The following is a 144,179-nucleotide window of genomic DNA, read 5'->3' as shown; positions in this document are numbered from 1 at the left end:
CATTGAGAAAAAGATAAATGGAGCTTGAAGTCCATAGCATTAAAGCTATCTGTAGACAATCTAACTGTGCCTGTTCCTGTGCTTAGATGATGTCAACAGCATACTATTTACTTAACCTATAAATGTCACTGATATGATCTGTGCTGCTGAAGAAGATTTGGGGAGAAATTCTAATATGCAGCAGAAGAAAGAAACCTTTAAGGAACAGATGGACAGGCAGGATTTTCACACTCACTGTTCAGATGTAAAGGCATGGAGAGCCCATATTTAAGGCAGCAGATTTTTGCTGGGGGTGAGCACATCTTGCACATCACTTGGCATGCGCGCAGGAAGACGCCTTCTCTCCGCACTTCGCACCTGCCAGCGAAGCCCTGCGGGAGCCCGGTGGGCGTGAAGAGGTGCCAGGTGGGTGCCAGCTCTGTGCCTGTCAAAATAGTTATCCTACCAGTGCAGGTTAGGATGAGTGCAGCTGGGCCAGGAGAAGAGTAAACGCCCAGATACACCAAGCTGCTCCTTTGAACAGAGCTTGCCTCCTGGCAAGCACACGCTGCAGGCAGCAAGGCTCTGCTGCGGAGCTGCTGACTCACGCCGTGCTCCGTCAGGGATGTAGGGTGCTGGCGAAGGAGAGGGTGAGGCTGCCTCTACCAGCCTTTGGATCCCAAGTAGAAATTTTGCTACTTGGGTGGAAGAAAAAAGTCTCATAAACTCTTCTCCACCTGTCTGCTCTCAGCCTTAAAGTTGCCAACAGCCCGCGGTTAGCTGGATGGACTCACAGACCCTCTGCATGCATTTATACATGTGCTGCAGTATCAGAGCCGAAGGGGTTTCGTCTGTGGAGCAGAAGCCCCAGGCGAGGCTTTCCAAATGCCAGCTCGACCTCTGGGGCTGGATCTGCAACCCTGCCTGCCAACTTCTCCTCTGAGCTCCCTGGTGGGTTGCTCCCGGGTCCTCCTTCCAGCTTTCTCCTCCGGAGACGCCATTGTTCAGAGCAAGGGGAGGACAGAGGAAAAGGTGTTGGTGGTGGGTTTTTTTGTTTCTGTGGGGTTTTTTTTTCTTTTTTTTTTTTTTTTTTTAATCTCACAGGAGGTCATGAGCTAATGTAGGTCAGTGATGGAGCAAGGCTGGGGCCGTTTTAGGTATAGCTGTTGTTTGTGCATCGGGGTCTAACACAGCAGGCTCCACAGCCGATTTTATTTTTGGAGGGGTGGCATGGGGGGAAAGTTACACCCTCTGAATATAATTCCTGATGTGTGTCAAGTTGGGTGTATACTTTTTTCCTCTCTATTTTTTTTCCCTTTTTTTTTTTTTTTTTTTTTGGATAAATTTATACCTCTTTCTGGTCTCCACCCTTTTTGATGAATTCATGGTGCCATCTACTGATTAGAGATGGAATTAGCACTGAGTTCTAGTCGGGGATAGCATTCTGCACTATCTATTTCAAAATAAAATTTAATTAAGTGATTAAACAACAGCTTTAAACACGGAAAGCATCGAATACTTGGGAATTTTTTTTTTTTTTTTCCACCAGAAGAGCTCGGCACCTCTAAATCACCCTGAGTACTTTGGGATATGTGCCTGTCTCTGCTGGAGGCTGAATAAGAGCAATGCTTTTGAAATCTTGCCCCAAATGTACAGTGGAGCCCCAAGGATTTCTTCTTCCTCCTGTGCTCAGAGCATTTGTACGCCTCTGCTGCTGCTCTACTCCTCAAAATAAGAAATGGTTTTCAAAAACATTTTGAGCTTTTTGGAAACATGGAAGATTATGGGTTTTTTTCCTTTTTTAAAAAAATAGCAGTAACCAAAACCAACAGATCAAAATGTTATGTTTTGAGTTTGTTTGTGAAGCAGACAAATTCTTTCCTCGTTTATCTGGAATCAGCAATATTATACAATCTGATCACATGGCCAAATCCGCAGTTTAGAAAACCAAACAAACCACCAGTGAGAGGGGAAAAATTGATCTCAGCTGTCTTTACAGATGATATTTCTGAATTTCAGATTTCAAAAAGCCCCAAACATTTTGATTAGAAAATAAATAAATATTTTCCTGGTTCTACTGAGGGTACGTGAACGGGGATGAGCTTTGCTCCTGCTGATCCCTCCTCCGGCTTTAACTACTGTCTCATGCTATTATTGTCTCTTTCGTGCTGACTGCTCCTTCTCTCCCGAACTATCTGTTTCTCCTGAAGCATCCTGCCCTTCAGGAGTCTGTTTGCCATCCCTAGGCAGATGCACAGCATCACCAACCTAAGAACCTGGCAGTCGACCTGGAAAACAGGGTATGGGGCTAGAGTTAGAGATCCAGGACATCTTCATCCCCAGGTGGCTCTTGCCTTTTGAAGGACTCTCTATGAGGAGTGAGCAACAGAAAACGTGTCGCAAAAGTACAAGCAAGTAGAAACATCTTTAAAAAAAAAAAACTGAGTACTTCATGGAATGCAAAACAGCTGGGAGGCTTAATTGAGATACATTGGCTTTGCTTCTGAAATATCTATTTTTTTCCTTTAGAAGAAAATGCTAAATGTATCCTAAATGGCAAACAATTTCCACATACACCTTTAAAGCACAGCCCCTTTTCTGTCCTTTTTCTGTAAGCACAGTGATTGCCCATAATAGCTTGTCGATGTTCCTAAGGTTAATAGATAAAATAGATAAGAGATAATAGTGTTCCATGTAGTGGTGCTTTAGGGAATACTGCGAATATTCAGGTAATTGGGAAGCCTGTAAGCGGGGGGGGTCACCAAAGAGGAGTCGAGGTAAGATTAGAAAAGCTGAGCTGCAGATCTCGGGAATACTTGATAAAGGTCAGAACTAGAGGCCACTGGATCACTTTCTCTTGAAACACTGAGTCAAATAAAGAAGAGGGCAGAACTAGAGCAGTACCCATTATTTCCGACATCTAATTCTTGTATAGATATTGTTATTTTAATAAGATTAGCCAGTGGTAATGGCAAAGCAGTAGACCCTTCCCTTCTTTGTATATCTGATAGATTAGTCTGCCCGCCAGCAGAGCAGTGGCACGCTTAGAGAGGGGCATGCTATAGTTAGGCATGATAGATCATAGGTTGGTTAGAAATAACTTTGATGGTTTCCTCCTCTCCTTGTACAATCAGGTTCAGCTTTGCACAAGCTGTTAATGGCAGGTGGTGGGGAGCCAGCTACAAGTTAAGAACTGGCTCAGATGATTTTGTAAATGGACAGCCAGTATTTATATGAAGAAGGTTTGGAATTTGGAGGGTCATTATTTTTAATCCAGGTCAGACCTGTTAAATTGAAGTCTTTCAGTAAAAAAAAATGCAAATGGGATTTTTTGTGGTTTATAACATGCCTTTTTAATCCCACCCCAGGGATAAACACAAGGAATAGTCTTGCTTTCTACCAAATGTAAGAGGGACAGGTCAGAATTACCCACTGCTTCTCATTTAAAAAGGCCAATAGCCTAGTTCAGCCTGCCCCCCTTTTCAGTCTAAGCTGAATTTAGGAAACATTTTGTTCAACTTGTAAGTGATTTGGTATAGCTGTGTTGATGTAAGCAGGCTGTAAACAATTGTTGCATGATACTTCAGGAAAGTCAGATTCACATGGGCAATAGTGGGCAATGCTCTGAATGTATTCATCGGAGCCCAAACATGTGCAGCAGACTTGCAAACCAGCTCCAGGCAGGGACTGCTGTTCTTCAGTTTGTGTAGGGCTCAGCACAACAGAACTACAAACTCTGTTGTTTACTAGTAATAATTTGTGTTTGGTAACTCCTTGGCACAACAGTCATGGACCAGGACTGTGCTGAGGTTGGAGGGGAGGATGGTTCCTGTCTCCAGGAGTTTGTAGCACAATATGACAGCAGTTGAATAGGGATATGAGAAAACAAATTATTGAGACATTATTGGGTAATACGGTAGTCGGTAGTCTTGTAACACAACTCGTTTTATGGTTGTCATGCTCTTTTAGTAGGATTTGTGGCAAAATTAATCTTCATATGCGGAGTCTGGAGGAGGAAAATGAAGCAATGCAGTGTGTGTCTATGAGGAATTCCTGTTAGAGAAGGAGAAAGCATGAAGATGCTGATTTGAAAAAGTAATTAGAGGATAATGGAAGCTGGATCCATAAAGTAAGTAGAAATTAAGGAGGTTATGGTGGGAATAAATTAGGATACACATTAGAAGTAAAGAAAAGGAGGTTACATTTGGTGTGAGAGAAAATGTTGGCCTGATGAAAGTAAGAGGCCAGGAAAGTTTTGGGGTGGTTATTTTTTTTTTTTTTTTTTTTTTTTTTTTCACTCTGCACAATGACGGTAGTGGCTATGAGAAGGAGACTAACCAACAAACCAATTACTCTAGTATCTACACTCCCTTGGTGTGGTAGATACGTTTAATTTGAGCAAGGATCCTGTGAAAGGGACACGAATTCAGTATCTAGAATTATGGAGAGATGACTTCAGGTCTTTCGGTCACAGCAGCACCTCCGTGTGATCTTTGGAAAATAGACTTTCTCTGCCTCATGGATGTACTAGAACAAACTCACAAAAAATATAGGACACCCCAATGGTGGGTGAAAGCCACTGCTGTGCAGAGGAGCTGGATACTGCACCTCTAGCAATTTCCTTAGGGCATTAGCCTGAGGTTTTGGGTCAAGAACTGGACCTCTTACAAACCCGTGTTGTTGGAGTGTGCTTCCTTTCGTTTATAGGTCTCTGTTAAGACTGCTCTTTCAATTCCCATCTCTTTCATAGGCATGCTGAAGTCTGAACTCCAGTAGTAGCCTATAAGGTCAGCAAATGCTTGTGCATGTACCACTAATCTTTTTCCTATGCAAACATTTGTAACTGCTGCAGTGCCAATTTATTGGTTGACTTCTGAACTTGGTTGCTGTTAGTACTCTGCAAGACTCCAGCCTCACAAGAGCAGCTGAGCGGAAGCACGGCAGTGAAACACAAACTCAGACACGCTCGTTATGTTATATGCACCTTCAAACTGATCTTCACCTCTCATGGACCTGAAGTTTACAAGGCAAAAGAATAGTTAAAAGAGTTGGAATAAGTCGCAGGGGGGTGAGAAAACAAAGAGGCTCATTAAACTTTATGCCTGCATCTCACCTATAAACAGCATAGTGCAGTTTTTGTTAATGCTTTGAATTTTAATTACATGCTGCCTTAACTAGTACACATCTAATCTTATCTTTTTCCACCTGGTATTAGAGAATGAATCTCAAGTTTAATTTAGGATACAAGTTTGCTCACCATTTCAAAGAGAGGAAAGATATTTTCATTCTGAAGCACATCAGGGACTTGATTTTACTATCCACAAAGCAATTAATAACGTCTTAGTATATATGACTGCATTCAGTGTTTGCTGACAAGTCCACATGCTTCTGTGTAGAACATATTTTCTTCTGAATGTGACATCTTTCTTAACTGCCGAAGAGTATAAATATTGGTCTTAGTGCTTGAACAAGTCACATCTCAAACAAGTGAATCACATTTTTAAAGCGCCATGCTCCATTGTGGAATTACTGAACTTCTGTACAGGTCAGAGCTGTGACAAATTTTCCTGTTGAACATGGCCGTATCCATTTTTTCTGTCCAAGCAGGCAGTATGCCAGAGGGTATCGCAATGTGTTTCAGAATAAGTTCTCTTTTTAAAGTTATTCTCATTGAAAATCACAATTTAAAACTTGAGCCGATTGAAAATCTTTTAATGGAAAGTTTTCTCGGAAAACGCCAATTATACTGAGACACACTCCTGCTTTGAAATTCTCTTTAATTCTCTGGTGTACTCTGCAGTCTGTTTTATTGACAGCAGGCTGTTTTGGGAGGCCAAGTGACTGCGCACAGGCCTAGCACAAACAGTGACCATGCACATCGGCCTTATTCTTGTGCCTTGTTAGTCTAGCAACTCTCTCCATCACAAAGTGTTCTTACTGAATCTGGTTTCAGATAAGAGCAGTAGTATCAGCACAGCAGCAGAAGTGCTGGGACATTACGGAACAATGCAGGGACATTATGGAACAACACAGTGTAGTAAGTACCAGAGATACATGCCAATGCAGAGCTCAGAAATTTTCACAAAACTGAGTTGATTGCTGCTCCGTTGGTATCATCCGTATCATCCGACTTACAGTGATTCCCAGCAGATGACAATCAGGTCTAAGCTGTTTTTCTCACAACAGTTCTACATAACCAAAAGTTTGGAAGGAATATTTCCAGGAAACCTCTGATTGCTTTGGAGAGCATTCTCCTAGGTCAGGTCTAAAAACCTTTATGTTGAATATTGGCTATTTTTAGCAGTGATTAAATGGAAACTGATGAATGATTCAGGCTTGAATTTGACGCAAATAGGAAAGTAGATTTTGTTTATTTTTTCCAGGGTAGGTGAATAATTATGGTCAAAACCAGAAACTAAATGAATAATGAAATTACTTTAGCTTTTTTAATACAAAGGATACAGATGGGACATTTGTGCTCATATACATACGTATCTGTAAGTAAAAATTGTTTATGTTGGTAGGAATTGGAGTACTTATGGAAATGTGTGAAGATTCTGCAGATGCTTTATCTTGGAGTAAGTTATGTCTCAGTGTCGCTTTTGTGGGTGACTCCAAAGGATACTTAAGAAATGATATGGAAGAAAAATGGTTTAAAAAAAGAGGAAAGTGCTGAATGTTAATTTACTTACTCCAGAGCTGAATGGAAAAGCCATTAGGGAAAATACGCTGAACAGGTTTGGCAGCCTGTGCCATGAGAAACATTTCCCAAAGCACATGCAGACAGAGCAGTTAAGTGTTAATAGGAAACAATGCTGTTTTTTTTCCTCGAAACTAATATTAGTAGATATGTTGTTAAGAAGTGTTAATCTGATATAAGACACAATTATTTAATTTATTAAACATTCTTCACTACTGCTAACAGCTGGGAAACCACAAGTAAGAGGCAAAATACACCCTCCTGATGCATGGGGAGCCAGGGTTATAAAGTAGGTTATAAAGTAGCTCCTGAGGTTATTAAAGAGTCACAGTGTTATGTTCCTGGGATGGTAGAATAGTGATGCTGGTGCAAGCCAGAGGGCAGCCACTGGGTGCAGAGAAGAGATGTGGGTCAGAATTCACGGCAGGAGCAATTTCCAGTGCCCTGCAATGCCCTGGCAGCCTGTCCTTGCTGGTAGGCCTCAATTCTGCTCTCCGAGCTGCCACCATGCTTCACCTTTGCTGAATTTTAAGCACGTGTATGAATTATGCCACTGCCAGCAATGGCATTGCTCATGTATTTGCACTATTTCCCACAAGTAAGTCTGAATGGAAAGAGAACTGCCACAAAATGCTAGATTTATTTTCCAAAGTGACACATGCATGGTTAAATCACATTTATGTTATATATCTGTTTTTATCTATCTGTCTAATTTCTGCAATAAATCAGTGCCACAGGATTGTAAAGTAAATATTTATATGAAATATATAGAAGAGGTTATACAAATTGGGTTATATTAACATTGCTGCTCTGTTTTATATTGGTATTGATGCTGTTTGGTTTGTTACAAGTGAATTGAATTATAAATACTGTGTTTCTTAAAGCAAAGTCTATTTAATAGCAAGTATTGAAGTCATTTTGCTGGCATGATATTTCATGGAAAGCTTGTTTTTAACCAAACTAGCAGTTTTTGGAACACAGCTCTACTCAAAATTTCTGTATTTCAAAAAGTGATATGGAAATTTGGTAGCATATTGGAGTCTGATGTACCTGTAAATAAATCAGATATCTGGGGCAAGAAGGACTTTCAGGAATCACCCTGGGTCAGGTAATTCAGTTGCGGCGTATCTTTCATAAAAGCAACGAGGAAGCTCAGTGAGTTAATAAGCTTGCAAGTCATCAGATTTTCCGCATGCAGTCATGTCCTGTAAGTGCAATAGAGTGTATTAATAGTACTCCGATGTAACATTTTCCAAGTGTTTTGTAGTAATACTGGTTGGGCCATGTACTTCTAACAAGCGTTAACATTCCTTGGGGAAGACTCAGGGTTTGAAGTGCCTTATGCTACCATAAAATGCGGAATAATCAAATCTGTGAAGGACAGGCCACTGTGAACCTGGCAGGAATATGACACTTGTGTACTGTGTAACAGGCATTTCCTCTATTTCTGTGACAAACTGGAGAAAATTATTTTGAAGTATATGCATTGTATACATGAAGCAGAACATAACTTTACATAACATTCAAGTTTCCTACTTAATCAACACAACTGCAGTGGGTTCCTGGAATGGAAAACAACTGGAATTGCTGCTGTCACCCCAAAATCTTTGCCTGGTATCCTTTCCTCCCCTTATGTTTATTTTCAGTAGCACCTGGCTCCCCATTCGGTTGTTGGACAGTCAGGGAATGTTCTTTGCCCCAGGAGAAGGTGACGATGAGATGCCACACAGGTATGATTCTCACAGGTTACTTTTTTGGTGAGGACATCCTAGAGTAGGAACTGACAAGTGGCTGGGCCAAAAGAAGAATTGTGCCTAGATAACATTTGATTAATCTGCACGCTATTATTTGAGAGAAAACAAATCCATAGTCGAAAGATGCAGCACACTTTCATACAATTTGAGTTAAGAGAAATTCCCGTTGAAGGTAATGTCTTCCCATTAAGTGGACCGTAGGGACAAGGGTCATTCTTTCTTTTCTAAGAACTGTTACTATCTCACAATAGCTATATCTTTCATTGATGACAGTACAACCTGCCTGTCAATATAGCTAATAGCCAATGCCACTGCAAATGTTGGAAGGTATTAGTAGCCTAAAAACATGTTTATATTTCACCCCCAGACTCAATCTGGGGGTGAAATATAAATAAGTGTCACCCTGCCTAGATATGTACCCGAAGTTCGACACAGCCGCTTGCTGCAGGGATGCTCAATAAATCCTTACACGTAGACGTCTTTCCTGCTTTGTCTGAAGTTGAGGATGCTTCTGGGCAAGGCTGCTTGTGAAAGTATGTATCTGCGGGTTCACATCTCCAGTGATCATACGTCATGGCAGCCTGTTGTCACCTGTCCTCCTGTGGTTGCTGAGCTCTGGAACAGCAGGTCATCTCGTCCCATCTTGCAGGGAGACATTGCTCACAGTCGTTGAACTATTTCAGTCCCTTTTAAGTCAGGGACTGAAATACTTTATTCTGTAAAGAGCTTCACACATACATTTACATCCTACATATGATCATTTACAAGAATGACTTACGTTTTACAGATTATATGAACTTCCAAGTATATTTTAATATGGAAAAATAATTCATGCAACTATATACAAGGAATGAAATCTGATTTCAGTTAATATCATAATCCGTGTAATAGATTAACATCTCATTCTGACTTTCCCAATCTCTGCTTTCAAACTCTTCAGAAATTAATGGGAAAGTCAGTAGAAAGCCTCTACATAGAGCACAGTATTAATTCTTCATGTCTGTTTCATTTTACTTTATTTAGACTTGAAAGATATTCTATCTTACCTGCATGAGTTCAGATATCTTCCCTCATCACCCATGAATGGGAATCACATCACTATGTCCTCACATATTATAATTCAAAGGAGAACACTGAGGGAAAACAGCCAGAGAAATTCAGCCCAAACCATGTCATGAGTTGTATAATAAAACAGTTCTTGTACTTTCCACTGGTCTGACCTTTTCCACTACTTGTTGTTTGAGACACTTTAATCAGTGAATTTAGAATTTATTGTATAATACATCTCTTCTTTTTCAGACAGCAAAAGCCTTGTTAACCCTCTCTTGTAAGTCAGTGTAGAGTTTGGCCAATCTGGGAAACTCCCCGAGTTTGTTTTTTCAGTCCTAATATTTCACACTGTGGGTGTTTTGTAGTTGATTTTGATGGGATCGGACATAGACCTTGAATCAGCTCCATTCATTTAATTGATTACTGATTTATTGATAATTAGAAGATACTAATTGAAATACTGAAAGTGCGAATCACTGTTGTTATGTACACTTATCACTGGGCAGGGAGGATAATAGCTGCTCCTTACAGAGTTTGGCTTCCAATGATGTGAAGAAAATCCTTCTGTCTGAAGTGGTGTCATGGTCAGGTAACCACTGTTTCCAAGGGAAGAGCATGGCTGGAGAGATGTAAACCTTCAAAGGAGCTCTTCAGGTGTTTGCTAAGACCCTGATTTCAGAGGTATTTATGAAAAAAAGATTTACAAAGGCATGCATGCTATCTATATGTGACTTTCTATTTCTTAGATTTGTGTGTGTTGTGATATGTGAAATATTGCCGTTTTATTTGGCAATTGCCTTGGTGCCTATTAGCGTGTCAGGGCACTGTGAGAGCCGGGGGCTCCCTGGGGTCCGGGGCTGCTCCCCAGGGAATGGCAGGGCAGGACCTGGCAGCCAGGGCCCATCCCACCCCAGCCAGGGAGTGGGGCAGGCGGTGGGGCAGCACTGGGCACCTCCCCGGGGACTGGGACGGGCTGAGGACAAGCTGGGAATGTGAGTCATGGTGAGAAGCACATCATGGGGGGAAAGGGAGCATGTGGTCAGGGCCCTTACAGACATCTGTACAGACTGATAGATTAAACCTCGAGGGCTTGTTTTGCTCAAGGGTGATCTAACCAGTCGTTTGTAATCATCCGTGGTAGGTAACCGCTAATAGAGAGTAAGCATTTTTACTTTTGTTTTATGCGTTTGAGAGCATTTTGAAATTAAACCTCATTGCTTCTATTATTTATTTTTCTTTTGTGTGGAGTGATTATCTGCTGTTATCCTGAATATGCAAATGTCACACACAAGATATTTTGTGCACTTGTAAATTCAGCAGGCATTTTCTTGGCACCTCAATATTCTATTGATGCAGCTGGTACTTTACACTCTTAATTTAAAAAAAAAAAACAATATCTTGCCAAATTACATGAAGTCTAATTTGGCCTTTACCTCTGTACAGCTAAAAGTAATGGCATACCACCCTTTCCCTGTCCAGAAGTAGGAATGAATGTAGAAGAGAGCAAATGCACAGAGTGCTCAAAGCTCTCAGATTTATATCTCTCAGGATCAGAGACAATTGTAATGAATTAATTCCTTTTTCATGAGCGGTAGCTCTTCGTTCTGGCCACTGTTCGAGAAAATAATCACGTTCAGAAAACTCGAGTGCTTAAGACCTTAAGTGCTTATATCCCAGGTATGCAGGTGATAGCAAGGGTACAGGCAGGTCATTGCCATGATTGCAGTGCAGTGTCATGGCATGAGAGATGGCACAGCCGTGCTGTCCTCTACAGACAGTGCTCATCCATGCTGCCGTGATTTCTGCTGTCCCCCACCATCCTCAGGTTTTTGTCAAAGAGGGTGTATTCTGTTAATGGGATAAAGTATTTTAAGGAAGATTTAATTAGGAGATGTGTTTGTGGCTGTTAGGACCAGAAGGGTAGAGAGTAGCCTTGAAAGGAGGGCAGAAGCTTTGCAAGAGAAGCAGTTGGTGACAGAAGACAGATTTTGGCAAGAATGAGGGAAAGGGGTAATGTCATAAAAAGAAGCAGGGCAATGTAGGAAGCCAAAGCTTTATTTCATGTAACCTGTGTGGCTGGCCTCCTGAAAAGCTGCTTCTCTAGTTTGCTGCCCACCACGCTGTGGCAATTCTGCTCTCACCATACAGGAGTGTGTATTGTTATCCTATACAGCTGGCAAAGGAAACCCCATTGCTTTAGTTCTGCAGCTGAACCTGCAACGTTTCTCTATGTTTAGAAGTGGTAACCAGTGGAAAGGGTGCTGAGGTAGCCCAGAAGGGAAAGCAGAGCCGTCCTGAACGCTGCAGTGCGTTCTCGTGAGAGATTAGTGTCCACCTTGGTGACTGTTTAAGTTCACAGAAAATATATGCTTCACAGTTGAGCACTACGCTGGGACTGCAGCCGTGACCCAAACTGGAGGCATGTGCGCCTAGGCAATGAGGCAATCCTGACTGCCCTGTGCCGTGCAGGAGAGTGCCTGTGTTGGCTCGTGCGCATAGGCTGGGACTGAGGTTCCTTCATCCCCTCAGTAAATCAAAGCCTATCACAACTTGAGTCAAAGCACTCCTAAATAAATGAGCCTTTTAGCTGATGTCAATAGGATTTCTAGTCTTTTTCCCATTCCTAGGCATCCTTGCGTCCCCAGAGAATATAACCAAGCACAGGAGACTGTAGCAATCAGGGCTTGGGGATTTTGTAGCATCCAGGCACAGCCTTGAGGAGTCATGTTTGCTGACATTAAGAAGTTGACTACAGCTTTACGGTCATTTTACACATGACAGCCTGTCAGCTGCGTAAACCTGGCTGGAACAGGAGATTGCCTATGACTAGCTGCTGTGAAATTGAAATGATTTGTCTGTGTCTACGTGGACTGAAAATCACAGTCTATTGTTTGCGAGTCATTGCAATTTCTCAAGCTTCTTTTCTAATTCAGTGTAATTTTGTAGTGGAGACAAGGCATTAAGGGGGTTCATGATACAGGTGTGTGCCAGACCCCCGCTTCATCAGTGCCTCCCATCGGCCTCCCATCAGATTTAATAGACTTCACCTTGAAAGCACCAGATCATATTGTATTTTCCTAACTTCAGTAGAATTTATTCCAAAGGAAAGCTGTGCCATTGCAGAAGGGAGGTATTACTCAAGGTCGCTTAGGGTGACAGAAGCGAGCTTTAACTGACGTGATTTCTGTGAACACCCCATGGACTAAGGTATCGTTTAGTGTAACTGGTGTAGAGTTTGAGCTCATGGATTCCTGTGCTTTCGGTCTAACTGTATAGATAATGATGGATGTGCTAGTCTGCACCTTGAACCAAAGCAATTTCGTAAGTAATGATTACTCCTCTTCTCATTTTTCAGACTTAACAAAGCTATATAAAGTTTGTGGTGTAGTTAAACAACGGGACAATACTCTGAGTATGGCTTTTGAACATAATTCTGTACAAGTCAGCTGTATTTTTCTTTAAATTAGCATATAAAAATTGAAAATATTTTGACCTATTCTTTTTGACCAAAAGCTACAGAATTTCTATATGTTCCATAACCCGACCACTCCCTGTGTCACAAGGAAAACAGAAATGCTTTATTTTAAGTTTTTGTGATATTCTATTTCATGTGACTTGAAGTACAATAAAGATTGGGATAAACAGACTTTATGCAACACCACGTCTTAGTACAGAACATTTTATAAGAGAAAGGGAATAAAGACTCCCACTGAAAAGCTGCTGGTGTCAAATAAGCATTTATTCTGCTGTTGTTGACTTGCCCCTGTCTAAATGACAGGGGCTTAGCTACCAACAGGAAACAATATTCCAACAAATGCTTGTGAAACCCTGTATAATTCTTGTCACATCAAAAGCCTATGTAGAACTGTGTGCTTTTGGCTTTAGTGTTCTTTTTTTCTCACACATAGAGAAACTATAAATGAGGAAATATTTATGCTTATCAAGAAAGACGGCTACTTTTTACAAACATCCTTCCCCAGCACATCAACGGATCTTAAACTGCGTGTCTGAAGTTTGGGTGAACTTCAGGGTTGATGTCACATATCGTGCTCAAAAGCTTTTTCATCATGCTCTCCATGTTCTTGTGGTAGCTGCTAGTGAGGTTTCGGATGGTTTCTGTTGTTTGTTCTTCTATTTTAGCAGAGAGGTTACCTTGGGAGCCCATTACCTGAAAAGCAGAAGTCCTCTGAGCAAAATAAAGGGTTACATATGATTATGTTTATTGTACTTTTCTTCTTCATCTAGCATAAACATAACACAGACACGTCACAGTGCTTCCTAACAGTAAGGGTATCATCTAGGTTGAACTGTATACATAAAAACAGGATTAAAGGGAACTCTTTCATATGCTCATTAGCAATGGGAATCTCCCCATGTAATGAAAGTTTCCCAGCTCACTGTGGGAACAACATTGTACATGTTTTGTCTTTTATATCGCTCATTTTAATTTGTTTTCTATTTTAATGACTAGTCAACTAAGTTCTATCACCAGTATGCTTTGTTTGGCCTCACTGAGAATGAATGTGAGTGCCGCTAAGGAGCAAAACATGGGAAAGCCTTCCTGACAATGCATAATTACAGTTTCAGAGTACTTGAAATGTCTTCAGCAGTTAGTGATGTATAACCCTCAACAGGCCTCAGACAAGGTCTTTTAATGTTACATTTTCTTATCTGGCGAAATACCAGACAGCTTCTGGCACAGTTAATATCAGGACATTCGCGTAGAATTTAATTGACTCTAGACTCGCTGAACATTTTAGCAAGGTTATGTTATAAACAGATGCACACGTTCCAAATCCGTGACTTTGTTCCCTCCTCCCCCACTGCCCCAACATCCCTTGAATTCTTCCCTTATGGAGAAGTCCTTCAGATACTGGCAGAGAAATTGCTTTCCAGCTAAAGAATTCCACAGGGGAGAGCAGAAGACATTTCTGCATGCTGACAGAGTAAGAAAGGAATAAGTAACATATTCCTCTTGTTCCTGCCATGGTTCTCTGGGGTGGACTAGCAGCTGAAGCTAACCTGTGATGTCAGTGGGATACCTAGAGGATGACCAGAAACAAAGGCGGAATCATTAGCTTTATTTTCCATGTGATTTCAGCCCAACTTAGTCCTTAAAAGAAGGAAAAGCAGCTGAGTTAAGATCATTTGCACAATTCACCGTTGCAATTCTATTTATCAGTACCTGGCAACGTGGTAAGAAGTTTGTCTGTAATCGAGATGTAAAACACTTTCTGATTTGGAAGCAATACAGGATGTAAACTTAATTGTAAATATCGGGAAAAGATTATAGTTTTCTATAGTAACTATTTTTAGCTGGCATTTTATTTTAGCTTTTAGACAAGTTGTAAGGGTCTCATGTGGGAAAGATTGTACAGCTTAGACCAGATTCATGAAGCATATTTTTTCCCCAGTGGAAAATAACTTTCTAGAGATCCCAGATGGTTGCATGTTATCCAGCTACTAAATACTTTTGAAAAACCTCAAGAAAAGTATTATAATTTTAAGAAGAGCCTCTGTAGACTGGGAACCTGCTCTCTTCAGTTCATGCTAATACTGTAACTTGAGGTAGATGATTCTTACTCTTCTACCTATTTTTTTCCCCCTATTTCTGCTTCTGAATTTGAAGACCTTTTTCTTGTCAGAATGCAGACAATGCTCTGCTTAGTCTATGATTTCTGCTGACCTTGAAGGTCTGCCCCTTATTTTGCCCACACCGGTTTTATGCTAGTGTCATTCCTAAGTCGCTAAAACGTTACATTGACTTGGAAGCCACAAAATTCAGAACTAGGCTGCAGATCTCCAGGGTTCAGTGATCTCAGACCCTGAGTACAAACACCATGAGCACTAGCAAAATTGGTTTGAGATCCGGGCTTAAATTTTGTATATTTTGAAAAACGATCTCGCATATTGTCACTCTACCCTCAAATTAATTGTTATTTTCTGTTGCTGCTGCTGTTCATTCTGGAGTGACGTGGAACATCTCAGTATGAGAAAATTTACCCCAGTTTGGACACAACAACACCAAGTAAGAGAAAGAATAGCATTAACTGAGGCTGTGACAAAGAACTAAAAATACTTGTGTCCGAATACCTGAGCTAATAAACTGAACTGGGCGTCAGACTTCCCTCTGCACTGGCTTAGCTGGAACTCCTGACTGCCTTCCAGGCACAGGTTAATAATGATGACATTTGTCTGGGTAGATAAATGTTCGACATAATGGGGTCAGGAAACGTGAAGGAGGACTGCAATGATCTTGTACAACACGCTGTCATTTGAGGAGCAATATGTGCTCTGTCCTGCTTGTGTGAACTGTTCAGTCGACAAACAGTGGCCTTTCCCTGCAGCTTTAATTTTGTTTGTGATGAAAAAATTGAGTTCACACCAAAGCAACATCTTTTCTCTTCTGCTATTTCAGACCTAAAACAAGAAGTCTGGCTTGACTGAAAAGGTGAACAAATTTTAGAGGTGTTTTTACTTTATTTTAGCATCAGTAAACATCTGAAATTGTACATCTGAGACAATTCCACCTGGCCTGGCTGTGTGACAGTGCGTCTGGGGGCTGGCTGTGTATGTTAGAGACTTTGTGTGTATATCTGTTCCTAAGGCTTGTGATCTCTGCTGGAAAATGTTTTATGTGAAGTGTGACTAAAATGACAGGTTTGTAAAGCAGTTTTTATTTGACCTCTTTGGCTTTTTTTTGTGGCTGCTTTTGCACATGCAGTTTCCTTGCCTTTGCACAAAACAAGCAGGGGAAAAAACAAGAACAAAAACGTAAGAGGAAGGTCACCAAGTAAAAAGAGAATGGTTTGTGAACTTTCATGAAAATACTAGAGAAAACTGTAAGATGGCATAAATTTATAAAATGTACTATAATTCAGATATGAAAATATCAGCCAGCCCACTTTTACTATGAAAACGTAGTGAAAAACTCCAAAGTTTTGGTGATTTCAGTTCATCAAAGAGGCAGTCTTGTATGCAGTCAAAAAAGTCAGCTAAAGTGGAACAGAAATAGAAAGAAAGACTTTAAATCTTTGCTTTTACTGAAACATCCACCTTACTGAAACCTCCAGTTTCAAGACAGGAATGAGGTCTGTCTGGAGTTAAAGAAAGAGGACCCAAAGATATTTTTCCTTAAAGGAGATACATCTTCAAAGGACAAGCATGAACCAAATACAGAATCTGGACAATTTTAGTGGTGAAAGTCCACAATACCTTCTACAAATGCATTCAAAGCCTGTGAAGAAGTCAAGATGAAGCATATACACATCATAGGTGATATCTCTGCGTTTAATCCGTACGATCACGTTGGTTTAGAGAAATCTCCATGTAACACTGTTTGAAGCAATTTGGTTTACCATTGAGCAGATTGACACTACAAAAGAACATATACAGGTTTCTTACTTACATTTGTTTGCTTGTTCCTAAATTCCTTCTCCCTCTGTAACCGGTAGTGGTCTATCTCAGCTATGGCTTCTTCTTTGGCCTGCTTCAGCCTCTTTCCCTTTCCTAATGGGGGAAGAAACAGGGATTTGCTTCACACTTGTCAGTGTATTCCAGAAGATGAATCTCTAAATCAGAGGTATTTTACATGGCATAGTAAAACAGACAAAGCTTTGATCAAAGTCAACAGCAGCTTTATTTGCACAAGAATGGTCAGAAGAGCCAAAGTGATTTAGCTAGGGTACTTTTTGATTGAACGCGAGTCACGCAAGTACCCATCTTCTGAGACCAACTCCCTGTGCGAAAGCACACATCAAATGAAAAGCTTGTTGCTTTGCTAACAACAGAAGTCTTTTTGCAACTACACATTTTCTCATAACACAAATGCTTTTTTTTTTTTTTTAATCACAGCTTGGCGTTTAAATAAATATCTATCTTTCCTTCATCAGCAATAGTAGCAGCCAGATAACAGATTTTAGTTGTCACTGATGGGAAAAGACGTTATTCTGTAAGATTTGCTGTATTGATTGGTTGCCAGCATCCCTTCATCCCACACCAACTGGATTCTGCTTAGAGCTGGCAGATTTCCAAAGTACTGCAAGATACATCTTAACCACTACCAAACTGAGTCGCAACCTTCAGGCTTTGTCCTCTTCTCTCCCACCTTTTTCCCTAACATTTTGTTAAATGCAGAGATGAGTGATTAAGAGAAAAAGGAGGTCAATGGTATTGTCTACCAATGCATAGAAAATATGGAAGTGATTAAAAAGTCTTTTTTTCCCTTTTTAAACAGGAGGATCATCTGCAAGGTGGAATTTTAGGCTGTAGTGGAAACTAGAGCCTTCATCCCGAACAGGCTTGTTTGCATACTTAATTTTGTTCACTGTGAATAGTTACTTTGCCTCAGATAAAATGGTAAGGGTTTGTCAAATCAAGCCTGCGTAAATCATTGCAGGACTTGGGCATAAGGTAGTTCCTGGGTCTAGCAGGGATGTTATGTAAAGGACAGGAGTAAAAGGTTTGATGGGCATGTGATGCTTAAGCTTTTCCATGAAGCAAGTGTTGAACATGTCGTAACTACCCCACGGTGATGCATTTCTGTCTGTCTGTTTTGTATGAAGTTGGTAAAGTCGCATGGATCTCCACAGGACTCTTCTACACTACTTTGTGAGGAAAGTCACTTTGTAACTGATGGGGCTGTAAACCTCTTGCATTAAAAGTTGATATGTTATACTTCAGACACCGGGGCTGATGCTGATCTTTGGGGTGTCTTTCTGCTGTACAGTTAGAATTTTAGGAATGGGAGGGGATAAACTTGCTCCCTTTTCTTAACGGGAGAAATATCTTCGATGGCTGAAAAAGCCATTGCTTAGTTGCTTAAATTAGGCTATCACAAGAATGGAGGCTAAGCAACTGAAAAAGACATCTTGATCTGATGCGTGAAACATCCATTTATTTATTTACTTATTGTAACCGCCTATTTAACATCACTGAGCAATATGAATACTTTTGTAAGTTGTTTTTTGGTTTTTTTGTAAATCTTTCAGTTCAAACATGAAAGTTGAAAACAGTACCTTTTCTGAAATCCTAAGGAACATTCTCCAATGAGGCTAGAAAGATGAGCATTAGTACTTCTGATTTTTCTCCAGGCTGCTACACTGGATTGGTTACACCTGTGCTGATCTTCTGAAGCCTTATCAGGTGGGCATATAGCAATCTGTTTCCACTGAGCATGGCACGGTGAGGAAGCTGAATCTTGGGTGGAAGACTGTTATTTTTGATACATCTGAGATTCAACAGAAGCCTGGGCAAAATGCCTCATCCAGCAGTAAATTATCTGCCCAGTTGACAGCTCCTTCTGAAGTCGTTACCTGCAGATTGGTGAGTAGGAGCAGAGAGATGCCTGAAATGTGAATTTCCTTTTAAAGTCTTGATTCCTGGACTCTCTGATTTTGTGTGTGTGCTTATTGTGGGACCTGGAGTGCCTGACTTTTTACAGGAAGGAGCAACCTGGTGAGGAACTTGATAGCTTTACTGACTCTCAGTTCATCAGTGCGGTGCTGTCTTGTTTAGTTAATTATATTTCTCGGAGTTCTTCTGCCACCGAGGCACTGTGCTGATGTATAAAGGGGCAGAGAGGCAGTTTAAAACATAGCATGCAATTTTCCAGAGTTTGTAGTTGTCTGATAAGGGCTGATTCCCTCAGCTTCTGCCACTCACTGTATGAAGTCTTGGGACCAGTATGTGCAAACTGACAGATTTGTGTAAGAGCCTGACACCAGTCTGGACAACAAAATTTGGAACGAGGTTTAGGTCTGTATTTTGAAGTTTCCCTTGTTCTCCTCTCCAAATTTGGAGCTGATCAGCCTTTTATAGAGTTTTCCTCTAGGACCTGAGCCGGGGCGTGATTCTCTAGAGCTGGAAGTCGGGGGGAGTGACTACGATGAAGCTCTGCCAATTTCACCAGCTGAGGAACTGGATCTCTATAGCAAATTAAATTATTTCAAAATCACTGGGATTTTAATTTCAAATTCCATCTGGGGGGCCATCTGTAGTAAATATGTTGCATATTTGGCCACCAGATAGATAAATAAATCCATTTAAAATGCACAAAATGGAAAGAGATTAACTGTAAAACAACAGTTCATTTGCCTCTGACAATGTAGCTAGTGAACCAAAAAGTACATATGTACATACATGTCAGCTCTTGACAGTGCACTGGAGTAAGCACAATACATAGGGTGTCACTGGAGGGTGGCAGCCATTTCATTTTTCCATGATGCCTTTAGGATTGGCACAGCAGGAACCTGCTGCTTCCTATTTAATTAAGTGGAAAAGCTGTGAGTAAATTACTGCTAGTTCAACAACGTTGTGGACAGAATCGGCAACTGCCAATGTATGCGATAGTGCATATGCCATACCTGATTAAGTTAAGCAGAAACTAGAGCTTAACCTGCTGTTTCACTAGAGACAAACCAAAATTAATTAATCAGTCTGTTATTAACCACTTGTCTGCTACCTTAGTTGTGCAATATGGGATTGCCTTTTCAAAGTCTTACTGATCTTCTGGACGGGATTCTCTGCAGAGCACGGCTGAGCTGAAATCAAACCTTACACACTGAAGGGTGGCAAAGCATTGAAATTCAGTCAAGATCATGCAAAAAGAGGGCGAGAAATACAGGAGGATGGGCAAACCAACCTGTCCCTATGACATTTCCTCTAGGGTCATAAAGGTGAGGTACAGAAAGCTCCAAGTTTGAAGAGACTTTTGCCCCAAAGAGCATGCTGTGGGGGCCAGGTTTGCTGCTGCCCCGTTGTCCCTCCCTCCCATCCTTGAAGATGGGGAGCAGCAAAGCAGCTGTGCTATGCCTGATTTCCTTGTCCGCTGTTGTCCATGATTATGGTAGCTGACAGCCTATAAATTTCGAGGCATTACGTTAAATTGGCCAAACTTAACCAACTTTCTGTAACAAGTCAGCCCTGTATTAGATTTTCTTACCTAACCTGGGAAGGCATTATTAGCATAGAGAAAGGTTGTATGCTTCTTTCTAGGTATTTCTGTGATGTTAATGAAATACCTGGATCTGGTTAGATCCAAAAGAACTGGCGAGGTTTTTTAGGTTGCTGGGGATTTTTACATTTTGCAAGAAGAAGACAGTACAAAGCAAAAATGTTGCATTCTACTTTGCTCAAACACTAAGTTATCTTCCTTTCCAAAAACTGCCATGCTAAAATTGGCTTTCTGTTTTCAAACATATCATCTAGGCTTCTAGCTGAATTTCTGCGTAGAAATCATGTCATATTAAGAAGTTGCCAAAAATTAATCCTATTTTCTTTAAATAGGACCATTTCAGTTGTCTTCAAGAGTGTTAAATTGTCTGCAAAATGGGATTTAGGGATGCTCATTTTGAGAAGACTGTTTTGCACTTGTAATAAAATACAATAGAAGCAGATGATCGGTATGTATAGCTTTTTCAGCAGATAAAATATGTCCTGGATATTATCCAAGCGAGCGTCATGGATATAATTCTGTTTACAATAACTTATTTTGATTAACATTTGTTTTTAATCTGATTTCCTGAAATCTTTCATCCGAGTTTTCATTTTATTAGGCACTAGAAATTCAAGCCAAGATATAAAAATCTATAGGAAAACAAGTTTTGCTAAACCCAGTGTTTGTGACACATTTGTTTCCCTTGTTTTACCCAGAAGGATTTTCAGGAATTGATGTCTTGGCTCTGACAATGCTCAGTTATTTCTGGGATCCAAATTATGCTTAAAGCAAAAATGATAGATAACGCAGTGCTGTGTATAAAAGGCCAAAGGATCGCAGACTGTTTTGGTTTGCGTTTAATGAATTTAATAGTTTCAGCCTTGCATGTGTGCATTTACCAACAAACTGTTAATAATTTGTCAGGTATAAACGACATCAGCCAATGATACAGTAAAGATATTGCAAGCCAGAATAAAGAGTATTGAGCAAGAAGTATGAAAAAGCATGTACAGAGGAGCTTTAGCACTATATTTTTGCTTTGTTTCATGTCTATAAATGTAATTTTATTTACTTTCTAATTTTTCAGTTATCCAAAGTGGCTTTTGCTTTACAAACAGCTGCACCTATGTCAGCAAAAACTAGGCCCAATATCTGTTTATATACAATATTATGTGTGTTCATGCTACATTTTGATCTGGTTATGTGAGTATCAACTGTAAACACTGAAGGGTTTGCATAAGGGTAGTTTTGCTAATCACATTTCCTTGAAAATGGCTTTTCCTCGTTGTGTCCCATGAATGATCTGCCTTTCATCCTTCTCGCGTTACAGTGTAAATAGAATAGTCGAACTCATTCGTATAGAGGTGTTGTGCAATGGCTGTTTGCGGTGACAAGGGAGGGTCATATGTACAGGTTAGCAGGGACGGGACTGCATTAGCACTCGCTGGACGGGTTCATTGCTTTCACTTGCAGCCCAGATCCGCAGAGTGCCAGGCCCCGAGCAGAAGCTGCTGATCTGAACTGGTACCAGGTGGATCTGGGCTGGTGTTTCCTGGAGTGAACCAGCACGTCCTCACCTTGTTTCTCTAAATTGTGTGTGCACAGGTTAACTGATTGCACTGGATATATTGGTTGTTTCGTGTATTTCCTTTTATCTTAGTTTTTAAGCTCAGAGGCAAGCTATGCAATCCTTTATGCTGATCTAACTGCAGAATCACTCTGGGGAAGAGACTGTTTGAGTTATTCTGACTTGGCATAACTGGATTTGGCACGAAAAGATTACTTTTTGTCCTTGTCCCACAGTATTTAAGTTATGCCGGTATAGTTAGGTATCTACAGTGGTGTAGTGACATTGCTATGAAAAATATTGAAACTAAGGACAACATGGAAACTTTTAAATTTTTATTTTGTAGCTTCACCGCAAACCTATTGTAATGTTAAATAGAATAATGATTTTCTAGGTATAATTATTCTGCTAGATTAGCTATAATGCTTGAGTTAGCACAAAATCCAGGGTGGAGCAGTCCTTAGAAAAACCCGAATCAGAAACATTGAGGCCTGACCTTGCTTGTGTGATCCATGAGATCTAAAATTCACAAGAGCTTTGCTGTTTGCACCCTAGTAGAAACTGTTGGCAGTATTTAACATGAACAAAAAGATCCACCAAAGTCTTTAGGCAGTAGGTGAATATGCCACGTTGGCAGTTATTTGAATTTTTTGCCCTTGATCTGCTATACCTAGGAATAAAATCTCTTAGAAATGCTTGATTTTTTTTCATGGCATTGCACAGAGCTGCTGAGGCTGGAAGTGGCCTCTGGGGTCCGCTCCAACCCCCTGCTCAGGGCAGGCTCAGCAAGGGCAGCTTGATCGGGGCCATATCCAGTGGGTTTTGAATGTCTCGGGACAGACTCCACAGCCTCTCTGGGCAGCCTGTTCCTGGGTTTGACCTCCCTCACAGTTATAGAGTTGTTTTCTTATGTTTAAATTTATGCTATTGTCTCTTGCCCTTTCAATGGATGCCACTGGAAAGAATCTGGCTCTGTCTTCTTTACCCACCTCCCATCCCTTCTTTTCCCTTCAGATTTTTATGTATGAGAAATTTTAATTTTCTTTCATAGTTTTTATAAAGGCAAAAAAATGTTTGGTTTTAAAAGTAATAGAGAAGTCATACTGATGAAATATTTTTACTCTAAATATTTTTACCGATAGCAAAATGCTTAATAGCTGTTTTCCTGTAGCTGCTGAATAACTCCTACCTCAACACTAATACACTGGTAGGTGTAGGCAGTGGTTTAAGTTGAGTTTCTGACTCAGAGTTGTCTGGAAGATACTTTATCTGTAAGAAGCCCTGTGCTTATCACGAGCACTCTGTGCAGGGCTGAGGTGATGACAGGGCAGTGTGGTTTTTTCAGAGTAGAGTAAATGCACCTGTAACCATGTCTGGATTCTGCAAGACACTCATCTTCAGTCATTACTTTCATGTTATAATGATGCTTTTTGTTTTTTGAGTTTCTTAATTTATGAAACCTCTTTTTAACTGGCTGTTTTAGAAAAAGCCAGTCTGACCTTTCTGGTTTTAAAAACAACAGCAAACCAAACAAACTCAAGAGCAAACCAAATGAAAACAAAAAAATTAAAACCAAAAGTAAAGGATAATCAACATCAAGCTATCATAGCTAAAGGCCTGATTCTGCAGCCCATGTTCAGACCAAACCCCAGCTCCCTCCTCTGGGCGCTGTGCCTTTCCAGGTGACACACTTTCTTGCTTCTGGCTTTGGGGAACAGCATGTTTCCTCTGCCCTATGTGAGAACGGAAAAACCATCCCACTGAGAGCAACTTGTTTGGCTACATAAGAGTTGAATTACTTAATTATCCCTTGCTTTCAGGCTGGGAGCAGCAACGCCAAACACCTTTTTGTGAGCCTTCTCTTATATGAAGATGGGAGATTCTCCCCCCCCCCCCCCCCCCCCTTGCTTCTGCAAGGCACAGGCAGTGGGTGGGTGCTCAGGGAAGGGGTATTGCCTTCCTACTTATTTTCTTTGTGCTGTTGTACAAATTAACACGTCACACTAATAATTAATGAACACGCAGCAATGCTGATTTCTGTGTAGAAGGGATATAGCAACTACAGAAATTATTTTTGTTCAGCTTCTATTTCTCCACAGAAAACAAAATATATTCCTTCATCACACTCTTGCAGCACATGACATCTTCATGCATTTTAGTTGAGTCCTGCAGGACAACATTGTTTCCTGCTGCTGGTTTCTAAATCAAGATAACTCCATGAAACAGTATTAACGTTTCACTGCTAATGCAGGTCAGTGACTCATGCGGTTGGTACCTACGTTCAGGAGAATAAGGTCACCATATTTTGCATTAAATCACTGGGAGATGAATGCAGAAAATGAAGGAAATAGATAATGGAAAGACTGCCAGGAGAATTATTTCTTTGGTTGAAATTATTCTAGCGGATACCTTCATTTTTACTTTTTTTTTTTTTTTTTTTACTTTTTACATTACTTTTTTGCTTATATTTGACTAGAATAAAAATATATGAATTTATTATTATTGGGTATCTACACATGCTTTTCCCTGGGCATTTAGACATTCAGCGAACAAGATATTAATTTTAAATTGAACATTTAATCACTGCTGATTGCTTGTACTATGTAATAAGACTTATAGGAATGACTTATCACAGTACTGACAGTTCTTGTGATTGTACCGTGACTTTCATTACTAACATTGTGCTGAAGTACCCCTTTGTTTTCATACAATTTTTTTGAAGCCCAGCTGAGATTAGAAGACAAGTTACTAGATTTTGTAAGTAAAGAGGAACACTGAAAAATTTATACAAGACCTATAAAGAGAAATAGAGAGATTGGAGTCTGGTCCTCCAGAGCTGGCAGCCAGAGGCGTGTAGGCTTCCAGTTTAAATACCTAAGGAAGGATGTAATGATGTTATTGGCATTGAGATAAAGCAAGAATAAATCTAGCTACAGGATGAATATAACAAAGAAAACCTTGTTTAATGTAATAAGGCACTTGTGCATGCACGCACACAAGCACACATGGGCACAGAATTTTAAGCAAACTCTGAATGTTCAGGTTTGGTTAAATGCCTGGCTGCAGTCAAGGCACAGCACTAACGCGACTGAGAAGAAAGAATAGGAGCAGCACAGCTGTGATGTATACAGATGAAATAATGTTGTTTTTCTGCGAGCCACTGTAATTCTGAAGAGCTTACAGTAGAAAACTACAGTAAAACCAGGCCAGCTACTCACTTTTTTTGGCTTCCTCCAATTTGTCCTTGGCACGTTTTTCTGCCTGCAGAAGCTGCTGGATTCCCTGAGACTGACTGGTCATGCTGATTGCTGAGGCTGGTGCACTTCTGCGGGGACTGGAGCTTGGAGGGAGTTTTATACAGCTGCCAGGCTCTTCCTGGTGCTTTTTGTTCTGTCTGTTGTTATAACAGCCTTCCAGATTGCACCAAACCAGCCGGCTCTGCCTGGATTGCTGCTGGGCAAAAAGGCCTGCTAGCGTAATCAGAAAAACACAGCAGCGAGGTTGAAAGGAATGTTCTCCTCTCCTTAGGGTCACCGAAAAGCTGAAGTGTCCGATTAACACATTGGGAAAAGAAGAGAAGAGCACTCCAAGTGACTTGTAGTTTAATTTTTTTCTTTTTAATCTTCTATTGCTGAAGCAGAATATAGTTAATCTTGTCAGAGGAGCTGAGAAAAAAAATTGTTTCTTGGAATTTCCTTTTCATAAAACTTCCTATGAATGTGAAGAATCAGACTCAGTCAACAAGTAGTTTTGGTTGAAGACAGTGAACTGGTTGTAGGCTTCTGTTTGGTGTTACTTCTTAACATTATTTGTTAGAGTTTTTTCACTTTAAAAAAATATTCATTGGAAATGAATTCATCAGGGACTAAAGTTTACAAAAGCATGTGGTGGTTGAGGTGTGCTCTGTGTTTTAATCTGCCGTGAGGGAGATGTGTGCTGTGGTGGGAAGCTGTGGGATTAGCTCTAAAATAGAGACTCTGGGAAGGTATGACTGGTGGTCTAGGTCTTACTTTCAAGTCCTGCTAACACACACAACAGTCAAACAAATGTGTGAGTGTGGCTGTAGGTGCACATCCCATTCCCTACGGTAAGAAAGAGTGTCTTGTGAGCTACTGCACGGATGAGCAGCACATTCATGTTTTGAATCCTTATAAAAAAACCCACAACAAATCCCACTGTCAAAGGTACTTTGGCCATTGCACAGGAGGGGGATATGTCAAGATGCATAATTAAAATAGATTTTTTAAAGATACTATATAGCATGAGTAAAGCACATTCATTGCCAGTTCTTCTGACACAGTTGTGTCAGGACCAGAGATCACCTTCTGATGTAAATGGGCTTTTCTGGCTGCAAGTTTTTATATATATACATGTATTTGTGTGTATATATATATATATGATTTCTGCATATATATTATAAAATAAAATACGTCTATATAAAAATTATTGGTGCTCTATGCTAATGGCCCTTGCTGTAGGGCCCTTTCTTTTCTGGGGCTTCCTAGGGCAGCTGTGCCATGCTATTTGCTTGCTGCAAGGCTGTTTCCTGGTCCTTATGGGGAAACGTGTACTGTTATGAAGTTCCCCGCACCCCCCCAATAGCTGCAGGCTTGAGGGAAAATGGAGGGAGAAGCCTCTTGCCCTATTGCTGTCTTCATCTGTGCTCTGAATGACAGTAGCACCGAGACTTTGAAAATGAAGTTGTTTTGTTTTCTGATTTGTGATATCGGGGAGTCAAATTCCACCCAGGCTCCTTCTTGAGAAAATGCCTACTTCTTACAGCGTATCAGTCACGGAGTTTCTTCCTTCATCCAGAAACGGTGTGAGATGCCTCCTCATCTCCAGCACTGAAATCGGAGATCTGCTCTAGCTGCAAGAGAGCAGACGTGGCACTATTTTTAGAAGATTTTAATGCATAGCCTTGAAGTTTATTTTATTCAAACATATAAGAGGAAGTGATGATCAGTTGTACAGAAACTGAGGAAACTGTAGGATTAGGAAGCCTGTTGTGCCACTGGGCCTCAGCTCCAAATGATCTGACTGGCAAAGAAAAGCAGAAGTGGAAAATGAAAGTAAAAAATGAAGAGATTTGGTTTACTTGGGGCAGGAAACTTGGGCTCAGAACTTTAAAGCAGTAGTTACTTAAATAGGAAGTAGAAATGTTAGGCTTGTCTTGAACATCAAAAGTAGATTCCAAGCAAAGGGTCTTGTCAAGCAAATCTCATTGCTACAAGAAATGTTACAAAACTGCTAGCAAACTAAACTGTTTCAGAGTTTCTGGACTTGGCTGAAAGCATCAGGGGTTGGACCCTTTGATTTTTCAGAGCAGTTCTCAGTGCTGTAATTATGTTATGTGGCCTTCAGCAATGATCTGAATTTTGATATTTACAATCTGTTAATTAATATTTCACAGAAAATAGTTCTGTATGATGAATTTTTATGGAGAGAAAAAAAAGCCACCCTTGAACACATTACAAAGCTCTTCCATTGTTAAAAAAAATTTATTTATGTCTTAAGCAGATCATTTGAGCTGCAGATGTCACAGTTCACATATTTCAATGTTTTCCTGAATCAAAAAAAAATCTCAGTTTATAATTTTCCTTGTAGTTAGTTCATATACAGTGTGGTGGCATGCCATGCTGGCACTCCTCACGGCATCGGGCAGGTACTCGTACGCCTCTGCAGGGGAGAAGGTGACCATTTATTTTGGCTGGTGCTTATACACATTTTGTTAGACTCCACACAAAGTACTGCTGCTTAGAACTGATTTCAAAGCTTGTCTGATGATGATGGTGATGACCTCAGACTATGTTGACATGGCACCTCTGTGTATCCCACTTTATGGATAATTCATTAAAATAAAGTAGGTTAAGTCACCAACTGACCGAACAGGCTCCTATTTCATCACACAAGCTAATAAGAAACTTCTCTGTGTCGTAGTCACTGGCTTTCTTTCCAAGTCAGCTCCAGACCCATTTAATTAGAGAAGAGAAGCCAATGTGGTGACTGGTGGGGGGAGAAGGAGAGGTGTTACCAGAGGGAGAGAGGGCAGAGAGAAGTTTGTTGTTGTTTTCTTGGTGTGGTGGGTTTTTTTTGTTTTGGTTTGGTTTTTTTTGACTCCTCCCTTTTCTTCTCAGCATTTCATTTAGCTATCTCAGTCCCCAGATTTTCCTGAGCTTTTTCTGGTTATCCCCACTGACAGAAAGGGAAAAACGGGTTCAGTTCTGGCATTCTTGCTCCCCCAAAGCAAAGCTGTGGAGCAAGGAAATGAAGAGTCTTACAAGGGGTGAGAGACCCTGTTGAGCTCCCCCTGCTCATCCACAGCTTAACCAGCAGAAACACTCTAAATCAGGCATTTCTATTTTAGACAGAGGCTGTGCAGCTGCTGTCTTCTCTCTGCAACGGGAAGGTCAGGGCCAGTGGGTAAGTTCACCCCAGGTAGTTCAGATTGTTTTATTTGGAAAAAAATCTGCTTGCTGTTACTCAGATTGAGCCTTACCTAGCATGAATATAACAACTTCTCAGTCTATCTACCACTGAGCAGTAAAGGCAGTGCTGTGGCATCCTTTTATTGTGGTTTAAGTGTGCACAGGTTCTTCTGTATGTAGGAGGGCAGCAGGCAGAGTTTCCGCTGAAATGCGTTTAAGTTGAAGGTCTCCCATGCATTGTCTCTGTGGCTGTATTTCCCAAAGCACACACATTTTTAATCACTTTTTTTATTATAAAAAATATTCTTCCAAATAAGCTGCTATGACTACTAAGTAGTACGCTTCGTTCAGGCTACAGCTTCAAAGCAGTGACATTGATTCAATGATAAAGCGTTAAAATCAGCAGCACATCAGGCAGGGCAGCTGGCACAGATGCTTTTGTGTGTCAGTGTGTGCCTTTTGTTTTGTTGCTCTAGAAAGGCCTAAGTAAGGAAAAGCAGGGTGCACACCTGCGTAGCTTCCTACATCACGATGGGGACTGCTTTTCTGATGAAAATGGAGCACCCTCAAATGGAGTAAGATCTACCATGTGGGGAAACAGTAGCAGGCTCCTGTCAGCATTAATGTTAAAAGGTCTTTGTGCATAAATAAAAATGTATGCAGTGAAAATCATCACACGTTTCTCAAAATCATGGCCTTTTCTCTCTGAATTCAACAACTATGTTTGCTTACATTAAATGAAAAATAGTTATGAACTTTGTGCTGAAGTTGTAATTATGTCTGCAAGCTAGGATTCTTGCTACAGCGTTTTCTGACAGTGATGTTCTCTCTCTGTTGACATCAGTGCAGTTGACCTCAGCAGCCTGAATTTCACCCAGAGGCCTGAAAAATATGGGAACAAATAGCTAGGCAAAGATGAATAAATATTAAAGTATTGCTAGAGGCGGGTTGCTGCCATACCATCTGGGTGAGCTTATTGACTGCTGGCCAAGTCTGTCGACACAGCCCCAGCTTCAGCTGGCATAGCAGTCTGCCTACTCTATATTGAACACCTACCTGTAAACCAACTCATATTTTTTCCTAAATCTGGCCTGTGTCTAGATATGAGTGATTATGTTTGCAACTATAGTTGGTTTAGCATTCAGAGAAAGCCAGCATGAGCTATGTATTTAATTATTTTTTCTAAAAATCTCTTCAACTCCCAGGAGAAAAATTAAGAAAAAAATATGTATCTTTTTGTTTGTTTGTTTGTTTTGTTTTCTCACTACCCCTGTTATCACATTACAATTCAGGTAAAGTAAATAATAAAAAAAGTGGAAAAAAAGGAAAAAAAAAAAAAGCCATAGTCTCTAAAACTTCCAGGTTAATTTATAACTTGATCATCAGTATTGTTGTGATGATTTGCTCTTCTCAGCGTATGGTGTGTTCACCCCAGCCAGCAAGTAAGCCCCCACCCAGCAGATTGCTCACTCCCCCACAGTGGCATGGGGGAGAGAATCAAAAGTGAGAATACTTGTGGGTCAAGATAAAAACACGCAAAGGCAGTCACTCGCTACCTCCCACAAGCAGACCAATGCCCAGCCAGCCTCCAAATAGTGGCTGCTTTGGAAAGACCAAACCCCCAGTTTTATTGCTGAGCCTGGCATTACGTGGCATGCAATATCCCTTTGGTCAGTCCTGGCTGTGTCCCCTCCCAGCCTCTTCCCCACCCCAGCCCGCTCCTTCAGGGGGGCAGCGTGAGGAACAGAGAAAGCCTTGACACCCTGCAAGCACTGTTCAGCAACACCTAAACAATTGGGGTGTGTATCAACACAGATTTAGTCACAAACCCACAACGTGTGGGCTGCGATGAAGCAGTTAACTCCATCCCAGCCAGACCCAGCATGCAATGTTTCATTTCAAATAATGTTTCCTCTTTTTCCTTTTCCCAGTGCAGCTATTTGCTATCTTCTTTCCCACCCTTCTGCACGAAGAGCATGCCTCTTCCCTTATTATAGCCTCTCTATGATTTTTAGCATTGCTGCCTTCTCCAAAAGAAGTTTGCAGCCTCATCAGCATATGTGTGCAGGCAGGCAGGGACGGGAAGGGAAGTGGGCAGTCATGTAAGTATATTTTGAACTATGTAGGCTGACCAACAACTCGCACCCATGTCACAGCTCAACATTCACTTGAAGAAAACCAAGTGTAATATATCAGAAAATTTCGGTGCTGTCTCAAATTGGATTTGCAAAGACACCACAAAGAAAATAGTTCAACTTTGCAGCCTAGAGGAGCTGAACCTGTAGTCCTCTGTACTGTACTTACGTGTTGCTGCTTTCTATATAGCTCAAGGTTGTTTAACCAATTTGCTGACCTTTGACAAAATCTTGATTTTTCTACTCCATCATTTCATTGTATTTCATTCCAGCTCTGAGCAACACCAGCTTAAACTGAAAGTGATTAAAAGGAATACGAAGAATTTCCTTTCTTCTAGTGAAAATATTAATACTAGAATAGGAAGAAGGAAAGCTTTTTTTTTCAGTCCTCATAAAACAAGTGATTATTTGGAAAGGTAACACACAAAACCTGGGGTGGAAAAATGACGAATACTTGCAATCTGTCTTTAAGACCAGAGTAGACATTGCCTTAGCTAAGCTAGTCCCTGTAAAATTTCCTGACATTATTCCTGATACAATTATGAAGGTAAAAGTGGTGTTTTTCTCCTTATTTTTGACCTGCTTTTGAATTAGTGTTCCTAAAACAAGAAATGTGTACATGCATTTATGCTAGTACATGTGTATGTAGACAAGCATGTGTGTGTGCATTGAGATTTAAAATCTCTATTTCTTCACTTTCCAGTGCCTCCTAGGATTTTTGGTTTAATTAAAAAAAAAAAAAAAAAATAGAACTTACCCTCCCTTCATAAAAGAAATTGGAACATTAACTGATTTTAGCCTGTTCACCACTTTACATCATCTCTCTGGTATTTCTGTTCTCTGTTTCTCTCACTCCTCATGTGCCTGTGAGAGCAGCAAGTCTTGCATGTCAGGCAGTTCCTCATCTTAGAGGGGGAAGGACTTTTCTTGTCAAGCCTTCATGCAGCAAGCACACTTTTCCCCCCTCCCCCCCCCCCCCTTTCTTTTTAGCCAGTCTGTTGGTAACTCATAGGGGTTTGAGTTTTGCTTTGCAGAAAGTAATTCTGCTGATAAGGATCTCTGTATGTTTGATGTAAGGCATTTGTCCCTCTTACCAGCTTGGAAAAAAGGTTGAAATTCACCATTAGTTTTGCTTTTCTTTCAAACACTTCACTTGCAAGTAATTTCAGAGCTTAGCTAAACTAAGCACAGTTACAGCACCTTAAATGTCTCTCCTGCCTTCTAGTGTCAGACTTCTTTAAAAACTGGTTGATTTATGCTGCTGCGTGCAGAGCGTAAAAGATGCCAGCACGTCTGTGCGCAGCATACTTCACGTTTTCCTACTGTGAGAAATTTTGTTGCTTTATCCAGCAAGGAGATGTATCTAAGGCCTTTCTGACAGATTTTCCTTATATTTTCAGGGCTGCCACTGCAAAAATCGCATCAGATTATTTTGTCTAAACCAGCTCTGGTGAATATTTTGGGCAATGGCATGATGCGTTGTCAACCGGTTAGTGTTTCTAATCCAGTACTATCATTTTTAAAGCATTACTTTATGCATATAGTATTCTTTAAGATGAAAATACTATAGCAGATCCTGTGAAGGAAAACATGGGAACCGCGATCAGAGAGTTAGAGCTAGCTAATGCTTACAGCTGACAGAAAAGCAGCACTGTGCATGGGTGTGAGGCCTTGTACACTGACGGAAGCCATTGCCACTGGATCCAAAGGCCACCACACAGATTATCTGCTCTCGGTTAAACGTGGGAGACGACCAGTCTCACAGTAAAGCTTGGGGCCCAGCAGAGAACCCCCCTTCTCCTTGCACTACTTGTGCCTCCTGCAGGCCTGTTGCTAGGCTGCCTGCTAGTCGGGCATCGAGCCGCCGGGCTAACCCGATGGGGAGGAAGGTGTGAGGTGAGGGGGCACGACATGGGGTCTGGTTTGAGGTAGCGGGATTGGGATAGGAAGATGAAGCTGGTGGAGCCAGCTGCAGAGAAGTTAAGGCCCCCATAACACCTTTTCAGAGGAAGGGTGAGACTCAGCTCTAAACTTTGCTTTTGGCCCAGTGTTGTTTGAGATTGTCCTTTGTGTGGGATGGAAAATAACAGGAGTGGTGATCCGGAGATAGGTCAAAGGTGATGTGTATTATTGTTCTGGAAGTGCAATAGGCTGAAAAGCTGCATTTCTGACAGGAATTCTGCTCTTAATGGTGGATCTTGGAGCAGGGGCCACCATGGAAGAGCTACTCGTAGGCCTCCCTCACAGCTCCTGTATGGAGATGTTGGCTCTGTATTTCTGTGGTTATTGCACAGAAGTTTTAGGGGTCAAACCTTGCCTGGGAGGCGCAAAGAACAAAGAGGAACAAAGTATGTACAGCAGGAACATTTTGGAAGTTCCTTGTCTACCCGCAGGCAGTATTTTCTGGCCCTGCAGAGAGCCACGAGATTTCTGGTATTGTGCAGCATTTTAAAGGGGAATGTCTGACCACCGATCTCTGCTGTTCTGAAGTCATCACAAGAATGAGGCAGATGACTTTTTTTTTTAGCTATTTATATTTTTAATATAAAATGGAACTTCATTAACATGCAGTTAATGTTAATATGAAAAGTTTTCTCTAGTAAATATATGGTTAGACAGGAGCTGCTGGAAACAACAGTATAGACAAACAATTATCAATTTGGTTATTCTGAGCAGCTGCCTAATTTATCTTCGAAATAAATGCCTAGAAAGATTTCTTTTTCTAGAGAATGAATTGGAATCAGACTACTATGAAAACACAAAAGTATTCTCTGTATTTCTGTCTGAGGATATTGTGAATATTTGCATTGCTCTTTTTTGACACTATGGGTAACAGCAGAAGCAGCATGGATTAAACCCTCTCTCACAGAGCATGGCACAGGCTATAATAGAAGTCTCTCAATACAAAAAATCACTGCTTTGAAAAACCTCAAAAGATACATTAAAAAAAGAAGCTTCATACTTATGGTAAGGTAACCCTTGATAAAAGGCTACACAATATTGGCTCTCAAAACCCTCTTGAAATTAAATTAAATCCATTGAAATTCTTTAGTGAAGGCCTAACAAGTAATAGCTTTTATTCTGTCAGTGTGCCCTACTGGTTGTTTTCCTTCCAAGCCACCTGAGATCCTCCTCTTAATAGTGGAGGTGATTGTAGATATGTGTCCTAGAATTCAGAGTATTACAGTAGTTCAGCTGTCCATTTCACTTCTCCCCCTTTTCTAGATAGGAGTGAACACCTTATGTCAAATTATGGAGAATCTCAGAAATTATTGCTTTTCTGCCTCTTTCTGGCCACTTGACTCCTCCTTGCCTTCAGAATAAAAACAACTCTCGTTTTATGAAATGACCTATAATGGTATGGAAAGCAGCGCCTGCATTTTGTAGGTGCCAGCAGCTGTCTCTTAGCGCTGGCTGTCCAGAGCCTCATGTTCAGTACAACCTTCAGGCAGGCTTCTGCACCCACCTGCACGCATAGCAGGAGCCCTTTCGCTTGCTCCTGCAGCTGTGTTTTTATGAATCCCACCTGGGAAGGAGAGGGATAGAAATGGTGATGAAAAGTCAAGGCTTTCTCCTTGTGAGCTGCAGTGGGGTGGGAAGCACTCACCTGTGTACATCAAATAACTGTGTTGTGTTCAGTGTCAAACTTTTTGGATGTTGTGCAAACCGACTAATAGCAACACGTGGATACATTTTTCATAATGTGCATACTATGTCCTGTATACTCCAGAAAAAAACAGGAAAATGTGTTATTACACAAACAGTCCCTGCTTTGAAGCATTACAGGTAGAGCACTATCATTTCCCTGTAATTTCCCAGTATAAATTATCTCCTCTCATTGTAATATCTTTGGTATCAGTGTTTTCTTCTGATCCTCTCACATTTCTGTTTTTGCAGTTCTGCAGTATGTGAAATGCTTGTTATTACACCAATGATGATACTGAAGAAACAACAAGGCTCTACCGCATAGAAAGTTGTGTCAATAGGTATGTGAATAGGGTGGGAGGGGAGCTGGTGGTAAGAAGTTCAGAAACGTGACGCTTTACAGTAACTTTGACTTCCTCTATACAAATTTTTGCTGTTTTGAAGTTTGCAGATTAAAAATATAAAGGGACGATTTGGTTATGGGAACCTTCCCCCTCCCCAGACAGTATGTGATAGACTTGTTAGCAACAAACCAAAGGTTTGTGTGAAAATATACTTATGCCTGTGGCTACATGTATGTTGTGGTGTTATTGGGCACACAAATCTTAACAGAATCCCTTGTCAAAGAATCTGTGTTTATTTTAGAAAACTGACCTGAAAAACAATTTTGCAAGGGGAACCTTCAGAGTTCTCTGCAGGAACGTGATTTGAGCATGTTGAATCCTACGAGCATTTGAAGATGAAGATGCTTTAGTTCCTTATCTACCAGCAGTTTGCTTGAGCTCTGAAGAAGCAGATTAGTGGTGCAGCAAAGAGACATCCTCAGTCCCCAGAGGCAAGAACTATGGGTGCCGGTATAACAGGACCTCTACCACACAGTCTACGGACAGCCCATCTGTGTCCTAGTCTAGAGAGGATGCAGAGATGACCCAGTCCTTTCCTGTACTGCATGATGTCTTTCAAGTTGTCTAACAGCTGCAGGCAGCAGTGGGGAACAAGTAGTGCATCCACATTACTTTAATGAGTGAAGTTTCATTTCTAGCGTTCGTTCAAGGGACGTAAAGTGGGAAAACTGCTGTACACATCTAGTCTCTAAATACTTCTTAGAGCTAGCATTCTCTAGCTTGCCCTAATATCGATGTGGGAAAATGGAGAGGCCTGAGAGGCTGTATTTCTTCCTATGAAATCACCAAGAGCTCAGTTAAATGTTTTCAGGCCTATGGTTTTCAGTAATGTTACTAAATCACAGCCTCTGCACAGAAACCTTAAAGTGGCGGACTTCAAAATTTGAGCAAAGGGAAGTCTAAATATTCGGAAATGGCTGGAAGATCTCATTGCATTTACTGCAGTGATTACAGAGACTCTTAATGCTCAGAGTTTTAGTAGAAGGTGAGTGGCAGTAGGCTCTGCGTTTGGAGGAAACCCTCACATTAAAAAGAAGAGTGGCATAACTGAAAACCTTTGCTTCAGTTTTGAAATCATGAAGTAAAAAATTTCTTCTTCATAGACTGTTCATTCCAGAGGTGGAGTTTTTTGTTCCTGTTTGTTTCCCAGTGAAGTGCTATAAAAATAGAAAGAATATCTAGCAATTTCAGTATGGAGCGTGCCTAGGTCTCTATCAGTGATTGGTACTGACTTTAAAGATCATTGTACCTATCTTTCCCTCCACCTACAATTTGATTATTGCATTGGGCTGTTATCTTAAATCATATGCCAGGATTAAGAGATTAGTTTTGAAAGCCTTTTTTTTTTTTTTTTTTCCTACTGCATAGTTTGTGGTATCTTGAAGTTCCTCTGCTGTCTGTATATTATCATCCATGGTATCATTATTGATAAAATAATGGTATCAGAAATATATACTTACATTTTTGAAAACAAAAAATACAGGAAATATTTTTATCTCCAAAACACTATCTCAAATAGGCAGGAAATATCTATATTTATCTATCCAAAAATCAAAAGAGCAAATTGAAGTTTAAGGCAAAAAATGAAAAGCATAGTATTAATTATGTGGGGACTGCCTTTTCAGAAAAAATAAATAAATAAATTTAAGGTGCCCCAAACAAACTTCATGCACAATTCTGCAAACTGCTTTTAGTTGTAGCTCTGTGTGCAAATCTATAAACTCTAGATATTAAAAGAAAGCTGGATTCAGTTACTGATTCATAACCATCCTCAGAATTCACCACCAAGTGTCCACACGAAGTAATGTCACTTCAGAGTCCTAACATTTCAGAGCTAACTTGTTAATTATGCAGAGAATAATTAGGAGATACGTATGTCTGTAATCTTCTTAGTCAGCTATGTAGATATTTGCAGCTACAGAACCCTGATTATTTTTTCATAGCATTTGTATGCTGGGCATGATGTATAGAAAAATGGATTCTTATATTGTTGCTCTTCAAATACCCAACAGGATTTTAAGCAGTATGAAGCATTCAGCTAGTATAATTGATTTAGTCAGAACTCATTGATGGTCAGTAATATTTTAAAATTATTATTTAAGATAACTTTAAAAATGAATCAAATTCTTAATTAATTAAAAATTCCTAGTTACTAAAGGAGGTGAATGGGAATGAATGCAGATATTGGGTAGCCTTAACTTACTTTTTAGGTGTTCTTGCCACATTGGAAAGCATTGTCAGATTAAAATATATTATTGTGTGTAGGCTGAACGATACTACTGTGTTTACGGTAGTGGGAAGAGATGCCCTTGATGAAATCTAGAGAGCTGCTGTACAAAAATAGCAGACACTTATTCTACTGTGTTTTGCAGTGTGGAATTTTTTTTCAGTCCTTACTGGCAGTTACGGATCAGGGAAGAATCCTCAGTGGAAGTGTGTACATGTGCGCATGTGTGCATGTGCACACACGTGTTGATGAAAAGCTCTACCAGTCCTACTCTGTGCTGCAAAAATAATTTTAAAGTCTCTCCCCCTCTCCCTGAAGCATCTTAGGGCTAATTCCAGACATAAGGAGAAACATAAAGGTGGGATGCAGAAGCCAGAAGTATTTATGCATAAACCAGAAGGGGAAAAAAATGTTTTTAAAAGAAAAAACAAAAATAAATGCAATGATCACTTTGAATTGCCTAACTAGACGCTACTGATTATCTGTATCTTTTATCTTTTCTATCCTTCTCTTCCTGAAATATAGTTTTAATATGTTGATTTGAAGCATGCAGCAATCGGAGACTATAGAGAAACTATTACCTAATTATACCAAAGACTATCTCAGGAAACTATTCGCTAATGATACCAAAGAGTATGTAAGTTTCAATGTGTTATGACTAAAAATAAGAAGGGGTAGGCTTTTTAATCTGGATAGCTCTATGTGGAGTGAAGTCTGTGTGTGTATACATGTGTATATATGTGTCTGTATAGACACATACAAATAATTATATAAATGTCAGCAAAAGCTGCTCAAATACACTGAAATAGGTCTCTAGGGTTTATTGGGTGCATTTTAAATGCAGTCTTTCTTTCCATATGGGCTGTATTTTCAAGCTTCTTTTCTTTCTGCTCTTCACCTCATTGGAGTATTCATTTTCTTTGTACAGAAGACCAGCAGGAGGTCTGTAAAATGACTTTTTTTTAGTAAGGACTACAGGATTTGGCCTATAGTTTTAGCGTAGATGAAAGAAATAATGGATTTCTTTGAAAAAACAAGGAAAATCAGCACCATTTTGTTCAATACTACACCACTGTTTCCAGTAATTGCCTTGTACAGTTTGCAAGTCTTTCCACTTTATGCAAATACATTAACTTCTGAAAATCCCTTCTAGCTGTGAGGTGGGGCCTTTTGAAGGAGGTGTTCTTTTGAAGGTTCATGGGTCTCTTAAACACACATTTTTTTCTTCAAAGTAAATCTTGTAGACTCCCTGTCACAAATCCTTCTTGTTAGGAATTCTGCTTGAAGAGCTGTTTGAATTTCAATATCAGGTATTTCAAACAAATACATCTAATGCCTCAATACATTTTTCTTATGGTCAGTCAGTGGCCCTAAATAAGAAAGGGAACCTCTGATAATTTGAAATATATTCCTAGCAACCCTTTGAAGAAAAAAATAAAATAAAATCTGAGGTTTTTATAGTTACTCCTGGAAACTAAGAAAGGGAAAGTAACTGTAAAGTAAACTTCCAATTTTTGAAGCTGTTGAAAACAAAAAAAAACCAATCCCACAGAACTCCCCCAGAATTTCAGAAACCAACTCCCCTCCCCCTTCCCCAAGCAATTGGTGAAACTCTTACAGAGTTACAGAACAACCTAGGCTAGCAAAGCTCTCAGAACATCATCTACCTGTATCCCTTGCTTACAGCAGGGCTTACTTCAATGTTATTTGCTCACAGCCTTTTCTAATCGAGTTTTGACTCTGAGGATGGATGCTCCTCAGCTGCTCTGGGCAGCTCATTCCACTGGATGACTGTCCTTATGAAATTTTGGGTTTTGATATAGAGTCATAATTTTGCTTGATGCAATTGGTGCCTGTTGTTCCTCATCCTTTTGTTTTGCACCTCTGAGAAGTATTTGACTCTGTCTTCTCTATAACCACCCACCAGGTAGTTGAAGACAGCAATAACATCCCATTTTTAGCTTTTTTTTTTTTTTTTTTGGTCTAGACTGACAAACTTAGTTTTCGCGTTCTCTGCTGCTTCATCATGTGCTCCAATTCCTTATACTTCTATAAATAAGATAAATAAGAGGTGCAGAACTCTGTAACAGAAAACAATGAAATAGCATACGGGTATGTTTTTGTTTTGAATCCTAAACAGAGGAAATAATTCATTGTAAGCATGTCTGTCATTATCAGTTTAAGCTGTCAAGTGAATAACAGTTGTATTTAAGTTTTCTATAGTGAAATCCTATTCTAGCAGATTTTCTTGATTGCAGGACAAGGGGTCTGTTTTACACATTAGGCAGGAGTGAGGCCATAAGCTTTTAAAGCATTTACCTCTGAATTTCTTTCTGTAGCTAAGAACAGCTATTTTGTTTGATACAATTCTGATATGCTGTAGTGCAAAGGTTTTGTAGGATACAAATCTGGAAAGAGAAAAGGTACTTTTATAGTTTGGATATGGAGAAAAAGAATATAATCTCAAGAAAGCTTCATAATAAAAGCTAGAATTTTTGCTCAGTGTCTCTATGCAGTCATGGACATAAGGAAGTACATACCTCATCTTGGATTTAAAGCCTTTAGCTATAAGACAATTAAGGGAGCACATAGATTACTTGAAAGCTTGACTGGCTTATGTTGGATTGTTACAAGATTCCTATAGCTCAAGGACACCATCTTGTTGTTAAGAAAAAACAGAAGTGAACTTGCTTCTTGAAGTCCAGCTTCATTTTTACAGTCAGGGTCTCCAGGAAGGAGAATCATAAATCTGGAATGTTATAAAATCTTTTCCAATAATTCAAGGTCAAGCTATAAATCTAAGTTACCAGTTATCTTGCTAGATATGTATTTTCTCTGGTTCTTAGAGCTTAAAGCTTCCAAGAAGTGACCCTTTAAATGCTATCAACATTAATTTTAGGAGCAAATGTGAACATTAACCTTGCTGAGCTGGGCAGTATGAGTTGCGTAAAACAGGTATATGATCAAAGGTTTTCACGTAACGTGGAACACAAAACATGTTCCATGTTATACAAACATGGAACATGTAAAGGATCCTCTTAGCCTGATAACCCTTCCATCTAAAAATGACAACGGTTTTGCACCTTTGTACATGTGTACATACACATGTACATGTTCCTATATACACCTACACACACACTGAGGATCCTGTGTATCATTGCCCCTTTGGACACTCCTTGGGACTTCCCAAATGGCTGTAGAGCCGAATGCAGAGCACAGCAACCTGACACCTATATGGAGCTGGATATAGCGAAGCACATTGTACCAACGTTCATGCTTTCTCTGCTGAGATTATCACCAGCATCTTGCTTTCATCTGCAGTGCTCTGAGTGATCACCACTTCTTACTTCATGATCTACATTTCTCTGCTGCTCTCCTCCCACTTCCCCCTCCCCCCCCCCCATTTGCATTGTTCGTCCAGAACACGTGTGCTGCACAGAGCTGGATTAATCAAAGCATGCATTTCCCTCAACAGTAGTATGGTTAGGGGACATCCGGTGAAAAAAGGAAGATGCTGTCAGTGCTTGTCCCCAGTTTAGGAGAAGGACAACATAGATCTCTGCACTAATAATATAGTATGTCTTCCAAAGATGAAAATGTTCAAATTATTCCAAAGAATGCTGCAGAAATGGCCATAAAACAACAGCTATGGCTTTCTAAACATAGAAAACCCAAGCTCACACCTCATTAGCTGGTAAGGGAAGGAGGAGATACTAGCAACTGTGTATATAAGTAGATTGAAATGTATGGTTAAACTACAAGCCAAAACACACTGACACATAACACACATCCCATCAAATGTACTGCTGAAAAGTGGTATTAGGGAGGACTATCTAATGGACCATTCTGTTCCGTACGACATGTTCAAGTCCTATCTTGTCAACTGGAAGCCATTAACAAGCTGAAAGAGCAGCCAGGGGCCAGGCAGAGGGAGAGATGTGCTCTCAGCACTTGGACTGGACAGAACTTCAAATTTCTGCACACTTCTGCAGCGCCTCCACTGCCCCAGAGCAGAGTTCGTTGGTCCTGCAGGACCTAAGAGTCAGTGTCATATATGCTTTAGTTCAGTGCAAACTTCAAATCATCCAATGTATCATGACAAGAGCTAAGAAACCAGCTTATCAATTTAGAAGAACCTGAGGCAACTGACTGAAAAAGTTTTGCTGAATATTTAAAGTAGTCCTTAGATGAGAATTTGGGTAGTAGTTATCTGTCACTGTACTTTTCTACTTTCAGTAAGAAAGTGCTGGCTCCTGTGGCACTTCAGATACAAAGCCAGACTGGTGACAAGGAGCTCGATACCTCTGATGTACAAAATGAAATCCAAGATATTAATTAGATTGTCCCCAAAGGACCAGCCTTTTCATCTAAACAATCCAAAGGTAAGAAGGCATGCACTGACATAAAAGGTTTCAATATGTTAAATTGAGGTTGGGGAGTGGAGGGCTGGATATCAGCACTGCTGTTTTCAGCTCCCAGAGTATTTAACTTCAGGGACCTGCAGTGGGCTGCATCAAAAAGCCTTAGCTGATCTCCAGAAAATCTGTCTTCAAAGAGATCTACCAGAGACAACATGAGCGAAACTGTGGCTTCACTGATGTAGCTTGGACGTCACTTAGCCAGAAAAGAAGCGTATATTCAGGCCCTTGGTTATGAATTTTGCAACCATTGCTGGGCCTTGGTAGTTACCATACAGGAACCAGAAAGTGAAACCAGCTTGGAAAGCTGAGAGCAGCATTGCTTTGCAGGTCAAGCTGAGGCAAAAACAGAAAGCAGCAGTCAGGAGTTTTTATTGTTTTTCAGTTATATCAACTTCAGTTATAGTTTTTTTGGGGGCCTAACAGTCTTAATCTGACAGTCTCGAAAACCTTGCTGCTGATCTTTCATGCCATAATTGACAGTGAAGGCATTAAATGTATCTAATGTTGCAGTTAAACAAAACTTGCTTCCAATACATAAACTATTGATAAACAAGCATAAAAAGTAGTATCAGCAGTAAAGTAGTTTAAGTGGGTATTTGCTTGGATCCGAGACAGATAATCTGTTTGACAGGACTTTTAGGTTTTGAGCTTTTACTTGATCAATAAGCAATTTTAAGAGGTTTTTGAAGATTGGTGTAGATAATTTATAAAACCGGTTTTACACAATTTAACTATTGTAGACCATGCAATGCAAACTGTTTTTTCCCTTAATTAATTTGAATGTTAATGAAAGCATACAACTCTTTAAAATAGGTAAATAAGTAAAGATGTATGATCTTCAGAGAGTTCATGTTGTTGGATGGTTGTACAAAGAATATGTACATTTTCACCCTGCTCAACTTTCCAAAACTGAGCTAGGACGTATATCAAACCCAGACTTTCTCAAAAACACTTTTTCTACTTCCCATTACCCCTTGGAGCAGAGCAGAGGCCACTGTGGAAACAGCAGAGAAAAGCTCTTCCCACCTCGTTTTGGAACTTCTCTTTTCTCACCCTGCTTGTGTTCCTCATGCAAACAAAAGGGAATGAAGACTGAATTCCCCAAACTCAGGGGTTTGACTGGAGCTCGGTTTCCTCAGGACTGGTATTTGGCGCTCTCACTGTCTGAATATTGTAGTAGTATGCGAAAGACACTATTTCCAGCTAGAAGGAAGTGTAAGTCTGACCTTAAACGTTTATGATTTAAGAAGGTGAGTTATCTGTGAACAGTAGTGAGAAAGTTTAGACGCTGGTAGGTATTTTTTCAGGCTAATGTGGGAAACTTGGAGAAAGGAAGGTTCCAAGGGCAAGGAATAGCACAAAGGATCTTCTGGGTCAGAGACAGTGGAGGGCAGGCTGGTCTTATTTTGTTCACTAGCATCATCTGTCTTTTAATTGTGTTGCTGTTTATAGTAGAAGGAGGAAAGCAAAATGAACAGATTAATTGCTTTTCTGAGAAAAACTTCTTTCTGAATCTGTATTTTTCCATAGTGATTGGTCTCTTCCACAGTGTGCTGGACAAGGGGGTAAAATCTGTCAGAAAATTCACCCACCCAGAATGCATCTCCATTGATCAGTGTGGGGCAACTTGCTGAACATCAGCAAACTGAAAATAAAGCTGGGGTGTCAAACTGAAATGAGGTTGATATCTTTCTCAGCATACCTTTGTCTGAAGGAAAAACCTTAATTTTTTTTCTACCGGTTTACAGGCTTGATAGACTGACTTTGCTCTAGGAACTGGCAATGTTTAACTAACAAGTTTTTCTTGTTTTGCATAAAAAACACTTTTAATAATGCCTCTGTATTTTAACACAGAATTTCATAAATTCTAAAGCAGATCTTCTTATGAGAAGAAGATGACAGACAGAGCCTCTTGCCAAATAATTGTTGCATGGAGTTTCATCTTCTGTGATATTTCCTAACTTACTAAGTACAGGAAATAACACTTGCTCTAAGGTAGAAAGAGGATGTGCAAATATTTTATGCTGATCTTGGGAGGCAGAGAGTACATTACCTCAGTTAGTATGTCAAACTGAGCTTGATATGGGAAAAATGAGCTATTCTTGCTATGCCAGAACTTATATTGTTAACACTTTATCACTTTTTAAAACAAACTTAAGAAACAATAGCAATACTAGGCCTTTTTTTTTTTTTTTTTTTTTTGACAGAGACTAGATTTTTGGCAGTATACACATGAGCACAAATTATAAAATTAGATGTTGTGAAATTGTGATACTTCTTTGTGAGACGTGAAAAGGTTTTTTTCTTGCACTAAAGGGATCTGATACTCTTTCACTCCTGTTGTGATTGAAGTGTTTACATACTCTGAGAATTCCAGGTGTTTCGGGAATTTCACAGAATGGACTGTTTCAGCATGATAGATTACAAGCTTTCCCTCCTCCTTCACCATCCTCTTTTGGCTATTTTTGGCTATTCCATTGCGTTGCATGCAGTAAACATACTGTATGTGTTTATAAGGCCCCAGCAATATGTTTCTTGAGCTTTTCTGACACAGTTAAAATAGCCAATTTGTGCTAAATGTCTTTGAGTGTTTATTACAACATATCCTACAGTGAAATAGAAATAAACTGTAAAACAAAAATAATGAAACAAATCTTTTTATTTCAGAGTGTTTAATTTCGCAGTGCTGTCTTTTCTCTTACCTGTCTTTAAATCACTCAAGTATTTACTTGGCTCTCTGCCACAATTTGTGTCTCACACAAGAGCCTACTGTTTACCTGGCTGTTACTTTAAAAGTATATATTTCCAATATTTCTGCACCTCTGTTAGCTGACTTTAATTATGCCCATTAACAAGAAGTGATAGAGAAGCATTTGAAATTGCATAAATTACTTTTATATAATACTTATTTTAATTCTTTTAATGAAATTGAGATGCTTAATAGAGTCTTTCTTTCACTTTTGCTCAGATTTACCTTCTGCAGTTCTCATTCAGACTAGACACCAGTCTACCCCAGTAGGATGATTTTCACTGAACTTTCTGAATACTGTAGAAGTTTGGAGAAGGCCAAATGAATATGTGATCTGAAAAGATCAGCCAGACCATCTTAAATTTGGTGGGTCCTAACTGCAGACCTAATTTTTCCTGAATAATCTAGTATTGTCTTCAGGCTTTCTCTTCCATTGTAATTTTTGATCTGCAGTAAGTGTTTTCTACGTCCCAGAACAAATAACATTCTTGATTAAAAGAAAGGATAAAATCAGTATGGAGGTAGCAGAGAAAATGAGAAGGCTGATAGTTTGGTAAATTTGGATTTAATGTAACTATTATTGCAGACAACTAATCAATTTGAAATATTTTGACCAAGAAGTACATATAACATGCAGCAAGTAACCTTCTATCCATGCTGCTGCAATGCATCTCCCGTATTTTTTACTTCTGACCCCCATCCTTCCCCCATTTCTTACCTGTATTCTGAAAATTATTATTTTTTTTTAACACTGACTCATTTTATGTCAGTCAGGCAAGATGGGTGGTAATATCAGACTTTTTAGCACTTCTACTAAAGGAGCAAATAAGCAAGGTACATAGACTTTCACAAGACTGAATAGAAAGTGTTTCTGGGACAATACTTTAAAAATATGTTTCAAAAGTATATGTCCCAGGATGTAGCTTCATGTGATTTTCAGTGTTACAGAAGTCTTTTTATGCTACAGAAACTTCTCAGAAAAGTTTCTCTCCACTTATAGTGAATTATTTGTCAATGTTTCCTTCCAGTTTTGATAACTCCTTTTCTTTAAAGAAGCTTTGAATTTAGTGCCTGTGCTAATTTCTTTATTGTTTTTATAGTGTGAGAATAAGCAAAGATGTCCAGTGTATCTTTATACAGACTTTTTCTGAGTATCAGCATTGTGAACGTGTGTGTGCACGCGCGCATATGTGTGTGATAGATGGGTAAGTCTATGCGTTCAGTCTGGCTTCCCAAGTCTTTCAAATTCAAAGGTGGATATTATGAGTTAAGATTATAGAAATCTTCTGGACTCTTTTAGCTTTATAGCAGTGGTTTCTTGACAAGCCACTGAGGAAGAAGTAATGCCTGCCACGTGCTTATCTTTGGAGACATCTATCTAACCCATTTGGACAGCCCCAGAGAGAAAAATCATGTCAAAATGTGGAGAAGGGTATGAGATGGGCTATCAGAAGATGACCAACAGCGTCACTGTAAGCAGACCAGCCTTCTAGGTAAATATTTGTGGTTTATGCTTGTATATACCTTGCTCAGAGGCATTTTTGTGCTTCTGTACCATAATAACTGCAATCAGCTGTGGGAATACCTTTCCATCCAAAAAATAATCATAGTTTGGATGTTAGGAAAACATTTAGTATAAAGTTATCCTATATCTTATTGGAAAAATGAACACAAATACTCTTGGATATAAGCACTGTCATCTGACACATAGCAAAACACTGGGAGGACTTGCAGACCATAGCAAATACTGTATGACAATGAATCTGGCATCCTAGGTGAGGAGCAGTCCAGGTGGAAGCAGAACACAGTGCTAGAAGCAAACAATACATAACTTAACGTCACAGAAGATACCTACTTGAGAAAAACTGAAAAATGGACAGAGAACTCCCAGAAAGCAAGGTGGTCTATTAATTTATGACACAGACTAACCAGCAGTTAGCTCAGAAGTATCATAATGTAGAAAGCCCGAAACACAGGTTCAGTAGCCTACCCTGACATTGGTCCTGACTTGCTTCAGCTGAAGTTGTGCTTTTAAAAAAAAAAAAAAAACAACACTAAAAATCCCCTCCCATTTGGTTCTTTCACACATTGGCTTCAGAATAAACAGACATATCTTTAAGTATGCTACAGAGCACACAGGAAACAATGTCCCAGAGATAAGGGAATGTCCAGTGAACTGTGATGAAGTACGTGAGTGCTATTTTGAAACCAGAATGGAAATACTTTGGGAAAGATTTTTTCTGTTGGCATTTTGTTCTTTTTCTGTGTGGGCTCTTTTGTGTTGGCTGGTGTTACTATTGCTTTGACTCATGTTCTCTCAGGCCTTCTGCAAATACGGTGCAACTATGACTTTCTGTATGGTGCAGGTAAGACAGCATTTACTGGAGAGTGTCAGATAGTTGTGTGTAATTTTGCATATAATTTAGGAAAATTAACTAGCAGACATGGATTAGCTAATAGGAAGCAATCAGCAAGAAAGTAATCAGTTTTGCTAAATGCAGGGTGGATTTGGTGAAGGTAACAGGGGGGATCCTGCACAGAGGGAGCTTATTTATCACCTCGATACTCCTTCTGAGTTTCAGTGTGATTGTGCAGAGCACAGCTCCCTGCCTGGCATTCAGCTCACTGCTTTTTAAAGCTGTGGTTGTTCATTTGCTGAGATAAAGTCATATGAGTGTCTATAAGAATCTAGAGGTTAGCATTAGGAGAAATGAAACTGGAAAAAAAAAAAGGAGAATCGGACTAGGAGAACGAAAAATCTGCCATTGTTGAAGGGCTCTTCTGAATGACGGTTCAACAAGGAGTGGTCCATGGGTAGCAAATATTAAAATAAATGTTGTCCCTCCTTTTCATTTTCCCTTTCAAACTGGATGATGGAAGGACACAAAGAAAAGACACTGTGGGTAAAAATGTTTATTTGATGTTCATAATGTGAAATGAACTCATTCGTTCTACAATGTTTGAACGCTGTATACAAAGGTAAATCCTGAGCTGTTCTCAGCATCCAGCCCTCATTCAAAGCCAGGAGGAGGAGCAGATGTTCAGCACAACTCTGACTCAGTGCTTATGGGTATGCTGCCACTTAGTAAATTCTAAGGGGGCATGTTAAACAGAGCTATTCAAGAACACCCATTTCACAATAACTGTGCCTAGTGTTATCCTGGAATGATTTTATGTGTAAGCAAGAAGTAAGTGCCTGGCACTTCTGAGAGCTTATCATAGACTTATTGCTCATTTTGGGCCAGATTGTGAATAGTGCCTTAGGGATACCAAAATACGATCTCTGTCCTGAGCAGGTACAGCATAGATCATGCAGGCAACATATGAAGTGAAGATGTCAAATCGTCATTGCCTGAGGGTTGATCGCAGCATAGCAGTATGCCTGCCCAAAGAGCTGTATTGTTTACTCTTGACCTTAAAATAATTTGATCCAATATGACATATTAAGTAAAAATGTTTTCTTTCTTCAAGAAATACTTCTTGGCAATTGCAAACAAGCCTGAAAAAGTATGTGCAAAATAAATTCCTTAGCAAACATTCAACCTAAATTTAAGAGCATTATAACATATATTCTTTAGCACGAGCAATGTTTTCACAGTAAGGCTGTCAAATTAATTTTACAGGATGAAATGCATTATGGAGGTACCTCCCTTGATATAAACAGAGTTGTCCTTGGGATGAATTTATCCTGTGACCATTAGTGTTTGCTAAGGTGTGTGCCTTCAGATTCTGTGGAACTGTTTAATTCTGATGCGCAGCCATGGTGAGCATCAGTGTAACTGAGCTGAGCTGTAAAAGCTGACTTCCATGCAAGGAATTTATGCAAAATGAAGAAAGTGTGCATAACTTTAAATCCAAGTGATGTATGGAGTATGTAGAGAATTTAATTCTTATTGAATTACATGCTCTGTACTTTATTCTTTCAAGGTCTCTGGTCAAAAAGAAAACAAAGGTGACTTCCCAAGAATACATTTCTTCAGAAAACAAATTTATACAACATTTCATAAACATGTTAACAGGAAACAGCATCAGGTTTAGGTACCAGTGGAGAACACCATTTCCTGAATTAAAAACAAACAAACAAACAAACAAACCCAACCAAAAAAAAAAATAATGCAACCCACTTAAAATTCTTTGCGATTAATGCCAAGGTGAGACCATATTGAATTTGAGAATCTGCATTTGGAAGTTGTGTTGGGTGAGGAAGACGAATGCCCCAATGTTATTTGGCTAAACTTTTAGGGAAATGAACACAGGGTGAAAGCAATCAGCATGAAAACATCTGACGAGAGAACAAAAAGAGTGCGGTTTCATTGGCATCTTTCAGTCACAGTTCCTATGGCACTGAACGCAGCAAGCACCATGAATGATAGCTTTTGGGTGGCACAGGCCCTGTAGGGGTTAGTGTGCAGGGTAGGCATGGCTATTATACCTGATGGCAGATACAGGGTGGCCCAATCTTTTGGGGGCAACCTGCGACAATCCAACCTGACACGTATTTATTTGGCTTGTGGCTGGATGAAAATGCTGCTCATAGCCTGGTTACTACTACTCCTGCCTTCTCTCCATCTTTCCGGTCTGTTTCCTCCTAGCCCTGTGGTACTAGGCAGAGATATGGAACAGTTTTGGGAACACTCTGTGGGGTGGAAAAGGGGAGTCTCAAAGTCACTTACATGGATGAAGAGTTCATGCCTGCCTCTAGGGTAGATCGTGGTGGTTTTTATGGCTGTTCTCTACTTTCCTCTACCCTTCACTGGAATAGGAACCAGCTCCTTGGCTTCTCTCCAAAGAATAGTAAGGGATTTTTTAGCTGCATTAGCATATGATGGAGTTGTTCAAGGGCAGAGGTGTCCTGCATTCTCTTCCTCCCCACCTCTCTCTCCCTCGCCCCTCCTCTCTCCCTCCCCGTGCCTTCTCCCTCCCTCTCTCTCCCTCTCTCTCTCATCCCCCCCCTCTGTTTCTTGGAGGGAGGAAATAAGGCAGGAGTCTGTACTGAAAAGAGCAAGATGCGACACACCCTGAACTGCCTCCAAGAAAAGCTGTTGTAAAGCAGGGAGCTATGGAGAAGTGCTTATGTTTATCTAGCCTACAGGGGTACCTTTTACTCTCCAGTCATTGCTCATCCTTCCCCTTTCCTAGATGTATTTGAAAATGCTGTGGCCCCTTTTTGCAGGTTTTCTACTTGAGTACAATTGCCTTCATGGGTGACTTCATTCCCTGTGAGCTCCTGCAGAAGCAGGTACAGCCCAGGCTGTCCATTTGGTTTTGTTTGAAAGTCTGTGAAATACTCTGAGAAAGGAAATCTGCTTAACCACAGAATCAAGCACGTTCAGATGCATTTTCTCTTCCTCTGCGTTGCTTTTGCCTACTGAGGGAGCTGGCAGAGGCGCTTGCCAAGCCACTCTCTATCATTTATCAGCCGTCCTGGTCAACCGGGGAGGTCCCAGATGACTGGAAGTTAGCAAATGTGACGCCCCTCTACAAGAAGGGTTAGAAGGAGGATCCGGGGAGCTACAGGCCTGTCAGCCTGACCTCGGTGCCAGGAAAGGTCATGGAACAGATCATCTTGAGTGCCACGTACGGGACAACCAGGGGATCAGGCTCAGCCAGCATGGGTTTATGAAAGGGAGGTCCTGCTTCACTAACTTGCTCTCCTTCTATGACAAGGTGACCTGCTTAGTGGATGAGGGGAAGGCTGGGGATGTTGTCTACTTGGACTTTAGTAAGGCCTTTGACACTGTCTCCCACAGCATTCTCCTGGAGAGGCTGGCTGCTCACGGCTTGGATAAGTGCACTCTGTGCTGGGTTAAAAATTGGCTGGACGGCCGAGCCCGGAGAGTGGTGGTTAACGGAGTAAAACCCAGTTGGCAGCCAGTCACGAGTGGTGTTCCCCAGGGCTCAGTACTGGGGCCAGTCCTGTTCAATATCTTCATTGATGATCTGGACGAGGGGATTGAGTGCACCCTCAGTAAGTTTGCAGATGACACCAAGTTGGGTGGGAGTGTCGATCTTCTGGAGGGTAGGAAGGCCCTACAGAGGGACCTGGACAGGCTGGATGGTTGGGCCAGGGCCAACTGTATGAGATTCAACAAGGCTCAGTGCCAGGTCCTGCACTTGGGTCACAACAACCCCATGCAACGCTACAGGCTTGGGGAGGAGTGGCTGGGGAGCTGCCTGGTGGCGGAAAAGGACCTGGGGGTGTTGGTTGACAGCTGCCTGAACATGAGCCAGCAGTGTGCTCAGGTGGCCAAGAGGGCCAATGGCATCCTGGCTTGTATCAGGAGTAGTGTGGCCAGCAGGACCAGGGAGGTGATAGTGCCCCTGTACTCGGCACTGGTGAGGCCACACCTTGAGTACTGTGTTCAGTTTTGGGCCCCTCGACTACAAGAAGGACATCGAGGTGCTGGAGGGTGTCCAGAGAAGGGCAATGAAGTTGGTGAAGGGTCTAGAGCACAAGTCTTATGAGGAGCATCTGAGGGAGCTGGGATTGTTTAGCCTGGAGAAGAGGAGGCTGAGGGGAGACCTTATTGCTCTCTCCAACTACCTGAAAGGAGGTTGTAGCGAGGTGGGGGTTGGTCTCTTCTCCCTAGTAACAAGTGATAGGATGAGAGGAAACGGCCTCAAGTTGTACCAGGGGAGGTTTAGGTTGGATATTAGGAAAAACTTCTTCATTGAAAGGGTAGTCAGGCATTGGAACAGGCTGCCCAGGGAAGTGGTTGAGTCTTCATCCCTGGAGGTATTTGAAAGACGGGTAGACATGGTGCTCAAGGAGATAGTTTAGTGGTGGACTTGGCAGTGCTACGTTAACGGTTGGATTCGATGATCTTAAGGGTCTTTTCCAACCTTAATGATTCTATGATTCTATGATTCTAAGACCTGGCCAAGCAGGACCACTGCTAAGTAATGATGCTTTCAGAAACAAAAAATGTGAAATGCTTTGCGTAGTAGTGTTTGACGATCACACCGTTCCCAGTGCATTCTGTAATCTGAGGCCTTTGTGCAGCACAACTTACAGAACTACAGAAACGCCTCCTGATAGAAAGGAAGTCGGCAGCGACTGTGGAGGCTATTAGAGATCTTGGACCCTTTCAGCAAGCTCCAAGATTGTTTGGGATCTGGGCAGAGCTTTTGCACCTTTAGGATCAGTCACTAAGTAACTACAGCATTTTTGCCTGATATGTCATGAGAGATTGTGCAGGAGGATGGGCACACGTAGTGCTTTGAGGATCACAACTCCTTGCTCCGATGCTGCGGTCTCATTAGCAGTAAGAGAACCAGACCTCCCTCCTGGCTTAACCAGGGGGACAATTGACTAGGCCTAGGGCTAAGACTCAGCTCTGGGAGCAGGAACAGTTGCCCTCCTCTTTCCCCCATTTAGGGAAACAGTTTAGGGCTGGCACTGAAAGGTCCATCTGTGCTGAGATTCCTCTTTCCAGCTAACTCAGGTCACTTTGCCAAGAACAGTGGATGTGTGGTAAAGAAGGGAATACTTCCCTGCCAGAGGGGGACTCTTGGTTCAAGGGCTAGCATCAAACGCTGTGAGCATTTATTAGACCTAACCAAGGACTACAGAGGTAGGGGAGAAAGAGGATTGGGAATGAGGGTTGATGATATCTTTATCATCATCTCCTTATTCAACAATTATTATTCTCATGTGGGACATCTGGGTCATGTGTAAATCAATGCAAATCAAAACTAGTGGGAATTTTCATTGGATCTTTCCATAGAATAATTTGATTTTTCTCCCTCCTAACATCATCTGTTTCAGAAATCTATTACAAGGATAGAGTATCTGAACATACAGGATCTAACAGCATGTTTCTTTGAGACTTAATTTCACTCTCACAGTAGAGCCAAATGTTTTTTTGGTGATTGTCAATCAAACTCAGTTGTGGTGTATTTTAGGTGTTGAAGCTGAACATAACGTGCATGTATTCCAGTAAAATATTAGGTAGTTCTGAAATGCAACTCGTTTTATGTTTCTGTTATTTCTTGTGAGTTTGTTTCATTTGTTGTTTGCCTTTCCAATTAAAAAAAAAAAAAAAGTTTAGACTAGATCTGGGATGGTTAATTTATCTGCAAATATATGGTAGTTTCAGCATAGAAATACTTTCAAATGGCATAATTAGTGTCATATAACAAACATTTATGTCATAAAATGCTTTAGTTCATACAGAATTAATCTGATTATTTTATGATTATGATTTTGAAGTATTTTCATGTAAAATTATGTGAATTGCTTCATAACAACCTTTGCAACTCATCTGGAGCAAGGACGTATTGCTTTAGTTCTTTCTACTTTGAATTCCCTTTCTTTTCTCTATATTTCAAGGGCTTTATTCTTTAAACTTTTGGTATGAAGGAGAAGGCATGTATTTGTGATCTTTTCCAAAGGCTTCAGATGTAAATTGAGAGGAAAACTGATTGGTTTTAGCCCTTCATATTTTTAGAATTTTATTGCAGTTGTGATATAATTGCCCTTTGAGCTGGTGTATAACTGCACAGAATACAGAGACATTTATGGTAATTTAACTTAATTTAATTTAAGTGATCTGGATAATGGGATCAAGTGTAGCCTCATGAAGTTTGCAGATGACACCGAATTGAGTGGGGAAGTAGACACTCTGGAAGGGAGAGCCACCCTGCAGGAAGATCTGGATAGGCTGGAAGAGTGGGCTAACAAGAACCTTACAAAGTTTAACAAAGACAAGTGTAAGGTCTTGCACCTGGGAAAACATAATCCAGGAGTGCAGCACAGACTGGGATCCACCTGGCTGGAGAGCAGCTCCGTGGAAAGGTACCTGGGGGTCCTGGTGGACAGGAAGCTCAATATGAGCGAACAGTGTGCTGCTGCGGCCAAGGAGGCAAGTAGGATGCTGGGTTGTGTCAAAAAGGGCATCACCAGCAGAGATAAAGAAGTCATTATCCCTCTCTACTCGGCGCTTGTCAGGCCACACCTGGAATACTGCGTACAGTTCTGGTCCCCGTTATACAAAAAAGATGTGGACAGGCTGGAGGGGGTCCAGAGAAGGGCCACCAAGATGATCAAGGGTCTGGGAAGCCTGCCGTGTGAGGACAGGCTGAGAGAGATGGGTTTGTTCAGCCTTGAGAAAAGGAAGCTTAGAGGTGATCTCATCACCATGTACCAGTACTTAAAGGGGAGCTACAAAGAAGATGGAGACTCCCTTTTTACCAGGAGTCACACGGTGAGGACAAGGGGTAACGGGTACCAGTTACTCCCAGGGAGATTCCGATTGGACACGAGAGGTAAATCTTTCACAATGAGAACAGTCAATCATTGGAATAATCTCCCCAGGGAAGTGGTTGACTCTGCTACGCTGAACGCGTTTAAGACTCAGCTGGACACGGTGCTGGGCCATCTCGTCTAGATTGTGCTAGAAAGGTTGGACCAGATGATCCTCGAGGTCCCTTCCAACCTGGTATTCTATGATCTATGATTTAACAAATCCACTGTATTGCAAGAGGGGTGAATCAGACAAGGAAAAAATTGCTTCTTACAGGGTTTTTCTGTTTGTTTTTTTCTTTGTTTTGGGTATTTTGGCTCTTTTCATGATTTACAAAAGAGAGAGACTTCCAAAGAGATGGGTAACTAGCATCTACATATCATTTAATGTTATTTTAGAAATCCTTAATAGTACAGATTGATGGTTCTGGCTTTGATTCTTTCCAGTGCAGACGAAGTATACCACTATAGTTACATACTAACGTAATCATTTGGCTGATTAAAAATTAAGGCTGTGTCCTGAGGAAGGATTTACTTTAACAGCCCATTTCTTAATCTGCAGGTAGAGTAAATTAATCCACTCCCACTCCCACAAAACTGGGGGTTTGGGTTTATCCTTGGGAAGAAGACTGCGGTTTATGTTTGGGAAAAGACTTCATGTGTTCTAATAGCCTTAAACACATTTGTGATTAATTCTGGCTGAGCCATGAATAGGAGATAATATATGGGGTGTAAATACACCAGTGTAGCCATAATATATTAATTTATAGAAAGCTGCAGACTGAACCTATGTGATATGGAGCTCAATATAAGATGATGAGTGTAAAATCCCACTATGGCATCTTTATAGTATCGCTTTCAGCACAGGTCTGAACCACACTAGAACTGAAATTTCCATACTTTGTAGACTGTTCTTTGGCTTGCTCACAATGCAGTGATCTTAGCTAGCAAAACCAAGCAATCTCTCCTTGACAGAAGAGTGAAACAGAAGAGCTTATATCCTGGCCATCAGCCAGCCCTACACTGTAGGAATTTCCCCTTCAAACCATCATCTTCTCTTTATTTTTCTGGTGCAACTGCTTTTATGGACCATGTTTTCCACTCAACAAGTCTACGACAACCGTTGCCTGACCTTCCCTGTGGCTGGGAGGAACTGAACTGCCCTCCTTTGTTAATCAGTAGAGCTGAGATTGCTCTGTCAGTTCTGATGTCCTCCAATACACACAGCTTTATATCCCCAACATTTAGGTTTTTCTGAGTAATGAAAATGCTAGCAGAGTATACTGATTCCCTTTGGCTGATTCTATATTTTTTTGCTTAAATCTGAACTTTCTTTTGTGTAGCATCTAGCTTTGTGTACGTAGTTGATAATTACCTGCTTTCAAAGGCTTCTTATGAAGGGAGAAATCTTGAGAGAGTTTGCTTCTTGCCTCATGCTTCCTTCCTCCTTCTTAGGCCAGGTCTGCAGCTGTTTTGAGGACTTAGTGACTAAAATGCACATGGCATCTCTCAGTAAAAATACTGGCTTCTTAATTAGAGTCTTTGAAAAGTCAGTGGTTTAGTACCATGATATCCTTTATTTCTTCCTCAGTTGTCCATATTGACAAATGTCAAATAGACAGACTACTGAGATTTGTATTTCAAATGCACTGCAAGCAGATGGAATATTAAAACATCTGAGACTAATCTGAAATCAAAGACACTATGTAATTTCTGTGAAGGTGTTTGTTCTCTCTAAGTTACAGGGCAATGGTTCATTGCCAGAAAATGGGCTCTGAAATAATTTGCTGATTGAAGGATCTGCTCTTGGAAAGAGAGATTTTTCTTCTTAGCACTTCACTGAGACTTATGATATATGGTTTGAGTCTCTGAATCCTCCATGAGTTTCATTTGTAACTTTGGTCAGTAATTTTAACAGTTGATGGCTTATGGTTTCTCAACTGTTAAATGACTGTAATAATATTATACCTGAATGGTATGATGGCTAAAGTGTGTGACGTTATCGCTAAATAATATATATGATATGTTGCAATATTTAAGTGCTATGGGGGCTATGTAAATATCACACAGGCAGAAAAGGTCCACTGTGCAGGAATTTGTCTTGCCGACACAGCTTGAAAAATTGAGTGGAAGTTGTATAAAACTGCTGGGAAGGCCAGGTAGAAGTGGAGCCTGGTTCTTGTTGAGAGCCTTTATGCGAAATTCTCCACAGGATATCATGCATGCTCTTCATCAGATGGCACACTTCAGCCCTTCTGTTATCCTGGTTTTGTCTAGGATAACAGGGACTAAGACATCAGTGCTGCAGACAATGTATGGCTGTAGTCCAAATTCAATTTGCGACAACTCCAGGATGATGAAGTTATTGTATATCAAAGCTGGAGTCTCCGGAGTGTCCGAGTGATATCACTACGTCAGTATTGTTCTGAACATATTTACAATATAATTGTTATTACAGCCAGTTTGTATAGAGACATACTGCTTAATGGAAGCTAAGATTTTGGCCTGTGTTATGAGACTTGACTCCAAGTTGGATGTGTAGAAGCTGGGTTTGATCTTACGAGGAGTTTGATTCACTCATGTCATCTGTGAATTATTATGTGAGTTTGTGCAACTTTTTCCTGTGTGATGCTTAGGAAGTCTCTGAAAGACTTATGAAGAATAAGCACAAATATATTCTCTTCCCTTCTTTATGGGTTTTGTGACAGGATTTTGCTGGTTCTTTTAAAACCTTTGACACCTCCAATAAGAGAAGCAATCCCAACATTTATTCCCTTTGTAATCTACTGTATAATGGACATTTGTTATCAGGTTGTTGAGTGCTATCTCAGTGCATGCAGTGAGGGAAAATGTCTTTGGTGTACCTTGCATCAACTCCAGGAAAGGGGCTACAATCCTCTGGCACTATCATGGTAAAAAATTGCATTGAGCTATCTAATTAGGCACTGAACATTACAGAAAACAGAATTAGACTGCCTCTATCCATTTTTTGTGTATTAATTACTGTCATACCTAGAATTGCATCCTTGCAGAAAGATTCAGAAATATATCCCATGTTTAAAGGGTTTTCATTCACTCAGCAGCCTCTTCACTTGAGGATGCGTCTTTTTATGAAGGCCTTGTTGCCAGTATAAGGGTTTTGTTGATTGATGGTTTGGGTTTCTCTTTCTCTCAACAGAAATCTCCAGAAGCATCCATAACATAGAAGGGACTCAGTGAATGTATGCAATAGAAGAGTAAATATGAAGAGAAAGAATGAGTGTTCAAGTCCTTTGAAAAGTTAAGTCTTGTTTAGCTCCTCAGTAAAAAGAAATGGCTGAAAATAATCTATTTCATTTGAATTAAGGAAGCTGAGCATTACTGCAGCAACTTAAGAAAAACCCTCTTGACTTCCTGGAAACTGAAAGAATTTTTTTTGAAGAAGTAATTGTCTCTGACATCACTAAACTGCATAGCGAGTTTGCGAGTGGTTAGTTTGGGGTAACAGAGGAAGCAACTCCTTCACAGATAAGCAGGCAGTGCAATGTATGTGCCTAGTTATTCTCCTTTTTGGTTCAACTTTTGCTGAGAAATTCTTTTGCAGACAGATAACACTTATTTTGCTTTTTAGAGAGAGACACATGCTGTTTCATAAGGATACGCCTGATTTCCAGAAATAACCATGTTTATGTGGCTTCAACTCTTAGCATTTGGCGTTGCATTTCTGGGACAGGATGCTTTTATCAAAGGTAGGTAGAAATTGATATTTCTTTCTCTCATTTTGATCCCTTAATGTCCTCTGTAGAAGTAAAACAAATGAAAAGTTTTGCAAAGTGGAGAAATAGCATCTTTGTTCAGAAAACAGAATAGGAAGATTGACGCATAATGTACACGGCTAAAATGTCTTCTGCATGGTCATATGTGAGAGTTATACGAACCATCTAAAAAAAAAAAGATTTGTAGTTGTATTTGAAAAAGAATACATTTAGATCTCTTACGTGAACCTGTTCAATACAGTCTTTATGTTTGGTTTCATCTCACAATGCAGTATGTTGTTTTCTGTGTTTAAATCCTTCAAGAAAAAATCTCCCCATCCATTTTAGCCACTCCCTGCTCTCATAGTCTGCTTACAGTTCCTCAAATTTTGATTTTTACTGCAGTGGGGTTATTAAAAAAATCTAAGCATTGTAAGTTAAACTCTACAGTTGGGAAATTACTTATTTTATATAAATTTTATAAAATAAAAAATATTTATTTATTTCATAAAAACTGCTTCTTAAAGAGACTTCAAAATTTTTAATTGTCTGTCTGACTACCCCACTGCAGGTGAATTTGTTGCTTGACTTTTTTTTTTAATTTTATAAGAGAAAGATACAGCCCAAGAGGCTGATCTTGCAAAACATGCTAGATGTGACAGATAATGTAAGTAGCAAGAAAAGCAATTAATTTTGAGGTAATACTTTATATAAAGACAAAAATGGATCTATGTTTAAGAAAATATTCTCTTGAAAAGAACATGCAGCTTTCTATGTATATGTACTTTTCATCAGTTTAGTGAGTTAATGTAATTTGGGATAGTTGATGGCAGACACAAAAGCTTTTCTCTAAAACAATGTTCACCGTAAAAAGTGGCTTGAAACATATATTCTGAAATGGCAGCAAATGATATGCAGGGCTGAAACCTCTTTTCATAGACGTTGAATTTATGCATGCTTCTATCGTCATATCACTATAGTAACACCAGGTTTATTCTGATGTAAGCAAGAAAATGATCTGCGTTTAGCTAAGAAGAGCATTTGAAGTCTGAGCATTAGTTCTCTTGTCCTTCAAAGTCTCTGAAGAGAGGCAGCCCTGAATAAATCTGGTTGGTAGCTGTTGGATATTATAAGAAAACAAGTGAATGCTGTACTGTAGAGGAAAAGAGCAAAATCTCTCGCTTTTCCTGTCTTTTTTTTTTTTTTTAATCTGCTGTCCTACTTTCCATTTTATAAGTCTTTCTGAGACTTCCCACTGCTCCCTTTTCTCCAGAAAGGGCAGGTTAGTGTCTGCTCTCTCAGCCACCTCCACAGTCAGTCGATGTGTTAGCTAACAGAGAGGGCTGGATGACAGAAGGAAGGGTAGCAGTATTTTATTTCAAGTAATAGTTATTTTCTCTGTCCACACACAGTAGTCTAGCTCGAGCCAGTTCCTCTCTACATACTTCTACTAAACAGAAGAGCCTCAATGAAATTATAAGCTTTAACTCCTCTCTAGTACACTTAAAGCAATTAACAGTCTCACTCTGTAGTATCAAGTACGCAACCTCACAGACCTTGTTTTCACCAAGTAGTTTGGCACAGAGACTGATTCTCCTGTCAGGGTGATGGAACCATTATGCTTCATCTTTGCTGTGTAGATTACTCTGCCTCGTAGCTATGGGCGACTGGGCAGTCTTCTAGGGAGGAGTTTGTTAACAGAGGAGTAACGTTCAGAAAATGTGTTGTAGGCTTTGGTTTTACAGCAAGAACAATTTTCAGGCACTTGTTACTAAGTGTTGAGTAGTCTTTGGGACTTGTTTTGTTATTACTATTATTATTACTGTTATTCTCTAAGAGCCTATTGTACCTAGTGATTTTGAAGACCTTATCAGGAAAAATTTAAGGTTGTCTGACTTCCACCACAAGCACAGACATCCTATAATACTTCTCTAATTTCCTGTAATCACCAAGCCACTTGTAAGAGCACCAAACTACATTAAAACAAACAAACAAAAAGTTAGGAATATCTAGAGCCTGCACAAAGGCCTTTTCACTATGTAAATCCCCCAAATAAAAGGCATGTATCCAGCTGGTTATCCTGGTAAGAAATAGATGAGTAATGGTATTTGTGGATGTACCCATACATACCAATATATGGTACCAATAAACACCAAACTTGGAGTTTGATCTGTCTTTGTAAACAGTTGCACTGCTGAAACATCCCATTAAATTCATAGGTGTTTTGCGTGCTATTTGTTAGTCACTCATCTCTACATGGAATAGCCAGCTTTACTAAAAACTTTAGTTGCCAGATGTGTGCTTCTTAAAATCTTTAATGTAAGATTGATAACATGACAACTTCTAATATCTGGGCTGACTTCCCAATCAAAAAAGTTAAGCTAACATACCTGATACAATGCATCAATGCCTGTTCATGAAAAAAAAACAAACACCACCAAACAAAATGCCAAAACACCCCCTAAAACAACCCAATAAAAAAAACCCTAAAAACAAAAACCCAAAAAACCCCCAACACTTGTCTGCCCCACCCCAAGCCTAACAGACAAACCCCTTTGCTTCCATTTAGAAAAAAGAAAAAGAAATGCTTGCAGGACAAGCACTTTTTTTTTTTCCATTAGATCATTAATTCAAGTTCCTCCCCCACCCTCCACAAAAGTATTAGCAATTTGACAACTTTCAAAAGCCTTCACCCACTTCTGAGCCACTTCCTTTATTTCAGGAAACTACATAAGTGCTTGATAGTTTTGGGTGTGACATTTTTATTTTCCAAGTTAAAAGTACCAAGCTTTTGCAGGCACCCAAAATCTGGGGCTGTGCAGTCTTCATGCCCAAGAGCTGTGGAGGTTTCCACCTGGAAGTGTTTATGTTTTCTTCGCACAGATATCAGCGTCAGTGTAGCTCATCCTATGGCTTTGACTTTCTGTGAAAAGCTTTTTCACAGATTGGTCTATCCCTTTGGAAAGAGTCTGGCAGACCTAATTTTTAAGTAGCAGAACCTAGTAACGTTGGCTCATTTTATGTGTAGGATAAAGGATAAGGGGAATTGCTCTGGCAGGAGTGTAGGTATTAAGATAGAAGAAAATGAAGTGAGGCTTCAGAGCACCACCTCTGTTTTTCTCTTACGGATGCCCCACTACAGTTTCTGTTTAGGACTGTATCATATTCTTCTTTTTTTTTTTTTTGTTTTGTTTTGTTTTGTTTAGCGGTGCACTTAAGGCTTTCTGAAATACATACGCCAGAGTCCTGCACTCAGGGACCTCTTAATCATTTGAAACAAATTGCCTGCTTTTCACATGTTGCACAGTTCCAATACTTTATTCAAAATCAACTGAGACAGAGCATTTGTGTATGCACAGGGGTGCAGGCAGTCCTGCTCACTTCCTGGGCTGGCCAGACAAGCCAGTTCTAAACTGGAAGCCATTCAGTTTCATTATGGTGTTGTACCTAAGCCACCAGCAGGACACATGTTAATTGGGGCACGGCAGCACACTAACATAGCTACATGGTTTCTCGACTAGAATTAGCTACTTGATTTGGACCAAACATGTAATTTTCTTTACCCATGCACCTAGACCTGCACAAATATAACGAGCAGATGGCTGGGTTGTTGATGTGGTATATTGATTGTAACTGCAGATAGGGCAAGAGACATTGGTTTTGGACTAATGGATCTTTCTTACATAGTATGGAAAAGAGATTTGCTAGTCATTCTGTATTCACTCACATCAGTATATTGACATACTGAGAATGTTTTACCAGTGTAGACCTAAAGCCACAAAACTGCCATGCAGAGACCAGTTCTAAAGAAAATCCAGCTCTCGGTGGCATGGTATGTTGGAACCACTTCCTTTAGTTTTAGTTTTAATTTTGTGAACTTAACGTTTATATATTTAGGTTCTGAAGAGCAAATCAACAGTGAGTGGGTTAGAAACATTGCATATATAATGAGATAAGGCAGAAGAAGTGAGGGGAGGGAACAGGACGAAGTGACTTTTCAAAATGTTCCTAGTATCAGGAATCAAGCTCTGCTTTTCTGACTCCTGTGACCTGCCTGCAGAACTGCCTGCCTCCCTGGGAAAATGTGTATGCATTAAACAAGTAGGCAGTCTCCATACTGAAATTGTGAATGCATTGTATATAGTGCATGAAAATTATCCTGTTTTCTTTTCCTGTGCAGCTGCATTGTGGTATACACTGTACCATGCTGGGAGCAAGGAAAGGAGAACAGCAGGCCATGAAAATGTTCTGTCCTCTGTTTACATTCTTGATCTAGTTTTAGGAGTTAATATTCATAAGCATGTATCTGGCCCACCAGGAAGGCAGAGCAAATTAACCCAGAATGAACTCTTTGCTGTCATGGCTTGACTTCTCCTCGTACTCATTCAACTACCTCGTTTAGAGTTACCTCGAGTGTCTCTGCATTACCCCATGTTTTGCACCACAGACTTGCCCTGAGTCTTGCCACTGTTATTCCCCTTCGTTTGGGTGGCTGTTCCTCCTGTGCTGCCAGCCCCAGGGGTGAGGACCACAGGGGAGCGCAGCGTGGGGATGGCTGCAGAGATGACACCCGAGACAGCAGAGGAACGAGAGGCACTGCAGGAAAGTGTCATGTGCTGGGCAAGGCTTGCTAGCATGAGTTCAGCTCTTTGTGGCTGTGAGTGAACTCTTTTCAAACCCTAGCAAGAACATGTGTGTTACAGGAATGTAACAGCGTAGACAGGGCTGGACTGGATGCCTATGCCGTGCTCGGGGCAGGCACGCCCTTTGAGCTGGCTGCTGGGGCTGTGACTGTCAGCCCTGCCTCGCAGACAGCGATTGTCCCTGAGCTCTGCTGCTTTCTGCATAGTGTGGAGATGTCCGTTGTTCACATTTATTCATTTTTAATCATATATAACTAGAAATCAAGCAGTTATTTCTTTCAGGCAAATTTATGAAATACAGAACATCCAAAACAGTTTTGGGGGAATAGTTTACTCTCTTCAGTGCTCAGTTTAGGCCCTGAAGCACTTCTGTGCAAAAAATGGTAAAAAGTTTTAAAGTGGCAAAACTATGACTTCCTCCTGTAAATATCAAGATTAAAATAACAGATACAGTTGCGAAAGCTGTTTTTTTCCCCTGCAACTTTACTGTCTCTCAGACTGTTTTACTGTGTGTCCTGATGTATTTCCAGGCTATCCATACACTTGCAAACAGATCTTGTTCACTGGTGTTTCAGTAACTGTTACAGCATTTTATCTATTTCCAGGCTTCTTTCCCTTTCAAGTAAAGCAGTTTGGGGCCTTCAGTGCCAGGATTTTAGAAACTAGCTGTGAGCACTTCAGTGCCAGCTTATGTTATCCATAGTGTTGTATAGCTAACAGGATCCACTTCTTTTCTTTTATACCACTACTTTGCAGTACTGTTCTTCCAGTTATTCCCTCTGTGTCAGTGCGTCCTCAGCTAGCCTGCTTGCTTAGGTTTCTATTCTTTGGTTTCAAAGACTTCTCTTAAATCTGTCTGTTCTTCATTCATAATCCCACCGCCCTGCACAGAGCTCTGGAGGTATCTTTTGTTGTGCATGAATGACTTTTTTTGTTGTTGCATAAATGTGGACTCCATGGAGCAATGTTTTTAATTGCCTTTTGAAATACATTATTTTCCTAGCAAAAAGAGAAATAATCGAACTAGCTGTCTAACAGAAAAATGAAGCCATACAATGAAGCTTTCTGTACAACATATAAGGAAATAGCAATTTGTTAAATGAAGAATATACATCCTACATGAGCTGAAACATTTTACACTTGGGGAAATGTAGTAGAATACAGAGCCTCAGCTGAGATGGTGCAAAAATATATGGCTAGTAAAGCCTTTCCAGGTAATCATATACATTGCAGAAGCTGTGAATGGAATATTTAAGATAGTAGTAGTCCCTGAACTGTTTCTGGATACTTGTGAGTTAAGACATATATAGGTGGAAAAAAGGGTAAGATAAATGGCAGAGCATAGTCAAGCTTCTAGAATAAGATCTAAGAGACAGAAGTCAGCTGCAGTCTAGGCTGTCTCAGAAACTCATGGTGTGAAGTGTTAAGTCATTTTCATTTCTCCAGATCTCAGTTTCATCATCTGTTAAGTTGAAGGTAGTAACGCTTACCTTGTTGCAAAATGTGGAGTCATGCAACCTGTAAACTACCACAAATTAATCTGAAGAAACTGGTTGTGCATTAGAGTATTGTTGAATAGTGTATCTGAGCAAAGAAAATGGAAAGTATGAAACAAATGACTTGTGCATAAATTTCTACCTTGTTCTCAGTCTTAAAGCACAGGTTTTGTCAATGGGGAGCTGATACTTTTGTGCTGAGTAAGAACAACTCATACTGTGCTTAACTTCAGCAAATCTGAAATTCGCTAAAACATGATCACATCAACTGTTGCCTCCATTTTAACCAATGTTGGGTGAAATAACTGAAGTTTGTCAGTGAGTCCTTGTGAGACACAAGAACAGGACTGCCAGCTTTTTGCTTCCCATGTCTGTGGATGAGACGAGAAGGTGTGCTAAATGGACCATAGGTGCAAAAGGCTTCATGTTTCAAAGCATCCTCCACACTTAGAGGTAAATACAACAGTGAGCCTGTCTTAGGGGTCAATACAAGAGTGAGTAAATTAGGTGTTTTAGGAGTCTCAGTGGTAGCATTTGTAAATGTAAACCAACCGTTCTAGAGAAATGCAGGCCAAGCTGACTGTCAGCATGTGATTTAAAATCATATGCTTGCATAATCAAAGGAAAGATGACCAAAGTTGCTGCTGCAGCAGTTTAGTTAATCTTCTTGAGATAGACCTCAGATGTCTAAAATGAATGCAGAATCACATGCATATACACCTTAGAGAAATCTTTTGGTTTTAATGAGTTTTGGATAGAGTATCTGAAGGATTTCTTTATTCATATCACTCTTCTTGGAAGAATTTAAATGATAATGGAACATATATTTTTAAAATTATATGCATTTTTTTTACTTGGTCCCTGATGGCAGTGAGAGATTGTTGTCCTCGGTGTCTTGTAAGCTATATACAAGCTCCCTCATCCCCAAATAATGTGTGTGAATGTGCATGCCTGTGCCACGTATCATGTGTGTGAGTGGAAGTACAACATTTATGATACTAGAGACTGCCCAGTAAGTACATGACAAAACTTGGCCTCGTTTGCAGTTTCATTAATGCTTCTGTGCTCAACTGTGTGGCCTCAACAGAACTGAAAGACTTTTCTACATCCTCCACACACCTGCAGTCTAGTGTGTTAGTCTGAAGTATGAAATGTGGTTGAGGTTTGAGGGAAAGATGTGAAACAGCAGTAAGAAATATGCGTTAGTACAACTTGGTAGCATTTCTGATTTTGCTGTCCTAGTCTGCTAATGAAATGACTTAGAAATAAACGTTTCTGAGAGCCGCCCAATACACTCACTCTCACTCTTAGAAAATGTTAGGAATAATAGCAGCTTAACCCAGGGTCAACTTACATACTTGCAGCTCAGAAGGTTTACAGTGGAATGGTGCTGAATAAGAGGGAGGCAGTTCAAGAAAATGAGCGTGAGATCTATAGTTATTTATCCTTTATATTAATGGATCAAGGTTTTGTAATACTTAGAGGTTTTGTAATACTTGGAGGTGAAACTTTCATAAAATCCAGTAGTGTTTGGCCTCCTGAATTTAGCACTTTATACTTTTCTGAAGATTAGCCAGTATGGCCATGAGGATTTAGAAGCGATTAAAATAGGTAAGTTTTAATATGTAGTAAGATAGTATTTATAGAGGGATACCATCTATGGAAATCTTGCCTACAGATGCCTTTTGAATCAACACAGGATATATTAAGTTCATTAGAAACCACAGAAGAGCTCAAGAGAAAAGGTCCCACAAAAATTCCAAGATTTGAGGATCAGATTATTCCAAAAGCTAATAAAAAAGCAATAGCCGCATTTGTCTTCCTGCTGTGATTAATGCTAGGCTTAAGGGCCTACTAAGATGCAATTTTGCACCACACTGAATAAACAGAAAAGTGTTTGGTGCAGTAGCTGGTTTAAGTTTTTGTGTTAATGTAGGGAAGAGAGGCATTTACAACGTGGAAGTGATTCTTCTCCAGACATGTCAACAAGTGTGTCGTCATTGCAGGACTGTGTCTTAAATGGCAAGGGAAGGATTGCTTGCAAACCACAGCTTCCAAAAAAACCTCTTCACTGAGCAATGAAGACATTTTTAATAACACTGAGCATGTCACATACGCCATTTTCGGCTGCTCTCTCTGCAGTTGATGCTCTCTGTTTCTCTTTGCAATAGAATTGTTGCTCACTTAAGTCTCACCTCAGTGGTGACGTCAGTGGAAAGACTGAAAAGGCTTTCAAGTGTCTTACAGGATTTATTTTATCTTTGTGGTTTTTTACTGTATTTTGTTGAATTTGCTTTGGCTTTATATTGGAACAGGAAAATAAAGTCCACTTTTTTTTTTTAACCTACTGGGGCTCTTCAAACTCAAAGTTCTGCTTTCCTGTTAGCTGCCCTGAGAAAGCTGTTTGGAGGAGACACCCCCAGTTTTGACTGTAAGCTCCAAAACACTTGAGAACTGTTTTTTCATAGAAGAAAATTATAAGATTTTCAGAAGACCTCCATGTGTTGGTCACCGAGACGATCTGAAAAATTGGAGTGTGCAGCTGCAAGTTAATCTTTTCTGAAACTTTTTCTAAAGTTGTGAACGCTGAACACTTGGAAGGTCAGGAAGGAGCTGCTCCTGTGTGTGCGTGACTGTCTGAGCTGTGTGTGCAGTAGGGCTAACGGCCACAGTCACGATCAAGCATTCTTGTTGGCCAGGTGCTGCAAAAATGTAGGATGAAATGTGATCTTGTCCTCAAAGGGTTTATGATCTGATTCTGGACAGCACGGATACTTCTTAAAAAAGAATGGTATAGAGGCAAGAGGAAAGACAGCTAAGGGAAAAAGTAGTAGTGGTGTATGTGCCCAGCCAAGGAATTTGCATAATCCCCTGTGCTGTTTATTTCCTTTTCTGAGAAAGGGACATACAGCATCTTACTCAAAGCAGCATACAACTGAATAAATGATTTCCTGGATCCAAAATAAACTCTTCTACATAGGTCCATGTGTTTCAGGTCTCACATTGTGCTGTTATAGCTTCTTTACGTGACAACAACTGATGCACATATTCCTGGAAGATAACTCTTAATGATAAAACTGCTGCAGGTAAAAACTTACAGTGCTCCAAAGCTCCTCTCTTGCTATATAGAAACAACAAAAAATCAGGTCACATACAAAGGCACTATATTTATTTGCAATGATTATTTTCTCCAGCTGTTTAATCCTTTCATTAACATATTGCATTCTCTCACCAGTGAGTGAAATATGGTAAACAAACAACAGAATGTGTAGATGATGTGTTACAAACACACACAGATTCACTCTCTTTCTTGTATGGGAGAGCATACAGTCTCACTACTCTCATTCTAAATTCTTGTAGCAGATACTCTATCTGCAGGAGATGAGCTAACGTGAACAACATCTGTATAAGAAAGAGAGGGACCACATTCTGTTCACTTCAGTTCAGAAAATTTTTATGTTGCATTCAGCATTCTCATATCTAAGTACTCATAAATAGTAATAACAATAATAAATTAATTTTGACCTGTAATTGACCTAACAGATTTATTTAGACTGAAAAAAAAGATCACACTATAACTCTTTTGTCTTGAAAAAAGCAAGGAGAAAGAAATACAGAACTTATCTTCAGAGTTGCAGAGGATGACATCATGTTTCCTGAATATCAGATGGTGAACTCTGTAGACACAAGCTCTGGGAATTGCGTGCAATTAATTCAAGTGTGACCTGGATCCATATTACAGTATAGAATATTTTTTGAAATATGTATTGAACTCTACAGAGGGGTTTTTTTGTGGAATTGGTTGTGATTCATTTGCTGAATTGGAGTTCAGGGTCATAAGGACTTTTGGGCTCTAGATGGCTGCAAGGTTGAGTGTAAAGATTTTGTTGTGAAATGCTAAGGGTTTAGAATGTCTGTGTTTGCTATTACAGTAGTTGATCATAAGATACAGCTGTGAGTCGACTCTTGAATGAAGCTGATGTATTGTGTAATAACTGTTTAATAATATTGTCTTTCTGTAAAATCTGAGCTCTATCAAGCTTATGTCAGCTTGTCCTTGTGGCAATGAGCAACCATAGGTAGCAAGAAACAGGTATGTAACCCTACATCCTTTTTAAAAAAATCACTTAAAATCTTTATGGTAATCTTTGAAAAGCACTGCAATGATTGATAGAGTGATAAATCTAATTTATGGCTGATGTCAGATCTTTACAGTGTTAGTGGATGCAACTGGTGTCTTTTTAGTGAAATTTTCTGTAGTTATAAGAATTAACATTCAGAAAGAAGTTCTGATCAAATATGAAGCCAAATGAGGGGAGATCAATGTTGTGGGACAGGGAGTCAGGATATGATGGTACAGCTATTGCTACCCCAAAGCGTTAAAGGAAGGATGATGAAACTGGTTTAAGAGCAGAGATTGGATGCTGGGACTGAGATGGCAGTGGGGAACAGAACAGCTGAAAGGAGGGGAAGAGAGAAACACATGAAAAACTGATAGAAAGCCTCTACGTCATACTGCAAGGCCTGAGATAGCAGCCCAAGTCCCTGAGTTTCATCACTCCTGTGCTGTCAGCACATATCTGCAAAACTCATTGATGAAAGTCTTCTAGCACTGTCCCACACAAAAGATTAAAATATCCTAATGCTATCAGTACTCCCTTAACCCCAAGAGGCGGATCTGAGCAAGGAGATATACACATCCCAGTCCTGCTGATAAAGCCTGAGGAGAGCAGCATTGTGCCTTTTCATAGTGTTTCTGATTTTTTTGAGGATGGAGAATGTTTCTAAAACTAAGAAATCACATGTACAGAGTGACAGAAGGATACAAAGCTAAGCATGCCGTTTTCAGGAAGTTGCCTTGTCTCTGTACCTTATGGCAGTTTTTACTGTCACATACCATTTTTCCGCTACAGGATTCTCTCCTCTGTGTAGACAATAAAAATATATTCAGTGTATTATTATATCTGTGTTGCTCAAGGTATAGATCAGGCCATATTTGCAGAATTACTATTCAAAACTTTCTGCAGCTAGAAATACTAGTTTCTTCTTAAGATTTTTGATGATGGTGCTCATTTTCTGTAGCTAAGTGCTGCACATATGGATTTTCATATTTGTGATGACAAAATGATCCAAAGAGAAAATCAATCTATTGATTCAGAAAGCTTAATCTGAGACAAACACCATACTCTTTAAAGCAACCCTTACTTCAGTTAATTTGTAGTTTGGAAGGTTACCACTTCTGCGAATCAGATGGGTACAATTAAGAACTTGTTAAGTGCAGACCAATTATTAATGACTGCTGTATGGAAAATTAGTATAAGTAGATTTTGTAGCATGATACTAGAATTCTGTGACAAGAGCTGGAATATAATCCTGTTACCTAAACCAGAATTTTACTACTTAGCTGTGAGATCCCTTTTCTTTTTTGTGGTCCCCTGCCTCACTACCTCCATGGCTCATGTACAGAATTAGCTCTGCAGGCAAAAGGTGTCTTTGCCGCATGCTCTGGAGCGTTTCTGTGCAGGACCAAAAGATAATGAAAGATCTCGGTGACTGTTCATAAGTGTTAGGAAAGGAAAAGAACTAGGGCTTTGCACTGGCAATACAAATGGACATTTGCCAACTCTTGAATAATTACCTTTGCTCCCCAGACAATGTCTTTTGGAACAGCTTATGTGTGTACGATTTTATTATAAAATAGCCATTGTACATTGTGAAAGTCACACATATCTGCAACTTTTCAGGGTGTAATTCTGTGCTGAAGTTCTTCTGGCAACATTGTAAACAAAGCAAATCAAGCTTTTTCATAGCTATTCTTCCAATATTTGGAACAGAATTGAAGAACTAATACTGAAATTCTGGTTTGTTGTATCTTGATGGGGGGGTGTTTTTGGTGGGGTTTTTTGTTTGTTTGTTTGTTTGTTTTTGTTAAAACACCTGGTGAGGTCTAGTTAAACATTCAGTTCTTTGTGGTGCCAAACCTGCCACATTCCTACACCTCTTGACCAAGGGCAGCCCGTTGGTAGCTGTCTTTCCTACTTATTTCATGTTACTGTTATCATTATTTTTGAATTGTTTTCAATTATTAGTGTCAAAATGGAATTGCATTTGTTGATGTTATTTATTTGACAAAGGGCTTTAAATGTTGTTTTATGAGTCATTCCTGCTTCTTGCAAAAAGGAATGAAACATTTTAAAGTATATGCCACATTTAATGTACATCACATGGATATTGATAAAATTTATAACAATTTCCACTAGATCTGTGTGATGCCAGGAAATGCAGAATTACAATTTTCAGAATGTGTTAAGTTTCAGTTTGGATGAAGGACAGTATAATTCCTATTTAATGGAGCATAGAATTGAGATGGAAGTAGGAGGAAGATCCTACTGAAAAACCATCACTTTGTGTCTGTTTTGAGCTGTAGCCTTTATTTTTGTATCCTTAATCAGCACCAACACTTGCGAAGTGGATGTTGGTAGGAAATGTAAGTGCAAAATATTGTATAGAAATTTTTGATATCTTTGCTCAGGTGTAAGACATGTTTGAGGAGAAAAAAGAAAACTGATTTGTTGACTATTTCAAGTCTTTCTAAGTGAAGATGTAGAGCAAATTTTGTGTTACTGCTGTAATGCCAAGATAAGAATTAAGTAATAAAAGGAAATATTTTGGTCTCTTTGGGTCATGTTAGGATTCCTGCAGCACAAACTGATTTTAGTCTTTCTGATAGCCACCAGAACTAGAGCAGAGCTTAGGTCTGCTGACCAGTTGGCCGCTACCGACTGATTTGCTGCTTCGTCCCTTTTCTCCTGTCACCAACTCCAAAGCCAGGGAAGAGCTGGATTGGGGGCCCACAGTGGAAGAAGCTGTGGAATCTGATACAATTGTAATTCTGAGCACACATAGTCATGGAAATGATGTCCTTCGCTTTCTTAGTGATTATATCTGATTCATTTTGAGGGAGAAGCACTAACACTCTTGAACTGATTCATCAAGATAGGTAGCATCTTTGTCTCTAGATGAGTATGGAAAATTACCTGACCTTTGATGGATATTTTGATAAAAGCAGAGACACAGGCCTAGGCTGAGTTTCCAGGAAGTGTAGGCAGAATACTATCATTCTTCCACTTAAAACAAAGATTAAAGGCAATTTTTAAAGGGGAGGGGGAGGAATTCTTGCTCAGAGAAGTCTCTGAGAATGTCTCTCTTCTCTAGAGAGTAAGCATATTGTGTAGAACAAATGCAGAGGGGAAGAAACAATGTCTAATTAAGAAAAATACATTATTTTTCCAGTTAGGAACGCATCTCATTCATGTCTTAATAATGGTTAGAGCTGCAGTACTGAAATGATTATAGTGTCCCTTCAGAAAATTCTTACTTGGAGAAGCTTTCAAACTATGTTTGTGAGAGTTTTGCCTGAGAAAAAAATAGCTTGTCTTTAAAATAAATGTAACTAAGATTTTACTAATTTTACTTATTTAAATCTGTGCCTTCGAGAAAGCAAAGAGTTATTCACTAGTTTAAATTTGAGCCAACTTCAGTGGGATTCTTTATAATGGAAGTAAAATACATCACTGTCAGTCTAGACACACAAGGCTTGATCCCTTAGCCTCCATATAGCCACCATTCAGGATTCCCAAACCATTAATGAGATGACAGGTCTTTACAGTGTGTGGTTTTATGTATGTAAGTAGAAATACAATAACTCTTCCTAAATGCTGAATGGTTTAGAATAGATTTCTGCATTCAGGAATGAACCTAACCTTGATTATTTCATACATGTGTAAGTGGTTTTGAGTGAAACATAATGTCAGTGACTGTCATTTTTATCTTCTAGGTGACACAAAGAAATGTAATTTCCTTAAAAAAAACACGGAATATTTTTTCATTACAATATTACCTTGCAAAATATTTGTGTCATTAGAGGGAAAAGTACGTATTTGCAGAAATCAGACCAGGCATTCGTTTTAGTAAAATCTGCTAAACATTAGTTAGTAAATAAAATGCAAAAGAAAAGAGCCTTGGGACACCTGTTCATCACAGCAAATTGTCACCTTGTAGAGCTGATATAAAATATTTCTGCTTCGTAAATGGACTTCAATGCACCTTCATAAATATCTTGTTATTACACAGAGCTCAAAACACTTTAGCAAAGAAAAGTCGTTATTCCCAGGTTAAACAGAAACAGATCCAGAGAGTTAACTTCTAAAAGGTCACCTGAAAAGTTGTTGGACAAAAAGAAATATGCTGGAACTTTTGCTAGTAAGAAGCAAAAAAAGGAGGGGAAATGAAGACACCAGAAGGAGCATTTCTGAATTAAAACTTTTAAGTTGTTTGTTTGTGACAGTTATTTCATAAAGGAAGTCACGTATTTTGTAGCAAAATCAAGCAAAAATCATATTGAACAATGCAAAACAGGAGGAGAGTGTAACATTTATTATTGTGCGAAATAAACCATTCATTTAATGAATCCTGTTAGTCAATCAGCAAAGTGGTAGGAGGCTTGTATATCACCTCAGCCAGTTGCAGAAATCCTGGGTTAACCTTCTGCATAAAGTACTTGTCACCCTACCAAAGGGTGGACACAAGAACTTAATCTGATATTCAGCAAAGACTAGTGGAGGAAGACATGAGGGTATTAATCCTTCTTCATGGGAGAAGATTGCTGTCAGCTTCAAAAGAAAATTTCTGCCTACTTCCAGGCAGGGGTATCAAATTGAAGCACAAATAAAAGGGTTGCTTGGACAGTTGGGTAAGATCAAAGGGTGGCACCTTTCAGATGTTCTGGAGTATAAGCAAGAGTAAATCAAGAGCAGGGAAATAAAAATAATGCGCTAGTAATTTTGCAGCAGGGATCAGTATATTTAGTAGCTGCATTTAATTTTATGGTCTGGAATTATTGTGGTACTGCAGGAGGCAAATGCAAATGAGATTTAACATGATCCGGACTATGACGATTGGTTTTAGTGAGGCAGATTTCTCTAAGAGTTACCCTCTACTCTCCTTGTAAAAGAAATCCAAACCCCAAACCAAAACAGTTCAGCTGTGCTGGTGATGCAGACTCCTGATCTATGTCTTAAGTGGGAGTGGCACATTTCTTTGAATCCTGTTTCAATCTGTGCACATATAATAGCGTTTTCACTGAAGGTGGAAGGTGTTGTAGAGTGCGTGTGGTTGCAGTGTTGGTGCAGTCAGAGAGGCAGATGAGAAGCCTCACTACAGGAAATGTGATCATTAGGGCAATGATCTGTCACGAAATTCATTGTAATGCCACATTTCAGAACAAAAAGTACTTCAAAGCTTTTAGCCCAAAACCAAACTCAAAACCAAATCCCTATGACTTCTTCTCATACTGAGACAGGAGATTTCACTCATAATGAAGAATGCTGGGAATGACTGACAGTGTGTGATGCTGAGTATTTGAAGTGGTGGATGTTGGTTTCTTGTTCGCAGATTCCATCTAGAAGCTTCACAATGCAGTTGCTGGAGAAGAAACCAGTTCGATTACAAATAGATCCTAGCTTGGTCTCTCTGCTCATTATCTTTATGGTACACTCGCTTTTCATATGCCTGCTGTTGTTATAATATCCAAAATGCTTTCTGAATTTCAGTTCTTTGATGATTCTTTGCTAAAAATAATTAGATTTAATATTATTTAAGTGTCCAGTGTTTACGATCTTAGTGGTGCATGTTTTTAATATTGCTTTTGATGCATTTATTAATGTAATGATCAAATTGGCGAGCGCCAGCCCAGCTCATGCCTTCTTCATAGGTGAAGCCTTGTTATGAGGAAAATAGAGGAATCACAAAGATTCCTTAGAGTTTCTCACTTGGACAGGAGTTGCCTGCGTGCTGTGAAAAAATAATAAGGTTTAAACGTCATATAGTACAGATTCTCCAGATCTGGGGGGATTAAAAGGATTCTCTGGAGATGCAAGTGTTGTTCATCTTCTACAAAACCCAGTTCCTGCCACTTTCTTGGCTTACAAGGCCAGAGGCATTTCAAGGACACATCCAGGTCCGTTGCACTAGCTTTGTACTGTCAGCAGACTAATAATTAATTAGAATGAACTTTCTGTATTTCTTTATATAAATATACCTTTAATCCAGGGTAGGAACCCTTATTTTCAATGGCACTTGTGATCTGTCTATCAGGGCAACTTTATTGAAATCAACCGATTTTTTGCCCTTCTCTAATTTTTGTAATTCTGTTAAGCAGACAGAAAGAATTATTTGTTGGGTTTTTTTAATATACATTAAAGAAACTGTTTGTATTGATAGGAATCTTTTTCAAAAGCTTAACAATGCAAGCTATGAAATAAGCAAATCCTTAAAAAATTATATGGTAGGTAAGAAATACGATGTGAAATGCCCAGGTGTAAACATCTTTGACTGGATCGATTCTGCAGGTAGTAATATGCTCTAAGCTGCCCCTTGCAGCCTTGGCCCTCTGACTGTCCAGGGGGACATCCTGGCACACGTTGCTGCTCCCTTCCCTCCTGCAGACACATGCTGATAGAGTCTCACTGCAAATACCACTAAGTTAGACTGGAAAATGGGCATACAAAGAAAAAAGTTAATTCACTCAGTTGTATCACGCTCCCAGTATACCTAACCAAAAGACTCCTTGCACAGTTTAAGGCCTTGGTAGCGATTTACCACGAAGAGCTCCTGTCCTATAACTAGGTATTTGGAGTTAGTCTTATAAAAATCTATGCGCGCTTGGTATTAGAAAGTGAGAGGTGTGAGGATGTTACATAAATGTAATGTCCTGCAAATAAATACGCTATCTTCTAGGTATAATTTAAACAGAGTAAAAGTTACATTTCCTCTGAAATCCCCAGTGCTATTTCTGCAGAATATGAGCACTAGTGTTCTCTGGGACAAGTGTTGTTTGGAAGTTAGCTCTAGGACAAAGCATTTTAGAATGAACTGAAAGAAAATATTAAAAAAAATTAAACTGAAATCCTAGAATCTGTAAGGAAATTATGTTAACACACTGTGCAAGTGTGTGCCTGAGCCTAAATGGAGAGGAAGCAGTAAAGCCAGAGAAAAAATAGAAGCTGGCTTATGAGTGTTTGTTTAGGTACTAGAGGTGTTCTTCTAAAGCTGGAAATCCATCTGAAGTGATGCTAACTAAAGATAATACCAACTGCCATAGGTAAAATTCAAAGTAATTATTACCAAAATGAAGAAGAGAATAATTCAGGAAATAACATAAACCACAATAAATTAGTAAATTATTCCAATGTATGAGAAAAGCTGTGAATAACTCAGTGGGTCTGCTAGATTGTTAAAAAGGTAATAGGAGCAATCAAACAGAAGACTAAAGCTGCCTTTTTACAAAGTTTTCATGCAGTTGTCCCCAGAGAGATTCCTGTTCACTGCTTGAAAGTATGAGGCAATGTTAGAAACCAGGATTAGTTACAATCTGTTAGTGGTGTGGGAAAGGGGGCACAGCAGTGTAACAGCACACGGGGTTTGCTTCTGTGAGCAGTGGGGAAGAGAAGAAATGGGACCTGTTACCTTATTTATTTTATTTTTTTTTTTAATGCTAGCTTTTCTTTTAGGAAAGAACTCTGCATAAAGCTTGTGAATGTTGTTTTAACGAAGAGCTGGATGATGTGGGATTCACTCAAAATTTCTGGAAGGACTTATGAATGTGAACTTACAATAAAAATAAAAAACAACTCCCTAAGCATCAGTTGCTGTGGTGGAGGTAGTCCGTGTACTCCAGTAATCATCTTTTTAAAGATGTCTCTTTGGGCTTTAGATCAATGAACCTTCAGTAATTAAAGAATACTTGAAATAGCAATAGCAGAACTATAAAAGGAAAAAGTACTTTGGATGTTTGTACTGGGCAACTCAGATCATTCTAATCCAGGACAGTCACTGGATTTTCTGTGTACAGTGTAATGATTATGGAAGGTAAGCTACAAACAGTCTTATTTCTTAGATAATAACACTCTCATACTGTGATGTACTATGAGGCTTGTGTCATTGTAGAGGCTGCTTGTGCGGTACTTTGTAGGTAAAGAAGCATGCTAAAAATGAAAGATGAGTCATTAGGGGAACTACAATTTCTGATAGTTTAGTTTTGCAAAATTCTATGTTTTCAAACTATGTAAGCTGAAGTGTTAATATTTTTGTACATTGCTACTATTCAGCTTACCTCAGTGAGGAAGTTTTACTCATTTGTGGGTTGACAGGCAGCCTTGCCATGGAAACGGGAAGGCGCTTGCTTACAATGCAAGCTGAGAGAGCTGGTTTGCTAAGTACAGACCAGTGCTTTGCAAAATGGAGATAAATTAAGGCACCCACATCCTGTGACACCATATAGTATTTGCAGGCTGCCATTTACCAGGAAATTGAAAGAAGTCCATTAGTTCCAAACACTGTTAAAACACGAAGATGCTTGAAAAGTTATGCTTGATTTCCCTTATACTCTGTACAGTTGAAAGCGTGCCTTGTGATCTAGATCTTCTGCTGATGCAACTCAGCCTCTTCCTGGTGGTGTCAGAGGAGGAGCAAAAAACAGCTCTGGCTACTCGTCTGCCATAGTAGTTTTGCAGGTGAACACATTCCCAAAATTCATAGCTAATGTAGCTCTTCTTGTACATCTTATAATCATTATTTGCTGTTAGTACCTGTGTCTGTTCTTACCCTTGTTCAAAAAATGTTAAATATGCAGCCTTAAATTATTAAAAAAGTTCAACTCTGTTCTATTTCTGGAAAACATATACATTTCAGATGAAGTTATAGACTAAGTGGAAATGGACATTTTCTTTTTATTCTTGTGTTTGGCAGGAATAATGGTAGGTATTTAAATTTTTATTTATCTCCAGCAATAAACTATTAAACAGGGCTGACTGGGTATATTTTGGAAATTACTCTGAAATGAGTAGGTTATAATCTGAAAAGAAACATAAATTTTCATTTAGCTTGCTCATTTACCTGAAGTCAAACAGTATTCCACCAGTGAAACCTGGTCAAGACTAGGAAGATAAACATAGTGCCATGGTCATATGTCACAGGCTTGCTGGGCAAGCAGATCTAAATTACTGCCTCTGTAGAAGGCTGAACCAATCTCTTTGATCTTGTCACCTCTGAATCTCAGAATTTCTGATCAAGTTAGCAGAGAGAGAGCAAACGGTCAAGGAATCCCAAAATAGGCAACCTAGATGGCTGTTCTGAAGCAACCGCAAGTTCATAGTGAAACTCTGGTGTAAGAACGGGTCAGTGTTTAGGCTATGGAGACTGGACGCATCTTTTAGATGGGGATATTTGTGCTGTGGAGGCATCATCAGAGTCATGGACCAGTTTCCTGGAGCGTGACATAAGCAGATGCGTGATGATAAGAAGATGAACAGAGCCAGGCAGGAAGGGATCAGCTCCTTGAACACAGGACCATTGCAGTTTAGAGGCAGGCTGCTGAAACTGCTTCAGAAGAAGAGAATCAGGAACTTCTAACCATCGCAGGGGTAGGGGGGGAGGAAAAAAAAAAAAAAAAAGGCAAGAAGTAGGCAATCACATATGGCTTTTGCAATTTTAGGCTTACCAGCAGAGAGTGGCATTGTCTGGTGCATGTGCAGAAGGCAGTGAAGCCCTGCAGGAGCTGCAGCTAGCTCCAAACCCCTCTCTTAGCCCATTAATGGATCAGCACTGCATTATAAGCTGTTGTGTCAGCATTAAGGCAGAGCCTGGGAAGGAACACAAGAAGATATTTTATTGGACAAAGTTACTACTTAGAGACCAAACACATTTAACAACAGTTTTGTTACTTTTAAGTGTTCAAATAATTCTTCTGCCCCTTCCTAGTGAGGTGGTGGATTGCAGTGGGTTTTATTTACTTTATGTGATATCTCTATACCTCTGCCAAACCAGCATATGAAGAGTAAGTGAAACTTCAGGATGACTAATGGGTAAACACCAACACTGACCTCTCAGTTTTGTCCCCTAAGGTCCAAAGGCAGAAACTTAACAAGACAATGGGAACCCTCCCATGGTTAAGCCACTCAAATCTAAACTGAAGTTGATTTATACTGAAATGGAAGTTTGACCATGTGGCTGATTAACTGTAATGACTCATAGCCAAAAAGGACGTGACTACAGGGTACAGCAAAGCAAGACAGAGAGGTCCCTGAACAAGCAGTAACACAACTAGCTGCAGAAGCAGGATTTTTACAACCACATTTTGTAGCATAGTGCCAAAGCTCATTAACATTGATGAGGTAAAAGATGACTTTCATTAGCAACCGCCAATAACTTAAAACTGAAAGACAAAACATGCTTGGTGATTAAGCCATTTTAGCATTGTGTACCTTTGCACAAGTAAAAGCACCTGCACTCCTGGCTGGACAGCAGATGCTCTGGCAAGAGGCCCACATTCCTCATGTAATATAGACCCTTGTTCACAGGGAGAAAGCCATGGTCAAATAGATTGTAATTGGTCTAATTTGAGAAGTTCCCCACGATACCAAGTGCAGTGGGATCCCACTCGGCCATCAGTCACTCGCGTCTGCAGAGCCAGCTCCTCCGCTACAGCCAGTTTCCCAGTCACCCATGATGGGGGGTTGAGCAGGGGGGATGTCAGCTCATGTAGGAGATGTTAGGGACCTCAGTGCCATTTCTTGCATTCTTTGGAGAACGCTTTTGTAAAAGTTCCATTTCCATTCATCAGAGAACCATATTCCTTTGGGGCAGCTATCTGCCCCAGACATCTCCCAAAATGAATTGACAGCCTTTAATTCAATTGTCTTTTATACCACCTGCTGTGGTCCTAGAGGATTGAGCTACTCATCCCCTAACAGAAGCACATTATGTCCTGGGTAGGGAGTTCCATTCTCTGGTAGCTGTGTTCCTCATTTTCTTGGGAGTTTACTAGTCTTTGTAAAGGTTTTCTTTGGCCCTGTCAACCTAAAGAAGGCTGGTGGTTTCCTGCTGTATCTGTCACTACACTATTTCAGATTGCTTTACACAGTCATCGCTGCAGATGCTGTTGGTCTGTCCTTAATTTCTTTGGGTCTTGGTTATGTAAATGCACATAAAGAACATAATTTATTTCCAAAAGGAAAGAAAGACATACCATTGTGTTAACAATGCACAATCGATTGATTTTGCAGCCGATCTTATGATGGGCAGAGCATCATGCATTCTTGACCACGGAATTTCTTACAAAAACAATCTTGTGCACCCAAGTGGGAATCCAGAAGCTTGCATTTTACTTTTTTATAGATTTTTTTAAACTTTCTGGATGTGAGGGTAATCTTGACAATTCTAACTGAAATGCTGCAGCCTGTTTGAGTCTTCAGATATAGTGGGCTCGATTGCCTTGCTAATGTTGGGCACCATTATGAATTGTCTGTCATAATTTTAATATGAATGAAACTGCCTTGAAATTTCCAGTTTTCAGTATGAAGTGTTATAAAAACAGGCGAATTGACACAGAGTTTGGCTGTAGGTGCTGTAGATTGTGCAGGGTTTTGATCATAGTTCAGTTTATCCAAGTACTCCTAACAGCATACACATCGGTGCAGAGCAGCCCATGGAAAGCCAGGTGATTCCACACTGGAGCTGGTCTACATACACCAAGTGGCAGGCAGAGAAAAGGCTCACGCTGCCTTCCTGAGCCAGCAGAGCTGAATGCTGAATTAAACGCTGTCAGTCCCCACTTCCTATTTGTATTTGTTGCTGGGGTGATATTAGGGATCTGTTACCTGCTTACACGCTGGACTCTGTAGCAGTCCTGATTCAGAACATCATCTTAATTCAAACTATAGGATTAATTCCTACTGAAGTCAATGATGAATTTGTGTGCAGAAGTGCTTTCTTGAGCAACTACCAGAAGTTTTTGTCTTTTTTCGTTTGTTCATAATATCAAATTTGTGCGGCATATGCTCTATAGGTGCTAAATAATATCTCCAAGTGTCTTAATCTACACAACTAAAAAATTTCTGATATATTCCCTTAGTTAAAAATGAAAGAGCAGTTAATTTTATCAGGTCACATGCTCATAAATTAATCAGCATTTCAACCTAATGCTGTTAAAGTATAGAACTTGGAAGAATAAAATCTTACCCACATTTGCACATACTCTGTTTTTCTGCTTCAGGTTTTCTGCCTGTCCTTACAGAAGACATTATACATGCTACTTCCAAACTGCTCTACCTATGTGCATGTGTGTATAAAAACCGATACTTGTTTTACAGATCAAATCAGATTTCTGACCTCCCACTTCCAAGTGGGAATTGTTCTTGCTATTGTCATAAGATGTGTAATGCCACTATATACATCTTTCTTATTATTAGACATCAGAAATGTTTACAGGTCTGCTGAATTTCCTGGCTTGTGCATTGCTGTGCCTATATAGTGTAAAATTATTTGGAGCATGAAATTGGATGTTCTCTTAGCTTTAGCCTGAGGGCTTTCCCTGGGTCCCTATACTTTGAAAGGTCCATAAAATTGTTTTCCTAAAGAGACTCTTGTCTAGCATCTTTATCTAGTATCTTTGATTTTACTTTTCTTTCCCAGACTGCTCACTTAAAATTTTTAAAATAAAAAATTATAATAAAAAATGGAAAAAAAGGAAAATATTTATGAAATGCTAATGAAAATTGCTTGCCACATACAGAAGATGGAAGTATAGACTGTTTATGTTCATTTTGCCTTGAATTATTTAAAGCGATACTGAAATTAGTCTTGTTCAAATCCTGAGGAACATGAGGTGTAGATTTCTCAGGTTCTTTGCTGGAATATGGCACACCACAATCCCTGTGAGCCAAGTGAAGTTCTTCCATTCTGAGCCTTCATTGTCATCTCCTGGAACGTTCGGCCTACAGTGTCTTTCAGAAAAGAATGGTCAGCCCAGGATTTAAAGCAAAATCAGATGAACTGTTTTCCCCTCTTTTTGCTTATGATTATCAGATAGATTGTTAGTTAAAGTTGGGGCTTACATCTCACGTTTGTTATAATGAAAGTTGCAAATAGAGAAAGAGAAAAAAAGGACACATTTAAAATGTAGGTAACTGCCCAGAGTTGGGCACCAAAATTGATAATCTGATTTTCAAAAGAAGAATAAAGAAAGAAAGGGGATTGAGAAACCACTTTCACTCAAAGTTTTTACTGAATTCTGGAGGAGTCGTTCGTGCTCAGCTCTCTTCTGAAATCTGTTCATTGTTGCTTCTGGTGTGACATGAAGTACAGGTACCTTCTTGATAGCGCTGCCTCAGCTTCTCTGAAGGGGCAGAGCCCAGGTTTTCCAATCCAGATTTTGAGACAGTGAGAGGCTTTTGTATGTGTGTGCATGGCATTCTGGGGAGCTTGAGTTCTAGGAGTTTCTCTCTTTGCAGCCCTACGACTGTTGCTGTTTACGCAATCAGATGGATGTGAGCGTATTTTTTTTTTATAACACTTTCAGATCCCTTGTCTGCAAACTTCATAATTTTTAATGAATTTCTAATTGCAATATGCCAGTTTAGTAGAATAGTGCCATCATCTCCACTTTGCAGGGGATGTTACAGAGGCACAGAGATGGAGGGTACGTCCAACCACTCACACAGTAGTAAAATGTGGAATCCCTGGGTAGGACTTGGTCACAGTCCCAACTTTCCTTATGCCGGCTGAGTACAAGATGGATTTCAGGAAATTTTGATTAATGTAAATACTGGTAATTTTTGCTTGCCAATAAAAAAAAAATGATGATTCCATATTAGTTTATATAGGAAATATATATAAATAGTTTTTAACGGGCAGTTTTTCTAAAAGATATTGATATGCTTCACTGAATGATTTACTTTTCAAATGATTTTTGCATGAGTAATGGTGGTAGAATCTGACCCTTACATGATGCTTCCTATCAACACCTTGTGTGTATATTTTACTGTGTTTTAAATTGTACCCTAACAAGTATACAGTTGATTTAGCTGTTGATCAGTGAATACTGTGTGTCACAATATTTTATGAACAACAAAAATGTTATTCGGTAGCACATTTGATGAATGATAATCAATTCTGATCTTTTCTGGCCTGAATGTACGGAGGAAAAAAAAAAAGTCAGGATAGTCAACAAGTAAAATCACTCTCCCTTGAATCAAAAAGAGTTTGCTGGCTGCAGCTGGCAGCCTCGGGAGGGCGAGGAAGCTGCCCAGGAGGCAGAGTTGGTATGGGAACGGTTCTCCACTGAGCTAGCTGATTTTTTTCCCCTCTGTAGCCTCTATCCTTTTAAGAAACAGAAGCTAGATGTCTGTCAGCCAGTGCTGGTTAGGATCTCTGCTAAATGCTGGAAGAAATCTGGGTCATGGGAGATGACTGAGGCTAGCAGGATAGTTCAGAGCATTGCTGCTTGGAGATGTAAGGCTGGGACAGATGTGAGGCTCTTGGAGCACAGGGACTGCTGAGGGTCCTGTTAAGCTTGGAGCAAGAAGCTGTAGAAATACAAATGACAGATCACTGGAAAATGAAATTTTTGTGGAGGGTTTGCTATAACCACATCTTTATTCTGATTTGTGCCCTTCTGCTGTAGTTAAGGATCTTTCAAAGGCTGGGGCTGTGCAGGCAGAGTAACTGAGCATAGTAAAACCCAGCACTGTCTACTGGAGGTACAGAGCAATGGCATGTGCATTACTCTGCTGTGGCATAAGGCAGCTAGTTTTCTTTAATGCTGAACTGCACAATCATCAGAGAATCAATTAAACAGTCACGTCAATCTTGTGAGCAGATAAAGTCACATCCTCACTTTGACTCCAAGGTGCTCATCTGAACCACGGGACCTGTTCTCATCAAAGACAGCAGCTGACTCCCCCCAGCCCCAGCCTTTGGATCTGTAACAGGGATGCTTCAGTAGCAGCAAGCATCACTGCAGTCCTCAGATCACCACTCCTGTGGGCCACGTGGCACCTCCTGCAAGTGTGAGAAATTTTGTATTCAGGGCACTATCTGAAATGTGTGATTTTTGCAGCAATACTGAATTACTGGGAGCTTCGCCTTGGTGAGGGGAAGAACTGTCCTGTGGGAACAGTGCAGCTACTGCCTGTGCATTTACCTGTGTGACTAAACCAGAGGTATTCTGTGACTGCAGCTTTGGAAAGACTTGTGGGGCTCTGGGCTGTTTCTGTCCCCAGCCCCTACTGCCGAGGGTCTCGACAGCCAGGTGCTGTCAGAGTGTCGGAGCAGCCCCCAGGAACACCCCGCTACACCTTTGCAGAAGTATTGAGTGTTGCTCTCTCGTGGATTGTTGCTCTGTGGTTCATCACACTCTGGTCTGGCTGGCGTGGGGCTGGTTGCCACCACTCAGCCCTGCTTGCCCTGCCCTCAGCCCTTGGCCAAGGTGAAGCCATGGCACTCCTGTGGCACCTTTATATATCCTTTTTTAAAAAAAAAAACTGCAGTGCATAAAAAAATGAAGAAGTGGTTTGTTAGGGACTAGCCATTTGTGATAGTAAAAGGATGGATTTGTGAATTTACACAGCACTAGATTGTTGTTTGGGGATCCTGTTTGTAGCATAGACTTTTTCTAAGAATTTGTGAATGCATGTATCAAGTTTTTGTTGCTTTGTTTGTTTTTTAATCTTAATATACCCTTTGTAACACTAGAAATGTTCCTTTCCTTTTCTCCATCTGGTCTGACTGAAACCTTTCGAGACATAAGTTGTCTTATACAGCATCTATAGAACATAGCACCAAGTAGTTATGGTTGGGATTGAGGAATACTGATATTTCTGCATTATAAATAAAATTAAATTAAGAGGAAGCAACCTCACCTTGAAAGTCAGATTTCCATCTAAAACTCTTTACTGGCTCAGAATACAACACACATCTAAGGTTACAAAAAAAAAAAAAAAATTAAAGGAAATGTTATGGTCTCTTTTCAGAGCTTATGTGTTTTCTTTCCATTTTTGATTGTGCTTTGATCCTATTTTGTAGAAAAGCTAAGATTTGCATACCCAGGTGATGTCAGTTGGAGACATAGATGTTCAGAGCACCTGAGTATCAACTATTTATCTCTGTCATCTGCACTCCTCCCTCAGCTGCCCCAGGCCAGTTAGCTATTTTTGTTTGGATCTTTAACATAGCAAGGGATCAGAGAAAAATATTATTACAAAAAGGAAAAGCTCATAGACAGATGTCATTTCTTGAAAGAAATGTTCATTTCTTTTTAAAAATCACTGATAACATCTTTTTGAAAATCACTGATTACAGTCCCCACTGACATAATGCTCCCAGTAGATACAGAGCTGTTGATCCAAGGACTTCATGCTAATAGATCTCTACCAAACAGAAGATATTTCTGATTTCAACAGGCTTTATATTACCAGTGGCTGAAATGCTGCTATTCATATAGTACTAAACTGTTTATGGTTTGACATTAGAGCTGATTAAAGATAGTCTAAAGAAATGTTCCCAAGTTGTTTCTGTTTTGCAGAGCAAAGGACCCATTTTCTATTGCTGGCAAAATTATGTAAAAAGTAACATGCAGCCAGGAAGAGATCGATAATACCAGATAGTGCTTTTATCTTGAAGGAACTCAGAGGTAGATAGAGAAGCAAGTCAGATATTTAAATAAACCATGGTCCAATGAGATAGTCTGAGATGAAGTAGTTTGCCCCTACCTCACACACTCACCAATAGTCAGTCAGTTCTCAGCCGCAGCCTCCTTTTCTGGTCAAAACTCTTGAGAACTGAGCTGCCTTCAGCTGTGCTCAATAGCTCCCCAGGACTAATAGAGGAGGCAATTGCAAAAACATGGGAGTAGGAACTGAGAGGACAATGTAATAGTTGCAGGTTCTTTCCTCCTTCTGCTTGCCGTAAACGATATTCATTCAGCAAATCCAGAACTGGCCTGTCTGTATCATTAAGCAGAGCAATATGGAGCAAGTGTTTCCTTCTGCTCATGGTGGATGTGGGAAAGGAAGATCAAGGAAGGTACAGCAGGTCTAGAAAAGTCATAACTAAAATTAGGGACTGGCCCTTGACAACAGACAAGTTTAGCACAGTATCAACGTGAGTCTGGCTCTTGACTTTATACATGCACAAATACTGAAAATATACAAAAGGCAAAGCAAACATTAACACAGTTTTTCTTTTGCATGTAGCACAAAATTGCCAAGCAAATATCACAGCCAATCTTCCATTCCTCATGTATAGGTGTTTCTTAATGACTGTGGATAGTAGCCAGTGTTTCACAGTTGAAATAACTGTTACATCAGGGTTTGATATTCTTCCCTCTTCCAGACAATTCACATAGTGACAAGTACTCCCTGCAAAGCAGCAAATCCCAAAGATTGCCACCCCCCACTGTATCATATTAATGAACCTGTACAACTAAAAATAATTACAAATGCAAATTTGGTGAAAAGGAGTTTAATAGGGAAATTTCATGACTGCACTAGAGAAGTTGTGGTTTAGCACTAAGATAGGTCTGATTGCTTGAGCATGCCGGTGCTATGGTAACTCAGTTTCACCATTTGGAAGCACTTAAGCTCTAAACCACAGTATGCTGCACCCTCTTCCTTTTGAGTAGGGTTCTGTAGAAGAAAAACAGAAGTAAACAGCATGAGAGAAACCACAGAGCAGCAAAGGCGTTGTTAGCTGTAGTCGTACAAGTGGGTTACTGTAGTTAAAGTCCTCCTATGAAGACTGAGGATGTCATTTAAAGTGCAGTGCAATTGATAGAAATGCCTTACTTCTGCCTGCTAAATACACAATATTCCTGGATGTTTATTTTAAGTTTGCAAGAGCTGTGTACATGGCAAAAAGTATTTCAATTTTTGCTTTTAGTTTTTGTTCTACTTCAGGTTTATGGTTTTCAGAAATTCTAGAAACCATCGGTAACAACTGCTGTTTCCATGAAATTAATATTTCTTGAGGGAAATCTGTGTTTTTATTTTTCTCTGGAAAAATTAAACTCTTAAATTTATTTTGCATAATCAAAATCAGGAAATTCCTTTTTTTAAATGGTCAGAAATATTTCATTTGATGTCAGGTTAGTTGAGAAAAAAAATTATTTCAGTATTTTTCTTGTGCTTTTCTTTTTATCTCTTCCTTAAGAGAGGCTCTGTATGTTAGCAGAAGTTATGCTTGGTATTAATTTGCTTTAGCTGATGAATGCTGACAAACTTTGAAGTTTGCACTTCCTTCTCTTTCCTGAGCTTGCAACATTGTGTTCCTCCTTGTATCCTCCAGCTATAAATTCTTCTTAATTCCATCTCTTTCTTCTGGCTGCTGCCCTTGTACTTGATTGCTGGTTAATTTGAATTTTTTGCCTTCTCCAATGCTGTAAATGCTGCTTAACGCTTATAGTTGACTCTGAAATTGAGAGGAAGAGAGACAACTCCTGTCCTGGAAGCTGGACAGCAAGGAAAGGGTCATAGATGTTGAGAACGAAGAACAAGCATTAACTTCAAAGGCCAATTTTCATTTAAAAAATAATACCACATCCTATCATATTTAGCTGTAGTGTAGGCCTGCACTTATTCCTGAGATGTGGTTTGCAGGAAGACTATGCTTTCCACAACGCAATTCAGGTCTGAGCACTGCTAGGTGTCTTGGGAACTAAAAAGCCCTTGGCTCCCCAGATACATACTTTAACCAAAGATTAGAGGTGGTAGGAAAGGATGACAAGATCAGGCTCTTAGACAATGACTGCAGTATGTTAAGGAGCCACTATGGGGGGCAAGTATTAATGAACGTGTATAAAAGGAAATATTTTGAGACATTAAAATGGAAATTATTTCAATTATCATTTTGGAGAGTCAGAATGAATGTTACATCCTGATGCCAAAAGGAAACATTTGGCATTTCTCAATCAAAACATTTTAGAATTTCTGTTAAATTAAAATTTACAGTTTCAACTTTTTATCCCTAATTTCTGGTGAAAATAAATATTGTAAATATTGCCTGTGGGAATAGAAATTCTAGTATTTATTTAGTTTTAATTCTCAGCTACAGTAAATGTATAGCATTCCTATGACTGCTGTAGGGCTATGAAGATTTTTAGCAGTTAGTTTATGGGTTACTTTTAGTGATTTTGTGGCTGCATCTTCAATGACCAAAAATGTAGGCATTTTTTTTAGGACCCTCTGAAATGTCCCAGTTACCTGAGGAGTTTCTACATGTTAAACTCATTTCAGTAGTTTGTTTCTTTGACTCAGAGCATGCAAAATTTCACATATTTTTAATGTGAACTTTATACGGCATTCTTTTAATCAATTTTCAAAAAGCAGCATTTTGTCCAGAAACTGGGAACATTTTTTTTTCTTCCCCAGAGTTAGCGATAAAGAATAAGGTGTAATTCTGCAGTCTGTGATTATGAAGGCACTTCAGCACACATAATCCTACCTATAAAATTTGAGAGGTCCTCTGTGGTATAGAATTACTCAGATGTTTAAGTGTTTGCTAGCCTATTCATAGGTCTGCCCAGATTTATTTATAAAGTAGCAATGGATCCCTTTATTTTGTGTTTGCAGCAAAAAGAAGCAGTAACATCTCTAGCCCTGATGCTCATTTACTTTAAGATCCCTTTAGCTGGTTCTGGCAGCACAAGGGAGCCTTCAAGTAGGTGTGAATTACATCCTATCCCACTTGAAGTTTAAAAATAAATCAAAGAAGGGTGGCTGGCAGCATTTTGTAAGTCTCCTTGCCTTACTCACCCTTCACCTCCCACCAGGAACTGTTCTTTTTTTGCAATTTAGTATTGGCTTGCAGTGGAGCTGACTAATGTCTGTGCTGTTTGCTAGAAGACCCCCTCAAAGAGCTTTACTCCATCTGAACAAGTAGACCACATCCTGTTGCTTTCTGTGCAGATGTGAAGAGCCCTGACCCTGCTGAAGCAGTGCCGTTCAGCTGTAAAAAGTGGGAAGACAGAATCTGGACCTACACTAGCTGCTTTGTGTGAACTGCTGCTTGGTGGGGGTTGCTGGGGGTTGTCCAATATGCCAAAGGGTGGAGAGATCCTGGGAAAAGGGCAGCAGCTCTGCAGAATCACTAAGCATTTTTCCTGGCAGAAAAACCCAGCTGCCAATGGTTTTGCAGACACAAGGCTGAGACGAAGGGTTACTTCCTCTGCCCCCTGCCCAGGTCTGGCAAAGACACACAGAGTGCAGCTGGATGTGAAGAGCCAGCTGGTATGGTACCATGCTAGATGGAACACCAAATGCACTATTAGCGAAAGGGATCCTCCTTTCCACATTTCTCTATGCTGTGTGCATCGAGGAATGCAATACTGCAGCACTCCTGTGCTCAGAGGGGACAGCCTGAGCTACTGGCATGCAAACGCAGTCCCCTGCCCAGCCCAGCAGGAAATACCATACAGGGTCCATTTTACCCACTCTGCCAATTAAGCAGCAGAATGGAATTAAAAGGCATGGTCCCTGTCATCAGCTAATGTATTTTTGCCCATATAAATATGATAATGTTTTTCGGCTCTTAATGCAGATCCAACAGTATCTCTGTCTTATCAGCTGGAGTTTCCTTTAATAACACACGCACACAGGAAATGTGTGCTGGCCCTTTCTTCTGCTTAAGAAGATCAGACCCTGGACTTACTTGGAACACAGTATCTTTTAACGTATCCTAGGTCTGAGTTGTCTTCTGTTGAGTCGCTTGGTCCTGCCAAGTGGAGAGCATTTTCACTTTATTCTCTTTCCTGGGATGACAGCAGCAAGCAGTAAGTTAGTCTATGGGTGCGACCACAGTTCACTGCAGCGGCGATATAGCAGCTCCTGTACCGCCAAATGTGACCTGTATAGCCAGCTGTCCCTGGGGTTTGAAGTGTTTGCCTTTTTTTTGTGGCCTGGTTTCTTTCACAGTTTTCCCATTTACTTTTCTTGTTGAACTTTGAAAGATTTCTCCAAAATATGGTAGTTCCATGTTTCACTCCCAGGGCCTGTATGACTTTGAGCTTTCAGGAGAAAGGGTGGTCAGCTCATCCATTTTAGGTGCATTTCTTTGACAGCCTGTCATCTCATCTAAAACCTTTCTTTCAAGCAGCAGCTGCACTCTGTCTGCCAACTGGTAGTGAGAGGAAGGGGAACGAAAGCGATTAGCCAAGCTCCCATCTCCCTGTGAGATGTGCTGGTTGTATTTTTTTGCAGGGCACCCAACTAAGGCCAGATCTGCTCCAACATTACTGATGTGTCGCAAATCTTTCGGGTAGGTCAGCAGGAACCAACTGGTGGCCAAATCAAGAGAAGGGAAAGGGAAGCTTAGAAAAGTCCTTCAGTAGTATGACTTTTTGTACACTTTAATTCTTCCACTTGGGTTGTCTGAGCCTATACTACACATATTATCTTAAAAATGTCTTATGGCTGGATGCAGTTTAAGATTTGTGAAAAGGTTTGGGATAGTTCCTATTTAAACCCAGACCAACTTGCTTAGTTTGATAATCATCAGGCTTTCATACTACACAGAATGTTTTTTGGGGGTTGGACATCCTTATTAAATTTTAAAGATATTCTTAGATTTCAGCCTTCAAGATTCCAGAGATATGTTTTAGAATATAAACATGAGCAGACAGTTTTGACTTTGAGGTTAACTTTGTTAACCTGACGTTAGCTCAGACGTATTTGTTAGCTGTGGGTCATTTGGGGAAAAATAAAGTGTAGCGATATGCCTATTGAATATTGGAGTAACACAGTCTGGTGTGTTGGGATCCTTCTTTATTTTCCTTCAGTTTATCTAGCATCTCTCAATAAGGTTATACGGGGAAATGTAGCTGCTTTGCCGTTTGAGAGGAGTTTTTTAGTGTTCTGGTGCCACCTATTGAATTCTTTTCAACTGCATCCTATTCTGTTGCTATAATAAATCATACAATGGAATAGAATCATAGAAGAGCAGGAGACTTTTAAAATGCCTAGAAGGACATAAAACTGCTGTGAAGTTCTGCCAAAATGCCAGTGCTTATTTGGAGGGAAAAAAGGGCAATCTAGGACTATTATTTTCCAAACTGTTTTAAGAAGTGATGTGCTCTAGTTGACACTGGCCTGAGCAGGGCAGTTGGACTAGACGATCTCTTGAGGTCACTTCCAACCTCGAGTTCTATGATTGTGTGTAATATTTAGCATCTGCCACTGTGAGTGAGCAATAAATCTCACGTTATATTTAAGCTACTAGCATTATTCCTAACTTTACCAGGGAGAGGATGGGGAAAATTACTTTCACGGGAATCTTAAAGAGTGAATGAGGCAACCAGAAATACAACACTGTGACAACCTTATGAGCCCTCTTTTGCTCATATTATCTTCACTTGGAAGAAGGAATCTTGAAGTATATAGTTTTATCTCCATCATGTTTGCATTAGAGATCAGTAAATAGCTTGAAAAGTATTTCTAAATGTTTCACTAATCTCTGAGCAGAGTTTCATTTAGGACTTTTTCTGCAACTCCTTTTATTCTTTTCTTGGAAACAGTTATTTAAGTGAAAGTTGATCTGCGTAGATGCTCATAGAAAGTTAGTTTCAGGCTTGAGGTATATTTAATATGCTGAACGAAAGTACAATCTGGAAAGGAGGGGGAATAATTAATTCTTCAGCTGATAAGCCAGTTGAAGAAAGAAAAATCGTATTATGGAATTTAGAGTGACCAACTGCCTGCTTTCAAACACTGAATTTAAAAAACATGAAGATACATTGAAAATGAATTGCTCATGGCAAATATGAATGAATATACATTTTAGCTTTTAGAAGGTTCCTTGGCAGTTTAATGTATACAGTTAGATTGCACAATTGCCATTAATAAATGTTCCAGTCCTTACTGGAGATTTGAGATGCTGAAGATATATTGATAGGTTGAAGATATATTGATAGGTCAAAAGATCATCTATATTTTTGTTTCTTGTCTGTAACATCTCTCAGGTTAGGAAGCTTCATCCACTAATATTTTGTAGCTCTGAGCAGTATACATGGTCCTGTGTTTCAGTGGAGATATATATAGATAAATGGGTTAACATACTAGAGCTGTTAATATAGTGGCTTCTAAACCCATGTTATTCAGTCTGTTGTCAGTCTAGTACATTTTTTACAGATTATATTATTACAATTAAGAGCAATTGTATTTTGACAGTTTCATATGATTTCAGACAAACTATAGGCAGGCCTATATCCTCATCTCATGGACCAGATTTTAGGCAACACACTTCCCCACTTCTGTAAATGATGAATGAAGTAGCTAGCTGTGCATTACTGTTTTTAGCTGAGCTTCATTTGACTTCTGTTGATACTTTTTCTTTAAAATATCAGACTACTGTCTTTTTCCAAATTTTAATTTGTAGGAAGAGATCTTGAATAATGTACAGTCCACAACAAATTCAACTGCTCACTAGGAAAGTACTTACAAGATTTTAGCTTTTGTTTACATTCATTTTTATATCATGGTTTATGCACATTTCGTGACAGTTCTGAGCATAAATTGCTCACTCTCCACAGGTGACTTGTCGTCACTGGTCGTGTTTTTTTAATGGCTATTGTTGGTCTTCTGAACTGTCCATACGGGGTGCAGAATCCATGGTGGCTATTGAGCAGCCAACACGTGTGCTGCTGCTTGTTGGATTGATAAGGAGAACGTCTTTGGAGTCCTGGGACATCTGCCTATGTTGAGCTTCTGTGTCAGAGATGAGAGACATGGTTTTGACCCTGGCACATGAACAGAGGAACAGAACATGTATCCTTCATAAGTATTGCAGTTTTTCACATAAACCTGGGTTTTTGTTTTAAAAGTTGAAGGATTTTATTTTTAAAAGAGCAGAGCTACAACAGTTGTGAAGTACCATGTAGGGAAGATAAAGTAACAGAGAAATTATAAAAACTGAAGTACTATTTGAAAAATACACGTGCCTCCCCTGCCCCCCCCCCCCCCCCCAAAAAAAAATATCCAGGAAAGAAACATAGTGGGAAAGAACTAGTAGAAAAAGGGAGAGAAAGGAAGAGCCAAACAGGTGAATGAAAGATGGTGGACAGTCACAGCAAGGAATGTGTGAACAAGTGGAAGTTTGTTCCTTGCTGAAAGCATAGCAGGCTGAGTTAGAGAGAGATGTCTTGAGGGAACAGGCATGCTTTTGGGATGGCTTTCAGGATTCTTATGTCAAAGTAGAAGCTTCTAATCCTCCAAATGAGTAAAAGATATAGTGATGAGAACAAACTCATGGTTCCAGCCATTGCCATTTATTTTTTTCTCTCTTTCTCGCAACAGAAATTTTACATTACACAAATACAAAAATTTTTGGGTCAGGATTTCAAAGCAGAGTGTAAAAATGAGGCTTGTTTTCATAGGTGTGAAAAGATCATATCTCCCAGCTCAAGTCAGGAAGTAATTTATAATCTGGAGTTAAGAGTTATTTGGAGAGATTCTTAAATACCAGCCGGATGGTCCAGGAAGGGCACTGCCATTTAGAAATTAATATTAGGGAAAGCAAACAGCTTTCAGCAATGCTGAGGCTGGGCTTTCCAGCTCTTGTATAGTGAGGATTATAGACAGGTAGGATTTTTCTTGACAACAGAATTAGTGTTGGTATCTCTTCTCAGCAATAAAGTCATTCTTCATTCAGTGAAAAGTCACCCTCTATTTGTTGATACTGTGTGGACTTTTATACACTGCTGTGTGATGATGAGAAAGATTTTGGGGGTTTTAGCTTTTGATAATGCAAAATACATCGTTAAACATGAGAACATTTAAGTATTCCCCAGTCAAATCTGTCCTGAGAAACATGGTTCAGAGAAAGTTGTGCAAACCATTGGCCTTTTTCTACTATAGATGAACTTCTCACCTTCATGCATTTCTCACCTGGTGATATCTTTTCCCCACTGTGCAGCAGGAGATGAAAATGTGGCAAATGCCAGCTCTCCCTCCCCTGTGTCACCTCCACCTGCACGCTCCACATCACTCTCACCTGCAGGCACTGCTGAAGGTAATGGTGAATTCAGGACTGCAACATTGCTACTCTTCTGTTTCAAGCTGAACTGGCATCTACTTCTATCATATGTTGGTTGACTCCATCACTGTTAAAGCAATCTGGCGATTTATGTTGTCTGAGGTCACTTATACTACAGCAAAAGTTGTTAATCTGATGAGGACATATTTAGTATTTTTATTTTAATTAAATCAAAGGTGAGGATTTGAAATACGCTTTTCAAAGTAAGTGATTAGAATTCAAGCTATACCATGCTGTTGTTATGAGTTCATGTTTTCCTTATGGACATCCCTTCCCTTAAGCTCTCAGATGAGAGTTTCATGCTGAGCTGTCACAGTGGCACTTCCCTACTATTCATGCAGACCCCTTTGGGCACCACAGCAGTATCTGATGATTGTGGGAAGAGGGTCCTTCCTGGGTCAACAACACAAAACAAAAACACCTGAATTGGTCTGGGCTTTTTGCAACCTGCACATTAATTCACCCCCTTCAGCTGGTGTTTGCAAACACCTGAAATCAGTGCAGCCCCCACACCTTGCTAAAGGATGATCAAGTCTCTTCGCCACAAAGGAATCCCAAATAGGTGGGAATTTGGAATTAGTGGTCTTGCAGACCTAATCGCAAGCCATGCTCTTGCAGTAAATCCAAGCAGATGTGTTGCACAGCCTGTGCATGAACTGGAGAGCAATGTAAATGTGTTCTTTTTGCCAGTGTTGGAGGGAGAAATATAATTCAGAGAGCAGCTGGCAGCCTTTCTGCTTGCAATGAGCTTCTCACTTTCATGCATTGCTCACCTGATGATATTTTTCCCCACTGTGCAGCAGGAGATGAAAATCTGGTGAATGCCAGCTCTCCCTCCCCCGTGTCACCTCCACCTGCACGCTCCACATCACTCTCACCTGCAGGCACTGCTGAAGGTAATGGTGAATTCAGGACTGCGACATTGCTGCTCTTCTGTTTCAAGCTGAACTGGCATCCACCGCAGCCTTCCTGATGCTATCTCCACCCTTCAGGCTGCACAGCACAGACTCCTGGCTCAAGGAAAAGTGATTTTTAATGTGGACAATATCAGTCCCCATATCATATGCTTGATATTTTGGGGATCTGGTTGTTGCTACATGCCACTAAATATTACTTAAGAATGTGTAATTCCTTGGAGAAAGTTCAGCTGATAGATGGGAGGAAGGAAAGTTTATTTTTATATTTTTGGCATATGATTGTGTTTAATTCCTTGAAAGTTTAATTTACACTTTCTCTCTCTCTTTCTGTTTTTAAGGAGTTGAGTCAACAGCAACTACATCTGGTAAGAAACTTTTAATTTACATGACAGAACTGCACTGATGCTTTTTCCTGGTCATTTCTCCTCTCCTTTTCCTGAACACAGTTATCTTGCAGAGTGTGTAATGCCTTTTCATTCAGCCCAATATTGTGAAATACACTGTCTTAAAAGGCAAGAATATCAGACAAGTCTGGGTTTGAGTCATGAATTTGAGTATACTTTAAAACAACATTTAGCATGAAAGAGGTGCAGTCAGTGCCAAAAAGGATTATACTTACTGGATGTTCAGCTGACACCTATTGGACTCCCTAACACCTTGAGCGTTCAGTGTGCCTTTGCTTACTAACAAATTCACAGTGCCTCAGTACGAGAGAACTCCAGCACCGCAGTCCTGTGTTGTGTGCAGCTTTGTGTCCTTCCTTGACTGGGCAGCCTCCGCAGCATTAATGAAACTGCTGTACCTCTCACCACAGGTGTCTCTCCTGCAGACAGCACATACCTCTCCACGCACACAGGCTCCGTCCCTGCCACGGGACTCAGCAACCTACCACGCAGCAGCACTGCTGCCCTCACCACACGCACTCCCGTTGCCTTCAAGAATGCTTCATCAGGTTTGCTGTCTTCCTTTGGATGCCACTTACTGCTCTGTGAACTGTAGGGGAAAACTAAATAATTACTGTACTGGAAAACTAAGTAATTCAGCCTCAGGGTAGCCTTTTCCAGCTTATGGTTCATCAAAAAGAAAAGGTATCTGCAATTTGGCATAGTGGCAATACCAGAATTATTTCCAGGATCTGGTATCTGATGGCCAAGGCTTGTAGTCATCACAGTAGTATCAAAATGCCAGCTGCTGTCAACGAGGCTGTTGCCAAAGCCAGAACAATGGGTATGGACCTAAAAGAGAATGTAGACACCTGTCAGTGTTTTATAAGCAGGGAGATAAATACTGAGATATAGTAAGTAATATAGTGAGCAAGGTATGTGATCTGGCAAACGAACACTACTGGAGTGCTTGTTTCTGAAAGAGCACAGGCACTATTCATCATTGTGTTTTACTGTAAGAACATAGCAAAATGTTTTAGTTTTTCCTGGTTCACAATTATTAATGCCATTTTTGTGTTGACTCCATCCTGGATTATGCCCAAATAATGACAAAAAAATGTCCTTTTACATTGCAAAATTAATTAGTAAGTGGTATATTTCTAAAAGGTTGCTTTCTATTTAAATACTAATTTTCTGTTTTATTGGATATATTAACATAATTTTTCTTTCAGCACTCTTCTCTAAATAATGAAAATCCAAGAAGAAAAAAAAAAGTGGAGAAGGGCTGTAGTGTAAGACGTTTCTGATGACATAGCCATATGAAATAATTAATTTTACTTCTTAATGCTGATATGTTGTTTATTTCCTTACAGATGATTACAATTCAACATCCTTGCACGGCACCATCTCACCAGTCAGCATGCCAGCAAACACTGGGATCATCCCCACTCACATGATAGGTGACAAACTTGCACACAGTTATTGCAATTATGATACTGCAAGCACGGAAAATGTGTTAGAATGAGGGAATTTGTTTTGAATTTCTTTTATTGAACTTAAGAATACAAATTAGACATACAACTGCATTAAACTTAAGGGTGTTTTTAGGAATCTTATTAATACTTTATGAGTAATATTAAAGATACCAGATCTGCTACTTGTCTACAAGTGAGAAATAGAAATTATTTCCACACAGTGGCATAGTCGGAGGGTAAATCTGTCGGTTACTGTGTCAGTACTCCTCTTGATATTCATATAAATTTGCCCAAGCAGCAAAAAAGTATGAATACATCCACAGATCTGTGTGCTTCTCTGTTTTCCAGTGGCTTCCCTTTTGTTTCACGCAGCATTAACATTTTCTTGGGATCTAATATTGCAAACACTTACACACATTATTATTGCAATTGGGCTGTAAGGAATTACTCAGCTCGGTAAAATATATGTGTGTGCTTGAGCAAAGTACATCCAGGAGTTGGACTCTTACCATCTTTGCCCTTCAAGGAGCTGTAGGTTGCTCTCAGCTCTTTGACAGACTGAGCTTAGCCTTTACTTGTGGGTCTTCTGCCCCTAACCATCCTGGTAACTCTCCACTGGACCGTCTCATTTTACCCTCTTCTTAAGGGCACTACTCATCCAGATGACTCCCAGCCTGGAGGGATATTTTTAAGTAATTGTTTTCAGGATGAAGTTCTTTGCTCAAGCTTCTGTACAGGTTTTCTAAATACCAGCTCATAATTTCTTATTATTAATTTCGTATTTCAGTGTAAAATAGTTGTAAAACAATCTGTACCATTGCATAAATCTCTTTCCAAAGGTAAGAGTAGCTGTGAAAAAAGTAGGTAAATTTTGTCTCTTTAGTGACATTGGATACTGTTCAGTTAGCCGTTCCACAGTATATGTATCCTGGGAAACTGCTATAGCTTACCATACCGCTATGAGAATGTGTGATTTTGGAATATTCTTGTGTAACTTTGTATGCAGAAATGTTATGAATAACCAGTTTGATTTGCAGTCAGTGATGTCATCGGAAAATGATGAAAGACTCATGATCCCTAAAATAACTAGTTAAAAAATGGGGTTATATGTAGCTGATGTTTTCTTCCCTTTTTCAAATGTGAGTGGAGTGCTAAGTACAATTACTTGTATTGAATATATTGAATGAAGAGTTTTGGGCAGTACCAGTCACCCTCCTCCAATGCTCTGTGAAAAAAAAAAATAAACAAACCTGCTGAGCTGCACCTTCATTTTGTTTTCTCTTCTTATAGCAGCTTCCATAGGGACAACTGAAGAACCTTGTGGTAAGAACCAAACCCCTTATTTTTCTCAGTCCTGAAATTTGGCTAAATCAGTAAACTTAAATATAGAAAAAATACAGTAAAACTGATCAGTTAGTATCTCAGGTTATTTTATAAACTGTCTTCCAATTCTGGAAGAGTAAGATTAAAGTTGTTAACATTTCTGGTCTTCTCATTTCCATTTACAGTTCTGTTAAATTGCCCTGCACTAGGCTTTTGATATCAGGGCTGCAGAAAAGATCTACCTTCATTCCACTAGATCCTCTCTAATTTTTCCCCATCATGCTGATAATCACATGCTGAAAACTGCAATTCATAACTAAAGAAAAACTAAAGTTTGGACATTGGTTTATCTCTCTTCAGAATTAGACACCTCTCCTTTCTAATTTTCAGGAATACACTATAGCCATTATTTACTAGATGGTTATGAAATGCTTTGAATAAGAAAATTTGAAATTTCTGTTCAAACAAATGATTCAATGTGTCAAAGCAAAGTATTTCACTTTGAACTGACATTTTAAATTAAAGCAAATCTGGTTCTGGAATGTTCATCTTTTTAATTCTTTAGTTTTCCTAACTTGAGAATTATTTAAAAGAATATTTTCCTAAGGAAATTTTCTGTTTTGACTAAACAATTTTTTAAAGTAAAAGATAAATAAAAATAAAGAATCAGAAGCAGCTAATTTTACTGTATTTTTTGATTCTTAAAAGACATGATGCTGGGGGTGCCATAAAACATTTAATGGTTCTTAAAAATTGTCATAAAATCATTGTTTACTATTTTTATCTTGTTCTTTTAGAGGATCATATTAAGCACAATATAACAAGTGGAGCAGATGAGAATAACACGGCTCTAGTTACACTTACAAATCTCAGAAAAAACAGATACTATTTTATTTTGGAGACTAACGAGACCTTCGGTGGGAATTCCAGCACCTATACAACGAGACTTCGGAGATGCATGAGATACACAGTTAGAGTTGATAATTGCACAGAGACTCTTATTATTCGGCCTGGTAGGTATAGAAGGGTTTTAGTAATTTTTTTTTTTTTTTTTTAATTTTTTGTCATGTAGTAATTCAGCTTTCCTGGATTTCTTAGTCTATTCTTGTCTCTTTTCAGAGAGTCAGACAGAAGGTTTTCATACTCTGTGCTTTGTTTGCAAGATATTTTGCATTTTGAAGTTGCACCTTAAAACCTCTCAGTATTTTCTTAAAGTAGGATGTAAAAAAATGTAATTTTCTCATTGTAAAGGAAAAAAGGGAACTTTACATTGTCCTCATGCAGCATGGTTAGCAATAGCAAACTAGACAGCACTTGAAAGCTATTATTTATGCTGGATGTTTTGTTCACTGAAGAGATTGTTGGATTAAACGTTGCATTTATTATTTGAATAACAACATTGTCTTTATCTCACGTAGGCTTTTTCAATTTTTACTTTCCATTTCTTGTTAAATTCTTTGTATATTATTTTGTGCCAATTGTATATTCATATTACAGAACAAGTCAACAAATATAAAAGAACAAATTGCGATTTAAAGAATCAATATAATCAATGTCATAGTGACACATAGTATTAATCCTTTTCAGACAGAAGCAAGAATCCTTTCGAAGTCAAGAATGCAAATGTGACATCTGCAAAGCTATGTTGGGAAAATTCATTTTCCTGTGCTAATGTGACTGTTAAATGCAAAGGTAAGACACTTCTAAGATACTTTAAAAGTTGATTATTTATTTTTTTATTTATTTTTAAAAGCAATGTTGATGTTATCTTTTGATGAGAGACTGGCAGATTTAAATTAATTGTGCCAGCCTGAGGGAAGGGCTGTTCAGAATTCGGGGATTGCCAGGTTGGGGACTACCATCCCATGCACTGCAGATCTGGGGAAAGTTCAAACCCAGAGAGCTCATTTCCTGAGTTTACTACCTTCACAAATTGCAGACTTGTGAAGATTTTGAGGTCCTGCTTGATGGTCTGAAGGCGAACTGAGAGTTTGGAAATCCTGCAATCTGCGGATCTGCTGTGAGCTGATCCCTTGCAGACTATCCAGGCAGCTGGCTCTGCAGGCTCCTGGATAGTGAGAGTCCGGGTTCTCTGCTCTTGGAGCTGGCCAGCCTGAGGAGATGCTGTCTCAAAGGCAGCTAGTGTGGTAGGGAAGATATGGCTGTCCTCATGTGAAAAATGCACGATGAACGTCCAGGGCTGGAGATTTCACGTTTCAGGGAGCTGAAGGGCTAAGAAGCCACGCCAGGGTTCTGCCAGAATCCCATGAAATGTTTGGATTTCTGTGGGAAAGCTGTTTTCTTAGAAAGTCAAATTATATGAGCTTTACTGATGAAAAGTAAAGACCTATGCTAACTAAGTTAGTATAAAAGAACCTAAAACCTTGTCATTGGATTAGGTTGTACACTCTTCTGCTTGGAATATTATGATAGTTCATTACAAATTATATTGAATAAATATGCTAGAGAAAATCCCAGGTAAAATGGTACCATGTACTTTTGGAGTTGTGAAAAATATTGCTAAAACTCTTTTAATGTCTACAGATTCACTAGGCTTTACAGTATCAAATCAAACTTGTGAAGAGCTGAACGATTTATCACCCAACCATAACTACAGCTGCACTGGTACCATACATGTTTTTGAAGAGCATGTTGTCAACCAAACCTTCACCATAGGAACAGATTATGGGGGTAAGAATAATGCTTATTTTTGTTTTATGTTCCACATATTTCTGGAAAACCCTACCATGAGTCCCACTATCTGGGTTTCCTGGGGTTGAAGATAGATATATTTTGAGCAGCATGCTCAGCCACTCTCAGGTTCTCCTCCAGCTCCTCCCGCCTGGTCTCCTGCCCTTGTGGTTGTTCTTTGAATGCAGTCGGCGTCTTCCTTTCCCTCTCCAGCCTCACTCTCAGTCTTCCAGTCTGATGCCTTCCTCTCCTTCTCTCAGAGATTGTGATTTTTTTTCTTTTTTTTGAGGGTGAGAACATGGCCAAATGTAAGGAAGTTTGAATGGAGACAAATTAAAAAAAAAGTGCAGGCCTAGTCAAAAACAAGCATTAAATTCTTGGTTTGAAGAAAGATGTGATACAATAATTGCAAAGAATGCCTCCAGATAAAATGATATGTTTTTCCAAAACATTGTCCTTGGAAATAGCTTAGCTTTTTTTTCTGAATTAAAAAGGAAATCAACCTAAATCAAGTAACCTGCAAATAAAATTCAGGCAAAACATTTAAAGTTTGTTAAAATTATAAGGAAATCAAAGCAATGTATCATATTTCGAAATGTTGGACAATTTTAGTAATATGTGATATTGTTGTATTCACCTCATCCTGAATTAATTAAATTTATGAAATTGCTCTAATATGACGCTTTTACATATATTCAGTTTATACTTATGTATAATTTCTTTGAATGAAATAGACTACGAAAAATATTACATGTTGTTGGTATCTTGCTTTAGTATCCAGTGAAATTTAATTGAATCAAAGTAGGTAAAAAGAGGAATATTCTACATTTTCATTCAAACATTTCCTTCCCTCCATGTTATTTTTCTTTTACAACAGCTCCAGAAGCACCAGAAAACCTTAATGTAGCCTGTCATGCCAGAAGTGTATCAGTTAGTTGGAATGAACCTAGCGATATTTCAAAGGGTCCTATACATGGCTATTACGTGATATGCAATGGCACAGGTAAGTATATGTCCCTTCAGTATTGAATAATTCATTGCATGTTTTAATATTTACAGGGCACCAAGCATGATGCACTGTCAAACCATCTTGGAATCTCTTCAAACTGTGCAGAATTTTTTTTTTTTTTTTTTTTTTGTACAAATGTTTAAGTTTCTTTCCTTTGAGATTGTTCCAGTTGAACCATACGGTTATTCAGTTTACTGTTTCAGGACGCAACTCTGTCACCCTTCAGTTCTCATGCTTGTATTAAGAATAAGTTATGACAAAATCACCAGTTGCCTGATCAGTTTGTAGCATGGTGCTCTGTCTCAGAAAATGCTGCTGTAGCTGGTAATATATTCTCTGAGAAGACAGGGACCTGCCTTCTGAGTAACAGCAATATATGTAAAAGTCAGGGGTCCTAAGTAAGGCAGTTAGCATATACATGTTTAGAAAGGTAAAGCCAGGTGGTTGTCTTCTATTAAATGGTCGTTCTTTTCAGATATGCTGTTTCAGGCCACCTTACATTTAGGTGGATAAGTCTGTATCTGTTATACTGGGACCATGTTTTCCAGGTGTGAGCTTTTCTTCAAAACAAGGACTGGAAAATGATGTTTTGAAAATGAAGAGCCTGATACATGATTCCAGGAAATATATGTCAGGTTCAAGCTAGTCCTGGGTTAATTAATTCTTTCTGTTCACATACTTCATGTTTTGTAAACCTGGACTGCCACAGGAACCAAAGGCTGTCATGCTCATGCGCTCCCTAGATATAAACAGTCTCTCCCATTCTCCATGCCCTGAATTTGACCACTACCCAAAAGTGTGGCAGCCAGTTTCTGTGGTTCGTCTGGCTCGGCCAGTGTAGAAGACTGAGGTATTATGCTGGGGTGTGGGGAGCTCTCATCTAAAGCAGCCAGAAGAAAACATGGAAAGGCCATTGCTCCCCAGTTCCCCAAGCCACCCAAGCCCCAGCTGCACTGTGGGTAATAGCTTTGCTCATGTTGCTTCTTATACAATTTCTTTCTGTCCTGCTTGCCACTACCAAAAGCACATGACATCTCTTGCATCATACCAGAACAGACTTGCCCAGTGTGCATGAGTGACTTAGGACATCTGTCTATTAACCCCTTCCCAAGCTGAACACAGAAGAAAGTATGAGCCTCTCTCTCTCAATGCGCTTTATGTTAGTTTTTAATTACACCCATTTAAATGACATACTGAGAAAGTAAAAAACAAAACAGAGCAAAACGTCGACTTTCTACCCTTTTGACTGGGGAATATGTTTGTTCCTCTTCCTGAGTCTTCACTTAGCATTAGTAAGCAAGACAAACCAACCACGTACAAGGTAATTAAAATAGAAGTACACATGACAGTGGTTTCAGGTAGCTCTGATGAAGCGTAAGAGTTCCTGTGCTCCTAACATAAATTTCATTAATTGCATTAGTTAATTTCATTTTTCATTCTTTCTTAAAGGGGGAGAATTTGTCAACGTGACTAACTTTACTTGCCTTCGATTAGAACCTTATGCCAAAGGTTTTGTATCTGTGACTCCATATACGATCAGCAGATATACACGTGTAAAATTTATGGGAAATAATCAAACACTTGACTTTACAACAGAACCAGGAGGTAAGTCTCTTGTTTGCTAACTGTTATGAACAAGGCTGATACTAACACAGGCAATATGTACTTTCCCATTGTAATTCATTATATTTTATATATGTTATTACTATTAGCGAAGAAAGTGATTAACATTAAAAGAATTTTATTGACATTCATATAATTAGTGTTTCTTTTTTAATTACTTAATCTATTTTAAATTATGCATTTAGTATTAGTATTCTTCTTATAGATACTAGATTTAAAAAAAAAAAAATCTGCATTCCTTTGAAATTCTTGATAGGATTTGAGAAAGCATTATGTCCCAATCGAAAGAAAAGATTCAAATTAAACAAAAAGAGAATGAAAAACATTCTTTTTTTTCTTTGTGGCATGAAAGCTCCAAGGATGTACAGAACGTACCTTCTGTTCTGTAGTTGCCTGTTTGCTGAAAGCAGACCTGCATTACCCAGGCTACACCAATACCCATGTCTGTACCGGGTTTCAGTTAGTTTGGATGTACACGTACACAGTCGGCTTCTAAGACTCCACATTAGGTTAAAGCCTAATGTGTGGCAACCCTTGTGCTGTCAGAAAAGTCTGTGCACCTTTTTGGGTATGCTTTCAAAAGCTTACCCCCATCATCCTGATTCTTTGTTTTGCCATACATGTTCAATTGATAGAACTACAAGAAAAGCTAAAAAACCCAAAAAAACAACAGACTGCAGAGATTTTCAAGGAGTAATAGAGACACGGTCCTTTCTATTTTGTTGGGGCTTTTTCCCCCCCACCCTTTTAATCTTCAGATGTGGAGCCTCATACTGTTTCAATTCTTTCTTTGAGGAAAAAAAAAAAATGAAAAAAACCAAACAAAAAACCCCAAAACAAAACCACCCCAAACCCCATGTTTATCTAACTTCTTCCAGTACTTTTTTCGCTCTAGTTTCACCACTTCCAGATTCAGCTAATGTAGAGATACAGCTATAGGGAAACTATGATGGTTTATACCTGGTAAGATACTAACTTAGTATTTCCTCAGCTTTCACTGAATAAGCAAAAGATTTTTTTTTTTTTTTAGTGAAAAATAGAATATTATTTTTGTGCTAGTAATGATAGTTTAAAGTGGTGATTCCCGCCCCCCCCCCCCCCCCCCCCCGGAATAATGAAATCTTTGTTGCTTTTAGCACTCCTGAAAAGTGTGTAGAAATGGATATATAAGAACATTAAATCTGACTGCTGTTTTTATTAAATGAGTTTCTGTAGATATCTGGGAAATACAGGGGCTTCTGGCAGGCTATTGTCTTGAATTTGTGGAATATACAGAGCTTTTGTATCCAGTTTTATAGACAATCCATGAAAACATTGGAATCTCCCTGTTACTCTGGGTCATTGAGCTAACAAATTTTAGTTTATAACTGGAAGAATACAGGGATCAAAATTATCACCTGAAGCCCTATGGAAAACAAAAATGTGGTAAATGAATTGATTGATAATGTAAACCATTTGATCTGAGACTTAACTGTAACAGAGATTGAAAAAATGTCTTTAATTTTTAGACATCCCTAATTTGAGCATGATCATGATTTTTCTCTCTGTGATGATCTAGTTTGAGCATAGTATATTTTGGAGCCCCCACTTTCTGGGGCTCCACTCATTTTAATAACTCGGGTGACAATTACAGTCCACAATATAAGTTTATGGGTCTGGAAAACAACCTCAGTTGCCTTATTTTTTGAGAAAATAACACGTTGCTTGCCTTCATGAATTAATGGTATTTATTAAACCTTCTTCAACTGTTACAACAGTTGATAACATGATCAAGCAGATAGTGGAAGAGTGTTAGGGCTTCTTGAACAAGAGAATATATCAGTAGAGCAAAACTCCTTGGAAGCAGAAAAAACCCTACATTTTATAAAATATTTTTTTCATCTACAACAAACTCATTGCCTCCAGAAACGTTCATTTTCTCCTTGTCACAGCTCTCTCAGTAGTATGCTGAATAAGAATCTAACAAATCTGCGCTGTGGATAAAAATGAGCAGATACGTTGTAACTGCACACTCAGCCAAGTAAAATATCCTGCCACTCCCCACGTGGGATATTTGATCTGCTCGTAAAGCCTCACACATCTTAGCTCATCACACACAAAAAAAAAGCAGCTGCCTTTTACTTTGTTTTATTTTTATTTTTATTTTTTTTTTAATATGCTAGCTTGCAAATTGAAGTGATTTTGAAGAAAATTTCCATGGTAGTGTTCTACTGAAACGTGGCTAATGGAGCTGCCTTACGCAGAAGGTTATTTACTTTCTGAAAGGTTTTATAAGCTCTCAGTGAAAGGTCCCTTGGGCTGTGCCCCCAGTCTGAAACCCATTTGTTACAACATGCAAAATTAGAGTTAGAAAACACAGATTAGACTTAATACATTCCTTGTCATTAAAAAGTAAAAAGTTTTTGTGGTTTTAGGCCAGTTTTAAGACAATGTGACACTTCAAGCAAAAGGATACTATTCCAAATATTAAAATATACTAGTAACTCCTGGTAGGAAATTTCATTTACAGAAGTTTTGAAACATACACTTACACAGAAAACTGTTTGTTCCCCTGTCTTCTCTGTTGTCCCATATTCCTCAAATAAGAAAGTGATGTCAGACGCAAGAAAGACAGTTGCCGTCATATTATCTTTGCAGCCTGACTGTCAGTAGAGCTCTGATGTTCCCAGATTAGTTCCACTTTACACCTTTTCCAGTTCAGATAAGCCTATGGTTAACTCAAAATTGTTTTTATTTATCTTGTTAAATTTTAAGTTTTTAAGGGAGAAAATGTATGAAATTATTAAGAGAGAAGATAACAAACAGACAGGAACATGTACAGCTGTTGAAATGTTTCATTTGAAATTATGAGAATAGAACCAGTAACACTTCTTTTGTGAACAGAACCAGAGCAAGTGACTGGTGTTCATGCAATATTGACAGCTGATAATGTTGTCCAAATTAACTGCAACGGTCAACAAGCGTATGGACCAGAAAAGAAATTTATATTGGCTTGGGAAAATGGTGAACGAACAGAGTCCAAAAATTGTCATTTTGAAAAAGCAAATCTCTTGTACTTGACAAACTATACATTTACGGTAAGTAGGCTTATCAAATTAAATATGTAAAATATTGCCGTATTTTCATTGTTTAAGCATATTATACTTGATTTTAGGAAAAAAGGCCAATATGGTGGCAGAGGAGTTAATCTATGGATCTGTAGGCCACAGATGTAAAGAAGTAGCTATTACTTCAGAAAAAAAATGCATATGTGCCTAGCCTATCAATCAATCCCTTGTGTGCCCACATAGGTTTTGACAGCATGAAAAATACAAGCTGAATAGATTGTTTGTACTTGGGACAGAGAGAAATTTGAGGTTTCCGTAAGTTTTGAATTAGTTTCTTAAGTATAACTGAAATTTTAGTGTTTAAAACACATTTCATTTAATGAATGTGTGACTGTCATGTCAATCAGAGGATAAATATGGGATTTAAGTCTTGAGATAATTGCTCAGAAATAAATTGTTCAGAATTTTTCACTGTGAATATTTTTGATGCTTCAGGGACTAGTTAGTGTAAAACAGTTCAGATCCTTTCGCATGTCCTTACATCAGCCTTTTACAAGTCAGTCCTTGTTTCCATACAAAATACATCATCCTCTGTTTACAAGCCTTACTTTCCTGAAGGCGTCCTGCTATTTTTTCTTCTTTCAGGCATTTCACCCTTTTGACATTTGTTGCTTGCAAAGCCAATGGTCTTCTGTGATCCCCTTAATGTGGCCAGTAGGAATGCTTTTTCTGTCCTGATAGCTCCCCTCAGTAAAGTTTAGGTAAGAAAGTAACCAGTAGGAATGACAGAGTTTTATTACTTTTAAGACCCAGTTTCACTCGTTTTCCACAATCTTTTCCTCTTTTCTCTGTGTCTTCCTGAGGAAATGCGGTATCAGAGAACTTGAGTAGTCTAGGTTTTGTTCCAAGGCTTTGTCAGTATTTTTCCAACACATTCTGCTCAGAAAGCTTTTTATTTGGAAAATAAAGACGAGGTCCTGTAGGAGCAAGAGATGCTTGCATTGTGCCCATAGTACAAGACTCCTGCACTCTTGTAAGCTTTTTGTACACCACTTGCAGTGAGCAGTTTGCCTTACAAAAGAAATTGGCTTCTGCTTGGCTCTAAACTCTGGCTTCTGCTTCGAACTTATTTTGCCCAGTTCTTACTGGAAAAACAGAGAAAGCCTTATGGCCTTAACTAGTAATGAAAGAATTCTGGGTCAAGTTATGGAAGGCTCAAGAAGAAAACCCAGATCAATGCTGAGAGCTGGTGGATGTCACGATTCCCTTCTATCTGCACACTGAGTTGCTCAGGGAATAAAGCAGGAGCCTACCCAGCATATGTTTTGGTTTAGTGATGTTTTGACCCCGACTGCTGCACTAGGTTTCTGGCTTTCACTATCTAAGAAACTTCTTGCTTGTTTTCTCTGCCACCTCTGCTGCTCCTCTGAATGTTGCCACCTACCATGGCTTTCTTCCCAGCTGCAGAATTCAGAAACCACCAACCCCCTGAACACATTGGCCTTTTAGAGCTGGGGTGGGAGCTGGAGCACAGTCCTCTGAGTCTTCAGGAGAGGTTTCTCTTAAGGGATTGGGTAGGCTCAGTAAGAACTCAGCCTGCAGTCAGCAATGGTGCTGAAAGCCCTTATCCTTCCCTTTTGGATGATTTGCAACAGGAGAATATTACTATTAGAATCACTATTATTCAATCCTGTTAGTATTCTCCACTGTTTAGTATTAAATCTTTAAGTTGAAGATTAATTTTTCTTCACAAGAAAAGTGTGAAATATTTGACATACAAACTTCAAGCTGCCTATTAGATCTGACAGGAATTTCTATTAAGGAAATTTAAAAGATTGGATAAATGTAAAATATATTATGAAATATAAACACGTCTAAACCAAGTTAGTATTTTAACACCAGTTAAAGTACCCAAAAGTTAATGTTGCAAGAAAGCAACTTATTTAAGTTTATTTTGGCTTCTATAATTTAACCTTTTATGAATTACTTCCCATATAGGAACTTGTATTAAAAATATCCAATTCAGTAGAGTATTTGTATATTTACTGTTGAAGTAAATAAAATAATGATGTTTTATTACAAGTTGCATGGGTATTTTTCAGATTTGAGAGATTTGATATTTTCCTTGAGATACATCTGATTTTGATTTTGTAAAATGTGTCTCCCATTTCACTAACTTTTTTTTCCAGTCATCTCCATATTTTTGGATCTAGATCTTGCTGTAACTTAGGTGGAAACCTGAGCTGCACTATAAATGGCTACACCATAATTGACAGCAGATCCTGCTGGCAAAGAGGTTGATTCATTGAAAATAGATGGATGTATTTTGAGTATCCATTGTGCTTTGCTTTTAAAAAAAAATTATGCAGAAACTTTTACTTGTTATATATTAACATCTCTATTGTTCTCACCCACTGCATGCAGATCTTCGTGTTTAATGGAAAACATAATGGGCAGCCAGTAAAGGGGAGTATAAGAACCAGATGTAAGTAAATATATGCAGCATTTTTACTTTTAGACTTTAGTATAGTAGAGAGTAATAATCTAAATTGTGAATTCCATTACAATTGCTCTTAATTAAAAATCCAAACTGCCTGTTTTTATAGTTGATAGTTGATCTGCATTTGAAAAAATAATATCCTCATTCAGCATTAATGTAACAGATCATGTTGAAAAGTCATTGACCGTAATTCAGAATTATTACACAGCTGTGGTTTCTTCAGGAAACATTCAAATGCAAGTAGAAAATCATTTCTCTAACTTAAATAATTCACTTTAGGATTATTTTCCTGTGTTCAGATCCTGCGTTTTCAGGAGCTGAACATCTGTGAATTGTCAGGGATTCCCAACTCCCAGATCAGGAGCAGCTGAGAGCTCCACTGCTCAGGTGTACAGGTCACACAGAACAGGAGACAACCATGGTAATGCTGAACCAGTGAGTGAGTTGTAGCATTTTGACAGGTGGACATGGAGAGTTTGAGTAAAAGTTTTCTTAATGACAAAAAAAAATTCCTTCCTTTTCTGTGAGCTTAAGAGTTTTTGGCACTTTGGAATGACAAATTTAAACTAAACACTCAAAAATAATTGTTTAATTCTTTTCACAAAAAAAATCAATGAGCCCTGGTTCTAGGAAGTATACAGATTTAAAAACAAAAAAAAAAGGAAAAAAAGATATTTTTAAATGCCATTATTATGTATTCAAGAAATAATAAATTTATTTTTTTCCTGTTTCTAGATAATTCTAGAGCCCTGATTATATTCTTGGCATTCTTGATCGTTGTGACATCAATTGCTTTACTACTGGTTTTGTACAAAATCTATGATCTTCACAAAAAAAAGCTTAGGTAAGCTTCATGTTTCTCTCCCTCTCTTATATAAATGGGGGGGGAGGCTTTCTGTTTTCCCACAAGATTTCCCAAAGGGTAGTGCAAAAATGTTACAAGTTTGCTATTTCATTAATACTGGGAAAAAACATCCTTTTACCTTTTAATCCTTTCAAAAGAAACTCAACTTTTGGGGGTTTGTCTCTGCTATATTCTTTCTCAGGGCACAGAAGAACTGATCTGCTAGAACAAAGTGTTTTGTCACTAGTTTTGTGAAAAAATGTCCACAAATATCTGGAAAACCCTTCCTTCATGATTTAAGTTAAAAGTTATGAAAGTAATGCACACTTTCTTGGAACTCTTTCAAATGCTTATTCACCCAAAACAATATCTCAGGGAGGGTTTGTTTATTACAGTCATCTCCAGGTAACTTGGCAGTTCTGTAGGACAGCGGATGGTGATAGAAGAATGGTCATTGCCTTCTCTGATGTCTGTGCCAGAGCCCTGGAAAGCCAGGCTGACTACTGCTATTGCTGTGAAGGGAGGTGGTGCAATGTGTGAGGGGGCATTTGCTGCTGGTAGAGATGGAGGAGTTAGGGCAATTTCTTCAGAAACCTCTCAGCCCTCTGGCAACAGCAGAACTTGGGGACTCCACTCTTCCAACCCTTTTCCCCTCCCTGCTCTTCCCCTTAGGGGGACAAGGGGACACTTCTTGCTGAGATGTGAACTTTTATGCTTAGGGAAGCAAAACTAATTTTTGCTTGTATAGCTCCAGAGAGTCTGGCTTGTTCTTGGCTACTTAGCACTTAAACTTAATTTAATTATATTTTAGGTATGTGTTATTTTTTTGTCACTTATTTATCAAGAGAAGCAAATATGGTGTGAGCAGTCACTCCAGTGAAAAAATTGAAGACATATTTGCTGCAGGTGATATGGACAAAATTATGCAAGCCGTAAAGGTGTTTGATGTGGTTCCCTTGTTTCTCCCCCTCAATGGTGCTTAGAGTAGGAAGACAAGGATCCCAACCACCTCTGTGTAGGACCTGTAAGTCCCAGTTGTAGCACTCTGTTTTCACAGAGGGCTTGTGACGTGGTCTGCTGGTTATGAACAGTCTTGGTGTTCACATACAAAACTGCTTTTATTTAACTCATTATCATATATATGTCTTACTAGTCAAAGCTTTTACAGATGCTTTTGCTTCTTACAGCAATTCTTCTGAAGGCGTGAACCTTGTTGCAGGTGAGTATCTTTATATATTTAGCAAGTGGAAATAAAATTAGTCACATGTCTTGCTGCCACCTTTGGATTGTTTACATTCTAGGTTGTATGCAGAAGTTACAGATATCAACATGGTAACACCTCATATGGAGAAAAAAAAAAATACTTCAGTAAATGCATAGCAGAAGTATTTATACTTAAATGAACTGAAAGTTTATCAGTGTTTGAAAAACTCTTCTTTACTATTTAATTACAAACCCAGTTTTGTTATCCCAGACAATGGTTGTGGTATGTTTAATCCTAAGGGTAAAACCAGAATCAAATACAGCTTCAACCAGAATTTCCCTTTCCTGTGCACCTTTTTCAAAGCATGAATTTAAACACAAGCCAGTTGTTTTTTACTGCAAAATTTTGAAGCCTTTCAAATCCCAAAGACTGAAACTGAACATTATGTGCAACCTTTTGCACAAGATTTCAAAGCCTATGAACAAAGACTGAATCAGTGAATACCAGAAAGCCTCAAGAAAAAAATAATTTATGACATTCAAACCCACAAAAATTAACTACATTAAATGGGAAGTAATACCATGCTGATATTCAAATCCATTTGCTTAGACACACAGTTGTTAAAAAAAGAATCTTTTCAATGTAAATGAAAAATGAATAAATGTCTATTTAGAGATGTTAAAACTTGTTCAATCATTAGTTTATCATTAAAGACGATATTACAGATTATTGCAACTCAGACAGTAAATTGGAGAAAATTTGCAAAAGTAGGCAATACATGTTGTTACATTTGTAGGTTGTTTGCACAGTAATCCATTTTGCCACTAACGATAAATGACCAGAATTGAAGTAGAGGGCAAGGCCATATAACCGTTGTGGGTGTTGGGGCTGTTGCTGTGACCTGAATGTGACAATCGCCACTTTGTACAAGAGTGCTGTTAATGCAACGTCCCTGCCTCCTTCTGAGGTGTCTCCAGTCAGGCAGCAGAGCTGAACAAGTTCTGTTATTCCCAGGGCCTGTTCGCTCACAGCTGGCTCAGGCCACATCATTTTTCTGAAAAATAAACACGCTTAGTTAAAATAAAGAGGTTTGTCCTTTTGTTAATTTATCTGACAATTTGAGAATCGTGTTTACTGAAATGTAATTTATGTTTTCAAAGTCAGTAATGAGAAATGTTCAACGTATTTACACAGTTAAAGATGATGACAGGCAACTTCTGAACATAGAGCCAATACCTTCGGAGCAATTGCTGGACATGTACAAGAGGAAGATTGCTGATGAAGGAAGACTTTTCTTGGATGAATTTCAGGTTTGTCATTGGCTCAGAATGTACCAGAGATTTGTAGCCAGGTGGTTGGCAGAATTCTGTTCAAGAGCATGTTTGAAGTATATGCAGTGGTTATAAATAAATAAAAAAAATACAAATCTAGAAAATTGAGTGAATTGTCATTTAAGGTCAAATAGGCTTCAGTTAATTTTGCTGCCTCCTCATTATAAGATGATGGTAATTTTTTTTTTCCCTGAAGGTGTTTTTCAGCAAAAGGATAAAATACACAGTCCAAATACTTCTCATTCTAAAGTACCTTTTAATGCATATTTTTAATATTCCCTCTTACTGCATAACCATGGGGATATAAATAATATATAATTGTGGAGATATATATTATTTATATTAAGGGAAATGAAAATTGTTTATTTTCGATATAAGAAATATATGAAGTAGTATCGTATGAAACAGAATGTTGTCTTCCAGACTCAGTAGTACCAAATTTCTTTCATATGCATTTGATTGTAAGTAGAAGCTATTTTAAATATATGCTTACCTAATAAAAGAAACATTTTATTTTACAGAGTATTCCTAGAGTTTTCACTAAATTTTCCATAAAGGAGGCCAAAAAAAGCCATAATCAGAACAAAAACCGTTACATTGATATCCTCCCATGTGAGTGTTTGTGACAATTTTTGCATGTTCTATAAATATTTGTTTTCTCAGTGCCTTGGGATAATATAATTATTTGGTTTTAAATGATTTAAACAGATGATCATAACCGTGTGGAGCTCTCAGAGATGGCAGGAGACCCAGGATCAGACTATATCAATGCAAGTTATATTGATGTGAGTGACTTCTACTTAAAAAACATCTCAGGCACTATTGAAGAAATTCTGTAGTCTGTACATTTCATGTGTCAAACACCTTTGAGGACTTCTGTTTGAGTTCTTTCCATCTTTCTAATGTATTCGGTATTATTGGACTGTTGCATATTGAATTTGGTTTTAAAGTTGCAAATCTTTTAAATTGTTCATGCTTCCTTTCTAAAAGTTGATAACATTGTACTTTTTACAGGGCTTCAAAGAACCAAGAAAATACATTGCTGCACAAGGTAATTTTAACATTAAAAGAATATGTGCTTTCTTTATTCACCCATTTTTTGTTAGAGAGTAGTAAACAATATTAGTGAATTTAAAGAAAAATTGAAAATATGACATTTTGAAATTTAATATGAAAAAGTTGCCAATGAGTTTTTGCTTAGGGAATTTTGTAAAGATGAATAAATTGTACTTCAAAGGCAGATTTCTCATGATGTATAATTTTATACCAAAAGTTTTCAGATTTCACAGCTATGGACTGAAGATATATATGACACTTTTAAAATGTTGTAGCCTAATGGCAGCAGTCATAATGAAATCAAGTGTGTGTCTGTTATTTGCTTGATCTCTGGTTAGTTTTTCAGACTGCATGGCTAAGCAAGTCAAGAAGGCAAGTGTTTTTTCATGTAGCCACACTCTTTGAAAAAATCCCTTAAAATATCTCCTGCTAGGCCCCAAGGATGAAACCACGGATGATTTTTGGAGAATGATCTGGGAACAGAAGGCAACAATTATTGTCATGGTGACTCGCTGTGAGGAAGGAAAGAGGGTGAGAAATAGCCATCCATCCTTCCATCCATCCATCCATCCATCCATCCATCCATCCATCCATCCATCCTTCTTTTGTCTGAAAACAGAAAGGGTTGCTGTGCTGTAGTGAATTACATTTTCTTCTTAGTACTTTGTTTTCATTCTTTACTGTTCTCTCATTGTGGCAGAACCTATGTTGGAAGGCATACCAAAACAGTGTTGCCTTATGGAATTCCCAGTCTTATCAGAAAATGTCACTTTAGTCACAGCTCTAAGTAGCAGAGGATGAGCTTCCAAATTACAGCTAATAAATCCAGAAAAGGGCTCAAGGGAGAACTCTAGCTCCTCACAGATCTGTCGTAAAAAGTATGGTTTGTATTTTTCTTCTGTCTATTATCTTCTGATATCCTGGCAATACACTCAGTAAATCCTAGACAGAATATTTTTTTTTATCTGTTGTCTTTGCCTTTCCTTTAACTGGAAGGTTGGGTGCTTCTGACTTGCTTTTCTTCCTTATTCCAGGTACAGCAGAAAGAAGGGGAACTGCTGTTTTAACTGCTTCTAAAGATGAAAAAGTTGTTAGCATGCAGATTTACAGCATCCCCAAGCTGATGTTATAGGCAGGCAGGAGCAACATCCCTCACTGAAGACTGAAAAAGAAAACATAGAAGTTGCTGCAAACATTTCTACAGCCTTCAGGCAACAGCAAGAGTAGCTGTTCACTTTTTCAACTAGTGTACAGGATTTTTTCCCCACTTTATGTTCCAGGTTAAATTCCATAGGCGTAAACTTCAGGTCAGAGACCTGAATCGTTGGATATTTGGAATTATTTAGCACTGACATCCTAAGCAGTGACAGCCTTTTCAGGAGAGGACAAGACCTGTGAGAACCAGGGAAAACTATACTGAGTTGCCGTCTATTTTAAATCACACTTTCTTCTAGCTCTCATCTCTCTGCCACTTTGCTGTCGTGCTGCTCACCTAACTTCATATCTTCATAGAACAAATGTGCCCAGTACTGGCCGTCAATGGAGAATGGCTCCGCAACATATGGTGACATCACTGTGAAGATCAATGAAAGTAAAACGTGTCCAGACTATGTAATTCAGAAACTAAACATCACAAACGTAAGTTGATTCAAAAGTGTAAGGCTGACTGGAATTTGAGTGTCTATTTGAAGTCTGTAGGTATTGTTGCGAGATCCTTTTAAGAGGAGAAGAGTCAGCTATCAATGGAAGATGCTCTGCTGTTTTTCCTGCAGCAACATATAGTTTAAGAGAAAACTCCTTAGATGCAAGTGTCATTCTTTACCAGAAATATGAGCTAGACATATATTTCCCAACTTAAAAATGTATTTTCCTTAGTACTCTGGAATCTACATTTAAGAGGAAACTGTTAATATGCTATTAAATATGGAAAACTTAATACACTGTGGTTTCCTTAGATATTTAGTTTGTTCTTTAACACAGAAATTTTACTGCTTTGTGTGTATCTCAGCATAAGCTTCTGCAAGTAAAATCAGTGTGACTCACAGAGCACCATTATCTACCCTCATGGTAATTGTACAGTGGGACAATTACAAATTCTGGTAATCTCAAGTGCATTTATAAACATAAGTGTTTTCAAGTTACCATTTGGCTATGTGTAGAATCATTAAGGCTGGTTAATTGCTCTCTTTTATACATCTGAAATTACATTAGTTGCTCTGTGCATAATTGAGAACAAAATTTGCCATCTAAGTCTAAATGCTCCTCTCAGGCCCTTTGCGAAAATATTTCAGTGAGGGTAAATGGAGCGGAAGTCATAGCTAAAAGCATTAAGACTCAAAGAGTAAATCTGCTGACAGATCTTCAGCAAAATAGTCAAGCAACAGACTCCACCCATCTTGATCCATGATTACAGCTGGAAATTTCTATTCTGCTGTCTCATGTTGCATTAAAATTTACTCAGGAAGTGATCTGATTAAAAGAAAAGTGTAAGTTATTGTGAAGACAGCGAGAATACCGGGATGTTAAGAATTAACTTTTAACAAAGACATTGCTCTGTGACTAATCAAGTGACTTAAGACAGTCAATCTCATAGAAAATCATAGGTTTTCTTGTATCTATTTCTAAAGGGTAGAAGTCTGAGTTTAAATTTCTTTTTTTTTTTTTTTTTTAAAATTTGTTGTACCCTCAGCAGGCTACTCCTAGGAGACATAAGAGAATTACCAGCCTGTATCCCTTGAAGTAAGCAGAGCCATACACTGGCCAAGTTGTTTATGAATAGAGTGGGGAGACATGTTATACTCTGGATCATAGGCTAATCTGAGAAAAATTATTTTTAGCAACACTTTGAACCTCCTGCTTGTCCTCCGTTGGAGTGATTGTGTATTCCTGATTCATGGATATTTTTAAATTAAAACTGAATATGAAAAATGTCTTAACGTGGGAGGCCATTGGGGTTACAACTTTACAGCACACTGTTTGAAATTTCTGTTTCAACATTTGATGACTCCTGCCCTTATTTTTCTTCTGCTTTGTATATCTGCATTTGATTTTGGCTTCGTGTGTATATATATATTTTTTTAAAAAAAAAACAAACCACACTTCACTTTGTCCAGGGAAGAGAAAGGACAGCTGGAAGAGATGTCACTCATATTCAGTTCACAAGCTGGCCAGACCATGGAGTCCCTGAGGATCCGCATCTCCTTCTCAAACTCCGACGCAGAGTTAATGCTCTCAGCAACTTTTTTAGCGGCCCAATAGTGGTTCATTGCAGGTAAACATATATTAGTTTTTAAAAATTTTGTTAATGTTAAATGAACTTGAAGTGCAGCTATTCAGAAAAGGGAGCTGGCAAAGGTATTTGGCTGATCCCAAATTTTGTGACTTGATTACTTGAGAGTGAAGCAGCAAAAGATGCATAAAAAGGCTTGTTTTCTGAAGGATATTCAGGTCAATAAAATCTAGAGGATACATAGGCTTTTGGAAAGCAGCCAGATAAATGTTGGGCTACTCTGGCTATAAGCACCACATTTGGCAATTTTGGCCTTACTTTCATTAAAAGGTATTTAAAATACAAACTCATAATTGTTTCTGTTGCCAGTTAATTTACAGCAAAACTGTTTTCAGTTGCTTTATATTCCTTTGTTACACATCTTCACTTTCACTCTCTCACTGACTGCTCCCCTCTCAGAGTAGGACTGGGAGATCTCGATAACCAAATCCCTTTGTGCTTTGCAGTGCCGGTGTTGGGCGTACTGGGACATATATAGGAATTGATGCCATGCTGGAGGGGCTGGATGCAGAAGGCAGAGTGGATGTTTATGGCTATGTTGTGAAGCTGCGTCGGCAGCGGTGCCTCATGGTTCAAGTAGAGGTATCTCGCTGAAACTGCTGTCACTTAGAACTCTCCTTTGCTAGGGCTTCATCAGTATTTCTCGAAGTGCGCTGTTCAGTCCTGGGTACTGCTACAGTTCAGTTGAAGTCGTTCATAGAAAATACAGCTCTGAAAAATATTAAGAGAGGGAAAAACTTCCAATGCAGTTTTTCAGTTTTAGAAGCTTTAGCTTTTTAAGTTTAGGCTTATAAAAAAAAGAAGCCAAGAAGAACATTTTAGATTTGATAATCCAGCTTTTGGCATAAAATTCACAAATGCAAAATTGAACTTGCAAATCAAACTCAATTTTCAAATTCTAAAAGCTGTCTCTCTAGGTGGGATTTTCAGTTGAGTTGAAAGTACAACAAAAGTTATGGACTTATGTGATGCATGTTTTTAAGTTATCTAAGCGTTTTGCAAATCTTTCAAATCTCAATTGCGTATTTCTTGAATGACATTACATTTATTTGCAGAACACTTTTCGTCCAGCACACCAAACATGCTCCAAGATGTCTAATTTGGAAGCCACTCTGATTTTTAATACTTGTATTTAATGCCTATTTAAGGTTAATGCTTAATAATATTAACACTAATAACATCATGGGAGTAATAGTTTCTTATAATGGTTTTATAAAGTGATATGTGTTGGTTTTTTTTTTTTTTTTACTCTTTAATAACTTCATTTTCAAACCCTTCAAATGGGAAACACCAGTCACAGTACATCCTCATCCATCAAGCGCTAGTGGAATACAATCAGTATGGAGAAACAGAGGTCAGTCTCTCAGAACTGCATTCCTATCTTAACAATCTGAAAAGAAAAGATCCTCCAAGTGATCCTTCTCTGCTGGAGGCAGAGTTTCAGGTAAATAAGCATTGCATTTGAGGGCCCTTACCTCCCACTTACATTAGAAAGTGCCTTGCACATCAGTCATGAGATAGAGATACCATACATAATAGATCACTTCTGTGCTGTTTTGTTTCTCTGGCACAGAAACAGTTTCTTTATCTTCATGAAAAAGCGTAAATTAATGAAATTTTATTCCTGCTTTTGATGTTAATATTTTTGACAAAGATGGTGAGCATAGAACGATTACTTGTGTCTATGTACATGATTTCCTGTGCCATCATACATGGTATAGCAAGCATTTTTAAACTGTAGTCCAGATGTGTCCAAAGTTTAAAGAATTAAAGAAGTGAGGCACTGGGAGATGGAGACTGAGTGTGGGTGTCCAGAGGGGACAATGATCCCAGGAACCATTTCAATCAAGCATAATACCAAACATCCTCTTTCTTTAGAGATTACCTTCCTATAAGGGGTGGCGGACACAGAACACTGGGAATCGTGATGAAAATAAAAGGAAAAATAGGAATGCCAACATAATTCCATGTAAGTATTTTCCATGAACCTTCCCTTATTTTATGTTATCTTCTGTAAGAAAACCTACTACATTTTGAAAAAAATGAGAACAGTAAATTACCTTACTGAGATGTATTTGATTGACTAATTTTCTCAACACTGTAAAATTAGAAACTTGTCATAGTGTTTTAGAAAAGAAGAGATGAGTTTTTAAAAATGTGAATTATTGGGAGTGTTTAAGTTTATTTCAAATAAAGTGGACTTTGTTCTGCAGTCTGTTGTGAAAGAACTGGCCTTTTTCTATCTATTTTCCCCCCTGCACATGCAGGGACAGCCCTCCTCTAACGCTATACCTGAGCGGTAGTGTGGCATGACGGTGACACTTTGTCTCATGCAGATGACTTTAACCGAGTGCCCATCAGGCACGAAGATGAATGCAATAAAGAATGTGAACATGATTCAGATGATTCCTCAGATGAGGACAGCGACTGTGAGGAATCAAGCAAATACATCAATGCTTCCTTCATAACTGTATGTATTTAGAGGATGCATTATACGTATTTCATAAGCTTTCAGCTAAAACTGTATTCTAGCTTGAGCTCTTATTCTCTTATTGGCTTCACCAATAGAATAGGATTTACCTGAATAAGGGAGAAAGATCCGAGAGTCGATTAGCAAATCCATTCATAGTTTTAATCATCAAAATCTTCTACATTTTGCTGCAGTAATAAGATGAATCTTTTTCCCTTACATGGTCTTAGACTGTGCAATCTCAAATAGTGAGACTAAACATAGAAACACTTTTTTTTTTTTTTTTTTTTGCGTGTGTGTTATGTTTAAAATCAACAGCTTTCAGACTGGCCTCATGATAACGTGTATTTCTGTTAGTGGGCATCTGCCCACGTACAAGTTGATCCATATTAATATTTTCCCTGTTAGCAAAATGTGAGTATAGTTATCCACATATACAAAACCCTACTAGTGAAAATTGGGGCCATCAAGTTTTTGGGATCATATATACCTCCAAAAGAAGGAGGTTGGTCACTAATTATTGGTCACTAATGAAGTAACTGATTTTAATGGAATTACTAGCTGAATTTGATTTATCTGAAACCTTTAAAATGCTGCACAGTTAGGATATCTGTTCAGAGTAAATCTGGTTTTACTTTTGGGTAGCTCAGTGTGAATTGACTGGTGCACCAACTTTGTGTGGTGTAAACTCAATTTCCTAGTGGTCAAATTAAAGAGCTGTGTAGAATTAGATGTTTTAGCCCTTAAAAATATGCTTTGCAGAAAATGGCAGGTTGAGGTCTCACCCACCGCAGCATGAGTATACCTTGTTGTCAATCTGGAAGTGATACTGTTAGGAGGATTGAGTTTAATATCATTTGGCTCGTAGAATTCCTGTAAGACCATTGCCTACTGTGATAGGCATATTTTCCCTATAAACAAAAGGGTTCATTAGTCTATTTCAATGGGTAATCTTTAAATGAGAATGAGTTCTGTTGCTTGACAATCACATTTCAACTGAATTTAAGAAAAAAATAGTAAAAAATTCTTTTATAGGGTTACTGGGGTCCGAAAGCCATGATTGCAACACAGGGACCACTGCAGGAAACTATTTCTGACTTCTGGCAAATGGTCTTCCAAAGAAAAGTCAAAGTCATTGTTATGCTGACAGAGCTGAAAGAAGGAGATCAGGTGAGGGCGTCATCTTCGCACTGACATATTAAGGGTCTTCTATATGCAAAGAAAACACTGCACTGCAGTCTCTCATTCCCATCCTCCAGTTAAGCGTGTTTCATAGGATGAGGAATTTGGTTTTCTGATATGATTTGTTCTACTATTTACCTTCTTAATTTACTTTCTGATGAATTTTTGAGGGGAAGAGTGTATGATGCTATATTTTAAAATACAATGACACTCCTACTACTTTAAAGTCAATACATTCTGTAAGTGCATGTGGAAGATAAAATAAAAGGAGGTTTGAATGGTAAGCACTGACTTGTACTTTTATCCATTTTAGGAACTCTGTGCACAGTACTGGGGAGAAGGAAAACAAACATATGATGGCATAGAGGTTCAAATGACAGATGTCAACTGTTGTCCTAGCTATACCATACGTGCATTTGATGTTACACATCTGAAGGTAAAATTTTCTTTGCAAATTCCAAAAGGAAGATTTACATTTGTTTCCCTGTTATAAACTTAGCCTAAAGAAAGAGAAGGGACAGTTCCCACTGCACTTGCCTCCTGCTCCAAGAAATGGAAATATTTTTCTCTTCCAGACCAGCAGCCAATCATGATAAATGCTATAAATTAGGTCAAATTTCCCATTTAGTGAATTGCTGAGATGGTGGTAGTGGAGTCTCAGGAGATCAGCTGTCTTTTGTACTTTGAGCAAAGCTTGGATGTCTACCTACCTCATATTCATGAGGTAGAACTCACATCGCCATGCAGTTCCTCAGGAATATATTTTTTCTCTTGCAGATCAGCTGCAATAGATGTACTACATGAATCTTTATTTTAACTTAAGCATTGACTACATGTCCACTGCTGTTTTTCAGACGAAAGAAACACAGAAGGTGTATCAGTATCAGTATCACAAGTGGAGTGGCTTGGATGTTCCAGAAAACCCCAAAGATTTAGTCAGCATGATTCTCAACCTTAAACAAAAAGTCCCAGCCAGACCAGTCACTGAAGACAATAGGAGTACCCGCAGCGTCCCGCTCGTCATCCACTGCTGGTGGGTCTGAATTCAGCACATACCTTAACCTAGCTCTAAGTTCTGGATATATGTAGCAACCAAAATTTTGGGATGCCAGCCTTTTCCCACAAGGCTTTCTATGTGTCTGGAGACTCAGCTCTCCCTAGAAGATTGCCTGAATTGCTCCAGCTTGACCTTTTTGATTGTAGTGCTGAAAAGTGAGCACACTTCTCTTCGGCAAGCGTGGGCGTGGAGTAGGTGGCTCTTGCCCGGTACGCATATTTTGAGATGAAATGCTAGGTCAGAGTGCTCTTGTAGCATACTACTAAATAAGGATCCAGCAGAGCTTTTAGGTTTATCTCTTGCTCCAGTACATAAGGCCACTTTTTTAGGACCATTTCCAGGAATAGCCTTGCATACCATCTAAACCAGAGGATAATCCTGCTAACAATTGTTGAGACTGTAAGTCTGAAGCTTCTGATTTCTCTCTTACCCCTTAAGTGGCCACATGAGATCCAGGTAGCCTCTAGATAAACTTGTGTGTGTCCTACAGATATTCTTAATTGTAACAATTTCAGTCCAGTAAAAAATGTTTTGGAAGTGTAATTCATTATGCGGACTTTGAAATAAATCTAACATTTAGTCAGAGGACTTGCTGATTTTCCATTTTAAATTTACAAGTACATTTTACATCATCTTCTAGTGATGGATCACAGCAGACTGGTGTATTTTGTGCTTTAATGACCCTCTTGGAAAGTGCAGAAGTAGAAGAAGTAATAGATGTTTTCCAAGTAGTGAAAGCTCTTCGTCGCACCAGGCTGGGAGTGGTCTCCACCTTTGTAAGTAAATCTTACGTATTACCAGAAAAAAATTATGAGATTACTTATCATGGGCACTAATATCCTCGTAACCTTGCGCATCCTTTCTGCGTAGGGAATGCTAGTTCTAATCAGGGCATTCACAGCCACTCACCACTACTTGGGAATTGGCCATTACTGATAAGAATGAAGGAGTCTGTGAGATGTCCAGAGCTGCAATTCTACAACACCTTTGTGGAAGGGTGCATATTATAAAATTAAAAATTACATAAACTGATGTTTCTGCAGTTGCTTTGTGGATGTACATGTACAGTGTCCCTTAACTTCTGCCAAGCTGGGAGGCTAACTCCATTTCACAGGCTGGCAGCCATCGACTTGTTTCGTTTAAATCACTCTTGAGGAATTGTGTCTTTGTAGCATACACTGTGTATTTACTAACAAACCAGACCCAGGTGTCATCGATATGAGGCAGATTATTAGATTACTTTCCTAGACTCCTTACAATACGTGTTGTTTCCAACTTAGGTACTCTAAAAAACATATTTTGGGGACTTCGTGAACCAAGAGGGTACTGAGTGACTCAACTTGGAATGTCTGATGCAGGCAGTTACAGAGACATTACATACACATGAAATCAGAATAAACCACAGAAGCAACACTCTGTATGCCAAAAACTGTGGAAGCTGCTTCATACACTCTTGCATGTTCAACTACATGTTACATTTCTAAAACATAAGAAAACAGAGAAAGAATGTGTTTATTCTTGGGCTCTGAGCATTATCGATTCATACTAACTTTTTCTCTTTATATTTAAGGAACAGTACCAATTTCTGTATGACACCATTGCCAGTACCTACCCTGCACAGAATGGACAGATAAAGAAGAACAGCCAGCAGGAAGATAAAGTTGAATTTTGCAGTGAAGTACAAAAAACAGATCAGGAAACTGATTTGATCACTATTGATCTTACCCCATCAACGCCAGAGGAAAGTGAGCCTTCTGAAGTATGTGATGATTCTAAGGCTGCAGATAGCACTAAGGGAACAGAAAGCTCAACAAATGGCCCCACAACTCCAGTTCTAACTTAGATGCTATACTAAAAAAATAATTGCTTTTTCATGTGCAAAAAATCTTAAACAAAATAAGTGTAAGATGTCCTCCTCTTCCCACTTTTTTTTTTTTAAAACATTTACTGTTATATCAGTTCTTCAAAGGTACAAATATGAAGGAATACTTGAAACTTGTAGAGAGTGACAAAGAACTGTGAAAGTTTAATTTTTTTGTAGATTTACATTTAAAACTTCTTCAGAAACCTTTTCACTATTTTTATACTTTTTCTTTTAAAAATATGTACAGTGTAATACTATGCTGAGCAGGGGGAAGGGAGTTTTTTTACTTCTGTACCGAGATGAAAAGCAACTCAGAACAAGATTAGTGTGTTGCAAAACCAGATCTGTTTTCGAAACTCTTAGCAAGAAAATTAATCTACTTGGTAAGCATTTATTCTAGCATTTCAGGAGTGCTGACCAAGCACTGCTTTAATAATACGCTGTGGAACGTGTGGGACACTGCCAAACAGTTCTAAGAGCTTATCATTTACATCATGTGCAAATTCCAAGGAATTCAGACTTAGGGAGAATCTATAAGTCCTCCCGTATCAATGTGGAATAGAAATTTTTGCATTTTTCTAACTTGCCTCAAGGTGTCCTTGTTGCTCCACATATATTAATCTGAGATTTCAATGTCAGACTCAAAGAAGAGTTTGGAGATTGGTGTTTGAATGATTGGTGTTTGAATGATTGCAATGATTCTGATAGAAAACACATTCTGTTTCTCTTAGAGCTTAAAATACTGTGTGCTTGCACATCTTTCTTATGCTTTCTGTTATTTAAAGGGACTGCTTCCATGAATGCATCTGACGTTTTCAGAATTGGAAAATACTTAGACGCTTTTCCTCCAAACCTTGTAGATTTTAATTGGATTTTTTTTTTCCCCTCATTATGAGTTTTTGTATGTTAAAGTTGTGGTATTTTTACTACTTCTTGCTGGATTTTAGCCTACTGTTTTTAGAACGAATAAAAAAGATAATTAATAGTTGACAAGGTGGAAATTATTTTGTTCTATTTGACTCTGCAAATGGATCATTTTCTTCTAAATGCACAAAATCTTGTGCTATCCCATACATGAATAAAATTTACAAATTTCAGTAGGAAAACACACCATTTAATTCTTATAAAACTGTGTGTGAGCCCAGGTAAGTGTCATGATTCTCTCATTACAGAGGAAGGAAACTTAATTTTTCTTTTGCTTGAAGACATTAAAGGAACAGTCACTCAACAGATTCAGTCCTCCTAGTTTATCACTGCATATTCCTAATATCTCTTTACAAAACATAATTGAAAATACTTAGAGAGCTACGTAAACAATAGGTACAATCACACTTGGTTAAAACATTAATTTAATTTTGCTGTTACTCTAGATCAAATATTTCATTCACAATTATCAGCTCAGACAAGTGCTTCCTGGCATTCTTGCTTGAATAAATGGCAGCAAACCATCACAGGGGCAGTGGGATTCCCCTTGACTGTCAGCTGAACTGCCTTCTCAGCTGAAGTCGTGTTAGGTGATAAACTAACAAAGCTGAGGGGGTCACCTGTGGAGAAAAAGCTCTTGCAACTAAATGTGGAGGTAATCTAAAAAAATTGTAGGCCCAAAGCCTGTTGTCTATTTTTAGAGGAACAAGTCAAAATTGCAAATTTAGCGTACCTTTGAAGATCAGAAGTATGAAGAGCCTTAGATGCAGATCGACTCACTGGTGCTCATTGGATGACAGAGAACAATTAATTTCTTTTTCTTCTTCTTCTAAGATTTGTCCACTGTAAAGCCTCTCTAGCTACTTCAGGTAGTAAAATAAAGAGGTCAGTGCAGCTACCTGTTGAAGAGTGTGGAGACAGAGACTAATCACACTTTTAGGAATAACTGAAAATGTTTCCCAAATAAAAAATTAGGCCCAAATTTTCATTTTGTGTAAATCTGAGGGCACTCATACACTTCAATTCCTTGACAAATGGTTCTGCAACTTTTTAAGCTCCTGCAGCACCTGGGCTGTAAAAATTCTGGAGGATTTTGTTTTGCTCAAATTGCTTTCTAGAATGTTTTCAATGGTCTTTTGACTGCATATTTTTTAAAAAAACGCATGCCAGATTAACACTTGACTTGTGCGTGTGTTTTGAAAGAAAAGTCCTGAACTATGTTAAATTTTTGCCTTCTGCATGTCTTCATTATTAGCTTAATCGGAGAAACAGAGCCTTACATTAAAACCGCCCGCATGTGCCTTGTGTAAAGCACTTTTGGAGTAAAGTTCTTTATAGTCACAAGAGGATAAACTGAGGTCTTGGCTTTTAATTATTTTCAAATTAAATAACACTTCATACAATTAAATCTCATTAAATCCCAGTGTGACAATTGAGGGATTCTGCCTCAACATAGCTTAGAAGTTCTGATTGCTTCTAGGAACTCTCCATGTATGTACCAGGGATGTTTTTTTCCTTCTCTATTTTCATTTGAATTTCAAGAATCCACGAGGTGGTGACACAGAGCTTGTAGAAGAAGGTCGTTATGCTGGATGCTCTATAGTCACTTGGCTTATTCATTTCTAGGCTTAATTTTTTGTCTCCCAGGAACACAGTGAAGCACATTACAGGTGAGGCGCGAAGCCCCAGCTAATAAGCTCTGCTAGGAAACTGCTCTGGCTTCGTTAGGGCAGGAACAACAGTGTAGCAGGCTGGAGACTTAGCATAGCCTAAAAGCTGGGAAACAAACATGCAAAGTAAGATACAAAATGTTCATTTTCTCAAGTAAAGCTAAGCTGAACAAAGACTGCTAACCGCTGTCTCAAGCTAAGAGTCAGCTGTTGTTCGAAAGGGTTTTGTAATCTGAAGTCTGGGATAAAAATAACTAAGCGACAGATCAGCTGGGAGAGGACTTTGAGCAACAACTGAGGGTAAGCAAGGTAACCACCTTATGTGACCAAAGGGACTGGATTTCTCCCACAATTTGCTGGGCAGAAGCTGATAGAAAACTGGGTGTGGAGAAGTGACAGTGCTGTGTTAGTGGAGTCCGGTGTGGGAAGATGGGGGGAGAGGAAGGCTCCCAGGGTCTCCACAAGATTCTGTTTGGTCAGATAACTGCAGTGGGGAGCGAACTGTGTGTTTGCTTTTGTTTAGATTTTTACATGCTGCTTGTGCTCTGTAATGAACAAGAGAGTTACATTGGAATCTTTTTCAGAGACTGAATATTATGAATATCAGCCACATCGTGATTCTTGAGGTAAAAGTTATACAACACAAGAAACAGCCAGTGCACTGAGCCGTGGTGGTCAGGGATGCCGTTCAAGGAGATGACAAAATCCCTGTCGCTTTCCTGCACCCCAGCTTCCACTGCTGCATTCGAGCTCTCGCGGGGTACGTTTATGCCTGCTCCTTTTCCCACCCATACCTGCAGCCGGTGTCCATGAACTCACCCCCTCCACTTCTGAGCCGGCTGATGCTGTCAGAGCCCGCAGCCCCTGGCAGCAGCGAGGTTGCTCCCCGCTGGGGAAGGGAGCACTTTCTTCCCCTTGCTCTAAACTGATCTGCTGGGAAGGCGCTGGTGGCCAGAGGCAGGAGCCCAAGGGGCCGGACCAGGCCGGGAGCGTCCCCACCTGCCCCTGCGCCACCTTTCACTGCTGCCGTCAGGACATCGCCTGTCGGGGGGGGGAGTTTGCCGGAGGAGTGAAGAAAGCAGTGGGTTTCGAGCTTTGCTGCAAAACAGGAAACCTAAGTTAAATCTCGTACGAGAGGCGCAAGCAGAGCTGGAGAGCGAGTCTGTGGCACGTGGCAGTGTTGAAGCTAGGAGCTACAAAGGGAAGTAAAATGCTAACATCATGAGCCATTTGTTTGTGTGAGAAAGTAAGAAAGAATAGTGGCTCAAGACAGGGGTCTCATTGAGCTGGAAATCACATCCTTTATTTAACATTCCTCAGAAAAACTCTCCAGTAGCAACGCTTATCTCTTCAGCAAGGCACCTTGCTTTCGTAAAGGCCCACTTTTTCTGACCTTGTACGTTCTCCAGATTGCCTCTAAAAGAGTATCAGAAATTCCCCAAGGGCTCTACACAGCTGCACCACAGCTATTTTTCCATACATAAAGCAACTGTTTGCCAAGAACCCGTGCGCCGTGTTTTAGACTAGGGAAAACCAAAACAGAAGAAAAGGAAAGTTTCATTTACAGAGTACAGCACGTTTCTATACGTGTCAGCTCTGCTTCAGAAAAAAGGTAAGTTGTCTGAAGAAGAACAGAATCCAATAATTTTAAAGGTACAGCAACACAGAAATAAAGTTTTATACAAAAGCTTTATAAGTCAATCTATCTTTTCAATGCAAATGAAAGGAAGAGGATGACTACAAAAGTACCAAGCAAGTTTATACTAAAAGATCTGCTTTCTAGGGACAAAAAAGTAATTATTTAGGAAGGATACTTAGTACAAGTTATTGTAAAATATTAGTCTCATTGTTTTAACCTTAGTGAAAAACAGAGTTATATTAAATAGTTATATCCTCAGACTCAGGACTGTCAGCATCAGCAATGCATAATGTTACTGAATTTTTAAAATTAACATAATAAACCTTTTTCAGAGGAATAGGTGTATAACTATTTACAACCGAGTTGTCTCTTGAATCCCACATCTGCACACCACTGTGGCTGGCACAACTAATGTAGTCATAACTGTGAGTGTCTAACATACAGAGGAAAAAATAAAAAAGGAATTTACTTTGGACCGGTTTTAGCACTCAGTGTCAAATTTTTGGTTTGGAGATGAAACCTCGTGATAGCCTGACCTTGCCTGGTAGTTAGCTGAGACCCAGAGCTCGCACACATCAATACTCCATAGAGTCCTTGGGGTGGACCTGGTGTATTGTCAGAGTTTGCCCGCCAGGCTGTGCTGAAACTCTTCAAATGCCGTTTGCTCTGTTCAGAGCGCTCCTGAAATGCATTCAGCTTGCTCCATTTCAGTAACGTGGAGCCATTTGAGGTAAGGAAGATGACATTTATTTGTACAGCACTGCAGAGATTGTGTTTATCCAAGACCAAGCACTACTTCAGAGTGAGTGTGTGTGCAGGTGCATGCGTGTGCGCACATGCGTCATTCGTAGCCTTAAGTGTGAGATTACATTCTCAACCAGAAATCAATGAGTTGTTGACTTGGCAGCTACTTGGCTTAAAAAAAAAGAAAAAGAGGAGAAACAGGGATAACGTGATGGGCCTGTGCTAACTTTTTTGTGGGGCAATGCAGCACTGAGGCAATATTGGATTGTGTAGCTGATGGGCTTTATAAGAGTGGTTTTCAAAATTGAATTTGCAAAAAACGAACTACAGATGAGGTACAGGAGACTGCGTGTATACAGAGCGCTCATGTTACCACAGACTAAATCGGTGCTGGCATCAGTGGCTACTAAAAAATTATTTGTCAGCGCTCCTGATGTTGCAATAGAAGTAAGTCAATGTGCGTGTTCTTCAACTGCAGAGAAAAATGGTAAAAAAATGACGATAGAAAGTTACCACTGGAAGATGAAGTTCTTGCCAAATGCAGACATTGGGCAAGAAGTGTCAATTATTTTTTTTTTTGAAGAAAGAAATGATGAATCATTTTCATCCTATTTTGCTAACGTTAATGTGTCATTTTGAGAATAACAATATCTTGTTCTAAGTTTAGCACCGTGACTCCTTTTACTCCTGCTCTTTTCAGAAATATTTAAATATATGATTTTTAATATATCATTATGTCATTGCAACCACTTCAAGACTAGAACAGTTCAGTATCATTAAGTGTTTCCTTTTTCTATGTTGCTTTCTTAATATAATTTCTATTCAGCATAAAATGAAATTCTGACTTCATGTATTGATTTAGCATAAATAAAATTCTCACAGAACAGGAATTCAATTTCTTAAATGGCATTAATAAATTATTCCATAAAGAGTTATGTCTCCTTCCAAAGAGAGCGAGGCATTTCCACTATAAAATAACACCTTGCCCCGCTCCAGTCACAGTGGAAAGACTCTTTCTTTGGCCGTGCGGGCAAGTCAGGGCTCGCAGCTCCCGCCCAGCAGATAGCCCTACCCTCGTCTCCGCAGTCCAATAAGTCAAAGTCTCTGCCTTTTCCTTTTGCAGTTCTTGCTTTAGTTACTGAACAGTGACCTCTTCTTGTTTGAACATTTATATCAGCTTTCTAGGGTTTCTCCTTATTTGGGATACTCAGCATTTCATTGACTTGAAGAGCTGTTCTCTGCAACAGCCTTCCTCTCCCACCCCAGTCCCTATCCCCATCCTCCCTGCTGCTTTTCCCCCCATCCTGGGTGCCAGGAAGCAGCAAGAGCCAGCTGCCCTGCCAGGGATGCGGAGCCCAGCTCGAGGGTGAAACAAGGCAGGCAGGGGAGGGATGGCACCCACGTGGGCACAGTCCCACAGTGAGCAGAGCAAGTCTGGTGACAGTAACCGGCATCAGACAGCAGTCCACTGCTCGCCAGGCAAGTGCAAAGCGATGAAGCAGGTCTGAGGCCAAGGAGTCACGGTGGTGAGTTGGGCTCAGCCATGAGCATGGCCAGGTGCAGGTAGACCTGCACAGCAAGTCTAGGCAGGGCTCCTCACCTTAATGCCTCTTGTTTCCTGGCCTGTGCCAAGATACAAGTTTCTGTTACATCTTCTTTTCTCCTGGTCTTGGACTCCACTTTGGAGTTACTGGCTGTATAAAGTGACCATGCCACCTGGCTAGACATTGCGGAGGTTGATTATTTGTCATAGCGTGGCATTTGTTGGAGCCTGTGACATATTGACTCATGAAGACCTCATACCGGGTTGGTAAAAGGTAGGAGATGTCAGCATGGCATCTCAGCAGCTGAGCTGTTGTATTACAGTGCACGATTCCATGGGCTCTGCTTTATTGTTTCTGAAGACTGATGATATTTTTGATCTTGTATGTTTAGCTGATAGGAAAGCCATTGACCCTTGTAAAATCAATGTCACAGGCTGAGTGCCAGCTGAATAGTTGGACTAAAACTTGAAACATTATTGATAAAAAGTATTAGTTTCTGATGATCTGTACAGAATTTAGAGTTAAGAGTTAAATACATAGAGGTGAGAGAAAAGCAAGTTAGCTGAGTTCACTGACTTACAGATAGGATGCTTATGTATATTTTCATTCAAGGCCCATTTCTACTCTGCGAGCTACATCTGCATCTTCTGCATCCTACGTGAATCCTCCTATCATCTGGTCAGCTGAGATTTTATTTTGAAAGTTCATCTTAGACAAGATAGATAGGAAAGAAATAGCCACAAACCGGGTATCTTGCTCTCAACTTATCCATCTTGCAGGAACAGTTTTCTGACAGTGTTTTGCGGGAGTCACAGTTCAAGCTTGCTAATTTTGAATTCCTAATTCAGTACTCCTTGAAGTCATGAACTGTGCACTGCTGCACAGAAATGTGTTAACAAGCACCACATCTCATTTTCTGGTCTCTTGTTGAAGGACAAAGCTATATAATGTGCTGTATAATTGCTGCTGTTTTCTGAGAGAGCTGTCTCTGTTTTTAACAAATGAGAGAGCTGGGATACCACTTACTCCTCCTTTTTTTCCTCACCTGTGCCCAAACAAGGAGAAAAAGCTTCCTTGTCCCAATAGACGTAGGTATCCAGACAACATCAAAACACTTGACAGGCTACAGTACAAACAACTAGTTAAGTTTTGGCTACAGTAATTTTTTGGTCTTAGCTGTTTTGAGTTTTAAAGACCTTGAAGCCTAGGCCACTGTTCTAGACTAATACATAGGTGACAGGCATGATTACAAACCGACAACGTGTGTGAAACGGTGGTCTCGGCCTGATTCATACGGGGAAAGTCTGTTTCACTGTTAGGGCAATAGCAGCACTCTGCAAATTAAACCGCTTGCCATACATACAAATGGACAAAATGAAGGTAGATTGGCCTCAAGAATATTGGGGTCCTTTGAATAAGTTTTGTACACTTGCACATGTCTGCTTTGGTGCATACACTCCATAGCCTTCCTGTAGGCTCCTCTTCGGAATGAGGAGCTCCCTTAAGCCAAAACAGAGCAGGCACAAAGCCAGCAGGGGTGCTAGCTGCATGACAGGACGCTTCTAGCAGGAGGCACTGCTGGGGAAGGAGTAAGGTAGCTTAAACTGAGATGGCCCCACACTAGCATGCTTTTTTTATAAAGAAATGCTCAGGAGTCATCAAATGAATGCTATTCAATAGCCATTTCAATCTCTTCTCCCTTTTCTCCTCCAAAGTGTTTGGATGGAGCCAGTGGGTATGTTTTTCCTTGTATTTATGGAATTTTCTTTTGCTTTGGTTCCTTTCTGCATTGCCTTTTTTTTAAATTGCATCTAGCACTCTATTACTTGACTTCAAGCTTTTGCTTGTAGCTAAAAATATAAATAAATCAAGAGTTTGTTTAGTTTAATTCCTGGTGCTGCGATTTTTTTTATCCAACTGTCATTATGCATTAGTCATTTCGTTCCTCAAAACCATCAAGTACAACAGCATCCAAGGTAAATACTTCAATAAATCAAGTTAGAGAAATTAAATAGTTATAACTTCAAAAATCTAAGATAAATAGGAAGGAGAGAATATTTTTATAAGGTTTATTCAGGTTTCCTTGGCAAGAGCTTGATCTACAGTAGACATCCCAGCCAGTACTTTCCCCTGCAACCTGACACTCTTGGCTGAGAGACATCACAAACACAAACGAGTGACCGTGTGATGGTAACTGCTCTGAACAGCTACAACTGTGTGCCGATGGCTCCTCTGAAGCGGTTCACAGGCAGAGATCACGTACAAAGGGCTGTTAGAAGGTAGCATGAGTAACCCATCCCAGAAGCTAGGATGGGATATGCCTCCACGGCAGGGAAGTGGGCTGTATGCAAGAAATAAATGCAGGTGTCCGGCTGTTCTGCTGGACTTCTACCTTGGAAAAAGGCACACCAGATTTAGCAAGGAAGATTTTTTTTTTTTTTTAGCCAATTATATAATTTTATAGCAGCATTTAAGGGAAAAATTGCAGCATGCACTAATAATTTTTATGGCAAATTAATAAAATCATATGATGGGAAGGAACACGTTCACTCCCTTTGCTCTCTCATACAGGTTCCCTACTTGTTGTCCTGTAAAACTGAAGCATACATATTCTGTAAGGCTGCCCCTGATCCTCAAACTATTAAGGTAGCTTCCTCATAGAGGTCTGAACTATGCAGGGCCAGCAGTACCTGTTATAACAAATATCTGATCATCCTTTGTTTATCAAGGATTAAGGAGAGCAGAAAGTTATATGAAAGAAGAAAAGAACAAATTTTCCCATGGTGATTACTTTGAGGTAAAGGACGAGCCCAGTGTGTCAGAGTTCAGCACTGGAAAAGAGAGCTCTGGAAACGGAGGATGTCTTTTTCTGTCCAAAGAGGGGATGCTGTGACGGTAAGTGTGTCATCTTAGTCCTCTGTTAAAGAGCATTTCTGATGACGTTAACCAGACTTTGGAGGGCAGCTGTTATGAAGCGCAGCTCAAGAAACTGTGCTGCCTCAAGGCCTTGGAGCAGCCTTTTTACTTTTATGTCTTGGCTAATGAATAGGCTGCCCCTTGGCATCTGTTATATAAGCCAAGAACTTTTTAAGACCAATGCATTTCACATTCTCTTGAAAAACAAAATTTTTGACCCAATAGGATAATGCATAAGTAATTCCCTGAGTTATAGGCTTCCCTGAGTTTTCCCAGCATGGGTTTTTACTCCACAAAGCACATTATGAGCATGGGGAAAGCAGTTCCATGGACAAACTGCTTTTGCAATGTTGCTTAAAAGTGTCCAGTGATGTCAATATGATTGCACCATTCTTCTGAGCCAGGACTCTGTCCTGTATCAACTGAAATTAGTGGGATTATTTCCAATGATTTTGCTGTGCAGTAAGTTGGGGCTTAAATAAGAGAAGCAAGTATGAATAGATTACATTCAATATATATTTTTTCCCCTTCGGTACCAGAGATACTGATGCTCACAAATACTGCCTCTACACAGAAAGTTTCCTTCCTGTAGTAAGCTTTTTATTCTCCCCCAAAACAAGGGGAAAACAGAAGTTACCTACATGAAAATGTGCATTTGGCACACTACTGTGTCGTGAAACAATTCAGTTCTTGGATTCTGCTGCCCTGTAAGTGGAGAACAGCACAGGGTACGTTTGTGGTGGACTCAGTATTAATTTTCACATTCTGCTTCTTTAAGAAAAAAAGGTACAAATAGTAATCTGTTTTAAGTTTTACCTGGAGCCCACTGTTAAATTGGTCCCCAGCCAATGGTAATCTAAGAATATACTTTCCTGCTAATTTTGTTCCGTGATAAGATCCCTGCCAGCAGTATATAGTGGGGAAACTGTATGTGGCTAACCTTGATTCCTTGGCGAACAAGCGCGCAATTTGAACAGCAAGTGGGAAATTCCTATTGACCTGGTTATGCTGTTTTTCAGCATCTTACACCTGTTTCTTTTTCAAATGCTCTCTTCCTCTGCATCAGTTGCTTCTTGGGTATTTTTGTGCATGTAAAAGATCAAAGCAAGAGGCAACATGAATTTGCTCTTAGAAGTGGTTTCTGTTGTATCAAGATTCCATCCAGTAGATTAAAAATTGGCATGTAATAAAAAAAATCCCCAAAACCATCATCACAGATACAACTTCTGCCACCTCATGGTTTATTTTTGTATGGGGCCAACTACATGACCATGGTTGGAGGACACACAAGTACCTGTTACAGTGTCAGAGTTAAGCAACAGGGAAGTGTAATTAAATGTGCTGTTCTGGTGGGCTTGAAACCTGTTTGCAACCAAGCAAACCATTGAGCTTTTCAGCAGCTTTGGCACTCTCCCCTCAGAAGAGGTCCAGTACTGGGAGAGCAGCCATGTTTCACTGCCACTCCTGACTGAGGTGCATTGACAGAGACACGTGTGGGTGTTTACACAGGGTCCGCTTGCACCAAACCTTGCTCTGGCCAGGATTAATCTCTCATTTTTATGAGCATTAAATTTCATGAACATTTACCCCCAAATTAAAAAACTAACAAAAACGTATTACTAAAGCAAATAGGCTTTGCTTTTTCTGCATAAATAAAGAGGAATCTTATTTAATCTTTGTTGCCTTGGATCAGGAGAACATGATATTAGGTGCCAAACCTTTCATGGCCTCCTGGATGTACCTGAAATTAACACTTTGAGAGGAAAACGGAAGTGACGAGTCACACATTGGTTTGCAGTTTATCATCTCCCATATAACTAGGGAAAATTGTCAAAAGCTTGAATGTTGTTAAGGGTCTATGTATCTGAAGGCATCATACAGCAGAGCACAGTGTAGGAGCTCCTCAGCTAATGTTGAACCAGTGAGCCTGAAGCCATGAATCAGATGCAGTGTAGCAATGTTATTCCAGCAGTCTCATCAGAATTAATTAGCCTGGCTGAGAGGCAGGACAGATTTGCCTGTGCAGACTGCAAAGACAGAGCAGCTATAGTGCCTGGTACCTGAGCAAGTTTATTTGGAGCAATACGGAAGTGCTGTCAGTGCTGAGAAAATTGTACTGACTTAAATGGGTGCCAGATCACACCGTTTATTAGACCAGTTCTCTCAAAGACACACGCACAAGGCTGTATCTAAAACAAATAGTTTTGCTCCTATGCTTTTCCATGTTGGTATAGCTTCAAGAGAAGCAAGAGTCTGAATGTCCTTGCTTGAAAAGCCATTCTCTATGAATTCAGCAAAAAAGGTTAAGTTGTAGTAAAGCAGTTCCCTTTCCCATCTCATATGCACATACAAATATTAAGAATGGAAATAGAAGTAGGAACACATAGATATGTATCAAAGTATCAAAGCAGAGATATCCTCTAAGATTGATCCGTACACTCACTAATCTATAATAATTAGATTTTACTTTAGTAGAATCCTTTAAATGAATGTTTGTCAAACAGTATGTCTGTATTTTATTTCTGAAATCTAAATAGTTAAGTAATAGTTAAGCATATAAGCTCACATGCATTAGCTTCCAGGAGAAAGGAATTTGGGAACCTAATCTGATGTTAAGACCTTTCCAGGTAATGTGAGCGTTTCATCTAATGGGGTTCTCTTGGATCAGAGCTGTTCTTGCCAGGCACTGTAACTCCAGCTTCAAGGAAAGAAGGCTAACCTGGAGAGATGTATACCCACCAGGAACACTGATGAAGGCTTAGCTCCTTCCTCTGCCCTAGTCTTCCTGTGTGATTCTGGGCAAGACACTCTGGGAAATAAGACATAAAGGCTATTTGGAAAGTGAGGAATATAATACTTTGAAATAGTGTTATGCTATTGTGAGATAAAAAAGCATTGAAAGACTGTGGTGTTATTTTCAGTAATGGGGAGCAAACAAGCATTTTAGAAAAAAAAAATACTGTTATGTGGCTTGTTTTCATGGCAATCAAAGAGGAAGCAGGACATAAATGTGAGTAAGAGAAAGTGTTTTGTATACACATACCTATAACTGACGGTATAGGAGGAGTTGCTCTGGCAGGCTAATCCCTGCCCATATCCTTTACATTGTACAGTTATATCTTGATCCTACAACAAAGTCTGTGTTTCACAGGTGAGATTTCTGTATAGGTATATATGCCATGCAGCTGCTGCTGTGTTATAAAATACTCAGGGCTAGATGCTGCAGTAGTTTGGCAGAGTGAGTACAGAATAGGAATTAGGACTTTCAGAGCTATCCATTAAATTTACATGTCTGTTTCAATTCAGTTAATGGAATAAAAATCCAAGACTGAAGATCTCAATTGGGAATCTCTGGAGAAATACAAGGTACAATTTAGGTAGCTCAGAAAGTAGCAGATAATTTTTCTGTGCAAAAATGTGCTGTACACATTCTGTTTAAGGAGAAAAAAAAAAAAAAAAGAAAAACCTAAACATTTTTACGAGAAGCAACACTAATGGGGAGACATGTTAACAGGAGTGCTGATTCATATCGTTAATGGGGGCAGGCAGGAACTGTGGAGAGTGAAAGAGCTGTTGGAACATGCTTTTCTTGAGAACACACCTAAATTAAGAGGCTGTCAGAGACACGTGTTTCATAGTGTTGGCAACCCAGGTGTAACAAATTTCCAAGATGACTATTAGTGAGTACTAACAGCTAAAAAAGCATTTCTAATTTCTTGCTGAATATGGAGACTTAAATGTCAAGAGGAACAGGGGACTGTAAGCAGAAGTGAAGGTCAGTTGGGATACACGTGCAAAGTAATGCCCATTAGCAGGGAAAACTTAAACGACTTCCAGACATGATGGGGTTCAAATCAAGCAATTTGATTTAAGAAAAAGAATCGTGAATAGAGAAAGTGGAAAGATCATCTCATACTTTCCTCATGCAGAAATTTTTTGCTTTCCATGTCAAGCTTTTTGTCTTGGACAGTCAATCTTGGATCTGGTTTGCTATGGCGATTCCTACCTTCCTGTATTTGCATTTCTTTTGATATATTTTAGAATAATGTTGATTGCACTGGGAAAAAGCACACACACTCTCCTATTATTTTTCTTTTCTGAGTGCTACATTGATTTTCATTTATGGATCAGTTTTTTACTGTAATGGAACCAAAGAAATGATAGGATTTTCTTTCCTGAATGCCCCCCAAAATTACTTTTTTATTTCACTGGGGCTGCTCTGCAGAACAGAAGCAGGAATTATGCATGACTTTCAAGAATTTTTGTCAACTTTACTACTCTGCTCCTTTCAGTTAGTGGCCAGTTCTCTGCAGTGGTAGAACATTTAGGCACATGACATAAAGGAAACTAGATCTTTGTGCATTTTTAATAGATTTAGGTATCTTGCTAGTAAAACATTCGTTTGTTTCATGTTTGATTCTTTTTTTCTTCTCATTTAATTCACCTGGAAGTTCTCTCTGAATTTTAAGTAAGGGTTGAAGAGAAAAGGTAGAACTTTTGATACCAAACATTAAGACAGGCTTCAAAGATGTATATTTTACCTGTTGACTTATTATTGGCAACGTCTATTATGAAAAGGTTAAAATGGTGCTCAGTTTGCCTACTTTCTTTTGAACAGGCAGCCCCACTCCCAGCTGCACCTATGATATCTAAAGATATGAGATTCATGTTACTGATTTTTGAAAAACATTTTCTTGTACATTAAAGAAGTATTTTCACTGATAAGTATAAAGTGCTGACCCATTCACAGAGCAGGACATCAAGGCCAGTGAAAATGGTGACACTCAGACCTCAAAAATGGAAGGTCCTCAGATCACATCTGAAATATCTGGAGTGCTTTTTCCAGAAAACATGCAGTACATCACCTGTGCTGGTACCAGAACTCTGGCCGGCCAGGCAGATGAGGTAACGTAGCTCCATGCTAATCAAGCTTGAATGCTGCTGGGTTTTTTGTGGGTTTTTGTTTGTTTGTCTTTTTACAATCATTTTGTACTCCACACTTATGTAATTTTAGAATTTTTATTGATTTATTAATCTGATTTATAGTGTTAATTAAAATTGTGTCTGGGAACACTTTGGAAATGCATGTTATTTAGGATCTGTGTGAAAAACCTCTGAAGGACAAGGGAACATTCATTCCCCTGAGTTTTCCAGCTGTCTTTCACACGATGGCTTGCAATGTGCATTGAGTTTCAGCAGGTATTTGAGCAATACTTGGAATCTGTATCTGTGGTGTTTTCTGGGGAAGAGATGGCATCGGAAATGAAATGACAATCTATCTACTGTGTGTCTCTGACCACTTAAATAAAAAGAACTTGCTAATGTTGTCTCAGCTAGATAGACAGTAGAGGACTTCTTGGTCCTAATCTTTCCTCTAATATACTTTCTAGATAACATTTGTCAGGAGTGACTGTTTCTGGTGTCTGTGTTAGGCTGGCAGAACCTCACAATCCCATGGCTATTCTTTTAGACGTACGCACAAATCACGGTGTGACAGAATAACCTTATTTTCTGCCCTGGGACAGAGTTTCATGCTCTGTCTGCCCTCCCCATCTCACAGAATTTTTCTTCAAACTAAATGCTTTTGCTATTCATGGTGTTTTGAGTTTGAACTGCTGTTGGGCCAAGCAAGAATAAGCAGCTGGAAAAGGAGGCAAAAGGCAGGCAGAGTAATGGCTGCAGCAGGCCCTCTCAAGCAGCCTCAGGGGGGCAGCCCAAAATGAAGGAGAGCCCTCACCTGCCTCTGAGTAAGGAAAGCAAAAGTACCTGGCTCTAGACAAAAGTAAAAGCTTTTGGCTATTGGCAGGAAGTTTATATCACTTGCTGACCGGTGTTATGTCTGTTGACTGTTTGCCCTAGGACCTTAGTTCCAGGATTTATCCCTCACACGGAGACAACAGCTCCCAAGTACCTGCACCAGCCTTTGCAACATTTACCTCTGCTGCAGGCACAAGTAGTTTGAGAGGGCTGGCAGGACACCCAGCCCCTGCTCCTGGGCAAAAAAAAGGGTCAGCAGGCAACATTTAAGTAAGTCAGGCAGGGGTCAGGAGACGAGTCAGGATCAAGTCAAAGACCACAAAAGCTTATGCAGGCTGACTGTGGAGCAAACACTGTGCCTGAGGTTCCCAGTGTGGATGTGTTTAGGATGCCCTGAGGCTCTGGACTTGAAAGTATTTTAAAGGGATTGTATGATATATCCCTTCTAGTACTTTATGAAGCTATTTATAGTAGTTGAATGTCAGGAGTTTGGGATTTTTTTAAAAACAAAGCAATTATAGAAGTAGCCTTTCTTTTCTTCAATCTTATGTTTTTATGACAGATGGATAACATGGAGTAGTCATAGTACTATTTCAAATTGGCATGCTCTATTAAAAATTAGTCAGGAGCTACCCTGTAACGTCTCCTGAATCCAATAGAGCTAATGCAGATTTACACTAACATCATTACTGAGGAGAAATTGGCCATTTTTGGACATCAACATTTTCTAAGCAAAGCAATATGTTGTATCTCCAATAAGGCTTCATAATCCCTCATTAATGGGATTTATGGAACTTGAAGAGAAAATAGACTGCTGGGCAACAACTTTATTCTTTGCAATCTGTGCAAGCTAGTGATGATACATACCTTTCATAGTTAATAACAAAATACCTGCCTGGAGCACCTTTTACACTTTTGCTCGTATGTGCACTGTGTCTGAGTATTTTATTTCTATCAAATAGCTATACTGTCTGTAATATAATATGTTATACATGAAGAGTTTTTACAGTGGTTAGTAAAGTTCTGTCTCCCTAAAATTGGATTTTGGAGTTCTCAAGTAGGGCATTTCTGCAATAACTTTCCATCATCCCTTCCAACATTCTTTGTCTCTCTTGAAAATCATGGCTGATTAAAAGTCTAATGCAACAGCTGTTTGTGATCATATGATTGATATGTTTTCTAGACAGATGCCGAATATTAGAAGCAGAAACATTCTGAACTCTTTGCAGTGCTCAAAAAATTTCAAAGTGCTACTTTTTAAAGTCACAGTAGGACAGAGCTGCCAGGCAAAGTAGATTCTTTACGTACTTAATTAAGAGTTGGTGCAACTCAAAAGGTTGATCACACCGCACAAAATAAGCCCCATAGACATGACTTTAGGAGGTGAAATTCTTTGTCTGCATGAATCCAAAAGCGCTCTGAAATCTTTTAAAACAACTCACTATACCCATAGACTACTGTGCAGTTTATTTTTTTTGCTGTTTAATAGCAGAAGTGAAGTCCTCTTGTGAAAATGCATCCTCATTAGCTGACCACTACGTAACAGCTAGCTGAAGGGTGGTGAAACCATCAGAAGTTGCAGGAGAAGCACAGGTAGCGATACGGCATTTAAACAATTTGCCGTATGGAAGACATTAGGCTTTGTTAATTGCCTTTAAAAAAATCAAAACCGTTGCAGTCAATCAAGGGCAGAAACATTCCCAATGTCTGTTTTATTCAGTCTCTGAAGGGTAAGAAAGCCCGCAGAGGCAGAGCCCTGCTCCCACCCCTTCGGTGACATCTCCCCAGTTAGGTAACGCGCACAGATCCATCCCAAGGGCTGGCAGAGCAAGCAGCTTCTTCCGAGGCCTGTTCTGGGCATTTTCCTCTCCCAGCTGGCTGTATGTTTAGAAGCCTGGTGGCTCAGCTGGTCCCTGCAGACAGTTCACAGTTGGACACTTCAGGCACACGGCCTAATCCCGCTCTGCATTTCCCCCTCGCAACCTCCCTGCGGCCAGGCGCTGACAGGAACCGTCTCCCTGCAGCTGCTGGGGGGAGGGAAGGCATCGCACAGCATACCCTAACTGCGGGCGGCCCTGAGGCAAGGCATACCCTAACCGCAGGCTGCCCTGATCGCTCAGGGCTGGGGAGGCATTTCAGAGCACCCGTCCTCACCCAGATCCGTACCATGAGCCCAGCGCTGAGGCACTCCTTTGCAGCAGAGAGGGACACCTCAGAGAGCCCTCACAGTACCCACTGAGCACACCTGCCTGGTGCTGGTTACAGCTTTGTCACCCTGTGCTGTTACTCACAGGGCACAGAGTAACTCCCTCCAGCCCTTATCCCTCATGTGAGGAAGCTGGAGAAGTAGCTTCAGCAAAGGTTTGCGACATGGCCCAGCCCTGAGGGCACAGCAGCGCTGCGGACGTGCCCTGCCCGGGCTGATGAGCAGCACCTGGGCTCGGGCTGAGGGGCTGCTCCTGGGCCCAGCCCAGGCCCAGCACCTTCCCCTCAGCAGAAGCTGTATAGGGCCGGTCTCCAGCCAGCAGCCAACCCCCGCGGAGGGTGCTCAGGCAGCACCTCAGGAAAGAGCGGATGCACTCAGGTGGGTTGTTTCTCTTAACATCCCTTACAGTCCTGACCCACTGGTGAAGTAGCCGTGGTGGGAGCAAGGGGAAGGGAAGTTTTCTTTCTTGTCTGGAGGTGACTTGGGGTCTGAGGTCTTACAGGCTCTTGCTTCACATCTAAGGTAAGGGTGGTCTTGCTGCAGTTGTGTATGCTTGTGCTTACTTCCCTGAGTAAATGCAGGCTCTATTGTTCCCAAGCTCTTTGTTTCACTCAGCTGCCCTTGTAGTTTGAGGACGCTATGGCTATGCACGCGTGCCGTGATGTAGAGAGGAGGCTTGGGCCCTTAAATGGTATGTATAGGGAAACTAGGGAAAGGTTTTGATGAAGTTGTGCTCTAATTGCAGGGTGGTGTGATTCCTAACAAATATTCATGAGGGAAGTTTGAATGGTGCCCTTATCACTTGTACGTGCTCTTGGTATCACTGGTTGTCTCACAAGGATTTGTTTTTCTGGTATTGTCACAGATCATGAGCTTAGGTCAAATATTCCCCCTATACCAACCTGGCCCCTGAAAGGTAGCTGAAGGTGTTTAATGCTTTTTAAGGAGGAGAAATCTTTAGTGGCATGGCTTTCCATCTGGAAGATGTGTAATGTTGACAGTCCAGTTGTATATACAATTTTTCTTTCTTGGTACTAGGAAAATTTTCCTTTCTTTTTCTTTCCTTACCAGTAGGACCAGAAGTTCTTCTTGGATTCCAAAATTTTTATCATTTACCTCTGCAGCACGGACAAAGAAATGTAAAGTAAATGCATAGCTTGCATTCACGTTCTATCAGAGCTGCACCTTAAATTGGTTATTGGCAGTTGCTTGGATTAAGGGTGGGGAGGGAGGGGCAAGCAAGTTTATTCTGTTTTGTGGAGTTAAATTCTATCATCTCTGGTATTTTTATGAACAAAGACTAAGGTTAACATAAAGTGAAGTTTCAGAACCTAGTCTTGCAAATAATCAAAAACTTAAACAAGCTGGTGTTTATCCACTCCTTGTTACTCTTCCATGAAGATCACTTTTTATTGATAGAAGAATTCAGTCACAAAATTATTGTTATATAAATTAGAGAGGCAAAAGCAACATACTGGTTAACAGAGATAGGCAATGAACTTTGATTCTGAGAATCCTGCAATAATTTATGCTCTCGGCCGTCAAACATTGTGTTTATGTTATGGGAACAAATAATAAACAGTATATGACATGGACATTAGAAAAAAGCCTTATTCCATGTAATGTGCAAGACAAATACCCCGTGTGTGTTAAATCTGTGGCTTTTTAACATAGAGCTTGAAGAAAATTTCTGTTCATGGGAATCTACTTCTTGTATTTGATGATTAGCCCAGTTTGGCAGTGATGGTTTTGCATTTGAGTCAGACTTTTAAGGCCAAATAAATTTATTTTCTACTTAGGAGAAATTAAAGGAAAAGAACAGGACTCAGCACCTGAAAAGGGACAGAAAAGGGTTCTGAAAAAAGAGGGGACAGGGATAAAAAAATCAAATATGTAACTTGAATATTCTTATATTTGTGAAAGCATGCTTTTGGGACAGAAAGGACTATGTTTCTTCCATAACTATTGTAAGTTTCCCTTCAACTAAAAACTGGTAATAAACACAAACATACAAAAATCTGTGTATATAAAATTGTATGCATTCAGTTTGTCTCAGTGTTCCAGCCCCTTACAGTGAAGGATGGTAAAATAAAAACTTAGCCAGGAAGTTGAACCAATGTATCAACACATACAAAAATATCCTAAACGTAATACCAATTAAATATTTCATATTATTGTTTGCTACAAAGGAAAGCAATAGATTTAGATCAGTTCAGATGATCTCAAATACAAGCTAGCAAATGTGTATGAACCACAAGTACCCATATATCAACTGGCTTTTGATCTATCTGTTTTTTAAGTTGCTTAGTTCATTATCCAGGGCGGAAATATTTCTATAGATTCCTAAGCTGCAAAATATTCTCAGACTTGGGCCTAAATGATGCTTTAATAAAAGTACTTATGGTAAACTTAATCATATGTGTCCAAGATTTGTTTAGCTGATTTTTCTTTTTTTGTATTTTCTTTAGATATTTCTGCTCACATTAGTAATGTGCCACAGTTTTCATTTCATTATATCACACACTTAGTTTGCCTTTAGTAGCAGGAACAAAGAAAATGGGCAGCTACCTAACCTGAATGATGTCACTGAATTATGACTAGAATAGTGTATAACATGTAACTGTAGTCCCTGTAAAGCCAAGAGAGCACTGCCTTTCTTGGTGTTGAGAAACGCCTTTGAAAAAAGAAGGCCAAACTGTACAATAACTTACATGAAACTTTTTCAGGGAAGCTATGCTTTAACAGCTTTACTTCAGTTTGGCTTCTTCCATGCTTCATCAGGATAATTTCTTTTAAGTATGGATGCAATTGTAATTTTTACAAATTCATGGGACTACTGTGGATAGATGAAATGCAGTAATAAGTTTGGCGGTTGTTTTCCATGTGGAGTATCCATTAATTGTAAAATTCTCATAACACAATCAGGGTTGATTAGCTGGTTGATTAGTTATCTTCTAAAGGAGCATGTAAACATCTGGGGAAACAGGTGGTGCCTCTCCTAAATGCATCTGCAAGAAGTGGAAAGCTGCATTGAATGTCTCCCCTGCTTGAATCCAGAGACTTTGTCTTTGCCTGCCCATTAGCATTTTCCTGTAGCTGGTCCCAGCTTCTGACTCAAATGGGATTGTGTCCATATCTGGTGTTGTAACTATTTAATATGCCACCCATGTTCCTGGTGTCATGGTAAGAGCTCCCATGGTTAAAACTTGAAAGGCCTCTTCCTAAGAGCTTTCCTAATCCCTAGTGGATTAGATTCAAAGCAATTTAAAGCAGATACCGGATTTAGAACAACGTTGGACAAGCTCAAGAGAAATAAGAGCTCCGCAGCTATGTCCCCATAGGGGAGATGGCTAAACTGATATGAAATTAAGCATTGTATCACAAGGTGTCCTTGTGAATACGCATTTACACTAGTCTCTACTTTATATATGTGTATTCTGGTAATATGGATGCAAATGTAGGCTGCCACATAGCTTTCTTTATTAAGCAAATGTGTTTTTTGAGGGAGATCTGACTTTATGTTCATAAAGACAGCTTTGCTATAAAGCTGCCTCTGGGAATTTAGGGCATATGTTTGTTTATTAATGGTGTACCTTGTACTATGTATATAAAGAAAGGCCATCAAAAAGTCCATTTCTGATTTGTAGCTTGAAATTCAGATCTTTAATAAAGTTTGTTTCTGAGCCAAATATTTGCTCATAAAGATATATGGGTTTGTGTGCAGCTTAGATATTCTGAGATTAAACTAGTGAAAAGAGGAAAGCTTGACTGCTTTGTTTATTAATGGGCAAAAGCACTGTCTGAAAAGTTTACAATAGAAGAGTAGTTCTAGACAGACAACAAGGCACCACTGTGGGAGCTGATTGCTCATTATATTTATAGATAAGCATAGAAGCAATGTGTGAAAGATTGCTTTAAGGGGTGAAGTTTTCTAGTATATGATATGAAGTACCAGTCGCTGTTTCTGAGAGCTGTTGAGAATACAGATTTAGAAACGGGACCCTGTCTTTAACAGCTGCTTAAAGATACCAAGTGAGAATTCTTTCTTTTTAAAGACCTTTTTTTTTGAAGTTGTAACAGCTCTTGTTGTGTGAGTGAGGACTTTCTTAATTAGCACCTAACTCTGCATGCCTGATGAGCAATGAGGAACTTGTGAGCTCTTGAATAAAGGTTTATTGGAATGTTGCATAATCTAATATCTAGGGTTGATAATAATCAGCAGTACTTTGACTTAACCTAATTTGTTCTTTGATTTACTTTAAATAATGTCCATTTGAAGCCTGGTGGGAAATTCAATAAAGAGCTGGCTTCCCACTCAACCAGTTCAACGCACCATGTATTTAGATAATACTTGAAAACTGGGTGATCAGTATTATATTTGTGTTTTAACAGCATCATTTCCTGTGCTTGGGAAGTTCTCAGACTTGTCAAAGAGTAGCAATTTACTTTTTAAGAGGAAGCCTTACGTAGCATTAAGTATGATTTTGAGACTTCAGACTTTAATTTCCATATTCTATTGAACCTAACATGATTAATTCAACTTAAAAATTTTACTTTTTTTCTGAATCTTGCATAGCGTTAAAATTGCTGTAGCTGACACTTTAAAAAAAACTTTCCTGTATTTTCTCTTTTCAACTTTGCTTACCATGTACATTTTTCAGCCACTTCTGTAGGGAAAGACAATTCAGGAATATCTTTCTCCTCCAGTGACATGTTAAAATATAGGCTTAAGCATAGTATATGGCACAATTACTCTGTTTCCAAAATTAACATTCTGAATTTGATATTTGCTCTTTTTTCAATAAGTCTGTTAGATCTTTGAAGTTCATGACAATATCATCTATGTTATAAGGTTGTGTGGCTTCTTGTTAAAAAGCTTTGAGATTCTCTCTACAATGCAAGCTGCCAGCTTTATCACCTCTTGCGGTTTGTAAGCTGACTGGAAGGCTAGCAAACCCAAATGTGTTGAAGTGCTAGTGGTATTACCGATGAACTGAAATAGAGATCTTCCAGCAATGGGTCTGCACAACCCTTTCCTGTTTTGCATAGGGGCTGCAACAGATCTAGCAAAAGGACGCTGGTTAGCAACATCCTGTATCAGGTTCTTTCAGTCTCCACTTTCATAAGGTCACCGCTTGCTGTGGTTCCTTAGTGATGATTTTTTTTTTTTTTTTTCCTTGCAAGTTAAAGAAGGTGGCCTAAACTGCAAAGTTATGTACTTAACTTCCCTGAATGCCCAGGGTGTTTGGGTTCTGGCTTGCTCAGTCACTAAGGGCAAATTCTCAGATAATGTAGTTGGCTCTGCTGAAACCAGTACAGGCGTGCTCACTTACACCTGGGGCCACTCTTAAGTCTCAGCAATGAATAAAAACAGTGTTCTAAGATTAAAAATCTTAGTCTGTGTAAGTTTGGAGAACTTTACAGCTACTGTAATGAGATAATATGCAACAAGTATGCAGGATAAATTCTGCATTGCAACCCAGGT

The 144,179-nt window shown here is 39.4% G+C and overlaps 2 protein-coding genes across 11 annotated transcripts; one reads left to right on the top strand and one right to left on the bottom strand.

Moving 5' to 3' along the window:
- Window positions 1–13,477: 13,477 nt before the first annotated feature.
- Window positions 13,478–25,286, bottom strand: ATP6V1G3 (ATPase H+ transporting V1 subunit G3; the record flags this gene model as incomplete). The annotated part of the gene is made up of 3 exons (XM_082313225.1): window positions 13,478–13,651; window positions 16,892–16,992; window positions 25,205–25,286. 3 exons carry the CDS (start codon window positions 25,284–25,286, stop codon window positions 13,478–13,480), a joined length of 357 nt encoding a protein of 118 aa, XP_082169351.1.
- Window positions 25,287–56,692: 31,406 nt separating this feature from the next.
- On the top strand, window positions 56,693–122,242 carry PTPRC (protein tyrosine phosphatase receptor type C). 10 transcript variants are annotated; one of them, XM_082314409.1, is made up of 33 exons: window positions 56,693–56,764; window positions 56,850–56,967; window positions 91,913–92,005; window positions 92,830–92,925; window positions 93,285–93,311; window positions 93,761–93,898; window positions 94,703–94,789; window positions 96,095–96,127; window positions 96,925–97,140; window positions 97,715–97,819; window positions 98,672–98,818; window positions 99,696–99,821; window positions 101,277–101,432; window positions 104,334–104,527; window positions 106,922–106,982; window positions 107,733–107,841; window positions 109,029–109,060; window positions 110,240–110,355; window positions 110,898–110,988; window positions 111,085–111,161; window positions 111,391–111,427; window positions 111,866–111,963; window positions 112,945–113,070; window positions 114,546–114,703; window positions 115,168–115,303; window positions 116,016–116,165; window positions 116,600–116,690; window positions 117,058–117,191; window positions 118,227–118,361; window positions 118,687–118,809; window positions 119,228–119,406; window positions 120,071–120,206; window positions 121,001–122,242. In XM_082314409.1, exons 2-33 carry the CDS (start codon window positions 56,901–56,903, stop codon window positions 121,271–121,273), a joined length of 3,747 nt encoding a protein of 1,248 aa, XP_082170535.1. In that variant the 5' UTR covers window positions 56,693–56,764; window positions 56,850–56,900; the 3' UTR covers window positions 121,274–122,242. The 10 variants fall into 10 exon arrangements, with proteins under 10 accessions (XP_082170535.1, XP_082170536.1, XP_082170533.1 ...); XM_082314410.1 differs by having other exon boundaries at window positions 91,910–92,005; window positions 96,098–96,127; XM_082314407.1 differs by having other exon boundaries at window positions 91,910–92,005.
- Window positions 122,243–144,179: the final 21,937 nt, after the last annotated feature.

The sequence above is a fragment of the Platalea leucorodia genome (assembly GCF_965183815.1).
Source record: "Platalea leucorodia genome assembly, chromosome: 5".
Classification (NCBI taxonomy): domain Eukaryota; kingdom Metazoa; phylum Chordata; class Aves; order Pelecaniformes; family Threskiornithidae; genus Platalea; species Platalea leucorodia.
Note: the sequence above shows the minus strand (reverse complement) of the source record. Positions and strands in the feature narration are given on the sequence as shown.

Coding starts and splice junctions, on each gene's coding strand:
- PTPRC (XM_082314407.1), top strand. CDS start 56,901: ATGTTTATGTGGCTTCAACTCTTAGCATTTGGCGTTGCATTTCTGGGA. Junction 56,968..91,909: donor ACAGGATGCTTTTATCAAAG/GTAGGTAGAAAT, acceptor CCCACTGTGCAG/CAGGAGATGAAAATGTGGCA. Junction 111,428..111,865: donor AAAATACATTGCTGCACAAG/GTAATTTTAACA, acceptor ATCTCCTGCTAG/GCCCCAAGGATGAAACCACG.